The 144,179-nt window shown below is 38.8% G+C and overlaps 2 protein-coding genes and 1 pseudogene across 4 annotated transcripts in view; all 3 read right to left on the bottom strand.

The window, feature by feature from the left end:
• Positions 1-49,429, bottom strand: part of MROH2B (maestro heat like repeat family member 2B) — a 67,840-nt gene extending 18,411 nt beyond the window's left edge. Inside the window, 33 exon segments of the mRNA XM_036910937.2 lie at positions 4,663-4,760; positions 6,536-6,656; positions 7,008-7,097; positions 7,332-7,424; positions 7,517-7,652; positions 14,069-14,148; positions 14,365-14,462; positions 14,465-14,480; positions 15,169-15,195; positions 16,775-16,915; positions 16,917-16,928; positions 17,474-17,578; positions 20,498-20,614; positions 23,730-23,837; positions 25,471-25,514; positions 26,077-26,106; positions 26,109-26,217; positions 26,844-26,884; positions 27,029-27,166; positions 27,169-27,181; positions 28,764-28,877; positions 29,598-29,637; positions 29,639-29,715; positions 31,309-31,361; positions 32,236-32,349; positions 34,019-34,088; positions 34,178-34,270; positions 34,638-34,778; positions 37,864-37,868; positions 38,761-38,859; positions 39,545-39,698; positions 49,138-49,251; positions 49,367-49,429. Of these exon segments, the coding sequence (XP_036766832.2) occupies positions 4,663-4,760; positions 6,536-6,656; positions 7,008-7,097; positions 7,332-7,424; positions 7,517-7,652; positions 14,069-14,148; positions 14,365-14,462; positions 14,465-14,480; positions 15,169-15,195; positions 16,775-16,915; positions 16,917-16,928; positions 17,474-17,578; positions 20,498-20,614; positions 23,730-23,837; positions 25,471-25,514; positions 26,077-26,106; positions 26,109-26,217; positions 26,844-26,884; positions 27,029-27,166; positions 27,169-27,181; positions 28,764-28,877; positions 29,598-29,637; positions 29,639-29,715; positions 31,309-31,361; positions 32,236-32,349; positions 34,019-34,088; positions 34,178-34,270; positions 34,638-34,778; positions 37,864-37,868; positions 38,761-38,859; positions 39,545-39,698; positions 49,138-49,251; positions 49,367-49,429 (2,754 nt within the window).
• A 29,305-nt stretch (positions 49,430-78,734) lies between these two features.
• C6 (complement C6) lies at positions 78,735-139,970 on the bottom strand. 3 transcript variants are annotated; one of them, XM_036910880.2, is made up of 19 exons: positions 138,132-138,238; positions 136,536-136,593; positions 134,963-135,125; positions 133,413-133,569; positions 132,012-132,156; positions 126,798-126,939; positions 121,572-121,710; positions 114,821-115,021; positions 108,057-108,297; positions 103,573-103,695; positions 99,034-99,200; positions 97,393-97,618; positions 96,413-96,584; positions 96,009-96,120; positions 92,570-92,702; positions 91,452-91,640; positions 86,641-86,731; positions 84,118-84,359; positions 78,735-79,037 (listed from the first exon to the last, which is right to left on the bottom strand). In XM_036910880.2, exons 3-19 carry the CDS (start codon positions 135,103-135,105, stop codon positions 78,856-78,858), a joined length of 2,805 nt encoding a protein of 934 aa, XP_036766775.2. In that variant the 5' UTR covers positions 135,106-135,125; positions 136,536-136,593; positions 138,132-138,238; the 3' UTR covers positions 78,735-78,855. The 3 variants fall into 3 exon arrangements, with proteins under 3 accessions (XP_036766775.2, XP_036766773.2, XP_036766774.2); XM_036910878.2 differs by lacking the exons at positions 136,536-136,593; positions 138,132-138,238 and adding an exon at positions 139,821-139,970; XM_036910879.2 differs by lacking the exons at positions 136,536-136,593; positions 138,132-138,238 and adding an exon at positions 139,363-139,511.
• On the bottom strand, positions 115,028-118,238 carry LOC118925217 (protein kinase C theta type-like; annotated as a pseudogene).
• Positions 139,971-144,179: the final 4,209 nt, after the last annotated feature.

The following is a 144,179-nucleotide window of genomic DNA, read 5'->3' as shown; positions in this document are numbered from 1 at the left end:
GATACTGTACATAAAAAACCCTAAAGACTCCACCCCAAAACTACTAGAACTGATATCGGAATACAGCAAATTTGCAGGATACAAAATTAACACACAGAAATCTGTGGCTTTCCTATACACTAGCAATGAACCAACAGAAAGAGAAATCAGGAAAACAACTCCATTCACAATTGCATCAAAAAAAATAAAATACCTAGGAATAAACCTAACCAAAGAAGTGAAAGACTTATACTCTGAAAACTACAAGTCACTCTTAAGAGAAATTAAAGAGGACACTAACAAATGGAAACTCATCCCATGCTTGTGGTTAGGAAGAATTAATATCGTCAAAATGGCCATTCTGCCCAAAGCATTATACAGATTTGATGTAATCCCTATGAAACCACCAGCAACATTCTTCAATGAACTGTAACAAATAATTCAAAAATTCATATGGGAACACGAAAGACCACGAATAGCCAAAGCAATCCTGAGAAAGAAGAATAAAGTAGGGGGGATCTCACTCCCCAACTTCAAGCTCTACTATAAAGCCATAGTAATCAAGACAATTTGGTACTGGCACAAGAGCAGAGCCACAGACCAATGGAACAGTCTTGAGAATCCAGACATTAACCCAGATATATATGGTCAATTAATATTTGATAAAGGAGCCATGGACATACAATGGTGAAATGACAGTCTCTTCAACAGATGGTGCTGGCAAAACTGGACAGCTACATGTAGGAGAATGAAACTGGACCATTGTCTAACCCCATATACAAAAGTCAACTCAAAATGGATCAAAGACCTGAATGTAAGTCATGAAACCATTAAACTCTTGGAAGAAAACATAGACAAAAACCTCTTAGACATAAACATGAGTGACCTCTTCTTGAACATATCTCCCCGGGCAAGGAAAACAACAGCAAAAATGAACAAGTGGGACTATATTAAGCTGAAAAGCTTCTGTACAGCAAAGACACCATCAATAGAACAAAAAGGAACCCTACAGTATGGGAGAATATATTTGAAAATGACACATCTGATAAAGGCTTGACGTCCAGAATATATAAAGAGCTCACACGCCTCAACAAACAAAAACAAATAACCCAATTAAAAAATGGGCAGAGGAACTGAACAGACGGTTCTCCAAAAAAGAAATACAGATGGCCAACAGACACATGAAAAGATGCTCCACATCGCTAATTATCAGAGAAATGCAAATTAAAACTACAATGAGGTATCACCTCACACCAGTAAGGATGGCTGCCATCCAAAAGACAAACAACAACAAATGTTGGTGAGGCTGTGGAGAAAGGGGAACCCTCCTACACTGCTGGTGGGAATGTAAGTTAGTTCAACCATTGTGGAAAGCAGTATGGAGGTACATCAAAATGCTCAAAACAGACTTACCATTTGACCCAGGAATTGCACTCCTAGGAATTTACCCTAAGAATGTAGCAATCAAGTATGAGAAAGAGCAATGCACCCCTATGTTTATCGCAGCACTATTTACAATAGCTAAGAATTGGAAACAACCTAAATGTCCATCTACGGATGAATGGATAAAGAAGAGGTGGTACATATACACAATGGAATACTACTCAGCCATAAGAAAAGGACAAATCCTACCATTTGCAGCAACATGGATGGAGCTGGAGGGTATTATGCTCAGTGAAACAAGCCAAGCGGAGAAAGAGAAATACCAAATGATTTCACTCATCTGTGGAATATAAGAACAAAGGAAAAACTGAAGGAACAAAACAGCAGCAGAATCACAGAACTCAAGAATGGACTAACAGGTACCAAAGGGAAAGGGACTGGGGAGGATGGGTGGGTAAGTGGGGGGAGAAGAAGTGAGGTATTAAGATTAGCATGCATGGGGGGGTGGGAGAAAGGGGAGGGCTGTAAAACACAGAGAAGGCAAGTAGTGATTCTACAACATTTTGCTATGCTGATGGACAGTGACTGTAAAGGGGTTTATAGGGGGGACCTGGTATAGGGGAGAGCCTAGTAAACATAATATTCGTCATGTAAGTGTAGATTAATGATACCAAAAAAAACAACAAAAAAAGGCAGTTCCTGTGTGGTGACCTCCAATGAGTTCTACACAAGGGTATAAAGGGCATATAAAAGTGTAGGCAAAGGGTCTGTTTGTGTTTATACAGAGGATCAAAGCCTAATTGGGCTACCCTGAAAATGAACTAAGATACGATATGAAAAAGAACTTCCAACATCAGCACTCTCTGGAAGACTCATGCCAGAAGATGATCATCAAAAAACCCCAACAAAGATCAACGCAGTGCTACAGCTGTAGGTGCACTCATTCCACCAGTTCCTGGACTTGCCATGGGAATGAAGAAGGAGATATCTAAGCTGGCGTGTGCATACAGTAAAACAACAAATTTGACTGGATCTATACTGTTGGAACTCAACCAAGAATTAGGAGAAGTGCAAATTGTAGCGCTCCAAAATCTTACAACTACAGACTATTTACTGTTAAAAGAACATATGGGATGTGAACAGTCCCCAGGAATGGGTTGTTTTAATTTGTCTGATTTCTCTCAGACTGTTCAAGCTCAGTTGGACAATATCCATCATATCATAGATAAGTTTTCACAAATGCCTAAGGTGCCTAACTGGTTTTCTTGGTTTCACTGGAGATGGCTGGTAATTACAGGTATGCTTTGGTTATGTAACTATACTCTTATTATGTTTATGTGTGTGCGCAATTTAAGTAGTAGCTTAAAACCTATACATGCTGAAGTTACTCTTCAAGAAGATATGTCAAAGAAATAATCAATCTTCCCATGGTTTCTTCTGCCTGCTACTTCTATAGCTTTTCTTCTTCCTTCCTAATTACAACCCTTAAATAGAATTCATGCCTCATATCAAATTTACCGAGTATCATAATTCTTCCAAGTGGTAAAGATACCTCAAGACAAATGCTGGGCATAGAAGCCACAGGGCATAAATATGCAAAGAAGTAAAAAGCTAGCCTTTTCAAACAATAAGGCTTCTGTCTCACTTACCAACTTTACATTTCCCTGTATGGCCCCGGAAGATGACTGGTTAGCCAGAGACGGGTAAGATTCCTCAAGGGAGGAACAACCTAAGACAGGCACAGTCGCAGGGGGGCCATCAGGTGAGAAATTGGGGATCAACAGAGGTGAGGCTTAGAACCTCACCCCCCCTGTTCTGAGAGAAATCTTCTGCATACGTGGATGTTTTATTGCCCTTGTCTAGCTTGGATTAACACATAGTCTATAGGCACACACCTGATTATCTACATTTGCTCTCTTACAACACTAAACTATGTTTTCTACCTTTATCTTGTCTCTACCTACCACTTCAGCATTTTATTAAAAATAATAACAATAAAGAGAGAAATGTGGTATTCACATATAAATCAAGTATAAAAATCAAATGGGTATTCATATTTGAACTGACTGTTTATAGTTCATAATGCAGGAGCAAAACCGAAAGTTTCTGTGATGACTGCCCTTGTAATGTTCACCATGTGACTTATTCACTATGTAAGAATTTGTTCTCCATGTAAGAACTTGTTCGTTATGCTTCAGAAGATTGGAGACTGATGAAAATTAGGCTTGGGGTGGATTAATGATTGTGCATTGAGCATTGACTCCCCTATACAGAATTTTATTGTTTTAACAACCATTTGATCAATAAATACGAGAGATGCCCTCACAAAAAAAAAAAAAGTACTCACTTCCAATTGTAAAATAAATAAGTAACCGAGATGTAATGTATAGCATCAGGAATATAGTCAAAATATTGTAACAACTTGGTATGGTGATAGCTGGTACCTAGAATTATCATGTATATAAATGTTGAATCACTGTGTTGTACACCTGAATCTAATGTAATGTAATACTGTGTGTCAACTACCCTTCAATAAAAAATAATTAGCTAAAAAAAGAGAGTCCATTTCTCTTTGTAAGTATGTTGTCATAAGGATTGACTTAGTTGGACCCTTTACTGCCATCTTTGGATAGCTGGCAAAATGCACATATAAATCTATAATGTCTATATTGGGAATGATGTCATCCCCCCATCAGGATGCTCTTGTGCATTTCACAACTGGCACAATTGTATATAGTCGCCCTGACTATTTTGAAAACTTACCTGCTGACTTTTGATTTCAATTCAAGTAAAATCCAAGGTTCTTAACAAGGCATGGAAGGTACATGAAGCAGCCCTGGGCTATCTCTTGGATCTCCCACTTCTTTCCCCATCTCAGGGCCTTAGCACTTGCTGTTTCCTCTCTCCCTGGAATGTTCTTTTCCAGATGTATCCATGTTCTCTCTTTCAGATTGGTTTTCTCTAAAGTTTCACTCCTGCTTGTTTTCTGAATCTGACTCTCAATTCCCTTATTTGACTTTATTTTTCTCCATTATAACTATGTGAAACCACATTTATTTGGCTCACACTATCTGGAGAGGACCACTTGGTTTACAAGGTTTCCCCAGAGTCTGAAATGATCAGTAGCAGGTGTAGACTGGCCACAAGTACCAAGAGTTAATAAAAGACAGAACAAAGGTCTTCCGTTTGGCTTGAATGACTTAACTGTTGCTTTCCCTCATAATGGGAAATACACAGCTTACCTGGAAATCAAACCAGAATCATATTTGCATCCCTTGGTCAGTCCTCTGTATTTATTACCTTTGCTATTTTAGAAGAAATCTTGATGTGGACCTGCTCATTAGCATATTGCAGCCCTTCCTGCAAACAATGCAGCCTTTCCACTTCTAGCCAAATGCCTAAAATCAAGAAAGGGACACGTAAATCTAAGAGTTCAAAGACCTCTTGATCTTGGTCTTGATAGAGATTCAAGAGATTGGCTATATTTTGATGTGCCATTAATTCGGCTGCCTGATAAGATGGTGAACTTGAGAGCAAACACATATTGAATAGTTACCATGTGCTGGGCATCATGCTAAATACTCTGCATACAATGATCTCATTTATTTCTCATGAGTTCACAGAGATAGACTCTTCTCTTAATTGCAGATGAAAAAGCTGAGGCAGAAAGATGTGAAGCCATTTGGCAACAGCCACGCAGTAGCTAAAAACAGGAGATTTGCAATTTGAACTCTAGTCTGTCTTGATGCAACTCCCAAGCTCTTCCTACTCTGCTGTACTGCTGTCTCTGTTGGAGTTGCCTTCTGCAGTGAGCAACTAACCCAACAGCACGTACAGACTGGGGTCAGAGACCTGGGGCCCAAGCTGTGCCACTCCTTTCTGCCGACTAAGCTACTGGTATATTTCTAATGTCAGATCCCTCATCTCTAAATTGACTGAGCAACAGCCGTGAGTATTTAATTTAGTATCACACGAGTTACTTGTGTATAGCAGGTGTTTAATAATCATATTCTTTGTCTCTACCATGCTTATTTGATTAATCAAGAAAAAAGACTTACTGAATTTCTTTTTAAAGAAGAGTATGTGAGGGCTTGAATTTTGTGTTTTTGAAGACTAAAAGAAGATGAGGTAAAACAATAACGATTAAAATTCCTTACTTTGTGAGGTCCCTTTCTGGCACATGTCTTCTTTTTACTGGAATGATCCCTTAGTTCTTACTTCCTTAATTTGTTATCTTTTTCTGGCTTGGTAGAAGCATATATCCTAATGAATTACCTTCCTATATTTCAGGAGACTTTTGTTCCCTTTCTGGTTCTGCCAAATAGTATTTTCCATATCGACTGACTATCCCCAACCAATCCCACGTTTAGGCTTAACACACTTTTAAAAATATGGATCTTAGATTTGTGTGTCCCCAACATCAGAACAGTGCTTAACACATAAATATTTTCTGAGTACCCAAAAGAATGAAGATCAGAACATAGGCGAGACACCATGAGACCTAGATCGGGTGTTCCCGTCTACACCTACTCTCCAGAGAACTGTGCACACACAGTGTGGGGCTGGCCTCAGGGAAACACCTGCTGATTTAACCTGGACAGAAGGTTCTGATTACTGGATTCAGCCTGAGATGGAGGCTTTAAAATTCCTTACATTTACTGATATTCACAGTTATTCACATGTACTTGGAGAGCAGACAGAGATCCTGTTATGGAAACTGGAAAAACCTCCACAAAGTTCTCTCTTAAAAAATCTTGAAGTCACTTAGCACCATAATACAGTACAATTTTCTCCTGAAGAAAACCATGGGTAGAGAAAACATTGCCAATGTGCCTAACTGCTCAGCAATTTCAACTGGACACTTTCAAAACATTTTACCTGCTTAATGGACCTTTATGATGCTTGGATGTTATCTTTCTTTTAAAAAACAGAGCCACTGAGGGAAAAATTTTCAAGAGAGAGATGAATTCCATGGCATAATTAAGTATTAACATGCAGAAATGGCTGAACTGGAGAGAGAGAGGTGGGCAGAGACAGACAGACAGACAAAGAGGGAGAGAGGGAGGGAGGAAAGAAGAAGGAAGGGAAAAAAACAGATATACAGAAGACAAACAGAGAACAAAAGAAAATAAATGTCATCTCTTCATTTGTGGGTTTCTCAGCTTTCCTTCACCTATTATACAGAACAGACCGAGAGCTGAGCTCGCAGCTGTCTGACGGATGGTGGGCAGAGTGTCGCAGGAGTGAGGGGCCAAGAGGCCGAGGATGGAGCCGATTTTAAAGTTCTCTGGTGTCTGCAAGACAAAGGAGGTCCTCACAGTGGCTTCATGATATCCCAGGATATTCCCAACACTGGATATTAAGTGTCTGATTTTTCCCTACAGGTGCTTAGAATGAAAATGAAGCTTGAGCCTTCCCTTTAAGGGCAATGGGAGAGTGAGCAAGCAAGCCTGCAGAGACAGCTGACAGCTCATCCTAGCGTGCTTGGGGCGCTCTGGGGCCAGGAGGCGCCTCTCCGGTGGGTCTCTGGGAGGCACGGCATTCTGGGACCCGAGATCCGTCGTGCAGGGATTTTGGATCCTGAGGCCTCAGAGACCCCTGTTGCTAGAGGCAATGACATCTCCCCATTTCAGGGGAGTCCTCACCTCAGCATCATTCGCCAGCACTTTGGCAGTGATCTGGAAGGCTCTTTCTCTTTCCTACTCTTTTTGTGAAACAAGCCACATTCGGAAAAGCTGTTGGTCAAAGAGCAAATGTCCTTTCCTTAGTATTCTTCATATTCACTCATTCTCACTCTCTCATGCCTGCTCTCTCTCTGCCTTTTCTGTAGCAGGGTACTCACCTCCCCACGCAGTTCTGAAGTGGACACACCCTACCTGGTGGGTCAAGTGGGTCAGGCTGGACTGACTCTCCCTGTGGAGGGAGCACAGATCAGGGAATATGGGACTCTGAGCGGTGGTCTGACTCACATTAAACATTTCCTGACAGTCTGCTTTCACGTTGTCCCACATCACGGTCCTCAGCAGCTTTCCCAGGGCGTCCATGGATCGTTCATAGAGAAACTGAAGTCAAACGCGAGCATGAGTGTCAGGTGAGGTGCGAGAGCCAGGCCTGCTGCCGACCCTGTTTCCACTCAGGCCTCAGCACCACGCACGCTAATGTGCTTCTTGTCCTTGTCCGTCTCGCCCTCATTTTTGAGTTTTTCTAGAGGTGGGAGGGGCAGCAGCCTCCGGATAGACTCTTCAAGAATATTAAGATGGTCATTTAGTGAGGGCTGGGGTTTCAATTTGCTGAAACGACAACCATGTGGAGAAATGGATATTATGAGGAAACACAACCCAGGAGAGTTCCAAAACTGCCAATCACCTCTAAAAGGGTCAGACACGTTTTCTCACATGTTGGGATGTTGAGGGAAGTGGTGACAGGAGTAGAGAAGATTGGGGACACAGACTCAAAGCGTGCATGTGAGTATACTCAGCATGCATCAGTGCTTATTTATTAGAGAAATAAACAAATCACCACTTGGTTTGCATTACTTAACCCTTTATTAGGTGATTTGTGGTAATATTAACCTACTTGTTTCTTTCAGTACTTGTGCGTGTGTGCATGTGTGTATGTGAGAGAGATAGAAAGAGAGAGATTGACTCTAAGCTTGAAGCAGTGTTTTTATCAGTTTCATATGTCCTGTAAATGTTATATGTAGGGTCACACATACTTTAGGTTCTTATAAATGCTTAAGTAAATAGATGCTATGGGAATCTTTTTTCTTCCCTTCCTCCCTCCCTTCCTCCCTTCCTTCCTTCCTTCCTTCCTTCCTTCCTTCCTTCCTGTCTTTCTTTCTTGTAGACATTTACTATAGACATCATGAGTATATGAACAAACCTAGACATAACTTGGGAAAATGAAAATGTTCAATAAACATGAAAAACCCCATTTATTGTTAAATAAATATAAATTGAGACAATCCCATACAACTTGCCAGCTACCAAATTACCAAATAAATTAAAATTGATGATACTGTCAGGGCAGGATGGAACTGGTTCTCTCTGAAGGGAATGAAAGTCAGTACCAACAGAGGGACAGCTCTATTGAGAGTCTTTAATGTTTTGATATATGCTGAACAATCTTTTCATCTTTATTGTCTGTCTGGCTGACTGTTTTTAAAAAAAGTGAACTTACCAAGTATAATTTAAGCATAACAAGCTGCATCCATTTAAATTGTGAAATTAAATGAATTTCACATCCATGAAACCCCCACGATAATCAATAGAGAATACCCAAAAGTTTCCTTATGCCCCTTTGCAGTTCATCTGTTCTTTTACGCTGGCCCCAGGCAAACACTGATGTGCTGATATTAGAGATTAGTTTGCAAGTTCTACCGGGGTCCTCTCCGAGTGGGTGTACCTGATAGCAACATGCAGCTATTGAACACTCGGGTTGTGGCTAGTCTGAATTAAGATATGTAATTCTAAAACACTGGATTGTGAAGATTTATGTGATTATTTGATTAATTGAGAAAAAAGGCTTAATGAATTTCTTTTTAAAAAAGAGTATGTGAGGACTTGAATTTTGTGTTTCTGGAGAATGAAGGCTGAAAGAAGATGAGGTAGAGCAATAATAGAGTGTGTTTAATTGAGATATTTTTGAAAATGAAAATTCTTTTAAATTATCTCATTACTTTAAAAAATATTGAATACATAGTGAAATGATAATATACTGAATGTTAGATTAAATAAAATAATAATCACAATTAGTTAAACTTCTTTTTACTTTTTAAAAAGGAGCTACCAGAAAATTTTAAATGACATATGTGATTTGCATTATATTTGCACTTGACAACACTGTTCTAGAGCATGGTTAATTTTTAATTCATTATCAAGATTTATTATTTAAAAAAAAAAAAAAAGCAGTTCCTGTGTGGTGACCTCCAATGAGTTCTACACAATGATATAAAGGGCATATAAAAGTGTAGGCAAAGGGTCTGTTTGTGTTTATACAGAGGATCAAAGCCTAATTGGGCTACCCTGAAAATGAACTAAGATACGATATGAAAAAGAACTTCCAACATCAGCACTCTCGGGAAGACTCATGACAGAAGATGATCAGCAAAAAAAAAACAAACCCCAACAAAGATCCACGCACTGCCACAGGTGTAGATGCACTCATCCCACCAGCTCCTGGACTTGCCATGCTAATGAAGAAGGAGATATCTAAGCTGGCCTGTGCATACAGTAAAACAACAAATTTGACTGGATCTATACTGTTGGAACTCAACCAAGAATTAGGAGAAGTGCAAATTGTAGCGCTCCAAAATCTTACAACCACAGACTATTTACTGTTAAAAGAACATATGGGATGTGAACAGTCCCCAGGAATGGGTTGTTTTAATTTGTCTGATTTCTCTCAGACTGTTCAAGTTCAGTTGGACAATATCCACCATATCATAGATAAGTTTTCACAAATGCCTAAGGTGCCTAACTGGTTTTCTTGGTTTCACTGGAGATGGTTGGTAATTACAGATATGCTTTGGTTACATAACTGTACTCCTATTATGTTAATGTGTGCGCACAATTTTATTAGTAGTTTAAAACCTATCCATGCTGAAGTTACTCTACAAGAAGATATGTCAAAGAAATAATCAATCTTCCCAGGTTTTCTTCCGCCTGCTACTTCTATAGCTTTTCTTCTTCCTACCTAATTACAACCCTTAAATGGAATTCGTGCCACATGTCGAATTTACCAAGTATCATAATTCTTCCAAGTGGTAAAGACACCTCAAGACAAATGCTGGGCATAGAAGCCACAGGGCATAAATATGCAAAGAAGTAAAAAGCTAACCTTTTCAAACAATAAGGTTTCTCTCTCACTTACCAACTTTACATTTCCCTGTATGGCCCCGGAAGATGACTGGCTAGCCACAGACGAGTCAGATTCCTCAAGGGAGGAACAACCTAAGACAGGCACAGTCGCAGGGGGGCCATCAGGTGAGAAAATGGGGATCAGCAGAGGTGAGGCTTAGAACCTCCCACCTCATGTTCTGAGAGAAATCTTCTGCATACGTGGATGTTTTATTGCCCTTGTCTAGCTTGGATTAACACATAGTCTACAGGCACACACCTGATCATCTACATTTGCTCTCTTACAACACTAAACTCTGTTTTCTACCTTTATCTCATATCTACCTACCACTTCAGCATTTTATTAAAAATAATAATAATAGAGAAATGTGGTATCCACATATAAATCAAGTATAAAAATCAAATAGGTATTCATATTTGAACTGTTTATAGTTCATAATGCATGAACAAAACCGAAAGTTTCTGTGATGACTGCCCTTGTAATGTTCACCATGTAACTTATTCACTATGTAAGAACTTGTTCTTTATGCATCAGAAGATTGGAGACTGATGAAAATTAGGCTTGGGGTGGATTAATGATTGTGCATTGAGTATTGACCCCCCTATACAGAATTTTATTGTTGTTAACAACCATTTGATCAATAAATATGAGAGATGCCCTCACACACACACAAAAAATTTATATATATATATACATATATATATATATATATATATATATATAAACACACTTCCAATTGTAAAATAAATAAGTAACCGGGATGTAATGTATAGCATCAGGAATATAGTCAAAATATTGTAACAACTTGGTATGGTGATAGCTGGTACCTAGAATTATCATGTATATAAATGTTGAATCACTGTGTTGTAAAAAAAAAAAAAAGATTTATTATTTAAGCTTTCTTCAAATTTCCCTCCTCTTTGTAAACAGGGCAACCTATGCCTTTCCCTCTGTTACATCTTACAACATTTTAGAGCAATTATGTGGGTGTGTTTCATGTCTATTTTGCCCAGTAGGTAAGACCATATTTTGTTCATCATCAATGCCTGATACATAGATGACACTCAGTAATATTTATTGAGCCAAATCGTCAACTTTTATGATTAGAAGTTCAGAGAACATTTTTTTGCCCAAAGGTGTCTACCAAAGTATTATTTATACCTGTTACCTCAGCTTAATAAAAGACGTATATGAAAAGCATATAGCTAATATCATACTAGGTTGTAAAAGACTGAAAACTTTTCCTCTAACATCAAGAACAAAACAAGGGTGCTTGCTTTTGCCACTTCTATTTAACATAGTACTGGAAGTCCTAGCCAGAAAAATTAGGTAAGACAAAGAAATAAAAACCATCCAGACTGGAAAGGAAGAAGTAAAATTATCTGTTTGCAGGTAACATGATCTAGTTTATATAAAACACTAAAGGTTACACACACACATACACACAAAACAATGAGAACCAACAAATTCAACAGAGTTGCAGAATACAAAATCAACATGCAAAAATCAGTTGTATATCTGTATACTAACAATTAAATAGGAATTTAAGACTTTCATTTACATCAAAAAGAATAAAATACTTAGATATAAAGTTAACCAAGGAAACAAAAGACTTTTACACTAAAAACCACAAAATCTTGTGAAAGAAATTAAAGAAGACACAAATAAATAGAAAGACATCCTATGTTCACAAATTTGAGGACTTATTATTAAGATGTCCCTACTACACAAAGTAATCTACATAATTAATGCAATCCCTATCAACATCCCAATAGCATTTTAAAAAAAAGAAATAGAACAGGCCATCGTAAAATTCATAAGGACTCTCAAGGAACTACAAATAACTGAAATAACCTTGGAAAAGGACAAAGTTGGAGATCCCACACTTCTTGGTTTCAAAACTTATTATAAAACCACAGGAATCAAAAGAGTGTGGTCCTTGGCATAAAGAGACAAACATAGACTAATGGAATGGAATAGAGAGCCCAGATATAAACTCTGGCATATATGGTCAGATTATTTTCAATGAGGGTTCTGAGACCATTCAGTTGGATAAAGGACAATCTTTTCAACAACTGGTGTTGGGAAAACTAGTTCTCCACATGCAAAAGAAAGAAGTTGGACTCTACAAAAATAAACTCAAAATGGATCAAACCCCTAAAGGTAAAAGCTAAAACTATTAAACTTGTAGAAGAAAACATAGGGGAAAACCTTCATGACACTAGATTTGGCAATGATTTCTTGTATACAACACTAAAAGCACAGATAGAAAAAGTACAAATAGACAAATGAGACTAACAAAGAAATAAAAAAGCTTCTGTACATTAAAGAACACAACTAATAGAGAAAAAATACAACCCATGGAATGAAAGAAAATATTTGCTCATCATACATCTGATAAGAGATTAATAACCAGAATATATAAAGAACACCTCAATAACAAATAAGAATATAACTCAACAACAACAAAAACCAAAGAACCAACAAAAAATGGGCAAAGGAATTGAATAGACATTTCTACAAAGAAGATGCACAAATAGCCAGTAAGCATATGAAATGATGCTCAAAGTGGCTAATTATTAGGGAAATGCAACTCAAAACGAGATACCACTTTGTATGCATTACAATGGCTACTATAAAAAAAAAACCTAGAAAATAACAAGTGTAGGCAAAGATATGGGAAAAATTAGAACCTTTGTGTACTGTTCGTGGGCATGTAAAATGGTGCTGCTGCTATGGAAAACAACATGGTTGTTCCTCAAAGAAGTGAAAATAGAATTACCATATGATGCAGAAATCCTACTTTTGGGTATATACACAAGAGAAAGGGTCTAGAAGTAGGGTGTGGAAGAGATATTTGTCACCCATGTTCATAGCAGCATTATTCTCAATAGTCAAAATGTGAAAAACCCAAGTGCCCACTGGATGAATGGATTAACGAAATATGGTGTTTATATAAAATGAAATATTATTCAGTATTAAAAAGGCATGAAATTTTGGCACATGTTACAACATGGATGGACCTTCAAGACCTTATTCTAACTGAAATAAGCAAGACACAAAAAGACAAATACTGTATGATTCCATTTACATGACATACCTAAAGTATAAAATTCATAGAGACAAAAAGTAGAATGGTGCTTGTCAGGCCTGGTGGGAGAAGGGAACAGAGAGTTTTTGTTTAATGGGCATAGAACTTCAGTTTTGCAAGACAAAATGAATTTTGAACATTGGTTATACAACAATGTGATTATACTTAATAGTAGTGAACTATACACTTAAAAATGGCTAAGATGATAAATTTTGTTATGTTTGTTTTACACAATTAAAAATTAAAAAATGATGTTTGTGAAAAATTGGTAATACTGTGGGAGGGAATATGTAAGGTGTAGCAAGAAAAAGCAGAATGAAAAATCACATGCAGAGTAGGGTGTGAAATCTGTAATTGAAATGGAGAACTAGACTGGAAGACTGAAATGGAAAAAGGCCTGAAGGGAATATACCAAAATGTTGGAAATAGGCAGAGGAAATAGAGGTGATTTTTATAATTTTAAAAAATGTTCTATAGTTTCCAAGTTTTAACAGTGGACTTTTATTTCTTTTGCTGCAGGGGGGAAATATTATTTTAAAAATTCACTAGAAATTATTTTCTTCTTCAGGTTTATTGCTACTAACCAACTAGAATATGACTAGGGCTTTCACAGATTTTTAATGAGAAGGTTTAAGTTTGTCTGCAGGTCAGGATCTAGGAAAGGAAATTTCCTTTTGCACAGAAATGTCCAGCTTTGTGTATCAAGTTGCTCTTTAGTCCGTGTCAGTGAGATGAGAACAACAAAAAATTCTCTACCTGAGGTATCTGATGGCAATTAAGGCTTTCCACCGAATGGGGCTAGCTAAGGAATCCAGGGGCTCGTCCCGGATGAAGTTCTGCAACATAAACAAGGAGGTGAACTAGTGCAGAAAGTGTGTGGGGAGTGTCCACATGTAGCTGCAACCTTATGAGACTGCTGGGGCCCTTGTTCTGAAATATGGCAGAGATCTGCCACTTGGGACTGGTACGTTTTATCAGTTTTAAAAAAGACAGCCCTGCACTCCTGGTACCAGACTTCTTGGGCCTTGCCAGTGTTCTCTCTGCACACTCACCAGCATGTAACCCAGCAGCACCTCCTCGGAGGAAAACGTGAACCTCTGATCCTCAGCGTCTTGTACAGCAATGCCGATCTCAGTGACACTTTTTGTGTCATTTGCAGATCCATGTCCTAAAGCAAAATGACTTATGGTGCAAGCCAAGGTCATAGGCCGCATACCTAGTTCTCTAAATGTTTGACCTAGGGTTTAAATATGCGCCCAGACAGGACAGAGAATCCCTGCTGCTTTTGCCCTCTCTCCTTAGCTCTAGGATCTGAGTTGCAGGAAAGTTGAAAAACAAAGGTCAGTCTCCATTCCCTCTACCTCATCACCATAGACTGGGGTTTCTCCGCAGCAGTGACTTTCAAACGTTTTTGACCGTAAACCTCAGTAGGAAAGAGTTTACATTTCTACCCAGTACTTCCAAGTGCTGTATACATATATGTCTATAACTGAAATAAAGGTTTTATGATTTATTTTTGCTATATGCAATATATTCTTCTATTTCTCTTTTATTTCATTACAAAAAACCTCCCGGCTGTGATCTACTGGCCTATAAAATTGGTTCCATGGTCACTGGTTAGTCATAATGCACAGTTCTAAAAACACTACTCTAGTTTATATCCTTCAAAACCACTTGGAGGCAAATGCAGCTCCTTGTTCTGTTCTAGCTTAGGCTCAGGGATCCTGGCTTCAGATTGGATTAGTTAGTTATATATGGGGGTCCTTTTTTCTGGAATCAAATCAAGAGGACATCTACACTTACTGCATTTCCAGGGAGCATGATTTGTATTCAAATATACCAACTGTGTTGCATACCTTGTTCATCACAGACATGCGCAGAACCTGCAAAATCAAAGGCAAATGTAGATACAGGAGCAGCAGTTAGAGAGTTTCAACACCCCAACAAAAAGAACCACCCATCAGCCTGAAGGACAACCGGGAAGCAGGTCTTGTCTTGCCAAGATTCCTATTTTTAACTGTATCATTGCTGGGGGTTTTTTGAATGTTGTGTGCCTCACATCATTTTTCCCATAATCCCTGTGGTTTTTCTTTTCTATCTTGTACACGTGTTGTATTATAGCAGAATTGACTATATCTTGAAAATGTACCATCTTTAAAACAATTTTATCTCCCTTTCTCTTTTATTTTTATCATAATTTTCCTTAATGATGGGAAAAAATTAATATAACATAGAACATCTTTTTAAATTGTGTTTTCAGTTCTCATACTGCTTATCAAATTTTGGTGTGTCATATCACCTTTTGAGGAGCATGTTAAAAATACAGGTTGAGTGGTCCAACCCTGAAGTCTGTAATTCATTAGGGATCTCCACTTTTTAACAAGCTCTCCAGGTAACTCTCATGCCACTGAGGTGAGAGGATCTCTGCCCTACACCTTCCCACTAGTAGATCCTTACATCTGTGATATCATGAGCTCCCTATGATTCCATACAAATACACACATGAATAAATGTCAAGACGACAGATTTATCAGACAGCTGGTTTGTGGAGGGCACAGAAGAGGAGATAAAGGAGCATGAGGTACAACACCTAATATCAAAGTGCTAACAATCTAATAGGAGAAGCAATGTGCATATGGTCAGCGAAAGCTCCTGAAACCTGGCTATGGTTAAGAATCATTTTAAAAATACAGATGTCAGACTGTACCCCAGACCTATGGAACCAGCCTCCCTGGAAAATAGCCTGGAGAAGATCTATTTTAAACTTAATCCATCCCTAGGTGATTTTTAGGTGCCTAACCTGGTACTCATCAGCAAAATGGTTGAATGGACTATATATGTAAAGCATTTTACTAAAGATACAAAAAGTTCTATGGGGGACAGAAATGACTGGGTGAATTTCAACTCGGTTTGGTGGCTCCCAGGCTGGAACATTCTTGGCATGTGTGAGGAGCATCAAGGATGGTCAGGGTGGCTGGGGTGACTATCAAGGTGGAAAACTGTACAACTTGATGTGGATTGAGTTGATTGATGAATGATGTATTTTATTCACTTAAAAATACATATATGACACCCACTATTTGTGAGGCAGTGTTTTAGGTAGTTTATCAAATAGAATTAGAGACTATTACAGGGAAGTAATAAGCCAGCTGCCCCAAAGTAGTACAGGAGTAATTATTTTAAGTTCAAATGAGGATGAGACCACTTTGGGTACAATTGATCTGAGAAGGCGTCATGGAAGCGGCAGGACATTAACTGCCCAAGGCCTTAGAAAAGAAACAAATTACCTAACCCTGTTTCATAATAAATCTTTCTGTTCCCACATTCTTATCTTCTGAACTTAACCATACCCTATCTTCCCTTTGGCCTGTATCCTTCCATCACAGATTCCCAAGAGCTGAGCCCCTCCAAGGTCTGGGAATACCTGCCTGGAAATCGAGGCTGCCATGGGCTGGCCATTACCTGAGAGCTCCGGCCTTAAAGAGACAGGACTTGGAATACAATGTCTTGATCAAGCCTGGCAAGGAGTTGGCTCTTGGGAGCATGGAGGGCCACGGCTCTGTAGATTACTATGATGTCAGTTTTAGTCAGGCTCTTTTTTCCCAGAAAAAATACCCTTAAGACCCAGAAAGAAAGAAGTGAAAAATATGACTGAAGGAGTTTCCTTTCCTCTCATGCCTTTTCCTAATCCTGTGACCACGACAGGGGTTAAGAAATGGGACTGGGATGATTAGAATTAGTTTAGAACTGATACTCCTGTTTGTTGAAATTTAAACCCCCAGGACCTGACAGATCTCTACCAGGCTTTAACAGAGGTACCTGTGAGAAGGCTTGTGTTAACTTTTGCTTTTGAAACCCTCTCCCTCAGGGGAAGCAGAGTGTACACAAGACCTGGGCAGCTTGTAGGAGGGCAAACCTAGGCACACCCGGAGCTCCTTGGGACCTGCCAGGTCAGCATTAGCGGTAGAGGAGGGGGTGGGCTTGTTATATAGCTGGTGATCCTACAGGGCCTGGGCCAGGACAGTTCTGTCCTGGAATCAAGACCTAGCTGGGGACAGGAATAAGTATGATATGGAGAAGCATATTCACTGGAGAAATCAGTGCCATATGCCCTGGTAGTGACCAAAGATAGGCTTTGGAGGAGAAGATTGTTTTCTTTACCCTACATTGATTCATGAAAAACTTTTCCTTATCTTGGAATGTTTTAAGAACTTTTAAAACAGTATCCAAGTGGTTCTCAGCCCAGTATCCTAAAATATACGTTCCCTAAAATCAGAGAAGAAAAGAGATTTTAGTTTCATCATTTACTTAGCCAACAAATATTTATTAAGCACTTATTATGTGTCACACACTTTTTTAGGTGCTGGGGATACAATAGTGAACAGAACACATCAAACACCCCATCCTTGTGGAGGATAACCAAGGGAAGTGACATTAAATAAATACATAAATTCAATAAATGTGTAAATATATGACATTTCAATGGTGGTAAGTGTTACTGAGATAAGAAAAACAAAAGCGAATAGCTGTTGCAGGTTGGGGGGAGTTTAAATAGGGTGGCCAGATGACGCGGTCCGGCCACGCCGAGTCGAGCAGGTCCTGAAGTGGGGAAGGGGGGCGAAGAAAACAAAGAAAGACAGAAAGAACTGGGAGGGCTGATGCTCCTGCGCGTCACCAGCAAAGCTTTATTAGAGTCCAGAGTATTTATACAGCAAAGCAGCACACTATCCCAGGAAATAGCATTATCCAATAGACAATCAAGTACAGTATTGACGTCAGCAGTAGCCGTGCAAAGGTAGGCACAGCAGGGCTCCTTCAGTTGCTCATGGAATGCATAAACAGGATGTTATTTGTTCTCCATTCCCGCCACATCAGCAAGTGGGGGAAAGGGCATAGCCGGCTCCCCACAGCCAGAGAAGACCTCTTTAACAGGGTGACATTCAGCAGAGCCCTCCAATAAGTGAGCGAGTGAGCCATGGGACTATTGGGGAAGGAGAGTTCCAAACAGAGAAGAAGCAAGTGCAAAGGCCCTGAGGTCCACTGCAGAGGGCAGAGTGAGCGATTATGGACAGCAGTGCAAGATGAGGTCAGAGTAGAGGTAGGAGATGGTTTGAGTAGGGCCTTTAATCTTAGATTGCTGGGAAGCCAGTGGAGGTTTTTAGAGCCTAAGCAGACTGACATTTTTAAGGGATCACTCTGCTACCAAAACTTTATTATATTGTAAATGGATAAATATTTGGAAGTTGGTAGCTTTTATTCTATACTCTAAGGTATTGCTCCCCCTTGCCCACATTCTTACCTCCCCATCTCTCTTGCCCCAGGCTGGTTTCACCAAAGTATATTCATGGCAATTCATTCATTAATCCTGTTATATTTCATCTGCCTATATAACCTTGCTATTGCCTCCATGGGAACCCAAGGACCAGACCATTGTCACCAATGACTCAACTAGCACTGTGCCTAGTCCTAGTCCTAGATACTGGGCTGCACACTCTCCACTACCAGAAGATGCTTGGAAGGATTCTTTAAAGGCTTGTGGCCTGACATCTCTGTGTTCCTTGGCCATAGCCTAGCATATAAACCTCTCTGTGTCTTTTAGCCATTGTGTGCTCTTGTAAGGCTCTGTTTCTCCTCTCTCAACCCATCTTCCTAACTTCTTGTTTCCTTTCTCAACTTTTCCACACTGTGATTTGTGCCCATTGTCCTATCTGATCTATGCCCATTGTTCTTCTGTCACTTAAGTCAGGCAAAACACAAGCCCTGGATAAATCTGACTGGTCAATTTATCCATCACCTATCCCTACACCTGGTCTGCCGGATGCTGCTGGAAAAAAAAAATGATACACAGAGACAATTGGTGGCAGTAGAAGATGATTTCGACCCTAACTGGACCCTCAAATCTGCGCAAATGGGTCCTACTGCTTTCCCTTGGTCCCATTTCTCTTTCTGGCTTCTCACAGTTGTGATCTCAATTTTACATCTCCTCCTCCTGTGGGCTTGCTCACTTGATGTCTCCACAAACAAGACCTTTGAGGTGTTCTGCTTTCCCTATTTCACTCTGGAGGAACGTGTGGGACACAGGGAGGGTGTTGTTGAGCCAAGATACAGATGCAGCCAGTGTGACCCCAGAATCCGAGCTCAGGTGTTGTGTGAGTGAGGCACACTTAGGAGATGGAAAGCCAATGGGTTCAATGAGATTAAGAAAGTTATGTAGCATCTTCCTCATCTAGACGTCATCTAAGAAGCAGCTCAAGTGTGGGACACACTCAAGAGCTTGAAGTGAAGTTCAGTAAAAAAGAAATTTAGGAAGCTTAAATGGTTGTCACAAAGTTTCTCTTTGAAAGTTTGTGAACCCCTCAGACCTTGAATGAGAGCTATATTATATGCTTATATCTAAAATAAACTTACTTTATTTCCTCAATTATGACAGAATTAAAATGGCTGCTAGGTTGGGGAAAATGGTTTTGGAAATAATACCAAGAGCAATTAGTGATAAGTGAATATCTGACAAGGAAAAAATAAATAATAGCAATACAAAAGCAGTTTCAAAACTTTAGTAAGTCTAGTGGTTACTGGTCATTCAATAGGGGAGAAAGAACACTAAACTTCTCAGAATCTCTGAGGAAAGTATATAATGAAACACAGTACAATAATTTATTTTATATTGCGTGGTCTCTATTAGCCTGGGGAGTTTTGTGGGCTGAGCTTTTTAAAAAATATGCATCCTCTCCTTCCTCCACGTTCACATACACTCTCTAGACTAGGTAGGCTAGGTTAGGGAACAGGTAAAAGTGCTTTGCAAAGCTCTTCAGGTTACACTTTAATTTTCTCTAGGTTGAAAATCATATGGCATAATAAGGTACTTGCAGCTTATACATTCAATTATTTTTATGTTTATGATCATACTTGTAAGTTATAAAACCAAGGTCAAATATATTAATATTACTCTTTTAAGTATGAATGATTGAAATTCACTTTTCAATATTTCCACAAACCTGGCTAAATAATGAAGCATTGATATTTAAACAGGAAAGCATCATTTTTCTGAAAAATTCTGTTAGACCATTCTATATGTATTCATGGATATTTCTAGATAAGCAAGACATTATCATGAGACCGATCAGATGTTTTCTGAATAGAATTAATTATTATCATTATGAGGAAATTGACAGAAAAGGGTCCCACCTGTCGTTGATCCTGCAGTTGGCTGGGAGCATTCAGAAATTCCTTAATCTGTGAGCTTACAAAGTTTATATCTGGGCAGGATGCTAAGGTGGTTCCCAAGGTTTTCCAAAGAAATTTCTGGAAAACAAAAGGCAAGCAACAGAATGTTAAAGGTTGGAAAGCAAGACTGATGAAAAGTGGAAAGAGTTAAAATAGTCATCTGAAGGAAATAAATTGGGGTGGCTTAAAGATTGCTTAGTAACTGTGCATTTATTTACTTTTTTATTTATTTCTTCTTGAAAGTGTTTCCTTCCCCCAGGCTCTGGCCTCCACCTCTTTTTCTTCTGCACTCTATGCTTTGTGCTCTAGCTTTGTAGTACCTTTCACTGTCTGTTATAGTTTTCAATTTTCTTGTTTGTCTCTATTCTCAGAATTTCATTTCTTTGTCTTTTCATTAAGTCCAGTGATTAGAGGATCTTATCGATTAAAGTGTGCAGTCCCTCTTGGCTAATAAGTACTCAAAAATGTTTGTTGAATAAACACATTTAATGTTAATAGGGTTATTTGAGGATGATGTCATCAAATATTCTCAACCTCCAAAGGATATTAACTTACTTTATAGTTTAGGAGACATAACTACAATATAGTTTTGAAAATAGTACTTCATAAGCCCTACTATTTCCTCTTTCTCAAGAGCAGGGTGGGTTGTCCACAAGTACTGTCAAAATGGTGTCAAGGGTAAAGGTGAAAAGTCATACAGGAACTTTTACATACACATTGTGTCTGTACTTAGGATTTCTCAGTAACTAAGTCTCCCAGTGGAGGAACACTGGTGAGAGAGCATGTGGCGAATCATTCTGTGATTCATATCCCTTCAAACTGGTGAGAATGTTGGATTCATGATGCTTCGCTATCCTAAACACTTCGGTCATGTCAGGATGCAGACAAGGCAAGGAAGCAGGTGTGGCTTCCTATTCTCTTTCTATAGAAGCCATGCAAAATTTAGGACGACAGCTGGGAGAGTGGGGCAGCCCAGGCGTGGCTTGTGTTTGAACACCACAGCCTATGCTTGGATCTAAGTATGTATATGTGTACGTGTGTATATACATGTGTATCTGTGCATATAGATAGGCATTTCTCTATTCTTGTAGAGATAAGATACAAGGAATAAATTCACAGGAGCAGGTGCTTGACATATGGCTAGAAAAATTAGGTCATTAAGTCTTAATTTGTTTTCTAAGATTCAAATCATTTACAGCTGAATAATATCAGATTGGCATGTCTTTATTCAGACTGTCCATCTTGTCACATCCAAGAGAGAAGGCTGGCCAGCTGGAGGATAAGATGGCACAGCAGGTGGAGCGGCTACCAGAGTGACCACAGTCTTGATCAGAGTGAGGATCTGACCAGGTAGCATCCACTGTTCACTTGGCTTTCCCGGAAAAAGGCCCCCATGATAATTCAATTATAATAAGAAAAACTGCGCACAACACAGAATTTAATATTAATTAGGGCCCAAGCTGCCAGGGTCTATATAACTCCATCTTGGGAGAAGGACAGAAAAGAGTCCTGTGCTGCAGAAAAAATTGATGTCAGGAAAGGGAAAATATGACTTGTGTGTAAAGGGGTTGCCTCAGTGCCTCCCAGCACCATTGGCCTATTGTTTCTCTGCTGAATTTGGTCAGAGTTCGTGTATAGCGCGTTCCTGCTTTGGGACTTGGTGAGGAGTCCCAGGTATCAGGAACTCAGAACTGGGAAATAATGTGGTCAATTGCAAAAATAGCCCCAACCTTTCTGTACCACCTCTACCCTTGCCTCTAGGCTGGCTTTAGGACTTGCTTTGGCTAACAGGATGTGGCAGGAGTAAGAGTGTGTCTGTCCTGAGCCTAGAACTTGAGAAACTTTGCAACTTTTTAGCCCCAGCCATGAGAACAGCCTGGGGCTAGCCTGCTGGAGGATGAGAGACCACAGGGAACAGAAACAAGTCATCCCCGTTAAGATCATCCAGAGTGGCCAGTTCCCAGTGTTTGCCAGGGAGATGAGTTGAGGTCTGACGACTGCCCAGCTGAGCCCAGGCCAAGTTGTCAACCTGCAAAATTGTAAGCTAAAAAGGTGGCTATCATTTTAAGCCACTAAGTGTAGTTTGTTATACAGCTAAACCTAACTAGTCTAAATCTAAAACACTCTTATTTTCCTGGTGTTAAGAATAACAGTTGAGAGCCATCTAGGCAGCTCATTGCTTGAATTGCTCTGTTTACTCGTACCATTATTCTGGACTAATCTCATGAGTCGGGGAGAGGTTGGATGAGGGTATTACATGAGATGTACAAGGCTAGTTCGTGCATGAGGACATGAGACATTGCTCACTAAATCTTCCTGATGGGTGTGAGGATCAGTACTCTGTACTACATTAGAGAATCAGTCAGTGAGAGGGATTCTGAATATTACAGAGGAGAGTTCAAAGTGAATAACAAATAATTTGTGGGAAGAGACACTTACTACTGGAATTGATGACTTAGAAAATATTTCTTTAGGAAAAAATTTAGGAATGATATAATCATAATGATAAACTTGATCTGTCTTTTATTGAGCACATGCCTGTGCCAGGCACTTAGTATATTTATACACTTTATCTCATTGAAACTTTGTAACCTTACAACCCTCAGAGGTGGGCAAAATTTCCATTTTATTGGTTAGTATACAGAGAGGTTAAGTAATTTACCTAAAGTTATGCAAGTAGAAAATAGCAGAACTGGATTTGAACCTCATTTGGAATGGATAGCTACAATGTGGAGGTTAGGTCAAAACCATTTAGAGACAAGAGCGATGAAAGAACTGGCCTTTCAACACTCTTTTAGCTCTAAGTTTTTGTGAAATTGAAAGCATATTGTTTCTTGCAGCCAGCTTCACAAAACTGGCCCAATGGACACTGAGACATAGCTGGTTCTAAACTAGTGCTATGGCATGGATGGCAGCTTGCCTTCCAGTATCCATGTCTCTTCCTCCTCTAGAACGGAGCCTCTGAGCTTTAGCCAGGCACATAGTTGACTGCAAGGCACTATACCTCTCCGCGGGCCTTGCAGACAGGGGCAGGCCTACGAGTAACTTGTGGGCAGATGTGAGGCGAAGAGGAGGTAGCATTTTTCTAACGATTTCTCCTTCTCTTTGGTTGCAGTAGAGGCAAGTTGGAACTTGAGCAGCCCTTTTAGGTCATAAAGTAGAAGCTAAGGTCCCTTAGTTGAAAAAAACCAACCTTTTCAACGGAGGTGTTGCTGTAGCTGCCCATTTGCTGATTGAAATCTCGACTCAGTTGAATGGTCCAGGCTATGTCGTTGATTTTCCATAAAGACTCTTTGAGCAACTGTTGTAGGAAGCGGAAGTTAGGTATGAATGTAACTGTTTAATGTGTTTTCTTGGTACTTTTTTTGTTACCTTATTTTTTTAAGTATATATATATATATGTATATTAATACATTATATTAAATGGGAGTATACCTTTTCCCATAAAAAATGGAACTTTTCCTCTTAGTTTATTCTAAAAGCCATATTTTGTTAAGTTCTGAATTCCTATTAAGAGTAAGTTACACAGAACACGGAAGTTAACTCCATGTAAGTGCTTTCCTTTTTCCTCTTAAATAAAAATTTCTGGAAGACTTAAAATAGAAACTAATTTATTCTGAAACTTAAATTGAATTTAACATCTTTCAGGTTTTGAATAGATTTGGAAAAACTCCATTTGTCAATGTTAGTTTATTTTATTATATGGTAGAAGAAAGGAACATTTTTGGAAGAAAGAATTAAATGTCTAGAAGAGCCAGTTAGATGTACAGACACGTTTTGCCAACTTCAATTCTAGTAACTAAGTATTCCCAGCTTCACCAATTATTCTAAGCCAGGGCCCCAATCAGTCATCTGAACCCATGTCCTTCTTCACTGAACAATACACAATAAGGTGTTTTTGTCTTTTTGGAGGACAAAATCTGTTGTAATTTCTAAACTCTGTTATTTCTACTATATTTCTGTGTTTTAAGCTTAGAAAAAGACAATGTCAAAGTCAGTGAAAAGATTTACATGCATTTTATTAATAGGAACTCACTCAGTGAGTAGGACCTTTGAAGGGAAGAAATTAAACAGCCTTGGAAGTTTAAGAAAAGGGGCACATGCCAACAGTTTTGGAAGAAGGCTAGAAGTATACTCAAGATTGGAAGAGGGAAAGAAACCATTCTCAAGGCTTTTCTTTGGAGAAAGAAACCTTCTAGTAAGCATAGTTGCTATGAAATAGTAGCAGGCGAAAATAAGGCAGGAATTTTGAGGAGGGGGAGAAAAAAGAAGCATGAATATAGGTGGGGAGGTGGATCCTAGAATTAAGGACCAGGAGAGCAGAACCATCACTTTCAAATCTCATATGGATGAAAGTAACTTGTGGGGATCTTTAAAACATCTCGGTTCTCAGGTACCACCTCCAGATATTCTGATTCCGGAGAGAGTGGTGCTGGTAGAGGTGCTATGGACAAGAGAAAGAAATTCTTTTCTGGAAAAGGGGTACAATGTGGCCCTTGGGTTTTTAGAAATTAGGAAAAGGACAGTGAGAAGCAGAAAAAGGAGGAAATGGAGTTGTACTTAGGAGCAGAGTAGTGGAAATTATGTCAATCTGTGTTATATGAACAGCAAAAGAATGCAATCACAAGGAGAGGTTAAAAACCTGAAAATTAGAGAAAATTTAAGGTAGACACAAAGGAAAATATTAGTAAGTGAAATCTTTAAAACTGTCTTAAAACTCTTAATCAAACTGAAGACTAAAGACTATGGTTCAAATTATGGTGATATAAGGAGTGTAATTCTTAAACTTGATCACTTCTAACACCCCAGTCCTTTTCCTAGGAAAAGCAAAATTTGCTTCTATGCTTTGGAATCCTGTTCTTCTTAGTTAAATGGATAATTTTAATTGATTTAATCACCCCATCATCTACAATTAGTCTAGAGGCTGCCCTTACCTGAAGCAGCATGGTTTCCCGTAGCACGATATTAGCATTCATTCCTAGAAAGAGAAATCGATGCAATAATTGCAAAAAAAAATCAAGACTCAATTTCTCCCTTGCTAGGTCCCCGGGGGATGCTACAGTTCCACTTCAAGCTTTCTCTCCACAAGGGGTGGTTATTTCAGATGAAATTGACTATGTTCTCAACTTTAAAATGCCAGTCAGGTGGACAGGGGGTCTTTCATCCATGATAAAAATCCAGGCTTTTTGCTAACCTCAACAGTAAGTACTGAAATGACCGTATTTCAATATTCTAACATAAACACTAAGAACTTTTTAGAATATCAAGAGATTTTCTCTGAATACAAGAAAAAGAAAAGAGCAAAAAAAAAAAGTTCCTGTTAAGGATTTTACCCACCAGGTCCTCTCATAGTACAAGTATTTGGCAGAGGAATGGAATGTAAGGAGTCAGGGAAAAAAATATAGCTTTCTACTTTGCACATCAAGATCATTGTTTTTATTGCCTAAAATGAACTACAGTGGCTTGAGACAGACAAAAGGTGTTGTGTTTCTTCATGTTCTTGCCTTCTTGGGTAAAGACCTGCCCCCACTCCCTCGTACCTTCCAGAGGCTGCAGGAGCTCGGGTAAGGGGTTTGCCATAGGTCTACCAGTTTGGGGTGAATTATCTCAGGCAATGTCTTCAAAAGTCCTATTGCACTAGCCCCATGTAATTTCCCTACACTGGCGAGCATAGATATTACCTGAAGGATGAAAGAGAAAATGTTAATCAGGGTTATTAAAAAAGCCCACTTACCTTTCCCTTTTTACCGTTATCCTGGATTCCCTTGATTTCTGCATTAGATTTTTTTCCCCAGCAAATCATCACAGTCTATTCTGAGTCATTCTAGAGCAAATCTAATACTTAGATAATCCTTCTCCCCAGTTTTCTTCTGAAGATAAAGGTGAAAAAAATGTATGGAAACCACCAGCCAAAAATAAATGGAAGGAAACAACACTTAAATATATATTTTCATTAAATAAGGGCATGTGGAAATAGCACTTGAGTAAATCATAAATGTGGGGCCAAAAGGAGATAGGCAAATCTAAACAATAGATGTGGTATTCTTTGAATGGTACTTATGGATCAAATTCATGGGTCACTATGCTTACTTTAAAATCATAGAGCTTAACAAGCATTTCAGGATGAGCAGATAATCTTGGCAATAATAAATCTTCCTGAGTATCATTAGTAGAGCAGGACATTTATTATGCCACTTTAGTGTTTCTTTTGGTTTGGAGTATCTATGTAATTTTCATTAGCATTTGGAACTAAGTTATGTATATTGGCTTAAATGTATCCTACATTGGTTTTTTGTAACTCACTCACCAGAAGTCTGGCCAGTAGCTGTTGCGGTGAAGGAAGTTTCACTAGAAAAAGAAAGTGATTTTTATTATTGTAGTGGGGGATAGAAAAATTCAGATTGGGGTTAGGTATATGATCAAAGCACTGTAGCCTTTCTGGAAATGAGTCTCATAAGAGAATTGATTTCCTTTGTTTTTGAATGCACAGACCAGCTCCTGTAGAGATAACAAGTGCTGTAGACTCCTTGGCATTCTTCTTCCTCTCTTCTGCCATAATCAGAATTCTGATAATATTAAACAGGTAGTTCAGAGTTCCTGTATATTCCACAGGTACCACAAAAGTCAGAATCTTGGCCATAACACCTATGGAAAAAACAGGGCAAGCTGCAAGGGCTGCTTATTCTTTTCCAACAACACTTATATTGCTCTTTGATTAAGAAAATTTTCCCTCACCTGTTATTATTTTGCTTTTTAGGCCAAATCAAAAGGAAATCACTAAATAAAATCTCTGCATGGCACATGGATTTTCAGGTGTTGGTTGTGGAGTGTTGATTGGTGTTTTGCATGGAGTTGTTGCTGGAATTTGGGGCAGGAGAATTCTTCAGTGTGAGTAAGTGTTCTGGGTACTTCCGGAAGCCTAGCATCCATGGGCTCTCCTAACCAAGAGCCAGTAAGCCCCTTGTCAGTGTGACAACCAAAAATGCCCCACATATTTCCCCAGACTCCAGGACTGCAATGGGTCTGTCCCAGGGGAGAATGACTGCGAATGGGCACCAATGGCTGCTGTTACTGTCTGCACTTCAGGTGCTCATCTACTTGCTCTGCAGCCTGAACACCTAATTTCTTTACTCGGTATGGTTCATACTCCCTGGACAATGCCCTTGTCCTAATGGAAACCTAGGTGTCAACACGACTCTTCTCTTTGTCTTGCCATCTATATTGACTCACCAAGCCCAATCCTTTTCTCATTGTAAGGGCTGTCCTGCCTTATCCCTGTTGCCTTTCCTGCCACTGTGACCCTGCTCCAGCTCTTCTGAGTCACACACAGTCTCTTTGTTCATAGTGTAGCCCTATGTCAATCCATGTATTTCATGAAACTAAATTCATTTACTAAAATGAATTTAAAATCATTTTGAATCTTTAGCCCTTTCTTAAAATATTAAATAGCTCATTAAGCACAAGGTAGGAATTTGGCATTTCAGGCCTTTTAGGGTCTGGCCCTAGACTACTTTTTCATCATTTACAGCTAGATCAGAATTACCCAGACTTCTGTATCTATTGGAAATGTTGGAATTATTTACATGCAGATTCATGGGCTCCATGCCCAGATATGTTGGTTCAGCAGATCTGGCATGTGGCCTGGAAATCTGCATTGTAAATAAATATCCCAGATAATTCAAGAGCCACACCTTAAAATACCATCCTAGACGAAGCCTCTGATGCACTTGACGTGGCCTATTGATTGGCTCCTGGCTGAAACCTGTATTTTCTGGCCACTAAATCCTTTCCCAAGTTGTTTTGCTGAAGGAAAATACATATTCCAAGACCCCTCTCCTTGAAGTTCAAATTATATGAGGCCTGAGAATGTGTGCCCTTAACACCTTCCAACATGAATGGGGAAAGTTTACATTGACTGTGTTAGAACCACCACTCCCTTCTTAACCATATGTCTAGGTGTGTTGAGGAAGAAGAGAAATAATACATTAAGGTGCTTATAACTGTCATTTGCTATCTAGATATAAGACATTATATAACTCAATAATTCAACACCTGTTTTTGAGGAACTACCATGTGCTGGGCACTGAGCATCACAATACTCTTCCTCTAATCAGAGCATCAAAAAGCTGGTAATACATGAAGTACAAATCCCTGTTTTTTCTTCTAAATGGGCAGAACTTTAGAAAGGTGATCCAAGTAACTGTGAATGTGACAAAAGATCCCTTACCTGAGGCATTCCAATGACCAGTGGGTCCAGGGTTTTTAAGACCTCGAGGCTTGTTTCTCGGACAGATATCTCTCCCTTTTCATCCTCCTGGGAGTTAGGTTTCACTGGTTTCTCCTATAAGAAAGATAAAATGGGGGACTCATTAAGAATCCCTCCTATTGTTCCTTTCTGGCCTTATTTGGACGTGTCCTCAACCTCTGAGGTGGAGGACCCAGTCACACAGTGTAGGGGCTCGTGGAATCTGGTGATCTTGGTCTCTAGTATCTACGTCCTGTTTTAAAGTGCTCCTTGGAGCAATGGTTAGAATGAACACCCTGGCTAAAGCAGAAAAACAAGAATTGTGAGGATTCAAGAACTGCAAATATTCCTTCTCGCCCTCAGGTAAAAATTTTCAAAGACGCTGCTTCCTAGTGGAGTGGACTTAATTTCACAAACTTGCTGAGATCACTGACATCCAACACACATGCTTTAGTGCCTTGTCATCCAAAGGGAGCCAACCCTGGTGCAGCACGTATGCGTGCCTTTTCCTTTCTCTAAAGTAATTTGCTTCCTCTTTCCCTCTCCAAACCACCCCCAGTCCTTGATGACAGGTTGTTTCCTCCTCAGGGAAAACAGTGATTTCACCTACTTGGGTTTATTATAAGTTATAATGGTATCAGTGAGAAGTTCTTCGGAACACCAGAGGCTGAAAAACTTATCAGTAAAAGTAATATGACAGAAATATAACTTGTAAATCAGTTACTGAATTGAGCCCCATCCATTCTCTTTAAAACCCAGTTGAGTCAGCTGTGCTGTTACAGTGCGGTCGGTATTCACCCTGCGCATGCTTCCTACCAGGTTGCTGTTGGCCATGGCGAACTGGGAGAAGACGTATCAGTGGCCATCCTTCCTGCGCTTCAGTGCAGCATTTTCCGCACATGGTTTGGATGAGAAGGAGGGTGGAATTCCTTACCTAAAATCAGAACATTGCATTTGAAACATTTTACTATGTTGGGCCAAATGGAAATTTAGCTTCTCCTATTCTTTAGCCTTCATGGATTATTTAAGTGGGAACATTTTCAAAAAGGTATATAAATTGAATGATGATGGTATGAGATGGAGCAGGAAGTAGTCTATAGCTTATAATTTAAAGGTCACCAGAAAGTCTCTCTTCAGCCAAAATCTTTCTCTCTAGCTCCCAAGACCTATCCTCTATTACTATACATTATGAAATGTTAGTAACGTTGGGCTTAAACAGTGCTTGTTTTTAAAATCCTTAATGAAAGATAGCACATAGAACTACAGATCTGTAATCCTTTATCTGCAATTTCAAAACCTAAACAACTCTGGAAACTGGAATTTTGTTTCTTAAATTTGGTACTGACTCATCTGGTGGCAAGACCCAAATTGAATTCTTTTAAAATTATTGGTAGTTTTTATTTATTCTATGTAGTGTGAATATGCATATATTGTCTTGTAGGAATATTAATGGATTCGATTGTAGCTTCTGTCAAATACTGTCAAATTTTCTAAAATTGGGAAGGTAATGAATTTTGAAATATATCTGGCTCCAGGGATTGATTAGAATAAGGGATTATGAACCTGTATTACAATTTTTTAATAATTTGGCTTTAATTTGTTTATTGGATTGCTTCCCTGGAGGGAGAAAGCTCAGATCTAATTCTTTCATAAATGAGTCTTTTAAAAGAAGGTGGGAATAAAACAGTAATTTTGAACAGGGAGGCAGGGCCACATGGTAGCAATCAGTAATTAGCGAAAAGGCACCCAGTAGTCTGCCTAAGTGATGAAAATAAGTTATACCTTCTCTCTGTTTTTGCCTGGGAAGCTGGCCTTCCTTAAAGCTTCTGTCCTCTTTTATTCTACGGTAAACTCTTCCAGCAAGTTTCTGATTGGGTGGCCAGTTAGGATCAGGTTTTTACTTATAATCACTCCATTGTTATTTATTGCTTAGCTTTTGTTATTTTAAATATAATCACTGGAAACCAAAGCCTCTTAGGAGAATTTTCTCCTCTTCATTGGCTCCTGTGGAAGGCTTTGATCCAAACAAAATATGGTTTGACTACAAAAAATACAACAATTGCTAATTTTAAATTTTGTTCCGGTGTAAGTTCTATATCTTTTCTAACATGGAATCATATACTCAGGCAATACTGAGCAAACTACTTTGTACAAGACTTGGTCTAGGAGCTCCCTGGTTGGAAAATGAGATGTTTATGCTAAAAAAAAAGGTTTAGAGGTTATTATTTTTTGGAGAAAGATATGTTATCTTCATGATTAACAACTTTTAAAACTATTTGAAAAGCTTAATGCAATGATGCTCTGGGCAAAAATCTTTTTCTACTGAGAAGCCCTTGAAGGGGTACTTTAGAACTTTACCTTGATACCTTTTATCTTTTGGGGAAAAATGAAGTTCTTTTAAAAATGGAATTGATCACTGAGCTCTTTATAAAGCAATCTCACAAGTAGATCCTTAAAGAGTTAAAACCATTTTATTAATTCCTTAAACTACTGTCAACCAATTTCAAGTCCCCATTAATTCTCTTACTTTTGCACTGAGGTCACCCATGATGACTTTGACAGAGGGAGAAATTGAGAGGCCTGATTCAATAGGAGCATGGTATGTTCCAGGACTGACAAAAACCCATTAGAGTTATTGTACATAATGGTAAGATTTCCTTTCCTAAACATTTTGTGTTATTCAACTCTTTCCTACCCTCTTCTTTTGTAACTCTTTAAAGATGTCAATTGCTTTCTTTTCTCCCTATTATATTTGGTTTTGTCTTGTTTAAAATGTTAAGTTCCAAAGTGAATTCAATACATCATGCCCAATGGATCAGCTTTAAGTTTTTCAAGACTGCTTCATATTTCTTGCCAGTTCATTCTTCAGTAAATCCCAGTGCTAACTGAATTTAAAAGATACAAACATGAATTCTCAGATTTTACTCACTCCAAGATAGTAATTTTATCTAGAATCCAATATATTATTTTCTTTGCACCAATAAAGAAAAACTACAGTGGCTGATTATGATTAAAGATGCCATCAATTATAAGATGCATTCCAGTATCAAGAAAACTTGTGCTTCCTAGAATTAATGAGCTATGATAATTCATTAATTCTGGTCTTTTCTATTTGTACTAATCTTTAGAATATTGCACATTCCTCCCACCCACCAGCCTGTTTATTGGGCCACTTAACCAACTTACTAGATCTTCTAAATTCTCAATTCAATTTCTATATATTATACTCATTCTTCTCAACTAGGTGCATCCATAAATACCATGAAAGAAGACAGATAACTGAAAAGGCCAATTTAAAAGTAGTAGATTGTAGATGACTGAGAAGACAAAACTTCTCTTAAATGTGATGTTCTATAAACATCCCGAAGACATAAGATTAGGTTAGACAATGCATAGGCTTCAGTTTGCTTTTTGCTACAAAATAAACCACCCTGGCCTCATCCTTATTGCTTACCCTCAACACTGATGGCCAATCTTAGCAAAGTCAAGATTCCCACTTGAAAGGCTTCATTATTATTTCTAATTTGTCCATCAAAAAATTCCATCAGGTCTGAAGGGTTAGAATGGGCTGCAGGTTAAGAAATACTGGGGTCATAAGAATTCATTTTCAACTTAGGCAAAATACTCGTGAATTCCATGAAGATTGTCAAAATCTCTCTTTGATCTTCTAAATTCTAAATTCTAAATTGGTAATTAATTTTATGATGTCCATGCTTCTTTACTATCACAGAATTAACTAAGCACTTTGGTCCCTAAGACAGCTTTCTATACTGCTCATACTTGTGCATGTGACTTGGAAATTAGGTTATTTGCCAATGGAATCGAGTACAGATGAAATCATTAGGGTGGGCCCTAATGCAAGATGACTTGTAAGAAAAGGAGAGGAGCCGCAAGGTCACAGGGAGAGCATCTTGTGGACCTGAAGGCAGAGCTGCAGTGATGCTTCACCAGTTGTGGAGCTAAATAGCTGCACAGGAGAGGCAGGGAGCAGGGAAAAGTGAGGAAAGGCCTGGCTGGGGTAGAGCAGTTTGGGTTTGAATTTGTCTGACATAAAGTGAAACAGTTAATGAGGCCGAGGCATAGAGCCCAAGAGAGACTGGAAACAGAGGGATCAGTTAGGAGAGAACTAAAACATAATAGACAGATACGTAATGAAGTAGTAGAAATGACATATTTTGGGGAGGGTGGGGATGTGGGAGGTATAGGATTACTCTTGTCCTTCATCCTCAGTGACTGTGTTAGAACAGAGTTTTGTATATCGGCCCTGAGACTTTAGTGCCTCCTCTACAATCTGTGCCAAGTACTCTAATGAGGTGATAGGTGGGATTGTGATGTGAGAGCAAGAAGAGAAGGCAAAGAATGGAGAAGGAAGGGAGAAAGACAAAAACATATACTAAGAGATGACCAGGGAGAAAGAAGTATGATTTTGAGTTTGACATAGTTTCAAATAATCTCAAATACCAAGAAAAAAAGCATTTTCTTTCTTTAGCATTAACAACTCACTCTGGTTTGCCTAGAAATAAACCTGTACACATATGGTCATTTAACTTTTGACACAGTGGTCAAGAATGTGCAATGAAGGAAGAGTAGTCTCTTAAATAAATGGTGCTGGGAAAACTGGACAGACACATGCACAAGAGTGAAACTGGATCCCTACCTTACACTATATACAAACATCAAATCAGAACAGATTAAAGACTTGAAAGTACAACCTGAAACTGTAAACTTCTAGGAGAAAAAACATGGTAGTAAGCTCCTGGACACAGGTCTTGGAAATGATTATTATGGATTTGATGCAAAATCAGAAGCAGCAAAGAAAAAAAAATAAACAAGTGGGACTACATCAAACTAAAAAAGCTTCTGCACAGGAAAGGACACCATCAACAAAATGAAAAGACAACATGTGGAATGGGAAAAAAAAATTTTCCAACCATATATTTGGTAAGGGGTTACTACCCAAAACATGCCTGGGATTTTTCTGATTTTAGAACTGGAAGTTCTAACTCCCTGGAAGTTCTTTAGTTCTGGGAAAACCAGGATGATTGGTCACTACCTATTACACTCCTCTTGGGAGCAGGTGGGATAGGGACAGGCACAGTATACTGTTGAGTTGAAGAAATGTTTTTTGTATGTATGTGTGTAAATAACTAACATGACAGTTTGCACACCCTTCATCATTATCACCATCATCACTTGGAGACAATTTTATTAAAAATCTCCTGGATGATGGGTCCTACCTAGAATGAGGAAACACCTTGAAGCTTCAATCACATTTTCCTTTACAGGAGGCTCTGGAACACTGCACACCTGCATGAGAAGGAACAAATCAGGCAATAGATGTTAAAAACAGAAAACCAGTGAAATGAGAGGCAGATTTGACAGTATGGCTTTCTTACCTGGTGGAATAAATTGATAAAGATGGCCTTTCTCAAGCCCTTTGGAAGGTCAATATCATAAAGAACTACTGCAGTCAGTATTTGTTTTAGACTCTAGGATGGAAATTCTCAAAGGTTAGTTGTAGGCTGCCCATGGAGTAGCCACACAGGATGTGGAAGGATGTGTTCTATGAGGAGAACATACCCATAACCTCTCTTGCAGTTACCAGTGTTCTTTAGTGATTCTGACCCATCTGCCTTGTTCAGAGCCTCAACAACTAGCACAGAATGTTCTTAATCCCTTTCTGGAATTTCCTTCATCCCGTTATGCCAACCTCTTCTCTACCTCAGATTCCCCGGAGGTATTTAAGTTCAGCTGCCCAAACAGCTAGTATGTTCCTTAGGCCCTCCTGAGACTTAATATCCACCAGGATGGTTGCCAGTCACCTCAGAATCAGTTCCTTTGTGGGGTGGCTCTTACCTGAGTGACATGGAAATCAATCTCTTTGTCTTTGTACTGGTTCAGGAGCCAGGGTAACTGGCCCAGGGCATATTCACAGAGGTCTTCCCTGTGTAGCAGCAGGCTCACGGTGGGGCCATGGGCCTTAATGATGGCCAAAGTCTGCAAAGGCAGCACAAAATGCCATTCTAATACTTCACTGCACTTTTTGTATACTTCCCAGAATACCAGGGGCTTCAGATACCGCCCCCATTTTCCTCACTGCTTTCAACCAAAAAATGTTTAAGAATCTTTTAAAAATGTTTAGGTTTAGATCATTGTATGAGGCAAAGTTATATTTATATTTGTATTTACGTTTATGCAATTGTGCCCCTTATGCAAGAGGGATTCATTCCAAGATCCCCAGGGGACACCTGAGAACATGGATAGCACCCAACCCTATACATCCTTTGTTTTTCCCCATGTGTGCATTTCTATGACAACATTTAATTTATAAATTAGGCACAGTAAGAGATTAACAACAGTAACTAATGATAAAATGAACAATTAAAATACTGTACTGTATTAAAACTTAAGTGAATGTGGTCTCTCGCTCAGAGTAGCTCATCGAACTGTACTCAACCTTCATGTGGCGGAGATGATAAAACGCCCACATGATGAGATGAAGTGAGGTGGATGACCCAGGCACTGTGACCCTGCACTGGCTACTACTGACCTGACAGTGTAGTTGACTGTGGGTCACTGAAACTGTGGAAAGCGAAACCTTGGGTAAGGGGGAGGGGGGAGCTACTGTATCTATATATACATCTCTCTATATATTGATACTCAGTTCAATATTTACTTCTCTTACTTCTAAAACCTCTCTTTAATGGTCACTTTCTTCCAATATATTAATAAATTTTTAATTTTCCTGATAATAAAAAAAATCCTTTGATTCCATATCACTATCACCCCGCTATTACCCCCATCGAGTTCTGTTTCTCTTTCTCTTTCCTTTCTTTCAGAGCAAAGTTTTTTGAAGGAGTGGTTTATATTTGCTATCTCTACTTCCTATCTCCTATTTGCCCCTCCATCCACTATAATCTGGCTTCCACTCACATAAACAATGAGTAAATACAAAACATAAATAATATGTATTGATTTAAAAAATTTAGAAATCACAAAAATATTGATGAAGAAAACAGTACTCATAGTACAATTAGTCACTGTTTGATGTAGTTTCAAAATGCTTTTTATTTATTTGACTTATTCTTTCCTATCTTAAAAGTGCATTTTAATTTCTTTAAAGTTGACACCATTCTTTAATACATAGCTCTGTATTCTGCTTTTTCTACCTAATAATAAATGATGAATTGTTTTTTCTATCAGCTAAATTTTGCTCTGTAGCAAACCACCCCAAAACTCAGTGGCTCATAATAACAACCATTTATTTCACTCCCGACTGTGGGTCAGCTGGGTGATTCTTCTACATTTTCATGCCATGGATACTTTTCAAGTCTTCTCTTGCTTGAGCACTATCACAGTGGGCTCTGTAAATCTTTGTTTCTTGAAAGTTACTTCTTGGTTTTAAAGATCACATTCTCCTTACTTAAAACCTTTCAAAGATTTCTTATTAAAAAAAAACCAAAATAGTCCAAACTCCTGTGTAGCGTTCAAGGCTCTTCATTACGTGGCCACGACCATCTTACTTGTTTCATTTATTTCCACCTTTTTATGTCCTTTTTCTCCTTTTCACTTTGCCTTCTCCCACTGGACTCACTCAAGTGTGAGTGTTATCCAACCTATGCTCCAGTGGGTTTTATTCCCTTTTTAGGGGATGCTTCTTTCCTGGAGTGAATGACTTTGTGGGCTGCAAGCTCATTTCCAATGTCACGGCCTTTCCCGCACTCACCCTGGCAGCTAAGTGCTTCTCTCTCTGTGCTTTGTTACTACTTTGTGTACCTTCTCGTCATTGGCCAGACTCTTTCTGTGGGAAGCTAGGAAAGTAGTCAGCAAATTTGTGCTGAATTTTGTTTTTCAGATGTCTTGAAGAAAAGACTTCTACAAGGTATTTAAAAAGTTCCATGTTTGCTAATGATTTGACTACCCAAGCATGTTTAAAAGTAAATGTTTTAAGAGCTTAAAGTATAGATAGAAAGTAAACTAGAGAAGGTCACTCAGTATTGATTCTTTTGTAATATAAGCAATAAAGAGACCTAAATAGGGTATGATTTAGCTTATGTTTAAACAACTGTAGCAATTAAGCAAAACAAGCATGGAATTATAATGTGAATGCACTTTGTAATCTGTTCTCTGTAAGGCATTACAATTTTTTGAAATAGTCAAGCACGTTTTTTAGATTAATTTTATTTCATTGTGATATTCATAGCACAAGAAATTTCTGTGGACTCTTGGTCTTTCTAGTTAGTGACTCAGGGCCTAAATGGGTTGTGATATATAAGATATGAAATTGCTAACATTTTATATATTTTACTCATTTTAAGTAATTTGTTGTTTTCTCCACACACTGGAATGTCAGTTCTACATGAGTGGGGGTTTTGGTCTGTTTAATCCCTCCTGTATCCCCAGCTATGTATTTATTGGCCCATTCATATTACCTCTAAATTCCTTCTCATAGCACGTGCGTGTGTATGTGTGTATCTCACACTGGCCATATTAAGCAACATGACAGAAGGGATGTCTTGTCCATTGGTATCCAACACAACAAGCACAATTGTCTGTTTATTTGCTGATTAACTGAATGGATAGAGAGATGAATAAATGGCTAGGAAGTTTTATACCTGTTATTTAGCGGCAGTCAGGCAAAAGTTGCTTTAGGATCAGAGGGCACTAGGTAATTTTATGACACAGAGACAGATAATTGCCTTATTCATAGGCATAATGATTTCTGATTTTATTTCCTTTTCCTCTCTTGGTTGTTAATGTTGCTGGTAGAAATGCTATTAGAATTTATTTATAAGAACACAATTTTGGCTGTTGGGAAGTAGAAAGTCTTAAACTAGGTTAATCAAGTATAGTTGCTCAAGTCCTTGAGCCAGTCTGTCATAGCTCCACTCTTGGTTCTGCCACACATTAGCTGTGTGACTGCAGGCAGACCATTTACCTTTTCAAAGCCTCAATTTCCTCATCTGTAAAATGGAGGAAAATGTTATCTATATTGCTGTGAGTGTTAAATAATAACTTTAAAATACCCGAGGCAGAGCCCAGATGAAGTAAATTCTCAGCATATATCAGATATAAATGTTACCTTCACTGAGAAAGAGCAAGAGGCAATGGGCAAAGTAGAACAGGAAAGATTTGGTTGATGAGTAAAGGAGGCAGTCCTGACAGCATGGGCTTAAATACTACAAAATAATGGTGCTGGGGGTGTCAGGAGAGATCTTAGTAATCACTACATTTAATGTGTTGGGAAGTAAAACTGAGGTTGGGAGAAGGGCAGAGTCACCAGATGTCTCAATGGCTGATCAGAGAAAAGGGTCTGGGTCTTCGGACTCATCCCTGAAGCCTCTCACTGTGCTATAAGTGCTATTTCCTAGGAATTCCAGGGCATGTTCTTCTCTGTACACTCTTGATTACTGTAGATAAATTTCAGTTTTGGAGTAGGGGGGATTTGTGACCATAGATTATTTACCTATTTCCCTTGATTTTTATTGCTTGTATTTTGATCAACTGTCTACTTATCATTATTACAGCACTGCACAATAAAGAGATGCCAAAATTTAGCCTGCTGCTAAGAACTGGTAAGCCGTCATAATCATTGTAGAGAAGGTGTGATCTAACTAAAGAAGGCAGCTAATAGGAAAGAGGTAATTTAAGGTGGTAGGAAGAGTATAGACTGGGTGGTCATATAGGCTAGAATACCACCTCTACATCTCATTGACTGTCACCACCTTGAGAAAATTCCTTCATTTCCATGACCCTCAGTTTCTCATCTGCAAAATGGGCAAATACTACTTACCTGGCAGAATTGTTGTGAGGGTTGAGAGAGAGAGAACTCCCTGCAGAGGGTCTTCCATGTGGTAGGCACTCAATACACAGTTGGTGTTATTACTAGAAAGGACAAGGCTGGAGTAAAAGGAAAAATAAGGCATTTGCTCAACTCATAGTCTAGTTTTAACAAGGAGGAAACCACAGGGATACCCACCAATAGAGAAAGCTCCCTTCATCCTTTCCTCCTCTGCCAGCCTGAGCATGGCTTGCATGGTGAGCAGGGTCATCATCATGAAGGAAATACTCTGGGACACTGCAGCGAGGGGCACAAGAGGGGAGAGGCATTATCTTCTCACACCGGGGAGTTCTGTGACCCCTCCTCATGTCCACAACCAGCATTTCAAGGCTGTATGGGGGTGGCGGATGAGGTGCAGGAGGAAGATGCTCTCCTCTGTCCCTCCCCTGCCAAAATGCCAGGCTGTAGTCAGACAATCAAGGAGTGGCTGGTTGAAAATGAAATACTAGCCACCTGTACCTGTTGTTGGGTAGCAACTGCATATTTGGACAATTATTTTATTGATGTCCATCCCACTCACCAGAACTTGCCTGTATCCCCAGAGCCTTGGTAATAGGCAATAGATGCTCAATAAATATCTGTTAAATAAAGTGGTGTAGGAGAAAAGTACAAGAAACCCTTACTGCACATAAGTGCTCAGTAGTTTACAAAATATGCCTTGTGGAAAATGCGCTTCTGCAAACATAGCCATATGTAAGGGAAGGTGAAGGCTGGAGAGGGGTGAGCCAAACCCAAAGCAGCGGGGACTAGCAGCGACCCAGCAGGCTCATCTGTGCTCAGGAACAAAATTCCCCCATCAGTGTTCTTTAGGGTGGCAGAAGGCAGAGACGCTCTCCCCGTCTGCTGTTTGTTCCCACTGGGTTTTAGACAGTTAGTCAGGGTGGTTGTTCCCAGGAAAATGTGGAGTGTCCTCCCCCCTAACAGCAGCTGGTTGCCAGCTCAGCCAGGGCAAGCACAGTGAATTCATCTGGCAGCTCCATGATCCTGAAGTTACTCTGGACGTCATACATCACGGACTTGAAATCATGCGCAGCAAGAGACACCAAAGGCTCACCAGCTAGCAAGCATTCTGATTTCTCTGAGGACCTAAGGAAAAAAGGAAAATAGAACAATAATAGCTAAAGAAAGAGCAGAGTGCAGTTACAGAGAGGAAATAGTCTACGAAATATTTATAAATTCTCCTGGCTTTGAGATAGAGGGAACACAGACTGTTAACAAATCCAGGATGGATGCCTCTAGGGTGGGGTGGGTGTTGGGCTGGGAAAGCAGAGGTAATTTTTTTTTTTTTTTAATAATTATTTTTTATTGAAGGGTAGTTGACACACAGTATTACATTACATGAGTTTCAAGTGTACAACACAGTGGTAGAACATTTATATACATAATTCTAGGTTCCAGCTATCACCCTACCAAGCTGTTACAATATCTTGACTATATTCCTTATGCTATACATTACATCCTGGTTACTAATTTATTTTACCATTGGAAGTCTGTCCTTTTTTTTTTTTTTTTTTTTTTTGTGAGGGCATCTCTCATATTTATTGATCAAATGGTTGTTAACGACAATAAAATTCTGTATAGGGGAGTCAATGCTCAATGCACAATCATTATTCCACCCCAAGCCTAATTTTTGTCAGTCTCCAATCTTCTGAGGCATAACAAACAAGTTTTTACATGTAGAACAAATTCTTACATAATGAATAAGTTACATAGTGAACAGTACAAGGGCAGTCATCACAGAAACTTTCGGTTTTGCTCATGCATTATGAACTATAAACAGTCAGTTCAAATATGAATACTCATTTGGTTTTTATACTTGATTTAAATGTGGATACCACATTTCTCTCTTTATTATTATTATTTTTAATAAAATGCTGAAGTGGTAGGTAGATACAAGATAAAGGTAGAAAACATAGTTTAGTGTTGTAAGAGAGCACATGTAGATGATCAGGTGTGTGCCTGTAGACTATGTGTTAATCCAAGCTAGACCAGGGCAATAAAACATCCACGTATGCAGAAGATTTCTCTCAGAACAGGGGGGGTGAGGTTCTAAGCCTCACCTCTGTTGATCCCCAATTTCTCACCTGATGGCCCCCCTGCGACTGTGCCTGTCTTAGGTTGTTCCTCCCTTGAGGAATCTTACCCGTCTCTGGCTAACCAGTCATCTTCCGGGGCCATACAGGGAAATGTGAAGTTGGTAAGTGAGAGAGAAGCCTTATTGTTTGAAAAAGTTAGCTTTTTACTTCTTTGCATATTTATGCCCTGTGGCTTCTATGCCCAGCATTTGTCTTGAGGTATCTTTACCACTTGGAAGAATTATGATACTCGGTAAATTTGATATGAGGCACGAATTCTATTTAAGGGTTGTAATTAGGAAGGAAGAAGAAAAGCTATAGAAGTAGCAGGCGGAAGAAAACATGGGAAGATTGATTATTTCTTTGATATATCTTCTTGTAGAGTAACTTCAGCATGTATAGGTTTTAAGCTACTACTTAAATTGCACACACACATTAACATAATAGGAGTATAGTTACATAACCAAGGCATATCTGTAATTACCAGCCATCTGCAGTGAAACCAAGAAAACCAGTTAGGCACCTTAGGCATTTGTGAAAACTTATCTATGATATGGTGGATATTGTCCAAATGAACTTGAACAGTCTGAGAGAAATCAGACAAATTAAAACAACCCATTCCTGGGGACTGTTCACATGCCATATGTTCTTTTAACAATAAATAGTTTGTAGTTGTAAGACTTTGGAGCGCTACAATTTGCACTTCTCCAAATTCTTGGTTGAGTTCCAACAGTATAGATCCAGTCCAATTTTGTTGTTTTACTGTATGCACAGGCCAGCTTAGATATCTCCTTCCTCATTCCCATGGCAAGTCCAGGAACTGGTGGGATGAGTGCATCTACAGCTGTAGCAGTGCGTGGATCTTTGTTGGGGTTTTTTGATGATCATCTTCTGGCATGAGTCTTCCAGAGAGTGCAGATGTTGGAAGTTCTTTTTCATATCGTATCTTAGTTCATTTTCGGGGTAGCCGAATTAGGCTTTGATCCTCTGTGTAAACACAAACAGACCCTTTGCCTACACTTTTATATGCCCTTTATACCCTTGTGTAGAACTCGTTGGAGGTTACCACACAGGAACTGCCCTTTTTTTTTTTTTTTTTTTTTTGCTATCACTAATCTACACTTACATGACGAATATTATGTTTACTAGGCTCTCCCCTATACCAGGTCTCCCCTATAAACCCCTTTACAGTCACTGTCCATCAGCATAGCAAAATGTTGTAGAATCACTACTTGCCTTCTCTGTGTTGTACAGCCCTCCCTTTTCTCCTACCCCCCCATGCATGTTAATCTTAATACCCCCCTACTTCTCCCCCCCTTATCCCTCCCTACCCACCCATCCTCCCCAGTCCCTTTCCCTTTGGTACCTGTTAGTCCATTCTTGAGTTCTGTGATTCTGCTGCTGTTTTGTTCCTTCAGTTTTTCCTTTGTTCTTATATTCCACAGATAAGTGAAATCATTTGGTATTTCTCTTTCTCCGCTTGGCTTGTTTCACTGAGCATAATACCCTCCAGCTCCATCCATGTTGCTGCAAATGATTGGATTTGCCCTTTTCTTATAGCTGAGTAGTATTCCATTGTGTATATGTACCACATCTTCTTTATCCATTCATCTATTGATGGACATTTAGGTTGCTTCCAATTCTTGGCTATTGTAAATATTGCTGCAATAAACATAGGGGTGCATCTGTCTTTCTCAAACTTGATTGCTGCATTCTTAGGGTAAATTCCTAGGAGTGGAATTCCTGGGTCAAATGGTAAGTCTGTTTTGAGCATTTTGATGTACCTCCATACTGCTTTCCACAATGGTTGAACTAACTTACATTCCCACCAGCAGTGTAGGAGGGTTCCCCTTTCTCCACAGCCTCGCCAACATTTGTTGTTGTTTGTCTTTTGGATGGCAGCCATCCTTACTGGTGTGAGGTGATACCTCATTGTAGTTTTAATTTGCATTTCTCTGATAATTAGCGATGTGGAGCATCTTTTCATGTGTCTGTTGGCCATCTGTATTTCTTTTTTGGAGAACTGTCTGTTCAGTTCCTCTGCCCATTTTTTAATTGGGTTATTTGTTTTTTGTTTGTTGAGGCGTGAGAGCTCCTTATATATTCTGGACGTCAAGCCTTTATCGGATGTGTCATTTTCAAATATATTCTCCCATACTGTAGGGATCCTTCTTGTTCTATTGATGGTGTCTTTTGCTGTACAGAAGCTTTTCAGCCTAATATAGTCCCACTTACTCATTTTTGCTGTTGTTTTCCTTGCCCGGGGAGATATGTTCAAGAAGAGGTCACTCATGTTTATGTCTAAGAGGTTTTCGCCTATGTTTTCTTCCAAGAGTTTAATGGTTTCATGGCTTACATTCAGGTCTTTGATCCATTTTGAGTTTACTTTTGTATATGGGGTTAGACAATGGTCCAGTTTCATTCTCCTACATGTAGCTGTCCAGTTTTGCCAGCACCACCTGTTGAAGAGACTGTCATTTCGCCATTGTATGTCCATGGCTCCTTTATCAAATATTAATTGACCATATATGTCTGGGTTAATGTCTGGATTCTCTAGTCTGTTCCATTGGTCTGTGGCTCTGCTCTTGTGCCAGTACCAAATTGTCTTGATTACTATGGCTTTATAGTAGAGCTTGAAGTTGGGGAGTGAGATCCCCCCTACTTTATTCTTCTTTCTCAGGATTGCTTTGGCTATTCGGGGTCTTTGGTGTTTCCATATGAATTTTTGAATTGTTTGTTCCAGTTCATTGAAGAATGTTGCTGGTAGTTTCATAGGGATTGCATCAAATCTGTATATTGCTTTGGGCAGGATGGCCATTTTAACGATATTAATTCTTCCTAGCCACGAGCATGGGATGAGTTTCCATCTGTTAGTGTCCCCTTTAATTTCTCTTAAGAGTGACTTGTAGTTTTCAGAGTATAAGTCTTTCACTTCTTTGGTTAGGTTTATTCCTAGGTATTTTATTTTTTTTGATGCAATTGTGAATGGAGTTGTTTTCCTGATTTCTCTTTCTGTTGGTTCATTGTTAGTATATAGGAAAGCCACAGATTTCTGTGTGTTGATTTTGTATCCTGCAACTTTGCTGTATTCCGATATCAGTTCTAGTAGTTTTGGGGTGGAGTCTTTAGGGTTTTTTATGTACAGTATCATGTCATCTGCAAATAGTGACAGTTTAACTTCTTCTTTACCAATCTGGATTCCTTGTATTTCTTTATTTTGTCTGATTGCCGTGGCTAGGACCTCCAGTACTATGTTAAATAACAGTGGAGAGAGTGGGCATCCCTGTCTAGTTCCCGATCTCAGAGGAAATGCTTTCAGCTTCTCGCTGTTCAATATAATGTTGGCTGTGGGTTTATCATAGATGGCCTTTATTATGTTGAGGTACTTGCCCTCTATTCCCATTTTGCTGAGAGTTTTTAACATGAATGGATGTTGAACTTTGTCAAATGCTTTTTCAGCATCTATGGAGATGAGCATGTGGTTTTTGTCTTTCTTTTTGTTGATGTGGTGGATGATGTTGATGGACTTTCGAATGTTGTACCATCCTTGCATCCCTGGGATGAATCCCACTTGGTCATGGTGTATGATCCTTTTGATGTATTTTTGAATTCGGTTTGCTAATATTTTGTTGAGTATTTTTGCATCTACGTTCATCAGGGATATTGGTCTGTAGTTTTCTTTTTTGGTGGGGTCTTTGCCTGGTTTTGGTATTAGGGTGATGTTAGCTTCATAGAATGAGTTTGGGAGTATCCCCTCCTCCTCTATTTTTTGGAAAACTTTAAGGAGAATGGGTATTATGTCTTCCCTGTATGTCTGATAAAATTCCGAGGTAAATCCATCTGGCCCGGGGGTTTTGTTCTTTGGTAGTTTTTTGATTACCTCTTCAATTTCGTTGCTGGTAATTGGTCTGTTTAGATTTTCTGTTTCTTCCTGGGTCAATCTTGGAAGGTTATATTTTTCTAGGAAGTTGTCCATTTCTCCTAGGTTTCCCAGCTTGTTAGCATATAGGTTTTCATAGTATTCTCCAATAATTCTTTGCATTTCTGTGGGGTCCGTCGTGATTTTTCCTTTCTCGTTTCTGATACTGTTGATTTGTGTTGATTCTCTTTTCTTCTTAATAAGTCTGGCTAGAGGCTTATCTATTTTGTTTATTTTCTCGAAGAACCAGCTCTTGGTTTCATTGATTTTTGCTATTGTTTTATTCTTCTCAATTTTATTTATTTCTTCTCTGATCTTTATTATGTCCCTCCTTCTGCTGACCTTAGGCCTCATCTGTTCTTCTTTTTCCAATTTCGATAATTGTGACATTAGACCATTCATTTGGGATTGCTCTTCCTTTTTTAAATATGCTTGGATTGCTATATACTTTCCTCTTAAGACTGCTTTTGCTGTGTCCCACAGAAGTTGGGGCTTAGTGTTGTTGTTGTCATTTGTTTCCATATATTGCTGGATCTCCATTTTGATTTGGTCATTGATCCATTGATTATTTAGGAGCGTGTTGTTAAGCCTCCATGTGTTTGTGAGCCTCTTTGCTTTCTTTGTACAGTTTATTTCTAGTTTTATGCCTTTGTGGTCTGAAAAGTTGGTTGGTAGGATTTCAATCTTTTGGAATTTTCTGAGGCTCTTTTTGTGGCCTAGTATGTGGTCTATTCTGGAGAATGTTCCATGTGCACTTGAGAAGAATGTATATCCCGCTGCTTTTGGATGTAGAGTTCTATAGATGTCTATTAGGTCCATCTGCTCTACTGTGTTGTTCAGTGCTTCCGTGTCCTTACTTATTTTCTGCCCAGTGGATCTATCCTTTGGGGTGAGTGGTGTGTTGAAGTCTCCTAGAATGAATGCATTGCAGTCTATATCCCCCTTTAGTTCTGTTAGTATTTGTTTCACATATGCTGGTGCTCCTGTGTTGGGTGCATATATATTTAGAATGGTTATATCCTCTTGTTTGACTGAGCCCTTTATCATTATGTAGTGTCCTTCTTTATCTCTTGTTACTTTCTTTGTTTTGAAGTCTATTTTGTCTGATATTAGTACTGCAACCCCTGCTTTCTTCTCACTGTTGTTTGCTTGAAATATGTTTTTCCATCCCTTGACTTTTAGTCTGTACATGTCTTTGGGTTTGAGGTGAGTTTCTTGTAAGCAGCATATAGATGGGTCTTGCTTTTTTATCCATTCTGTTACTCTGTGTCTTTTGATTGGTGCATTCAACCCATTAACATTTAGGGTGACTATTGAAAGATATGTACTTATTGCCATTGCAGGCTTTAAATTCGTGGTTACCAAAGGTTCAAGGTTAGCCTCTTTAGTATCTTACTGCCTAACTTAGCTCGCTTATTGAGCTGTTATATACACTATCTGGAGATTCTTTTCTTCTCTCCCTTCTTGTTCCTCCTCCTCGATTCTTCATATGTTGGGTGTTTTGTGCTGTGCTCCTTCTAGGAGTGCTCCCATCTAGAGCAGTCCCTGTAAGATGTTCTGTAGAGGTGGTTTGTGGAAAGCAAATTCCCTCAGCTTTTGTTTGTCTGGGAATTGTTTAATCCCACCGTCATATTTGAATGATAGTCGTGCTGGATACAGTATCCTTGGTTCAAGGCCCTTCTGTTTCATTGTATTAAATATATCATGCCATTCTCTTCTGGCCTGTAGGGTTTCTGTTGAGAAATCTGACGTTAGCCTGATGGGTTTCCCTTTATAGGTGACCTTTTTCTCTCTAGCTGCCTTTAACACTCTTTCCTTGTCCTTGATCTTTGCCATTTTAATTATTATGTGTCTTGGTGTTGCCCTTCTTGGATCCTTTCTGTTGGGGGTTCTGTGTATTTCCCTGGTCTGTTTGATTACTTCCTCCCCCAGTGTGGGGAAGTTTTCAGCAATTATTTCTTCTAAGATACTTTCCATCTCTTTGCCTCTCTCTTCTTCTTCTGGGACCCCTATAATACGGATATTGCTCCTTTTAGATTGGTCACACAGTTCTCTTAATATTGTTTCATTCCTGGAGATCCTTTTGTCTCTCTCTATGTCAGCTTCTATGTGTTCCTGTTCTCTGATTTCAATTCCATCAATGGCCTCTTGCATTCTATCCATTCTGCTTATAAACCCTTCCAGAGTTTGTTTCATTTCTGCGATCTCCTTTCTGGCATCTGTGATCTCTTTCCGGACTTCATCCCATTTTTCTTGCGTATTTCTCTGCATCTCTGTCAGCATGTTTATGATTCTTATTTTGAATTCTTTGTCAGGAAGACTGGTTAGGTCTGTCTCCTTCTCTGGTGTTGTCTCTGTGATCTTTGTCTGCCTGTAGCTTTGCCTTTTCATGGTGATAGGAATAGTCTGCAGAACTGGGACGAGTGACGGCTGGAAGGACTTCCTTTCTTGTTGGTTTGTGGCCCTCCTCTCCTGGGAGAACAGCGGCCTCTAGTGGCTTGTGCTGCGCAGCTGCGCGCAGACAGGGTTTCTGCTTCCTGCCCGGCTGCTATGGAGTTAATCTCCGCTGTTGCTGTGGGCGTGGCCTGGCTCGGGCAGCTACTCCAAAATGGTGGAGTCGCGTTGGAGCAGGAGCTGCTGGGAGGCTATTTATCTCCGTAAGGGGCCTCCCTGCTCCCTGCAGCCCAGGGGTTAGGGTGCCCAGAGACCCCGGATTCCCTACCTCTGGATTAAGTGACCCGCCCTGCCCCTTTAAGACTTCCAAAAAGCACCCGCCAAAACAAAACAACGACCACAAAAAAAAACAAGAAAAAAAAATATTTAATTAAAAAAAAAAAAAAGGTGGTCTTTCGTTTTTCTTTATTCTCCGGTGCCAGCCTCAGGCCTCTGCTCACCGGTCTTTCTGCCCTGTTTCCCTAATATTGGGGTCCCTGTCCCTTTAAGACTTCCAAAAAGCGCTCGCCAAAACAAAGCAGCAAAAAAGCAAAAAAAAAAAATGGTCGCGCGCTTTTCTTATGTCCTCTGTCGCCCAGCCTCCAGTGCCTGCTCACTGTTGTTGCTGCCCTGTTTTCCCAGTATCGAGGGCCCTGCGCTCTGGCCCGGATGGCTGGGGCTGGGTGTTCGGCAGCCCTGGGCTCCGTCTCCCTCCCGCTCTGCCTGCTCTTCTCCCGCCGGGAGCTGGGGGGAGGGGCGCTCGGCTCCCGCGGGGCCGGGGCTTGTATCTTACCCCCTTCTCGAGGCGCTGGGTTCTCTCAGGTGTGGATGTGGTCTGGATATTGTCCTGTGTCCTCTGGTCTTTATTCTAGGAAGGGTTGTCTTTGTTATATTTTCATAGATATATGTTGTTTTGGGAGGAGATTTCCGCTGCTCTACTCACGCCGCCATCTTCCGCCCCAGCAGAGGTAATTTTAATGCCTTTAAAAGCAGGTTTTAATAGGGTTCTTGAAAACCTGGGGTCAATTCACATTTTCTTACTCATTGATCAGGCACCATAATGTAGGATTTATGTTTTATGTGTAAGTTATCTGAATTATTGTGGTTGAAAGACTGAAGGGACTGGCAAAGGGAAGATGGGGCTAGGAGTCTAGAGCTTCCTTCTGATCTAATTATCTTTGATACTGGGGGTATTTGGAGGGATTTCTGCTTTTGGTAATGTTGAACTAGGTAAATTTGATCAATTCCCCTGCTAAGGAATAAAAAGGGCTGGAGAAGATACTTTAAAATATACTCATAAAAACATCAAGGAGTTAGCAATAGAGGGCGGAATGAGTTACTGAAGTGAGATCTGGAAAAGACTGAGAATCAGAGAGCTAAACCCTGTTCTGGAGGTTGCTTTTGCTTTGCAGTACTTGGAAAATAGAATTCAGAGCCAACTGATGGTGAGATCCTGTTCATCCCACCTCTCATCTTTTGACTAAGACCTTAAAGGATTGCATTTAGAGGAAAGTTCAATTGATCCTCCATGGACTGTAGTCCAACTTTGAGTCACAGAAATTGCCCAGAAAATCTCAAACCCTGAGATTAATCCTAGATTGTTAGTGCCTTTGACAGGTAAACAAGTCAATATCCTTTCTGGAAGAAAATAGTATTATCTATCCTAGGACTCGAGCTATTTCTACAAATAAAATTTTAGATAAAATGCCTAGTCTACATAGATCTGTATGCAAATGAAGAAATGAGTTCATCTAGGAGCCAAGAACACTGGATTCTAGTTATTTGCTCTGTCAATAGATAGCTGTATTATTTTGAAAAAAAAAATTCAAAGCATCAACTTCCTTATCTAAATGTGGATTGGATAATACTACCTTTAAGTCTTTCTTAGCTTTGCCTTACTTACGTCCTTTACGAAAGGAAAAATGATGGGTACCATTACCCTATCTAGGTTACTAGGAAGAACAAACACAAGTGAGATTTATGGTCCAGGCAGCAATGTAGAAAAAGTTTATGGATGTCTGCATGGCAGAAGTTGGGTCACATAAAGACCTGTTGCTGGTCCTGACATGGATTCATCAAGAGGCAAACTTACATTGTGTCTCTCATGTCCTTTGAAGCATAATAAATCAACCTTTGGAAAATTGCATCATCCAAGATGTCAGTATTCTGAATAATGGAATTGAAATGACTATAAATTTCTTTCTGTGAACACATAAGGGAATACTTGGAAATCTGAGTTGCAGAATTAAGGGAATCAGGTTAAGTCCAAATGAACAATACCGTTAAACTGAGCAACTCTGCAATGGATTTTATGTACCTTTCCTGGAGCTTCCAAAACATGATATGCATCTAAAAGGCTTATCTGTAGATCAAAGTTCATTCTAAAAACTATTTTAACTTGACTACATTTCTATGGGAAAATCTAATTGAAGGTAGGGGTGGGCTACCAACACATTAAATCTCTTGAAAGTCACTGTGGTAGGGCAGTCAGGGGTAATGGAGATGCCCTTCAACCAAATTGATGTTCTTTCTACCAGGGAGTGACTGGTATTGAAGAAAGCTCTGTGATTCCCAAAAAGGCTGCTAAGCTATAAACTTGAATCCTAAAGGAGATTTATAGCCCCTGCTTCATTCATGTCTTTGTGGAGAGAAAGCTGTGAATTCCTTTGGGCAGAGCTGCAAGCTCCAGAACTGCATGGTTTGACCAGATGCTGTGCATGAGGGCTCTTCTGAATCTCTTAGGCATCTTCATGGCCTCTGGAAGATGAGACACTCGTGTTCTGAAATATCCAACAGCCTCTAGCAGGTTACCTCGAGCTACTGGTTCCATGTTTAAGGCATGAAATTCCCTTTGCGTAAGGGATTCTTATAAGAGTCAGGATTGAGAACCACTGGATTAAGAGATAAGGCAGCCTGCCCTTCACAGGGAGCCTACCTTGTATAATGATTAGAAGTGTTATTTGGCATTACTAAGGAGTCAGACAGGCTTGTGTTTGGATGTAGTCCTGCTGTTCTTAGTTAGGCAAGTCGTGCAACTTCTCTAGGCCTCTGTTTTCTCAGCCATCACATGGAAAGAGTGATATCTACCCCTTAAATTCGTGGAGTGACTATAACATGCTGCACTAATGTTTGGAAAGCATCTAGCACTTTACTTCCAAGGTAAGTGTTCAATGAAGGGGAGCTATTGTGTAACAAAAGCTTGTTGAAACCAGAAAAGCCCTCAGATCCCAGAGAAATAAATCTCTAATGCATTACAGATGAGTAGGGGAGATCTTTGAGGATTTTCATAGGAGCCCCCAAATTACACAGGTGGAGGTAATCCACATGGTTATGAATATGACAGCCCCCTCTCTCCATACTTTCCCATATAAGGTTAGGAAAAGGGGCATTCTTTTTCTAGCTTCTGGATTGGATTGTCTGATTCTGCAAGTGCTGAATATCATTGTTTAAACATTACAAAGACATCTATTATAATTGCGCTTTCTGAAAAGTTGAATGCCATTGAGAAGCCAGGGAGAAAAGAGGAGGCCTGCTGTTGAAGAAGATAGTGCTGTATTGTACCACTACAACATTTTCTTGCTTCTAAGCTTCTGTTGACTAATAAAATGGCTGCATGTCACCAAATACTTTTCCTTTGGTGGAGACAAGAGTATCTGAGAAGGAAGAAATTAGAGACTGGGACTCAAACCATTTCTGCAGACCAAAGGAATTCCTTTTCATAAACTTGGGTCCATTGATGACAAATTTAGGGATGGTTTTCAGCGGTCACTTGACTGGTCTGCTGTTGGTAAAGCCTTTGTGGTGATCTTGTTGATTGCTCTACTTGGTGAAAGTCACTCACACAAACTGGGCATGCTCAGTGCCCCGGAATGCCCGCCAGCTGCAGTTGAATGGAACACCCAACTGACAGCTGCAAAGCAGAGCCTCCGCTTCCCTCCACACCCCTCCATCCTTGATCTTGGCCTCAGTGCTTTTTCTCTGAGTCCGTTCTCTCTTCTTGTTTTCAAATCATTTTTTAAAAATCTGTACCTCATGGGTATAATGCTTTCAACTTTACCAGTATGAACTTACACTGGTCCCAGTGCCCCACAACCCTAAGTATCTACGATCCCCATTTCCAGCATACGTCCAGACTGTGTATTACTGTGGCAGATGTTGGCCAGTGGAGTGGGGTTAGCAGCCTACTAGGTCTGCATGTAAAAGAGGCTTATGAAAATTCTCTGCTGCTGCTTCTCCAGCTGTCTTCCCTTTACTAGTGGAGTCTATTTCAAATTCAAAGGTCAAATGCTTGCAACTGAATCTTTGAATTCATCGTTCTTTCTGTAGATACTTTGCCCTGTGTTTATCATGGAGGTTGTCAGCAGGCTGGTGGTTTAGAAGGTGTCAGCATCACTGTTTCCCAAAGTGTGTCACTTGGCACCTTGTAACTGGAATCACCTGGTGTCCTTATTTCAAATGTCCATCCCAGACCCACCTCAAATCCAGTCAATTGGAATGAGGGGCAGAAATATGTATTTTTAATGAGCGATTCTTAGTGATTCTTAGGCTCGCTAAAGAGGCACTGGCTATGACCCTTGCCCATCACCTATTAGGGGATAATTGAAAATTTAAGGTACTTGAAGGTTGTTCCTTTGTGGTTGGGCAAGAAGAGCGACTGCTCAACTCCAGCACCAGGACTCGTGCACCCACTGGAGGACAGACAGAAGACTGGTGCGTCAGAGGTACTGTCGTGAGGAGAGGCAGCTGGAAACTCTTATTAGTGTCTTGCTGGGAATAAAAACGTTGCAAATTTTATGCTCTTAGACTCTTAAAGAACAACTTACAATAGAATCAATAATAAAAAAGAGCCATTTAGGCCATTGTTACAATTAATTTCTTACTGTTTTTGTGAATGGTGGCAAATGATCTTTCTGAATGTCTGTATATAAAGATTTCCTTGATTTCATAGAGAAGTTAGGAGATCACTGATTTATACTGACTTTGTAATTTATTCATCAGGACGATCAAAACACATCTTTTGCTAAATATTCTTTCAGATAAAGCAAATTCACTTATTGATCTCTGTTTTCATAAAGCAATACTGCAGAAAGATTTTTTAAAAGTCACACCTCAAAACAGAAAGTTTGCTGTCATTTTATTCCATTTTCCTGGGCCTCCTTGTTGCATTTTCCTATTATTTCCTACTCTCCTTTTTACACTGGGTTCGATTTCTCTGAAGTCCCAGGAGTATGCTAAACACTGATTTACAGCTAATAGGATGGTATGCGCTTACTAATGAAGTACTATTTCTGGATATTTGTTTGCAAGGGAGCTTAGATTCAGCTTGCTAAAGAACTAAGGAGTCTCCCTGGATGTATGGTAACTGTCCCCTTTCAATGTAACTTGTCAAATGATACGACGCAATCCCAGGAGTACTAAGTTCCCAAATGAGGTGGTGTCAGAAAGCAATGTTATTAATAAGGCAGTGAAGGCAAAGTATACGGGGAAATATAAAAAATTACAGAAATTTAAGTGTCTGTGGTTTTATTGTAGAGTCTACTTCCTTTAAACTTTGTCACAAATCCCTTTATTCTTTAAATGAAGTGTTAGGCTTAGGAAAATAAGTTAAAATGATAACAGGCTCTGTTTTCTTCTTTTTTTAAAAAGTTGCTTTGAACACAGAAGCCTAATCTTTATCCTCTAGTATATAGAACAGCAAGAAATCTTAGATGGTAATTTCGTATAGAGGCAGATATGCCTCTGTCAGTAGACTTCCATTTGCACTTTCTCTTTTCTCTTCCTTCTTTCATCTTTCTTCCCTCTCTTGTCTTCTTTTCTTTTCTCCTTTCTTGTTCTCTGGTCTCTCTTCTCTTTCCTGTTTCTCTTACTTTCCCTTCTCTTTTTCTGCATGTAATAAATAATAACAATGAAAGAATAAACGATTGACCACTGGGGACTGAACTCAATCTCCAGCCCTTCTTCACTCCCCAGAGGTGCCGGCATGAGACGGAAGGTTCCAGCCCGCTGATCAACTGTTGCCTCCTGGCAGCAGCCCCCATCTAGTTGGTTTCCAAAACCCACCTCATTAACATAACAGAAGACACCTTTCTCACTCTCAACATTTAGGAAATACCAAGTGTTTTGGGAGCTGTGAATTCAGAACCATATATATGAGAAACACATTTTTATACACCACAATATTGCATATGGTTTTAAGGTTAACATGAAGCAAAATCTGCTACTACCTTCTGTGACTTAACAACATGAGTAATTAAAATTCCTCCTATTTACATAACATTGCTGTAGTAGAAAAAAAACAATATGAAGGAAAAGAAGAGAAAATGAGCTTAAAGACAGCAATACTATACAATCTCAGCTATAGACACTTGTCTTACAAAGACAAACAGTATAAGAAGGAATACTTTAAAAATGTGCATATGTGTGCATATGTATATCTTATTTGCATTATAAGTTGGCAAAGTATCTCATTCACAAGTTACAGTATTTAGACAGATTTGTGGTTCTGAAGTTGGCACTTAAATATTTCCCTTGCCTGTCAAGAGGTGTCATTTCAAGATTTATTAAATGAGTACCATATGCACATCTAAACTTAGACAGTTTTATTTAAGGGATTGAATTAGTAATTTTCACAAGGGCCATTGTGTCTCAATTCATGCTGACTGCCCTGCTGCTAGGTACAGCCTGCTCCACGGCAGCAGGATCGTCAGGCTGGTCAGAATATTTTTCTCTCTTTCTTTGGTATGTGGTGGAGTTGAGTGGGTGAATGAAAGAATAGTAATACTGGAGGGGACGGTAGATGGTCCCCCAGGATAACTATGTCCGCTGTGTACTCCCCGGCCCTCCTCCTCACTCCCTTTCCTCTTCTTAGTAGGTGGCAATCGGCTTCTGCAGGAAAACTCCCAGGGACAACGACTCTACTACTTTTACACAGTCAGAACATTCTATTTTGATAAAATTCTAATTATTAGAAAGCCCAGCCTTGTGAGCCAATTTCTTTGGCTTTTGGAAAGCCTATATTTGGCAGTAGTTCTGTCGTTTGTAACAGGAAAATTCTCTTCTTCCTTCCATATGATAGTATTTCAAATATTTGGAAACATTTCCAGAACCATCCTACACCTTGCAGATTTTCTCATTTCTGACAAAAAGTCTCTAAGTGATCTCTTAATAGTTCCTCCAATAGATGATTTCCAGATCTCTTATCATCTTTCTTATTTCCCTCCAAATATTTTAGAGGTGTTTAAAAGCCTTTCTTATTTTTGATAACTGATCACAGTATTCCTTAGTGATGGGACACTGAGCTTCTCTTATTTCAGCCTAAGATTTAAGTTAGGTCCTCCCTCCCTCTCTCCCTCCCTCCCTCCCTTCGTTCCTTCCTTCCTCCCTCCCTTTGTTCCTTCCTTCCTTCCTTCCTTCCCAGCTCTATCACATTGGGTTTCTATGCTCTAATTATCTCACACATCTCCTTCACTTGAACTGCCAGCATTCCACATCTTTCTCAGTTTATATTGAACGAAAGAGTTTTTAAAGCCAATTGAAAAATGTATTACTCTTCTAAATTTAGTCTTATTTATTTTGGTTTATCATTCTAGTTTGATTGTTTTTTCTTCTAACATATTGATTATACCTCTTAGTTTTCAGAAAAAATTTCAATGAAATATATCTGTTTTAAATGAGGACAGGGAATTTTGCTTGTTTTATTTTATTCTCTGTTCCTATTTCCTAAAATAGTGCTAGGCATATACTAGGTGTTCAAATATTTGTTGAATGAATAAATTTAAAAAATAAATATTTTTGAATAAAGGCTGTAAATTGGATGGTCTCAGCTATAGGAATACTTAGGAATTGGTAGCACTGGGCCAGCCAGTAGGGAGAGAATATCAGGGGACCAGAGACATGTTTATTGAGATGAAGGATAAATATTTTTTAAGGAACTAAGAAAATAAGCTTATATTCTTACTTAAGGACAGAGTTCTGGATCCTGAGATTTCAGGTGGCTGACAAATACAGAACAAGTCATAGCTAAGGTTGGCATGGGGAGAAAGAGCCTGGCTGGCCGGTAGGAGAGGTGGGTGTGTGAGGACCAGGGACTGTCCCAGAGAGAAGCGCAGCAGGAGCTGGTGCTCTCCTACACCCCAACCGAATGTGCAGAACTCAGTCACTACAAGGAACGGAGGAGAGTAGGAGAATCACATGGATAGGAGCAGAAGCTCCCAGGCTCCAGCTGTAGATTTCAGTTCCTGTTTGTTTTCCTTGCCCTTGTCTGGCCCCATCTACAGAAACCGACTCTCTAAATTCTCCCCATAAGCAGTTGGTCCCCTTTGTTTGTCCTTACGACAAACTCTTAGAGTCACACAGATCTACAGGTGGGCCAAAATAATCTGTGTGGGGAAGATGATGGTTCAACACAGCAACTGGGGGATTGCTACCTAGGCGCCCAAGATTTGTTCCTGATTCATCAGATCCAGGTTCACCTGGCTTTGAAGACCTTGAAGGATGGGCGTGTCAGCATTATGAACTGAATCTTAGTGCCCCCCAAATTTATGTTGAACTCCTAACCCCCACAACAATGGTATTAAGTAGGAGCCTTGCAAGGTAATTAGATCATGAGGGTAGGGTCCTTGTGAATGGGGTTAGAGCCTTTATAAAAGAGACCCCAGAGAGCCCTCTCTCCCTCTCTCTGCCATGTGATGATCCAACCAGAAGGTGGCGGTTTGCAACCTGGAAGTGAGGCCTCGCCAGAAGCCGGCCATGCTGCCACCTTATCTCAGACTTATCAACCTCCGGGACAATGAGAAACAAATTTCTTTTGCATATAAGCCTCCCAGTCAGTGTATTGTACTTTGTGATAGCAGCCTGAACTAAGGTAACCAGTGATACAATTTTCTTTCCCCAGAAATTGTGACTAGGTAACTGAGCTCCAGGGAGTAGCACTAGAATTCTCAATCCCAAACTCTCCTATTCTGGGTCAGGGAGGTTTTTGTTGTATATTCTACTCTGTCAAGATTGGCTTGGCAAAAGGGACTGTTTTGAGGCTGCCTATGGGGAGAATTTAGAGTCAGCTTGTGTGGAAGGGGCAGACGGAAGCAAGGAAAAAAAATGGGAATTGAAAGCTATAGTTGGAGCCTAGATTATTCTGTCCTTATTGACTTTGATGAACCAGCTATTTGAGGTTTGATGTTCAGTAAGTCTACAAAATTTCCTCCCTGTATTTATCATATAGTTCTCTCTCTTTACTACACAGTTGTGAGAGTTTTTGTGGAATGCTCAGTTGAAATAACAGGCCCTGTATGGCACTCCTAATGAATCTAAGGTTCACATCAGTAAAGGATGTTCAGAGAATTGCAGAAGGCTGCTCAGATTCTTGGCTATCATGTCTTTCTTTTCCAAGAGCTTAATAATTATATCTTTACTGATTTTACTGAACACTTTTGGAGGCCTCAAATTATAGTTTGCGGGACCTACTTTTCTCTCCTTTTTGAAATTAGGACTTTTTTTCTCTGCAGTGCGTGTTTTGTTTTGCATCTTCCTCATCCCTTCACATTTCTTAAATACGGAGGCCCCTCAGGACCACAGGTGCAGTTTCTCTCAGAATACTGAAATGCATCATCCTGCTTTGTCCCTTCTACTTCATAACCCCGAACCTTCCACCAGCAGTTGGACCATTATCCTACATCCACTTCTTCCTTGAAGCATAGCCCCGAAAGTTCGGTGTTCTTTCATGCTTACATGCCTTATCGCCTTCTGAGCTTTGAATATCCCCACAGAACTTTTAGGGTCTCTTGCCTCTGATTTGTTTTTCCCTTACTACATGTGAACTTTCTAGGTCTTACAGTTCCCAAAAATGGGAGGAAAGATCCCAACAAGGAGAATTTAAACGTTGTTTCTTCCTCTTCATACCAATTCTTTCTGTGCTCCCAAGAAAAACTTCATACAATAAAATTTCACAGATAGTACAAGGGGAGAAAGTAGTATTTATTGAGCACATACTCTATTTCAGATACTGTATCTTGGTACTTTTCATTATTTTAGTTTCTACTCCTCCAAGAAGACTATCAGATGAACATTACCATTCTCATTCACAAATAAGGAAACAAAGGCTCACAGGAAATGTGATGAAAGAGACCTGGAAAGAAAGAGAATTAATGTTCACGACCAAACTTGGTACTTATCATCTAGATTCGAGTTGAGTGGTTAATTAGATGAAATTTCTCTCTAGTACTTGCCTCCACATTTCCCTTTGGGACCTTAATTTCTATCCTCCTTGTGTCCTACCCAAGCATGTAAGTAGCTCAGCCAAATTAGAATTTTCTGTATTCAGTCCAAATTTACTCATCTTGTACCCCATTCATTAAGGTATGCCATCTATTTGGCAAGAATAAAATGGAATAATTTGATAAGGTTCTCTCTGTGTCTGTCCTGGAGCTTCAGTTGTTAACAATCCTGGGTGGATGTGGGTATTTTCAGAGGGACTTCTGGAGACCCAGGACCCAATTTCAAAGAACAGTGGTAAGAGTGTAACTATTGGATACCATGAGAAGCTGGGTTATACTGAGATTTGAGGGAGGGGTGAAGTTATGAAGACAGAAAGATTTTCAGGGTAATTAAAATATCCCACATCCAGTGTGTTCAGGAGACATCTGATTCTCTTGCTTTTGGCTTATATAGTGTATGTTGTCATCTTCAAAATGCTTTCATATACTTCACCTCATCAAAGCACTACAGGTTAAAGGAGGGCAGCCATCCTTATCTACATTTTACTGTTGAGGGGACCAAGGCTTCCACAGACTTGGCAACCTGCTCATGTCTCCTGACTTCAGGAATAATCTCCTTTTCCGTTTTCCTTATTGAAACTGACAGGTGCTCCATGTGTGTTGGAAACTGGAATTATTGAGTGTTTAAAAATTGTGTTAGTTTGCTGACTACTGAGGAAAAGAACAGGGTCAGGGCACTTTGGGGGCTTAAAGGCATAGGTGAGAGTTGAACGAGTGTCATCCTGGAGAATCTGGGTGTAAAGGAGGAAGCAGAGTGCAGAGAGGGGGCAACTAGCCCACAAGGCAGGGGCTACTGAGTGGGCTTTTGTAAGAGCAATAGTCATAAGATATCAATAATAAGATAGGGAAAGTTTTAGTATATAGTGAAAAACTCTAAAAATAGAGTTCTCTAAAAAATCCTGGATAATAAATAATCCAGAGGTGCTGCTGTATTTTGCCCCTTACTCTACCGTCAGAGAAAGCCTGCTCCTTTTACTTAGGCCCAGCACCTGGGCACAGCAATGGCAATTTCCCAGCATCCTCCTCAATTTCTGCTGAGCATTGACTGTTGGGATGCTTTAAATGAGGTCGTTTATAATTTTGGCAGCTCCACAAGACTTCCACGAGAGAAGCAGAGAGTATGGTTTGGGATAAACACATCCCTGAGCTGTTTTCTATTATTTATACAGACTACTCAGCTTTTTTGGTAGAAAACTAGAGACTAGAATACAAATTAATTGCTGTATCAATAGAGCACTTCCATGAGGCATAACTGTGGTGCCTGGAAGTTAATAAACTACATTTCTGGGCAGCATAGTTTTTGGGAATCCTCTAGGTCTCCCCTCAAAACAAAAGATACCCAAAGAGCTAGAGTTGGTGCTTGAGTGTGAAAGGAAAAGCTTTTTGTGAGCCCTAAGGGCTTGTTTGTCTCCAAATCCCCATTGCCTTGATACTTCCCTGCACACTGTATCAATTTTAATTGCACTTACATCCATTTGTAATCATGCTTCTATTTGTGTGATTATGTGAGTGATGTCTGTCTTCTCTCCATGAAGACAAGGACCATGTGTGATTTGTTATCCATTTGTATCCCCCGTGCCTGGCAAAGGGCCTTCCCATGGTGTCCTTTAATAAGTAGATAACTGCTAACCTCTCCTGGAAAGAAAGAGAATTAATGTTCACAACCAAACTTGGTACTTATCATCTAGATTCAAGTTGAGTGGTTAATTAGATGAAATTTCTCTCTAGTACTTGCCTCCACATTTCCCTTTGGGACCTTAATTTCTATCCTCCTTGTGTCCTACACAAGCAGATAAGTAGCTCAGCCAAATTAGAATTTTCTGTATTCAGTCCAAATTTATGAATAAATTTGGTTTAATTAATAAATACAGGTCATCTGCCTGAGTATCACTTATACAAATCACCCTTTTTCATTTCAAAATGAAATTTACCCAGTATTAATCATGTGGTAAGCAAGGATGGGGCTAGTTCAAACCTTCTGGCCATTTTACGCAGTCTAAATTTATAGTCTTCTTAAAAATTTATTTCTTTAAATATCTTTCTTCAATATTTACTTAGTGGAAGTAGGGGGAAAAGTATTTTTTATTAAAGATGTGTACATAAAAACAGATTCATTTATAAATTCACATGGACTGACCAAAGCAGAATCAATATTGAAAAACTTGTCAAACTGTTTCTTCTTTATCACCATAGTACAGGCACTGTTATTTATCTCTTAAATATCTATCCCCTTCTTCTATAGTAATTGGAGCTTTACTTGGGTAGCAATATGTCAATAAAGACAGTATTTCCCAGTATTCCTTGCCACCAAGAAATCATGTGACAAGGTTCTAGCCAATAGGAAGTGAGCAGAGGTGCCAGGTACCACTTCTGAGTCAGGCCTTCAGAAGGGAAGGTGGCTGACCTCTTGTTTTCTTTCTCCTGCCCAGGAGCTGGAATATGGGTAGTGTTGAGTCATAAAGTTTTGCTAGAAGGTAAGACTATCACCATGGGATGGCAGAAAGGCATTGTAGAAAAGCCTGTCACACAGCACTGAGTCTGTGTACCAACCAGGGAAGCCGAACAGAACCTGTACTGAGAGAAGTGAATGTCTCTCTGCATAACATAATTCATTATCCAAGTTTAGGATTGCATGTAACTTTGAATTGCCGACTTGTTGTTCAATGAGGCTACTCCTGTCTCAGAACACTTAATCAAATTGAGTGCTGAGGAGTGTTTTCAAATTTCCCTTCGAGGGTTCTTATCTACTTTTGTAGGATTTATGTATGAAACGGCATGTGGAAACATAGTTAGTTTATTCCAGGGATGACTCAGCATCTTTTATAGATTGACCTCTCCATAATCTGACTCTGGACAAGAAGTGGCTATTTTTAAAAAGATTTGACGTGAGGTGGCAGATTGTTATCAAGTAAAAAATTAGGTTTTTATACTCTGTGATGGTGATATTAGATGTAGCAATGTTGGGGGACAGGTAATTTAAACGGACATATGCTCACAATGAATGCCTCTCATGAAACTTCCAGCAATGGAGGTTGAATTTTACAGACTTTGAGTCAAACTTGGTTACCAGAATGTTTTGTGCTTCACTTTTTTTCTTTAAACTTATGGCCAAATGTTTTCTTCAGATTGCAGATACAATTATGCTATGTAAAATATAATCCCAGAAATGTCCGTGGCATGCAACAGCAAACATCTACTTTCCTTGCTCACGGGTCTGCAGGTCCACTGGGTGGCTTGGCTTCAGGCTGCAGGTCAGGGCTGGGGTCTGCTCTGTGGGTCTCTCCTTTGGGGATCCGACGCTACAGTGGCATGTTTAAAGCTCTGCTTAGACAGGGAGCACAATGGTCACTCATGGGGGCAATTATCCCATAGTCAAGCCCTTCCTCAGGGGAGCGGGGAACTGTACTCTGCCTGAGGGCAGTATGTGTGTCCTTCAAAACAGTAATGAAATCTCTACCACAACAACCTTTAAAAATGGGGATTTTTACAATAAGTTGGGAAATTTTACATAAAAATCTTGAAAACTGGAAAATGTATCACCTTTGAGCCTATAATCCCCTGTGGGAAAAATTAGGTGGGCCTGAATGTAGCTTTCTCCCTTCAGAGGGATATATGCATTTTCAGCTGGCGCGAGTTTCCACCATTCATGATTGCCATTTGTCAGCCCTGTTTGCTCATCATTACCCTTCTGGCTTCTGGAAACAGTTCAGTTTATGGCCTGTTGTATAGCAGATGGGTCAAAATGCACGAAATACCTCAACCCTCAACTGGAAAGTGTTAAGAGGCTATTTTTAAAAAGTACAAAGAAATTGCCAGGGGATGAATGTGGGACAGAGATCATTTTTGGCTAGTGGCAAGTATTTAGGATAGAGAGAACCGTTTATGGAACTCTTTATTAAAGAGCAAAAATTGAAGCTGAATCACAAAACATGGGTAAAACTTCTCTATATAACAAAAAAGTCTGATTCTGACAAGCAGACAGAAGATGCTAACCAGATGCAAGCCCTGAGTGTTAGTACAAGGGCAGTAATAAGCACGATGGGAAGACAACGCTTAAAACTAACTTGCTTATCTTCACATTGTCACTTTTTTTCTCTTACATAAATGAGAAGTAAGTAAGTTCTTTGGGGGAAAAGAGACTCTATATGAAACTGTTGGAATAAAAGATAAAAACTAGTCAAGTTTTCCCTGCCAGTTATTTTAGAGTCTGATTACATGCCCCCTTCTTTTAGAGTTATAGCTGGCCAGTGTCTGCTAAAAGCATGGCACCTTTGTCCCTGGACTGTGATTACATTCTGTGAAGTCAAACAGCTGTTGACCTTGGGACTTATTATTTCACAATTGCTTAGCTGTGCAGTGTGGCTGACATTTCAATATTTCTAGAACTCTTACGGAACACTTCTAGGATTAATTATTTGACTGAAAGTTTCTCCTTCACTGTGCAGAGAAGCAATATTCAATCTTTTGTCATTTTGTAACCTGTAGGATTGAAAATAAAAACACAATCCAATTTCTGCACCATGTTGGGGGGTAGATTAGTCAGCTATGGCCACAAAACTGTTGTGAAACAAATCATTCCAGTGCTCGGTGATTTGAAGCCACAGGATTTATTTTCCAAGTCTGGACATTGACTGAGGGGAGCTGAATTAGGCAGGGCATGACTGAATGGTTCTGCTAGCCTTGGCTACATTCACTCATATGTCCACAACTTGTTGGCTTCAGCTGATCCGGGCTGTGTGAATTTGGTTCATGTGTTTCTCAGCAGTGCCCCCACCCTCCAGACCACTGAGTCTTTCTCATGATGCTGATGGAGGTGCAAGAGGGCAAGCCCAATCATGCTAATACTTTCAAAACCCTGCTTGCTTTACGTCTAACAAAATCTCATTAGCCAAAGCCAAGCCACATAGCAGAGACCAGTCTTGTCATATGGGCATTACTCTGCCTACAGTGAGGGTGCCTTGTAAATTACATGGCAAAGGGCTTATCTGCAGGAAGCAGTAAAGAACTGGGAGCTACATGTCAAAGAGTGTGTATACAGGAAGCAGTGAAGAATTATAAGCATTAATGAAATCTACCACTAAGAGCTAGATCACGCTCTGATTCAAAATGTGCGTTTGGAAAGGCTGGAAGAATCAGTGGTTTTGAAATCTAAACAGACTTAGATTCTTATGTTGGCTCTGCTCTTTATTTGTTCAGTATTTTCAGCTCTAAAATGGGGATAGTAACTATTCCTACTTATGTTGCAGAAAATGCTTGGAACCTGATGGGCACTTATGAGTGCTAGTCCCTCCCTCGTCAAACCTTTCTTTCACATATTTTTTCATTTTGCTTTGTGGGGCTGTGGTTCATTTATCAGACCAATTTATAATCTTTATCTTTAAAGAAACCCTCACCTGATGTGGTTTGGTGGCAAGAATCAAACATCTGGAAGGACTCCTGTAATCCTACAATGAACACATTCAGATGAACACATTCCACCACCATCATACCTCCCTAGGAATAGTTCCTTCAATTATTTCTCAAAGCCTGCTCATTGAAACTCTCCTGGCATGAACATTTTTGTCAGAATACAAGTCTAAACTGGGTTAAGATAGATTTGTGATTTCTAATGAAAGTCATACAACTCTAAAAATAAACATGAATTACAGACACATCACAGTGTTCCCTGAGCTTGCAGCGGATTGAAGTCTAAAATAACAGAGAGATGCTGCACGCTGAGAGTGCATGAGGTGATATGTTTGAAGCCAAATTGGCATTACAGAACTGGATGGAAACAAATTCATTGTCATAGCAGAATTGTCAAGGGCTGGACCAAATCTCAAACATACAAGCAAAAAATATATCCATTTCTAGAAGAATACTTTCAGTACTAAAGAACATAAGTTCTGACTGTGAAGGGATGCCTGTTTGTGTAGTTGAGGCAGAATGGAAGGATGAGCCCAAATGAGAGTTCCACTCAATGTACAAAAAATAACTCTGGGCACATATATCCCCTCTACTCAGATCATTAGGCCTGCTTAACATATTTGCCTTTCCTAGATCACTGTGTAATTTTTATTTCCTACAATCTGAGTAGGAGTGATACAATCACTTTCATTATATGAGAGACGAAAAGTAAACGGGACATTTTGCCTAAAGTCATCAGCAATTGGAGTATATTTATGAGTCTGAAATAGAAGTTACCTGACTTTGAGGATAGCATGGCCACTATCTGCTTAAAGTCAAAACTAGCTCTTAGTGGCCTTTTTGGTAATATCAAGCATGGGAATCAAACTTCAGCAGCACTCATTTTAAAATGGTTAGTATAAATTAGTGTGCAGATACAAACTAAATCAAATGGAAAGCTGTGAAATAAGGAGAATGCACGTGGCTTCTCAGGGCCTGTTTTAGTCTCAGCTGTATTAATTATTTCCTGACTGATTTTGGACAAGTTACTATGGTCATATCTGTCCTACCACTTCTACAGAAGTGTTTTGAGTATCAAATGAAGCACTGTATAATGAGAAAATGCTTGGAAAATGTTGAAGTGCTGCACCTATGCTTTGTAACTGTTATGAAACTCTCATTCTGGAGGGCTCTTGCATTTCCAGGACCTCTTGGTCTTTGACTTTCCTTTGTTTTTACAGGTTTCTTTTCAAGTGAACCCAATGCCAGATTTCAAAAGTATTATGGAGATTAGGCAGCATACACAAAGGGCTTTAGCAGTATTTATACTTGTATGAACTAATTATAATTTCAAAAATAAGCAGTGAAACAAAGATGTTCATTACAATGACATTTATCAAATAACAATATTTTTAAAACCCCATTTATTCATTAATAAGAAAATAATTGAATAAGTTATGGCATATCCATAACATGGACATTGTGATAATTTTAAAAATTAATGACATGGAATAGTAGAACTATTTAACTGGCATGGCCCAAGTGCTAATTTATCTGATGGGAGTCTGGTCATTTTGCTGGAGTAGAGTTCTGGAGCCTTCTGACAGTGTCAGACATACTCCTCTAGTTTCTGAAATGTGAGGGGTGGAGATGGAGCTGAGGCAAATTCAGGAAGAACACAGGGAAGGGTTGGGGCAATATTGATTTCCAACTTGTATGGACATATTTCAATATTTAGTAACTGAAATGCATAGATTGTGCATTCTAGCTTAATATCAGTAACATGGAAGGCTGTCAACTTTGCACAAACACCCTTGCCCTTTGGGCCATATCTTCCCGTACTCAAGTATCCAATGTGAAAAAAGATTCAATACAGAGTTTACAGAAAGCCCCAGTGGAAGAATTCCAGTGCAGGTCTCTGGATTTCTGGAGAAAGACAAAGCCATTGGTATGGAGAATTATACACTCTTTGAGAAGCAGCTCCGGGAGTGGTCCTGAGTCCTGCTGGGAGACCTGACCATGGGCTCCAAGGCACTGCACCTCCCCTGTTTCCTGTTTTGATCTGGGTTCTCTCAGACCTGATGAATCTAGAGCCAGAAAGGCCCAGCAGAAGTCCATCAAAAGAGGGAAATGTACATGTGGAGAAAGACTTTAGGGACCCAAATGATACATCCAGGGTAGAGTAGGCAGGGCTGCTCCTACTGAGTGGAGGCAGGGAGGGATGTGGGTAGAATTCAAGTGATCTAACTGGGTCCACTTGGTTGCTTCCTTACCCAATTATAACTGTCAGTGCACAAGGGCAGCAGCCTGTCCTGACAAGGGCATGATCAGCAGTCTCACAGACCTTTCAGGAATGTGACTGTGAGAAGGATTACCAGGTGAGCACTTAAACTTGCAGAGGATAGCTGAAGGAGAGGGAAGTGGAAATGGGGAGCTGAGGGGGAGACAGCAAGCACCAGCTGTGGCCCCACGATCAACCACAGTGACAGGGGCTGTAGTTTGTCCTCCTCTACATTCTCCTCAGGAGGAAGGCCCACCAGAAATTACTCTGAACATGTATGGAGGTGTGGGTCTATGCAGGACAAGTGGTGGACAGTGTGACATTATAGTTTCTAACCGGCCACCTAGAGATTGATCTAGAAGTTTGCTCTGTTCCATCCTGAACTCACGAGGTCTGTGGTCCTAATCTAACCTAAATCTTTCTGGTTCATGAATATCTGGTTAATATCATTTTAAATACAAATATAACTTTAAAAATATATGCAAATATTTTATTTATCATTCCCATGTGCTTAAGGTAAAGTTGTTTATTTAATGGGTAATCTTACAATACTGCTTTGACTAGAATGAAGTATTATTGATATAATTATCAATGGTAGTAGTAGTAATAATAGAAATAAAGTAGTAATTATTGCAATGTTGGCTTACATTAAGTTTGTCATCACCTAAAATTCTCAATTTTTTTCATATGAACCATTGCAAAGTCAGTGATTGATTTTCTATATGCACACAATATTTTTGCTGTCCATTCGTATATTTTTTTAAGCAGATGGAGGGAAACAGCCATGTTCATATAGTCACATTGCAGCTATTGTTTATAACAAAATAGGAGAAGAAATAGGTCTATCAAATTGCCCACTTTTATTAAAGAGTGGTGAAGGAAGTGAATCAAGTCACAAAAGATATCTTGAAATCCCCCCAAAAAAAGAGAGAAAAAAGAAAAAAAGAGAGATGAAATGTTAATGAAAAATCAGATGTAAAAGTGATAATATAAGTGCTAGAATGTTACCTTGACAATGATAGTCCTGTGGGTTATATGCTTTTGAGCTATTTCATTGTTATTTAATATTTTGTTTTGTGGGCTACTTGATGGATTTCTTTAAATTAAGGTATTATTGATATACACTTTTATGAATGTTTCACATGAAAAACAATGTGGTTACTACATCCACCCTTATTATCAAGTTCCCACTCATACCCCATTGCAGTTTACTTGATGGATTTTATTTTTGTCCTTTCATTAAATACATTGTCAAAAATTAATCATATAAAAGATATTCAGGCATTTTGTACAAAGCATATGGCACTGATACCCTGCCAACTTTGGTTCTACATTAATACATTTAGAAATTACAAAACTGGCAAGAAATGTTTAAACTAAATGACTTCCTATTTGAAATATACTATTTGAAATAGTTTCTTTAAGCATTAAGCAATTTCATGAAACAGGTACAAAACAGTTTTTTCTATGTGACAATTTTTTCCTATTGGTTTCTTGTGGAATACCCGTATGTTAGTACATTACTGGCAGCCTCTCTTTTGTGTTCCTTAGGTGATGAAGTTGGGGGTTCCTGGCAGCATATCTCAAGGGAACAATAAGTGCATCAGGTAAAATAATCCAATTAATTTACTTGGATCTTAGTTGTAAAAGGTTGGATTAATCATAATCCCTGGATCACAATTCATTATTATCATTGGTTTAGGCATGACCTTCTTTTAGCTCTTTTTTTTGTTTATGTTATAAAATTTAGACTGTTATTTTTATATACAAATATTCATGCAATTAGAAACATGTTGCCATTTTCAATAAGTGGCTGAACAATAGTAGATCCTTGAACAAGACTTACCTATCTTTTCCTTAGGTTCAAAGACAAAATAAGGTGTGTTAAAGAACAAAAATTCAATGGATTAAATTTAAAGATCCTATTGGCTTTATTCAAAGATTCATAAAACTGGCAGCATCCCGTCTAACAAAACAAAGTGTGTTCCAAGGAGTTGTGCAAATGGAAGGATTTTATAGTCAGAAATGGGGCAGGGCAAGGAAGTTATGAGCAAAAGAAGGCAAGATCACTTCCTTAGGAGGAAGGATATCAGGTTTTATCATGCAGATTACCTCTCTAGGGCTGATACGGAAATTCCAGAATGCAATCGAATTCCAATCAATCTGGCATTCCACTCCTGGGCTCCTGGGAGAGGCTGAAACTACAGTTACATTAAATATTGTCTTGATGGGTTTTGACATAAGTGACTCCATTTTGGGCCTGTTGTTTCTTTTTAACAGGTGTTACTAAACATATCTGCATTCAGTTAGTAGGAGTTGCTACACTGCAGGAGAGAGTGATTAAAAATATTTTAAAAATAGAATTTAGATGCCTTTAGGTATGATGAATGCTACAGGCTCATCAAAAGAGCTGCCCCTTCCATTCTCTATGACCATAAAACTTGAATCTCACCCATCTTGTATTTCCTGATTCTGATTTGCATTTGCCACCCATGTGTAAAGCCTCAAAATTAGTATTTGACTTCTCCTGGAAACTGACCTCCTACTAAACACATTTTTTTTTCATGGGCAGTGTCTGTGTAATACAGACAAAATACTCCTGACAAGAATGCCCGCAGGAATATTAATTTAATATGGTAGGGAGTACTGGAATAAGAATCAGGATTCTTATCAAAACTGGATTCTAGTCCTTGTTTTGCTCCTGACTAGTTGGCAATCTCAGGAATGCCTCCATAGTTCTAAGGGACTGCCCTCAGCCTTCTAACATATTTTACTATCAATTCTACACAATTTTGTTTTATTTAGAACTTGAGAATTAATGTTGGTATCTTTCTTTCTCTGATTAATTGCATTCAAAGCATCAGGGAATCCTGTTGATTCTAAAATCTTGAATCTAGCTACTTGTCTCCATATTTTATATAACAATCCCAGTCAGTGCTTTGAGGGAGAGATTGAGCCACATCACTGAGGTCATTCACTTCTCCAGTTTTATCGCTCCAGTCCTGTACAATCCAAAGATCCCACTGTCCCGCAACAGGGGTCCCCTATATGGACCTGACACCTGGCCTGTAGCCAGTGTCCAGGATCTGCATTTGCCCCCAGGGACCGAGGCAGATCCTCAGCTCACCTCTCTCATGCTCCTTCTCTGAAATGTTAACCCCTTTAGTCCTTGGTGCATCTATAGCCTTTTTATACCTAAATATATGATGTTTAATATTGTCTGGCTTTCCTTTTTGTTTTTAGCAGCCTACTGGCCTCCACCCTACTTGAAAGGAGAAACTGAATGAGCCTCATTTCTTGGGAAAGCCCCAGCCTCTTTCTCACCTCCGAGTCTCTGCACAGACTGCTCACACTGTCAGCTAGTCTCTTCCTGAGCCTTCCAGCTCTTAGCTCTCATTGCTGCTGTATTAATTTATTTATTAGTAATTAAAAATTTATTTTTTGTCTCCTCCATAATAATTCATGCTCCATGAGAATAAGAATCATGTTTGTCCCTAATAGTGCTTTTAGTAAGCTCTCAATTGAATGAATCAATGAATACTGAAATGAATTAGTGAATGAATAATTCAAAACACAAAATTGGGCTCCATTCTCTTAGGGAAATGATTTACTTTTATAATTTTTGTGTGTGTATCACTGGTAGACAACTCCCCAGATTTATACTTCTAATCTAGTATTTCCTTTGTGTCTCTTATGCTTTTACTTTAATTAAATATACTTTGATCACTTGCTGTCTAAATAGCTCTGTGCCAGTTATTTTAAGGTATACCAAGATTTTCAATGTTCCTTCCCTCATGCATTGCAGTCAATTTTAGTAGACACAGTTAGTAAAGCTGCAATACTATCCCTTCATACATGACACTTAAGCATATAGTAAATGCTTAGTAAATGTTAAGTATATTATTATTTCTGCCTCTATTGTTGATGTTATTCAAACAAATAGCTAGGTCAAAGATACTGAAAGTGCCTTCTGAGAACATATTTTTGCTGGTTGCATGGGTCAAGGAGCTATGTCAGAATGTACATCAACTTTATCAATCATTACACTGCTCTGTTTAGTCTCCTTTTTTGTTGTAGCAAGACTCTGTGAGGGAAGGGAGCAGGATGTAGGCTTACATTCTGGTGCCAGCTCGTTATCTTGCTGGAGACCATAATACATACGTCATGGACCAGCACTGTGAGAGGCACTACCTGAGGTGCTTTTGGTACAGGTGTACAGGTGGCCTTGACCCCATCTTTCGAGCTTGTAAGAGGCCCTGCAGACCCTTTAACATGGCGCACCTTTTGCTTTCACCCCAGTCGGTCACAATACTCTTACTTTTCTCTCCACCATTTTCTCTCCTTATTTCTCCACTATTCCTTACTATTTTAGAGCCACACACAGTCCAGAGGTAATGGGTAGGAAAGAAACAGCTGAATTACCAAGAAGATGTGGTTGCGTGGTTCCTGAGCGTAGAGCTGAAGCACACTCAGCCAGGCTAGAGCACCTGGACACGATGTTTAAAGGAACAAACTTTCAGACAGTGGTACAAGTAGTCATGTGGTCTGATTGCACTGGCACAAGCCTGAGAAGCAGGTGGAGGTCTTAAGGTGGGTGGAAGAACCTGGGTAAGGGATCAAGTTTGGACGAGGGCCAGGGTTCAAGGACTCAACAGGCAGGCAGTATGATTCCTGAGAACAATTGGCTGCCTCAGCCCAGATTGGAAACATTTTGCCTGATTTGGTTTTTACTGAGTGTTTGCAGTTATCTAAGTTCTGGGGATCCTATTTTGATAGGTATGGGTGGGACTTGGGAATCAATATTTTTTAAAAAGCTCTCTAAGTGTTTTTGATGCTTGCCAGGGTTGGGTGCAAATCCCAGGAGATCCCATTGTTTTAATGATGTCTTCATCATCTGCAGGAGGAATCATTACTCCTGTTCAAGACCCTCCACTGTTTAGTAGGTCATGGGAAGTCTGAGGCGGGTTTGGCATCACACCGCTGCATTAGTTACAATAACCCACCAAGGGGACTGAACACACCCTCTGCTGTCATTCTCTCTCTCGCTGTCTTTCAGGGGGCTAGTGCCAGAACAGCTTTTCTTTTACATGACCTTGCCCTGTGATCACAGTTGATTGGTCTAAAAGTAAGCACTTTACTGAAGTAGGACCAATAAGGGTCTTTCCTGGGGTTTTACCTTGAGACTCAGAGAGCCAAGGTTTATCCCCTCATTCTTTCCTTAAAACCTGGCTGCCAGGTTTTCTACTCTGAGAGAAAGCTTATCTGGGGAGATAGAGAATAAAGCAACACGCATGAAGAAATTTAAATATGAGTTAGAGAGAGAGAGTTCCGGTAACATTTAAGTCCAAGTATTTGGAAGGTCCTGGTAGCTCTGGTCCTATCTTATAGGGTCAGTTTTCCAAAGACTAAAAGCATTATTTAGAACTAAGGGCAGAAAGTCACAACAGTCTGAAAAATGAACTGTCTAGTCTTGAGGAAAATGGGCATATTGATTAGTTAAAGAAGACAGCTCTCCACCAGGGCAAATTCAAGTTCCTAGCCCTGCTGTTAACCTCTGCCTGCTCAGGCTCCACAACTAGAGGCTTGTAAACAGTCACTGAAGCTCCGTTTTGCACGATCAGCTGCTGTCAGTCCTTAAGTACAGCTGGGCAAAGAACGTAAATCAATTCTCATTCACAGTTTAATGGAATTCAGTTTCCAAGGGACTTTCTTTTTTTGCGTGTTTTTTTTCCAATCTACTCTCACCTAGGTTTTTAGCTTCTCAAGAGCCACAGCTTGTCCAGCTGATGACTCTCCTAGAAGAGAGAGAGATTCTAGTCAATTTCTTGGGTGCCTATCACCTTTTAAATAATTACACAGACCGATACTTTGGAGAACAAACCATAATTGTGTTTTGCAGCTACCGAGCCACACTTCAGATAGAAAATGGCACCTGTTAAAACATGTCCTGTGTTCCATGTAAAATCACACCACTTTGTTCTGTTTCAATTGTTGTTGCCCATACTCTAAGGTAGAAAAAAATTGTTTTACTTCTTAATATTTCCCTTCCAGATTGATACTGACACAAGGTGGTCTCTAGCACAGGACTTAGCAGAAAATCAGATACTGCTTTGGGTTGTTACTATGGTTTTACACAGGTATGCCATCTCACCATATCATGATTTTTCCCCTTTTAAACTTGTTTTTAAATGGTTTCAAACTTACAGAAAAGTCTCAGGCCTAAAATAAGGAACTCCATATACACTTCATCCAGGTTCACCAATTGTTAACATATCGCTACATTGGTTACTCTGTGTGTGTGTGTATAGATATGTATCTATCTATATATATAAATAAAAATATTTTCTATATAGAAACAAAAAACATTTCATATACGTATCTCTATATATGTATATCTATGTATATACACATATACATACTTTGAAACTAATTTCCTTTGCCATTTGAAAGTAAGATATGGACTTATATCCATTATTCCTACATATTTCAGTGTATGTTTCTTAACAGAGAGTTTCTTTTACATGACTATTTTGGTTATCAATTGCTGTGTAACAAACAAACCCCAACTTAATGGTATAAAACAACAGCTATTTTGTTCTGTGGGTCAGAAACTTGGGATGAGAACAGTAGAGATGGCTTGCCTCTTTACAGTTTTATACTGTCTGGAGCCTCAGGTGGGAAGTATCCTCACACCTCTGGAGTCTAGGAACACCTGGAGGCTTCTTCATTCACATGTCTGGGGTCTGGACTGGGACACCTTGAAACCCAGGCTAAGCTGTGACTGTCGACCAGAGCCCCTACATGTGCCTCTTTATGTATTTTGGGCTTCCTCACAGTATGGTGGCCTCAGTGTTGCTGGACTTCTCCTGTGGCAGGTCAGAGCACTGAGAGCAAGTGTTGAGAAATAAGTAAAAGTTTTTTTTTGGAGGAAAACCTTTTTTGAACAGTCTCAGAAGTCACAAAATAGCTCTACTTCATTAATGGAAGCAGTGAGAAGCCTGCTAAAATCCAAGGGGAGAGAATTACACCCATATCCCAATGGAAAAGTGTCAAGTGATTTGCAACTATCTTTATAACCACTGTAATAACCACAGCATATTTATAAAATTTTAACATCGCTACAATTCAGTCTGCCCCTGAGCTCTTGAGTTAGACTGGCCAGGTCTGAATTCTCTTTGTGCCCTTACAAGGCGTTTGCCATTTGGCAAGGAACTCTCTTTGATCCTTAGTTTCCTCATTGCTAAGTGAAGCCAATAACAGCTCTGTCTCTTAAGTTTCTGTGAAGGCTAAATAAAATAGTTACGTGATGAGTTTGGCACTTGTAGTGACTTAGTAAGTTTTAGGTCTCACTTCCACCTCAGATACTTAAACATGACCCTGAGTGTACAATAGGTCTGTAATTAACTATTGGTTAATCAGGAAGCTTTAGGGGTGACTTGGCTCTAAGAAATAATAAAAAGAGTTCCATCATAAACTTAAATTGTTGCGGTACTAAGACTCCATTTCTGAAGGTTCATTTTTCCTTTGATGGGTGCAAGATAAGTATCTTCAACCAAGAGAGGGAAGTCTCCATTTTTTAAATAAGTTTCAATTATTTTAAGATAAAAACTTATGCTACCAATCTATCTACCACATGGAAGTACAAACCTCAAGAACATTATTAATTTCTAAATCAGAATACCTTTGGCTATAAGTAGCAGAAAAATTAACTCAAAATAGCTTAAACAATAGAGAAATTTTATTATTTCACTATTAAAGTACCAAAAGCATGGACATTACAGAGTTGGGTGAGTCAGTGGCTCAATAATTTCACAAAGGGTCCACAAAAATTCTTTCTGTGTGTTTACTGGAGTTGCTTCTATATTTCAGCCTAGACTGCAAATGGAAATCCCCTCATTGTGGCAAAATGGTTGCAGCAGTTCCAAGCACCACATTCAGACATGGCAACATTCAGAAGAGACCATTTCTTCCTATGAACTCTTGAAGAGTAAAAAACTGACCTCCATAAGGTGCTCTTCAGCTTTCATTTGTCAGATATGCATCACCTACACTTACATGTGTCTAAACTGCATGGGGAAGGGAAATGAACTCCACTGACTGACTTAAACCAAGTGTGGTGTACTTCTTGGGTCTGGTGTTGGGACTGAGACCAACCTCTTCTGAAATACTGGCCATTGGCAGGGGCTGAACAGATTTTGGGGGGAATAAGTGCTACCTGGTACAAATACTAGTTAAATTTTAATTTTATACAAGCATTAGAAATTGGAACTAAAGATCCATTTTTGTGTATATATCTGCATAATGAGTAAATGCTGAAGTTACTTAAAATGCAGTTTTGATGAACAATTGGTATGAAATAGGAATGATTTGGTAATCAAGAAATATGAAGCAGACTGAGATTCTAAATAATTTCCCAAATATAATGAGTTTCTTAGAAAAGTATTTGCCATTTTTACATTTATGTTTCTTTTTAGTTCCAGCAAATAAATTCTATGTGTAAGGATTTATTTTCCTTGGAACTTTAATTTTCTAGTAATCAATTTCTCTATAAAATGATGGTTGCAATTGCAAATTTATTTAAGAACTAAAAACAATCACTCTCTTTTCCTAATTTTGTTTCTGTATTTTTTTCTCCAAGCATACTGGTGCTTGTAGGTCATGTTCAAAGCAATAGCAATTCCTCTTTAGTCAGTAATGCCCATAGAAAACTGGAAGTTTTCTGGAATGCAATTTGGGGAAGTGAAAGAAATCAGCTTCTAATGTCATCTTGTCACTTGTTACACTTAGCAGTTAACATCAGACAGGTTGACTAGGCAATGATGTAACAAATAAACCTCTCCCAATTCTCAGAAGGGTTAATTTTTGCTCATGACACATGCCCATAGAAGTTCGATGGACTAATAGAGGACTCTATTCATGTAGAGTTCATGTAGTGACTCAGGGACTTAGGTTGATAGAACAGCCACCATTTCAAAGGTGCTGTAGGGAAAGAAGAATTCTGGGGAAATCTTCATGCCAGCAATGATATGTTTTGTCTTGAAGCTACGCATAGACTTTTGTTCATATTTCATTGATCAGATGCAATTACATGGCACTGCAACTTATGGGACCAGGAAGTATGATCCTATCAGGTCCCTGGGAGATAGTGCTCTCTATACTGGTGTTATTACAAATACAGCTTTATGAAGGACAATAAATTCTGGTCTCGTGGCTTTGAACTGTGATATGACTTCACCCTTCTGTTAGGGTCATGTTTTAGGTAAAATGCAGCCTTTTCCAAATCTACTATTACTCTAGGCCATCTCCATTTATTTGGCATGAAGGGCAATTCATTCTAAAGAGAACTTAAAAACTTAATTGCTGATATTGACCATCGCCGTCATGCCTGCATGATGAGCACAAGTGAACAGGCACATTTCATCAGTTTAACTAGATGTGCAGTCTGAATACTTCAGGCATTTCTTTCCCCTGAACACTCTAAGTAAGCCCATAGGCTCCTTAGTAAATCAGGCTTCCATGGCAAGATTGGTAACAGAGGAAGTGTCTCATGTGATAGGAAATAATGGGTGAAGTCCAGCCACTCTTTTCCACTAGTGTTAAGTGATAATAGCCAAGGGTTGAATGCATATTTCTTTCTAGGCTCTTTCATAGTTGTAATATATATATTCCATTATATATTGGCATTCCAGCCAATCCTCGGAACAAATAGAGTGAGTTGGCTGGTATTGTCCCTATTTTCACATGAGGAAACTGAGTCTCAGTGGTTTGTCCAAGTTCAAGCAGCTACAAAGTGTCACCAACTGTCAAACTTTGAGAATTTAGGTTTGATTTTATTAACTGCCCAATTTTATTCTCTAAAGATATTATCTGTACCTGAAATTTTTAAATAGTAACTCATCATTTTCTGTTTTGTACAATACTAATTTAAGTATACCTTTAAAATCTTCCCAGTGTACTGTAAGCACCTCCAAAATCTTGGCATGATTATAGATCTAAGTCCTGTGACTTAGCAGCTACTCATAAAATGCTTGTGAATGCATGAATGAGTGCACGTGGGGTTCACACGTCTGGCTGACAGCTACTACTTGCTTCATGTGGGCTTGTGCAGACCAGGGAGGCTGGCTTGAAGTCCAAGGCCAGCTTGCCATCAGTGTATCTATACAAGCAGAATTAATAGAATTATCTGTTCTTCTTACCTAAGTAGAAAATTTTTAGATGGCCTTCATGCCCAATTATAAAAGAAAATGCATGCTGATTGTATAAAACCTAGAAAATGCAGAAAAATATAAATTAAAAAATAAAAATTACTCCAAATTCCAGAGACTTCTCCAAATAATTATTTTTAAAGGCATTCACACACACACACACACACACACACAGACACACGCAATTTACACAGCTATATCATAGCCTGATTTTTCACTTTTATCATATCCTTTAAGATCCTTTTAAAAAGCTGTTTGTCAGTGGCTTCATAGTGTTACATCATATGAAGGGGCCATAAATTATTGGACATTTAGGCTGTGTCATTTTTTGTCATTACAAATAATGTTGTGATGAACATCTTTCTATATAAATCTTTGAGTGAGCATGACTTTCAATGCACCATCTGTACCTTGGAGTCCTTTGATTGGTGACCTACACCTGCACTAACTGACATTTGACACATGGAACTGAAGCTGGGCAGCTAGGACTTGTCAAGAAGACAAATAGGGTAGCAGTGGCCTGTCTCACTCTCATAAAATGAAATGGATACAACTATAATTTTGCAGGCCATTTGTTTGGTTAGAAGCTTGATGCCTCATTGATTCCACACATGATGTATTCCAGAAGAAAGAAGGTGACCTTAGAGAGATCCAGCCATTTAGAACCCAGTTAATCAGCCCCAGAGTTTTTGGTGCCCAATACCAACCAGAGTCATCATGATCTGTCAGATTCTTGTTACCCAGAATTAGAATTTAGGAAGGGGTTGTGGATTAGGTTTAGCTTCTGGAAAGAACATGAAGAGCTCAATCTTTAAAACTAAAAAATGTTGGTTGTAGGAGTTACAGACTTTTGTACAAAGAGGAAAAAACCAATATATTCTAAACTCTGGTGAGCTGTGCAGAAGATTGCCAAAAAGAGGACAACTTTAGTTAAGATTAAATGTCATCTCCCCTGAGGATGGAGTTTTAACATCATAGTCTTAGAACTCTGTTCCCAGGATGCAGGATGCCTGAAATAAATAGCATGTCTCTCTATAAAGTTCTTTAAACTGGGGTCTCATTTATTTTGTCAAGATCTTGCAGAATCAACAATAGTTAAAATCCATATTAAATAAAGAACCAGAAGTGGTTTCCGATTACTAATCATGAATGCTTAGTACTCTCCTCTGATAGCCTAAGAGGGTGAAGTTTCCACCTTTGATCTAGAATTTATTTAATCTTCTAGGACAGCTTTGGAGATTCTAGGTCCAAATTCCAGGTATTTAATGTTTCAGTTTTGCTTTCTGCTTCATGGTGACAATTTTATCTCTAGCTCTTAACAGTCACTGTACTCAATTGCTATATTAATATTAATACCAGATGTGAAAAATTCAACTGGTAAATGGTATGCAAATTGCCTATGCAAACTTTAGTGCACTCAAAAAATTCCTTTGAAACAAAGGTAACTAGAGTGGTAAAAAGACCAACTAATCACCATTAAAAGGGAAGATTGCTGCAAGTAAATAATAAAATACTCTAAAGTAAGCAAGACTGATTTTAAAAAATATGAATATAACAGCTGATATAAACTTTTAATTATATTATGGGGTAAAAACAGAACGTTTTTTCTAATCACAGTGCTATGGGTTGAATTCTATGTACAAAAAAAAAGGATACATTGAAACCCAAACCTCTGCTAGTTGTGAATGTGACCTTCTTTAGAAATAGGGTCTTTGCAGATGTAATCCAATTCAGATGAGGTCATTGAAGTAGACCTAATTCAACATAGCTGCTGTCCTCATAAGGCAGTGCACATCTGGGCAGACTGACATGCTCAGAAGGAAGACCATGAGACGGCCCTGTGATGACAGAGACCGAGACTGGAGTGATGCACTTACAAGCCAGCGATGCCATGGATTCCTGGCAAACACCAACAGTTAGAAGATGCAAGGAATAATTCTCTCTTACAGGTTTCAGAAGGAACACTGATTTCAGATTTCTAGCCTCCAGAACCGTTGGACGATATCTCTCTGTTGTTTTGAGCCACCCAGTTTGTGGTGATTTGTTATGGCAGCCCTAGAAAACTAATGCTGCTAGCCTTCTCTGTGTTCTGCCAAGTTCCTTTCTTTCTCTTCCCTCAAATTGTCTGGAACAGATCTGTTTTTGAAAGTTAAAGTCTCTAATCTTTTATCCAATTTATATCTCATCTGTTTCCCTGCCTCCAGGGACAGCCAGACCTGTGGCCAGAGGACTTGGGGTAGGGAAGGGACAAGGGCTGCTCTTGAGTATTTCCAGCCCCTCATAGAAGTGACGGGGAGATGCATGTCTCCTTCTAGGACGCCTCCAGCCCCTCCGTCTGCTGGGTCTGGTTCTCTGGAGTTAGAAGCGGGGAAGGGGACTAGGAGAGATGGCAGGTGTTGCTTGACATCACAGTCGTGATAGGGTGACACCTCTGGACCTGTTCTTACTAAATCTGGTTCTATGTTATTGGTGGTCCTGTGTTTCCTTGGGGTGGTGTTTTGCTTTACTCCTGCCCACTCGGTTCCCCAAAACTTCCTACGAGAGAGGCCGCCATGTCTCCTTTTGGTGCTTTCCACAGGTTCATGTCCGAGACACAGGATGCCTGCCCTCCCCCTCTCAGTGCTCGCCCCGCGGAGCCCCATGGATCACCGACGTCTCCGCCCTCCTGGTCTCTGGGGCTCAGGCGGAGACAGGGCTTCTCTCGCCTCTTTACCAGTCACTCCACAGCGCTCCCATCTCACTATGACAATGGTTCGGGCAACTTCCGTCAGCTGAATTACTTTAAAAATTATTCTTTTTCTATTATTTAAAAATTAATTATTCAAAATTTTCTGATGATTTTCCATCCATCACTGGCTTCAACTTAAAAGCTGTGTGATGTTTATTAGCTGAGGCAATGAGACTCTCTTTTCGTAAGAGAATGGGACTCCGAATCTTATTAACTACTTTAAACAAGGCACTTTTCACTTGACTCATCATCCTTACTGTGATGCTTATTGCTATAGATTATTCCCTAGCAGAAGATGAGGCTTAAGGGTGGACTCACCTTTCCCTGCATTATTTTCTCCATAACAATTATCACCATTGAACACCCTATATATTTTACATGCTTATTTTATATTTTGTATGTCTTCCTCCCATGAACGTGAGCATCCCAAAGGCTTTTGTGTTTTATTCACTGCCAATTCCCTAGTACCTTGGACAGTACTTAGCACATTGAATGTAGACATTCATACTTATTTGTTGAATGAATGAATGAATGAAGATTGGGCTTTAATACTGGGCTTTACAAGTTGTAGATTTCTGTATTTATTGATTCACTGAAGAAAATTATGGTTTTTGTTCTTATTTCTACTTGTGAGACACTTAACACCACAAGCTTCACAAAGTTCTCCATCACAGTACCATCATTTTAGTGTAATGTGAACGGAAGAATTTATTAGATTGATGTGGAAGTGATTACCTAGGAGTATGCTGCAGAGCATCATGGGCTGGAACTGGATAGGAGAGTCTAGGACAGGAGAGGCAGGGAGAATAATGACATGAAACCAGCATAAAAGAATTTATGTCAGCAATGGGGGGACATGTAAGTCTGCTGTTTGTACAAGAATGCTCTTTTGTAGGGATTATTTTTGGACAGTAAATCTGTTTATCAGTAATTGGATTAGGCCAAACACCTCCCAGAATACAGTATTTCCACTTTCCTGTTGGCACATCTCACAGCTCCTACTTCACAGATGTTCACTGTTTTCTCACTCATGGATGATCCCATTCTGACGCAGTAGAGTTGGTTTCCACCCTTGAAACACTGGGGAGGCAACAGGCAGGCACATTTGGAAGTGGAGGCTGCAATGAGAGAGAGACAGTGTAACTCACCACAGTATTTCGGGGTTTGATTTAACTTAACTTGTCCCTAGAATGGCAAGCACTTTGGTGTCAATGAGTAAGAAAGCTGGAACAAAGGCAATGATACTAAACACCCAACCAGTTAGATGGAATGATCTAGATGTAAGAGACCAGAATGCACTAGTAAGCCAGTAAGACTCAGGAGCTGAGCTCTTACACCTCCTCACTCACTGTCCACATTCGATCACTCACTACATCCTGTCAGTCCATTTTTATGATGTCGGCAGTCTCACCTTTCCACCTAAGAATTTTAATAGTTATCATTCATTGAACATGTACTATGAAACCACACAATATGCCAAACACTTTACATGCTTTATTTCATTTAATTCTCACACAAACATATAAACTATCTGTTATCATGTGAATTCTACAGATAAGGAAACTGAGCTCAGAGGGGTTCAGTGATCTGTCCAGGGTCTCACAATTAGTAAGTGAAAGAGACAGGCCTTAAATCACAAATGATTCACAGGCCTGAACTCTTTAACATAACTCTGTATCACTTTTGTTGATTTCTTTCTAGAATATTCCTGGGTCATGCCTGGGAATCTGTATTTTGAGTAAGCAGTTAAATTGGATGGTTCTTTCAGGAGGTCTGCTTTCAAAACCACCCAATCACTTCATAATTCATATCAATCTTGGGTTCACGGTAGTTTTAAATGACCATTTAGGAGCAAAGTTACCAATGTCTAATATATTAAATCCATTTTGAGTAAAGGGATACAGGCTTGTTGATATGCATGCATGTTTTGATAAGAGTTCAAGGTCCTCCACAGTGTTGGCCTCAGCACTCCTTTGCAACATCATCTTTTCTGCTTTCTCCATTCCACGTAGAGTAACACCTCCCGTGTTTCCCAAATAAGACCCAAATGTGTTCCAGTTTTTGCCCTTTTGCCCATTCTATCCCCTTCTTTTGCCGGACTGATGTGCTCTTTTCTGCTTTTCCCCACATCTGTTTTCTACAAGTCTCTCCTCCTCCATGCAACATTACACAGCCACTTACCTCCACACTGATCTTTTTCTTTAACTAAACTCTAGTGATGTAAATTTGTCAGTACTATGTCTGACATTATACTTTATTGTTAACTTTTCATACGTCTTTCTCCCAAGACAGTTCTAAGTGCTTTGCTTGAGAGCAGTAACTGTGGCTCATCCATCTGTAAGCCCACTCAACTCTTGACAAGGTGTTCAGTTAATTCTGCTTCATCATTTGATTTCAATTCTGAATTTGGGGGGCAGGCATGAGTATTCAAAAAGAAATGGATTTGATGTATCTGGAATAATTCATGTTGCCAAATATCTGAGCCAGTTGGGGAATCAACAATGATCTCATTAAGGAGGTGCTTCTTTTAGGGAGATAACAGTTCATTCCCATGTGTCTCAACTAATGGGAGGAAACAGGGAAAAGAAGTGGGGTGATACTCATAAGCAGATAGGCTTCCTGTGCTTGGTAGGAAAGCTTCATGAAAAAGCTTACATTTCCCTTCTATGTCTGCTATCAACCAGCTGGAGAAACTTCTAGTTGTGGAAATTCTTGCCTATTGGAAATGAGAGGGTTTGGTGAAGGACAGGAGATTGTTCTACCCCTGGAGAGGATGTCAGTTCCAAAGCCTTATGGAAAGGCCACTGTTACCACTCTTTTAGTGTAAGTATGGCTTAAATGCTCTTAACAGGTTATTTTCAGACTACCAGCACCAAAAGACCCTTCCCACCACCTGCACTAAGTCATCTTCCAACACTCAGTTCTCACGCTTCCATTCCTCTGAAACCCTTCCAGGCCAGCTCATATCACATACTGCTTGCATTAAAATTATTCACACAGCTATTGCAAAAAGTTACTCCTCTAATTAACATAAATATTTTGGGGCACAAACTTCCTTTATCTTCAGATCCCTCACCATGCCTTGGACAATGACTTCCACATATTGGATATTAAATGGATATTTGCTGAATTAATTTTCCCTTTTTGTTGGTTGGTGGTGGATATTTTTGAAATTTAGGCAAAACATTTACTATCCATAAAAACAGGCTCCCTGGGAAGCCATTTGTGTTCAAACTTTGGAGAAGTGAACTTCATGTTATTTTGTAGTTCCATTTTAAACTATTATTTCATTTTAGACAGAGAAGGAAAAGAGCAGCAAAGCACACAATGTAATCAAGAACACAGTTTAATCAAGGTGACATTCAATTCAACTCAGATTTAATTACATCCCAACTTGCTATGAGTGGGTTGGGCATAAAACATATTTTTCATTTTCTCTTTCTTCACAAATGCTGTGGTTTGCACAGTGATTCTGTTCTGTAGTGCTGCCTGAACAGAATGCTCTGTGACATTGACTTTTACTCATTAGTTAAAGAAAGCTGGCACAGGCGGACCATATTTTTAGGGGGAAAAATGTTTTTGGTTTTCCAATTGTGTCCAGGACCAAAGAATATTTTAAATGACTTAAATATTTTATGAAGAAATGTTCATGTTTTAGTTGGCCTGCCACAAGACATTCTGCTAACTTGGACAATATTGGTTAAGTATTCAAACCTCTTGTGCTCCTTTTTCATAGACAAATGGACTCCTGGAAACTGTGGGATTTAGATATCTGTACAGAGAAGGGCTAATAGCCAAGACAGACTTTGATGAAATTGTTAAACTATGGATTATTTGTTACTCAGATTTAAAGAGAGTAATTCATGGGAAAACAGCAAGAAAAGAAGAGTTTTAAAACAGAAGAGTTCCATGAAGACCATTTCTCCATGATACATAAGAAAGAATGGAAGCTAACATTCAACATATCCTCAAATGCCTGACTTACCTATTGTAGTCTAGACAGGGACCTTTTTTGTCCTCCCTGCTGTCCAAATTCCTTTTATTTTTGACAATAATGTTCTTACTTTATAATTTTCAGATAAAAAGTTTATACTTTAAATACAAAATTATGCTGTATAATACTTTCAGTTCTTTTCTACTACACATCATTGTTTCTAAGAGAGATGTTGATTGGGTAATAGCGTTGGTCAGGCAGTGAAAAAGTGAATAGCAGTGTTTATGTCTACAAGACAATTTTATACTCATTAGAATTGGGCAATGTACATATCAGGTCCTTCATGTGGGACTGCCTTGTTCAAATATGGCACAAAGGTTGGAAGCCGCAGACATTGACCACCATAAGGTGGCTTGCTGACAATGCCACCTGTGTCTTCTCTCTGTCATGAGTTCAGTCCTCCCTCCTGTCAAAGGAGTTCCACTTGATAATCAGCTTTAAGTGGATCAGAAAGGAACTGGGTTTGGGTAAGGTCTCTCTCCCCTTTTCACGACTGAGTTGAGGAACTTTGGGTTGGAAAAAAAGAGGAGCCAAGGGGAAGAGTAAGTTTTTTGTCTTTTTGCAAAAGTAAGGTGGTTTTAGCAAAAGTTAGATGTAACAATTAAGTTTACATTACATACTTTATGCCTCTATTTAAGATAATTTTTGAAGATGTGTCACAAGGGAAACCTAGATGCCTATATGAGTTCTGTTAAATCCCTCATATTCAACCCATATTTAAGTATTGTATGAAGTTTAGTGGAACTTTTTCAGGGTCAAAGTTTATCTTAGAGTAAATGTATTGCTGTAAAGTTTCAGTTTTCAAGCAATTCACAAATAAAGTGCTAATAGCCAATGCGCTTACAGAAAGTGGAAATGTAAGGCCACTTCTTAAGTATCAAATTGATAGAGATACAAAGGACTGATAATTCCAAGTCTTGGTGAGGCTGTGGGAGGCAGTCTTTACCATATCTTGTACATAGGAATATAATATGGTAAAAACAGTTCTGGAGAGCAAGTTGACACACTGTACCAACAAAGACTTTATGTTTTAAAATGATATTTACCTAGAAATTTCATTTTCTAAAATATATCCTATGGAAATAATCTTAGATGATAGATAAACTATAATGGATTTGTTGATTACAGTACTGTGTATAATGGCAAAATACAGAGCAAAATCTAAATGCCTAACAGAATAATCATAGAATGTCCATATTGGCTTTTGTAGACATTGAAAATCATGTATATGATGACATGGAAGCAGTTTGATATATTAATATGATATATTAAGTGAAAAACAGCAATTTTTGAAAGAAGATATAGAGTGTGATCCTTTCTTTTTAAAAAATTTATAATATATTCAGGGCCACCTCTGAGGTATGTGAGGGCTGAAGAAAATATTTTTATGGATGTTTCTCTATATAAACAATTAAAGTCACTCTCAATTAGAGTGTCAGCACCATACAAGCAATCCAATCTCACGCAATCTTGAGAAGGAATACCTGGCAGGCTGGTGGCTTACTAGGCAGCTCTCTGGGAATGAGGATCTAACTCTGAGCCATGGATGAGTCTGTAGGTACCACTCTCACAGCTCTTGGAGTATCATCTAGTTGACCCCATACATGGCTGGGGAGAGTAGCAGTAGAGCTTGGAGAATGTTTCACAAGGGAAAAACAGTACTTGAGCTCATGAGAGACCCTATCTGGACCCAGGACATCCTGCCAGCCTTGGCTGGTCCCAGAAGCTGCAAGAGGACTTAAGAAATTTTGAGGAAGATGCTTCCAGAAGTTGGTATCCATGAGGAACCCAGTCCAGTCTCAGGGCACTCCACTTATGCTGGCCCCAGCCGGGCCCACATACCAGAGGAAAACAGACAGTTTTGATGAGGGCCTTCCAGAGCTGACGTGAGAAAAGGTGCCTGAAGCAGGAGATAGGGGCAGATGCTCTTCCTCCTGGGGCCTAAGGGCATTACTGATCATATATGCATAGAAATAAGATAAGGGAAATTTATACCAAATTTGTTAGTTATTTCTAATTTTTCATGCATTAGATTTCTCCTTTCTGTTTAAATCATTTTTATAAAATTTTTTACAATGAATATTTATGTTTTATTAAAGAAAAGTTATTTTTAAGAAAGATTGTATAAATGCAAGTAAGACATACTAGCTGAGATGAAGGGGAAGTGAGAGCGTTTCTAGTATGTGATCATCTCTGGAACTTACCTGAACATTTTTCCCAGTCATAGCAGGTGTCATAGCCGCAGGATTCTTTCTTTGTGCTGTTGGATGAAAGTCTCATCCTCTCAAGACCCCATTCTAACTGTGGACCATCTTGACAGGAACCAATATGCAGAAAATGGAGTTGCTCATTATTTAAACATTTCTCAGCCAAAAATTTACAAGCCATTGAAGTAAAGTAATGGCTGGAGTCTGTATCAAACACACAGAGGTCTTCTGAATAATGGCTGCCCAAGAGAGGAAAACAAGCATTCACATATGAAGACTAGAAAAATAGAAATGGCATGTAACCAACTTAATTTGTAAACTTTGCACCTAGTTTTCTTCCCTCTGCTTTTCTCCCTGCCCCAAACTTCTCTTCTTTCAGTCCCTCATTCTTCCTGCATGATCTGGAATTCATCTTCCTAAAATCCCATCTTAATTTTGGTATTACCCAATTGCCTTTAAATTAAAGTCTGAATTTTTAAGTTAAGATTTGTTAAGATCTTCTATAATTTGACTCCTATCAACTTTCCCTTCTAGAGTTACATCCCTGTCCCCCTTAATTCCTCTTTATCGCCTGACAATTGTAAGCTGACAAAACTATTCTTTCTTTGCTGCCATCCCACAGCCTGCTCAATTCATGTTGCATTCTTTCCCGCTCTGCCTATCTGTGTCCAGTTCAATGCCTGGCTACACTTTGGAGCTAACCCTGATGAAACTAGCTCATAGTAGCCTGAACCTCCTTGGAACTCTATAATATTCATTAATTGTAACACCAGTCTTATCTCATTAAATAGATTTTCAAGTGTATTTGCATTGTGATTAAGAGCATGAGCTTGTAAACCGTTCCCTAGGATACTTGATCCAAGTAGATGATGGTCCTGCTATCAAGAGGTAACCAGTGGTCACAGCTCTTTTCTTGCTGAGAAGACAAGAGCTTCTTGATTACTCCAAATTGGAGTTTCTTTTCTGATGTCAATTTTAGAGCTAACAATCAGTGCAGCAATGTGTAAAGTTATTTCCAGGAACTAAAGTGCATAACTGAAAAGAAAAGTCTACTCTCTAAGTTCAGAGAATTTAAACTGTGGGGTCAGCCACTCCAACAAACACTTTCAATACTGTAAAGGATAGCAAGGACTATGGAAAGAAGCTAGAAAGGTAGGGAAGAGCTGAAATCCGGATAGTTACAGAGGATAGTCTGTATTCTCATGACTTGGTATTGCAAAGAAAAAGAAAGAATTTTCCTCTGAGTTGAGTGGGCAATGTGGATGTTGTAAGTACTCCTCAGAAGGCCATCCTTTGGGTCAGAAGACTCCAGCAGCAAGATGCTATATGGTGGACCACTCATGTGAATCATGAGCAGGGTAGAGAGAGCCATCTTTGGGCTGAATTACATACATGGAATTATACAGAAAACTCGATACTGCTCTCCAAAGCAAACAAACACACACACACAAACATGTCCCTGTAAGTGTTCATTCACCTGCAGCAGAGAAGAACAAAAGAGAACTTACCAGTGTTAATAATGAAGTATAACAACTGGGCACAGCCTGTTGGCTTCCGACCCTAATGCTCATTATTTCTCCTCCTCAGTAATTTAACTCTATTTTTATTCAAAATGCCTGTACATTCAGCCAAAGAACTGCATTTCATTGCCTCCCTTGCAGGTACAAGTGGCCGTGGGAATCAGGAAGGTTAATGAGATGGAAGCAAGTGATTGGTTTTCCAAGAACTCTCCTTGAAAAGAGAGAATATATCTGTTTTTGGTCTTCTTTCCTTTCTGCTCCAGCTGTGTAATCTTGGACTATAAAATAGCTTTAAGTATAGCAGACCAGATTAGATTCCTCAATCCTATTTGCAGTGAGAATCACCATACTAGCCCTAGACTGCCTACCTCTGAATTTATTTTGTGAGACAGAGAACAAACTTTTATTTTTAGCTAATGTTATGTTGGAAAAATGTAGCTGAAAGTAGCTCTTAAAATTAGTAAGCACCCTCAACACTCCTGGATTTGTTCATGTAAAGAAAAGGCAGTTATAAAACAAAGAGGAGAGAGCCACCTAGTCACAGAAGTCATATGGGGATATATCATTTTTCTTCTTCATAGTCTTTACCCCAGCATGAAGGATTGACAAAGGTGTGTGTGTGCATGTGTGTACATGCTTAAACCACTTTCTCTACTCCAAGCTTTGGAAGTCACGACCTTACCTTACACTTAGGGGGAAGAGGAAGGTTTTGAGATAACAGAGTCTGAAACCAGTTACTTGACAGGAATAAGTCCGTACAATCAAACTGAGACTATTTTAATGAACTAAAGTCATGCAAACTTAAGGGAACAGGCTGAGAAATAATTAAGAAAGCTTGTTACCCAGTGGGGAAGAAGGAATTTAGCAGAGCACAGTGGGTATCAGTTATGTGAAAAATTAATGTTTTGTTTTTGTGCTTCAAGGGGCTCAGCTCCTCTGTCAAGCCAGTTACACTAGACTGGTTTTTCTGATTTCCAAATATACCCCTAGTATTTCTTACCTACAGTCTTCTTCTGGAGACATGCAAATGCATTCAGATCCTAACTGTTTTTGTCCTGGTTGACAATGGCCCTTCAATTTTGTCAGAATATCTGAAACAAAAGAAAAGGGAGTAAAGAACAACACACAGCATGGATTCCAACTGATACACTTGGATTTAGGGGAAAAGGCAGTGGAGAAAGGTTCTCGGTTATCTCCTGCAGTTAGAGCTTCATTCTGGCTTTTCCAAATGTGTTGTCATGAGATATTCTATCCGAAAGGCCCTTGGCCTAGCTCCCTTGAGCTGTCATTTTGAAACCTAAAATTGCTATTAAGTTCAGACAACTAAAGAAAATGGAATTGGTGAAATTTTTGTTCATTTGGTTTTCAAATATTTCCTGAGCATCTGACATTCTCTGTACCTGCATTAAGGTTCTGTGGAGAGTAGCTTGAGTAAAATTTGACCTACATCCTATGTTCACAGAGATTATGGTCTTGTAAGAGCAGGTAGACATTAATCAAACAAACACACTAATATAAACAAAAGTGCTTCTGTTATTAGTGCTATTAAAGAGGAAGCATATCATCAAAAAATACTGATGTAGCTAGGAAGGCCAGGAGTGGTAAAATGGAAAGAGGAAAGGGAAAGTAATCAAAGCAAAGGCAACATCAGGCATGAAAGTGCTCAAAGGAGAGGCAGCAGGTGATTTTCTTGGAACCGAAAGAAGCCCAGTGTGAATGAAGTGCAGAAAAGCAAGAGCATGAATGAAAAGATGTGGCCCGAGAGGTGGGTGTGTGACAGGGTGCACTGGGTATTTTAGGACTTTTGAAGAATCTTTGTCTTTATTTTGTAAGCAATATATAATCATTGATGGGTTTTAAGAAAGGGGTGGTATGACAAAATCAGGTTGGGATTTTGAAAAATAAATTAGTTCTGGCTTCTGGGTGGAGAATGGGTTTGGAAAGGCATTGTGGTCAAAAGGGCTATGGGTAGACAATCTATGTGATTATTATAGCAGTTCAGGTGAAAGAGGATGGTAATTTGGACCAAAATGTTGAGTGGAAATGGAGAGAAGTGGATAAACTTGTGACATACTTTGCAGGTTAAATGGATGATATTATATATTGTGGGTAACTTATGAGATTCCTAGGTTTCTGGTTTGCATGGGACAAAAGACATTGGTGCTTTAACCGAAATAGAAAACTTGAGAAGATACTTAGTTGTAGGGGAGTTTGGGTGATGACTCTAGAGTTCCTCTCTGTGTATATTGTCTATGACATCCAAACAAATAGATACAGAGGAATTTGCATATTCAGGTCTAGAGTCTGTGGAAAAGTCTGTGCTAAAGATTTAAACTTGTTTATTAGTTTATGGGGTATCACTGAAGCTTTGGGTATGGTGAGGTTTCCCAGCAGGAAAGCATAGCATAAGGTGAGGAGACAGCCCCAAGCCTTGAGGAACTCCAGCATTTAATATCCAAGCACAGACACCTGCCCAAAACCGAGGTAATAGCCAGAGAAGTAGGAGCTAAACAAAAAGATGTATACTGGAAACTGTGGGAAGAATGCAGGAGAAGGTCAGCACTACTTGATGTTGCCAAGAGGTCAGAGGAGACAAGGACCTAAATAACGTCCATCACGTTTAGTGATATGGATGTCAGTGACAATGCTGCAAGTGGTTTTCCTGGGGTAATGGCTTTAAAGTCAGATTATCATAAAAGAATCAAAGGTGAAATGCAATTCCTAAATGAAGCTATTTGTCTCTGCATGATATTTGAGGCAAAAAGAAAGAAAGAATAAAACAGCAGTGGTCCCTTTTCCATGAATGAGAAAGATAGTGGGAAAATAGACATTAACCAAGTAATCATAGTAATGGGTTTATAATTGAAGGTTGAGATAGGTATTTTGAAGAAAGGGGCCCTGTTTCCAGGAAAACATATAATAGTAGGCCCCAAGTAAGAAATGTAAGGAATGATTGATCCATAAAGAAATGATGCTTCAGGTGAGATGAGCAATTGAATAACATGTATGTGAATAAGGGGGGTTAAAGTAAAGGGAGTAACACTTGGGTATTCTCTATGGAAGCAGACATCTTGGTTATCTTTGCTTACACTAAGGTCCATCCAGACAACCTGTGGATTGGGTGAGCCAGACCTGGAGTTGACTTACTGAGCCTTTCAGAAAAACAAACTTCCCTGTACAAAATCTGACTAAGCACAATGGCCTCTGTTAGTAAGCAATTGTCAAAAGGGAGCAGGAGGCAGCTATAGCTAAATATCTGACATATTAGTTGGTAGAAAAGGAGACTCAGCTCATGTTTTCTCCGCTTAGCTTATCGGGAAGAAGGTTTGATAAGGAAGGGTTTATATTAGAGGCAGAAATAATTTAAAAAATGGATGGGTTTTCTTCTTTGCTGCTATTTCCATGTCCTACTGTTATCCTCTGGTAGGAGCCTCATTCCACCTAGTGAAATTTAGCCTAGAACTTTTATAAACATGGAGATCTATAGCCACTACCTCAGTTTCTAAGATTTATACTGACATAGTATTGTTTTTCTTTGATTTCTTGCATAGTTTTGTATACCTCTTTGCCCTTTGTAAATAAATTCACACTTAGGTCAGGAGGGACCCAAAGCTATACATCGTTTCTGAAGAGCAGCACAGAGCATTGCTCTGACACTACAGGTTTGAAATTGTCATTGACCATGTGCAAGGATTCTTTGCCTCCTCACTAAGTGTCAGGTGAAGCCAGACCTGTCTCTCAGTTGCCTACACCTGCCCCTCACAGTTCATGAACAGCAAGGAGACGTTGAGATATTTGAAGTATTCAGATCTTTTGGAGGGGTTAATTTCTCAGAGGAAGGGAAAAAGTAACTTGTGGAGGGTGCAGCTTCTCATTTCTTTAGCAAAATCCTTTTTCCCACTGAAAGAATGAAAAGTCTTTTCCTGGCCAAAGAAAGGCCTGGTAAGTCTCTTATCTCATAGCTCCCTACATGTTGAGAGGAAAAAATGTTCAGTTTTATTGATGATTTTCTTATTCTTTCTGTGACCCCCCCACATTGATCTTTCAGCCAATGTTATTGGAAAGAAAATGTATGAGACCAGATATTTAATTCCTTTATCTAGATGTAGAGGGGTCCACTATCTCTCCGTTGTGGTTATAATTTCTATTTCTTTTCCAAACATGGAGTCGTGTGTGTGTGTGTGTGTGTGTGTGTGTGTGTGTGTACACATGCTGTTATTTGTATAGAGAAGGGAATGCTACCTGAGATGACCAGAGGACCTTAACTTTCTGAAGCCTGCCATCCATCCCTCTGCCATATGTGATCAGGAGTCAAGTGAAACTGAGCCACAATATTACCCTTAGGTTCTTACAGGTTTTGATGAGATCACTTTATCAACAGTTTTAAGGGAATTTAACAGGTGAACTTTCCCCCTTTCCTTCACATGTTATAAAAGCCAGAAGAGGACCAGGAAGGCAAGATGGCCAGGAGCCTGCAGAATCAGCTGTGTGGTTGCACAGTTCCTATCTGAGCCAAACTGAGCTGAGGTCTAATGGAAGCTCTCTGTGCCTCACCAAAATGGGCCTAATCCTATCTGATATCAGATACATCCTCAAGGATTCTCTGAATAAAAATGAGACATTATTAGAAGCATGTTAGGAAATTTGGGATATGAATTAGCAGAAGCTCTCTGAACTGACCTCCAAGTAACTGACTAGGCTGATTAACAGATATTCTCTGGTCCCTCTGTGCCAGCTGCCTGTCTGATGTTGAACCTGCCTGACACGTGGGTGCCTCTCTTCTGCAGCTTCTCACTTCTGTTCCTACCAGTCAAGTTATAGGTTTACCAAGATTCAGTTCTGTTTGTTTCCAAATGTATTTATGCCAATTGTTATTGTAATTATGCACACTGATTAACTATACCACCTGATAAAGGAGGAAAAAGGGAGTTTTTAAATAAAAATTAAGTTGAAAAATTTGAACAATGGAAAGTGATTTGCAAAAATCTTGCTTTAAATTAATTGTGGATGAGAGTCCTGTAAAAGACAGAGAGGCAAAAAAAAATACTGAAAAAGAAGCATTCTCTAGACAGTTTGCCCCAAAAGCAAAGTTTTCACCTTTTTTTAAAACAATGGTTCTCAGTTCTGCACAAATTTGGACTTGCTAGGAGACATTTTAAACAAACACCAAATATTGGGCCCTTCTTGGCTCAGTGACACCAGAATCAGGGGATGGGACCTAAGCAGAGGTGATTTTTAAAGAAGTTTCCCACCTGGAGATAAAAAAAAAAATTGTTTGACAGAAATTGATACGGGATAACATAGACAATGAGTTATGCATTTGTTTTATTTGAGGAAGAAGTCTTGGAACTCAAATCAGGATTCCTTTTAGGAAATAAGGGCTTGGTCCTACATTGTAAAACTGGTAAATAATTGTGTATTCCTATGTTTTATGTTAAAATAAAATGCTTAATTAAAAGTAGTGTACACTAGTTTTTTATGGCTCTCCACTTCAACCAAATTTTCAGTTCAGCATCAGTTCAGATTCTGTTAAATGAGAGATTTTGTACTCCTTCAACATACTGACGTATTATATTGGAAAAAAAATTGACTTCCCTCTTTAAAATTTGAAGATATCCACTTGACCAATAACTTCTTATTTGCTGCCTTACCTCATCATCGACACAGGTTGAAATATAACCCAGCCTGTCAGTAGAATCTTCTGCTTTCTCCTCCCAAAACACATGCAAAAATAGTACTACTGTAGATACTGTATTACCAGTCTTGGTGGGCATCACCTAAGCAGACTCCAGAATCTTGAGCTGTACTCACCTTTTTCACAGGTAAGTGAGTTTGAAATGGGTGGTGTCCAGGAATCCCCCTTGCATGTGTACCTCGATGGCCCAGCAACAGCAAAGCCCTTGGGGCAGGTTAGCTCAATGGAGTCTCCAATTCTATACAATCTCTGGAATGGTGAGATGGTCAGGACTTCCTGCACAACTGGCTTGAGGCACTGTGTTCCTGCAGGCATAGAAATATTTCAGATATACTACTGGAGCAGAATACTTAATGAATGCAGAGAGATGTTATATAACCCACAAGGCAGTTTTAATGTGATTTATAGCATTGGTTCAGCTTTAACACCACCTTTTGATCAGAAAACCTGGAGGTTGAGAATCCCAGACTTCCCCTGAGAGATTCTTCCACTGAGAAACTCCCTGTAGTTCCATTATGTGAAGTTCCCTCGTTAGGGAACTGGGTCCAGACACTTCCAACTTTCATTACATTATTAGGACCTCTCCCTTTCAAGAAATAATCCTCCCTCTTCTCCTGGTTGGTTTTTCCCAAGAGCAAACAACCACATTGTAAATGACATACAGGCAGGACATTCTAACTGACACTGGTCTCAACTCCACTTCAGGGGGAACCCAAAAACTGTTGGGGTCCCTATTTGAGCCTTATTTGAATCTCATTTTGACTTTATTGTAGCATGGGAATAATTGGAGCTTACAAATTCATCCTGTCTTCCTCAACAAAGGATGTGAATGTGCTCCAGGAAGAAATCTGCATTTCTCGTAAGATCCCGTTTGTGGTATATAAAGAATGTATCATCTTTCTGAGACTCATCGGTTTGCATCAATTTGTACATCAGGCAAGGCAGATGTCTGTGTTTAGGTACAGTTAGCAGACCCCCTGGGATTCTTTTTAAGTGCATGCTTCCCAGTCCTGTGTGTATGTGGCTAATACATAGGGGCAAGAGAACCAAAATATGAAGATACTTTGAAATCTAGTTTCAGCAGATGAATCCTATTTTCTGCTTCACTAAAATTTTTCACCAGTTACTAAAAAAATAGCAAAATGTACTGATTGGAGGATATGATTTTGTTCTATTTATGCTGAGCACATTCAGTCTTCAGAGTAGTCATGTGAAACGCTGGCCCAGTTCTCACGTTGGCATTCCACGTCTCCTCGCCTCCAGGTCCTGTCTGGTAAGCATCTGAAGTACTGGTATCCAACAGTTTTGAATCCAGTAAGGCACGAAATTTCAACTTCTTCCCCAACTGAGTAGAGCTTCTTTTCATTCTAGAATTAAAATAGAAACCAATGAATTATTTATGCTATGACTCTTTCTATTCCTTCACTCCTGTATCAACTCAGTCACAGAAGCCTCTCAAAGTAGGATAGTTCTACTCCTAAATATCTCTCAAGGTTCTTTCCTTTTTTTTTTTTGGCATTATCACTGTCTTTGTTTATGGCATTTATTATCTCTCAGCATGAAAACTTTTTAACTGATACCTCTTCTAATCCATCTTTCATATTGCTGATGTAAACTGAAGAAGGCTTTTTTTTTTTTTGCTTAAAAGCTAACTCCTGACCAAATATGGGATGGCCTGCTCTTGCAAGAATAAAAAAACTATATACTTATCCTACAGTGGCTATAAACCAAAGAAATAATATATCCAACAGATGCAGCAAACATATGCTGCTGCTATGGTGGCTAAATGACTACAAATCTTTTAAATATGTTACCCAATTCCTAGTAACCCATTAACCATTACCTATTTCCCAATTATGAGTAATTAAAGTACAACTACTATTGTATGGTGGCTTACCAAAATTTTCAAGATAAAAGAGGTGTTATACTATTTAGCTTGGAATATTAGCTTTCACCCCCTTTACTATCCTCGTCTCTTACCATTACCTCCCGTGACACCTAGCTCTAATGAAAAAGAACCACCTGACATTCTCTGAACATATCCTCTTTCACACCACTGTGTCTTTACCTGGCTGTTCCCTCTGTTCTCAGCATCTTCTCTCTTCACTTCTCACTTCTCTCAAGACCCAACTCAACTAAAACTTCCTCCCTGAAAGCCTCCTTCACTTCACCAGTGTCATGAGGTACACTGCCCTTTTAGTCCTGGAAGAAAACTGTGCAAAACTCTATTTCCTTTACATTACATTACATTACATTTCTTATTACATTTCTCATGCCCCACTCCCTGACACCTGAGTGGCACCAGCACTACCAGATCTCAGCCTCACAAATCTTAATAATTGTTTGCTGAAAGAATACAAAACACTACCCTACTGAGGGAGACAGTAATGTAACACTCCTTAGGAGCAGGAGAAAAGCATCAAGAATTGACTAGGAAGTTACTCTCTGGGAATTGAAGTTGGGAATTTTGAGGGAGGTAAAAGCTCAGTGGTCTTCTTTTGCTAATACTTGGCCATGTGATTCAACTTGTCTCCTAGAAGATGATTAATTTCCTGAATACAAAAACTGTTCAACTATTGGCTGTCAGGGGTGTGGCTTTGTTTCCAAGGGAAATAAATCTAGCTATGAGCAGTATTAGTGATTTGGGTGTTTTATTCAAAGGCTGCCCATTTTTCCTTGCATTCCTCCTAAAAATAAATTACTGTCTTGAGCTTCCTCTTTCATTTCTCTTATGAAGCTAGAACCTGTAAGTACACGTTGCACCCAAGCTTCGACCAACACATCTTCTAAACTGAAACAAGGAAACCTTACCAAAGGTCACAGTTGTTTGCCTAAAAAGGTAGGACTTTTATCTTGGTCATTGAACAAATATTTTCAATGACATGATTGCTCTAGCCCAGATAAGCATATCTGCCTCTGTTTGACTCTATACAAGGGGCATTTTGCTACTAGAAATTCCAGAAGGTGCTCATAAGGAAACATTTAAACTGTATTCTTTTTGAGAAAACTTGTTGCCAGAAAGAGATTAGGCCTTTAATAAAGAGTAAAATAAAACAAGGAATGAATTTATTTATGGAATGGAAACATACAATCTAATTTTATTGAGTCATTAGAATAATGAATCACTGGCTAAGTCCTTTGTGTGTTTTTAAAATTAGAATGTTGATCATTTCAACAGTTTTTGTAAGCAGCTGGCATTAACAGATTAAAAATTATTTAGGTACCTGGACGCAACAAAATGTAATTTGAGGATAATGTTACTGGGCAAGGGCTGGCAAACTTTTTCTATAAAGGACCTCAAGAGTCAATAGCAGGCAATACAGTGTCACAACTACTCACCATTTCTGTTGTTGCATGAAGCAACTGTACACAATATGTAATCTGTATGGTTGTGTGCCAATAAAACTTCATCAAAAAAAAAAAAAGAAAAGGAAACCAGAAGGCAAGCCAGATTGGCCTGTGGGCCATGGTTGACTGACCTTTGTTCTAAAGGATTTGTTCCCAAAGTGTGACTTTTGAATGAGCAGCATCAGAGTTACCTGGGAATTTGATAAATATGGAAGTTTCTGGGCTTTGCCCATGACCTGTTGAATCAGAAACTCTGGCAGTGAGACCCAGCAACTTTTTTTTAACAGACTTTTATTGTTCATTGCAGAGCTTAAGATTCTCTGTTCAAGAGTAAAGACCAATTGATATTATCTCCTTCCAAAATATTTCCTCCCACAAAATAGTAGGCATTGTACCTTATACATGGACAGGAGACAAATGAACAGAGAAGATGCATAAGCCCAGATTATGCTCTGTGGATATTTATTTACTGGCCTCGGTGAGTTGACGGTTATTGATCAGTGATCATAAATATGATATAGTTGGAAAAGATTAATTTAAAGGCTTTCCTGAGTTTAAGAAAAGATAAAAATTGATTAGGGAGCATGCTTTCTGTGATTAAATTTAAATATTATGTGTCCTGAAAATTTATATCTAAAGCCATAGAGCTGACAAAAAACTGTTCATTGCTTTTAGGCATAGAAACATATTGTGGTTTAATGAGAAAACATACATTTAAAAGGTACTAAAACTGTACTGACTACGTAAGAGTTCTAAAACTTTCTCACCTAATAAGACATTACAGACTCTACAGCTCCTATTACTATAGCTGAGACTGGTTTGTTGCTCTGATAACTTTTTTAGAGTATTCATTTGCTCAGACTCAGAAATAAATAGTCCAATCTTAGCTGCTGTCACTTGCCCATAAGGAGAGGACATGTGATTTGGTCACTGAACAAATATTTGCACATGCAGTGACATGACTGCTTCAGCCTGGAATAAGCATATCTGCTTCTCTTTATACCTTTTTTCTTACAAGTCATCCAAACCCACGTTATGTTCAAGTTCCATTCTCCACTCACATAAAAGTCCCATTAGCATATGAATGAGTAATGTCAAGGAACATAAGAAATTTGCTATCCTTTAGTCTAATAACCAGGTATGAAGACATCCTTGGAGAATTAAAGATGCAATAGTGGGGGGGCATTTCTAAATTTTCTCTTCCTTTTTAAGTCAACAGAAGATTATTAATCTAGGAGAGCAATAACTCTAAATGAAAGAACATGCATACTTTTTAAGTTTGATATTTTGAACTCCAAACCTAAAGTGAAGATCAGGATGCTTACCCGGATAAATCCATTTTCGGGAGGAAGTGGCTGAGGACACCCTGAATCTGATTCTATCTCAGGAAGGTCTATTTCTTTCACTACTTCATCATCACTGATACATGGTTGTCCACTAAAAGGGAAAAAAATGAATATGCACGTATAATATAATATGCATGTATACACACACATATTTGCATGTGTACATATATGTATTTGCATTGTATTATAATACAACATTATATTATATTATATAGAAAAAAGAGGGAAAATATTACAGTGAATGGGGTAGCAGCAGATCCACTACCTCACAGATACGTTGTTGGAATAGGTAAAATTTTAATGATTTCTTTACTTAGCAGTAGGAAAGTCAATCTCTACCTCTGTGTTTCAATGGCCCATTCCTTCCCCTTCCCCATCCTTACTCATTCTCCATTATTGAAAATGTGCAGTGCTCCTCCTGCCGCCTCTCCCCCTCGCAGGGTTTCCCTCCTTGTTGGGGAGCAGGGTTACTGCAGTCTCGGGTTCTTGATCTCCTATATGTAGCGTCACAGGCGCTCCAGGAAGCCCAGCAGCCCCAGTTGCCATCTACCGCATCTGCAACAGAAGCCGCATCCACCCGTCCAGTGCCTCTGAGGCAGTGGGGCTCTGGGTCAGGCCAACATGGTTCCCTCACTTACGAGAGTGTGATCCTTCGTGTGATGTCATAGGGTTATTCTGGGGATTAACAGGAATTACCTGTGCAAAGTGCCTGATTCCCACAGCCTGAATAAAATGGCAGCATTAATGAATCATTTTCAACTATCAGCAACATATCACATTCATGTGCATAAATATGAACTTCTTCAGAATAGACTATATATCAAACCACCTTTTTAAAGGTAACAGGCTATATTCTCACTCCCATGGCACTTCCCCTTACTAAGGAGGGTTAGCGGTAGCTGTGAAGATTACTTAGTTCTGTCCGAAAACTTTGGTTATGGCTTAATTTATCCCTTATTACAAAGCCATCCTCATTGTACATTACAATGTATAAGAGGCTTACAAAAATTGTCTCACATCTTTCATTTTACAGTTTTTAAAAAATTTATTTATTTTATGTTACAGGCAGTGTGCTGTGTATTCTTTATGTACATATATATGCAACTTAATCTTCAGGTACATACTAGCATTATCCCCATTTTATGGATGAATAGATGGAAACATAGAGAAGTTAGGTGACATCCCCAGGTCATGCAGCTGGTAGGTTACAGGCTTTTTACAGGCTTATTTTCCACCTGAGTTTGCCTAAAGCAGAAGCTGCTCACAGCAGTTTTGTTTTGCCTTTTTTTTTTCGATTGACCAACCTAGAACCCCTTTTGGAGAGGAAAAGGTGCCTACCTCACAGTAAGTTATGGATACTCACTGGATTTATAATCTGGGGAGCGTCTCTCACAGTTCTCGCCATAGGTGCCGCTCTGGCACACGCACAGACATTCAGTCCCCGAGAGTGTGGGGCGGCCATTATTAGGGCACGGAGCGCATTGGCAAGGGTCAAACTTGGCTGCGTATTCTCGAAAGGCTTTCCTGAGGTTGTTCCGTCTTGTCACTGCACAGGGGATGTTTCTTACCAAGTCTGTGATGGGAGCAAGCTAAAAGCAGATAGTAAGGAGAAGGTCTGGTAAGTCTCATCCCTTTGGCTACGTTGTCATCGTTGCTAATTTCTCATGGCATGAGAGGCGAAGCCTGGAAAACCCCATAGTTCCAAGGGGTTACTGTAGAACAGAGTGTATCTGCCCATTGGACCAGTGGAGAAAAGCCTTCCCCAAGAGGCCAGGGGAGTTTCTTTCCCATCCATAGGAGGTAGAGCGGCTCTCTGTGAATCAGTTGGCTTCTGTTTTCCCTAAAGGATGGCAGGTGTGAGGTATCTCGAGCTTGCTTTCCCTGGAATTACATTCTGAAGGAAGTCTCACGTGAGGTGTCGCTTACTTGGACTTACATCATATTATTTATTATACATCAAATGTGTGCACTAAAGTGCTAAGATAGGTGGTGTCCAAGAGTCAGGCAGCTCATCAACACTCTGATAAAACCTCATTAAGTTCTGCTCAAGCAGAAAAATCCAGACAGAATGAAAAGAGGTTTTCTTTCTGTATTTTTGCTTTTCCAGCACCAGTATTGGCTTTTGGTGGAAACAGATGAGAAAATCTGGAGTGGGAGAAATGTACTTGCCAGTGGATGAATGGAAGAGTTACAGTAACAAATAATGGAGCTAACACAAAATCAGGGCTCATTTTATCAATCTTTTAAGATCCCAAAGGAATGATTTTCTAGAACACTGTATGACTCACAAATGCCCAGATGGGTGGTGAGACCTCATTTTCCTACCAAAACCTGTGGAGCTCAATCAATCTTCATGCTGCATGTACATTATTTTACTTTCATAATAATTGAACTCCTTTATCTTCCTTTAAATGAAGTGAGCACAATAGCTTACTTGGGGGCTTTTTAAAAAATGTGCTTATGTTTTAGGCTGGTTCTAAAGACTCATATGTGGGTAAAGTATTCCATAAAGAATAAAAAGTCACCTTTTTATGTAATTATAACAAATATAAGACTGGTAAATATAATCAATGGGAATCGAAACAGAAAGCCAAATGGATCCAAAGTCCCATTTATCCCCCAGAGCTATGAATGAAGATGTGGGCATGCCTGTCAAATAATGAGCTGCAAGAAAAGTAAAGAAATAGATTTGCTGTGTACACAGGTTGTTGAAGAGCCTTACACCAGGCAAGTTGGAGTAGTTTTATTCACTGAATTCCCTTTCCTGGTATTTTATGGATGCTAGAAATTCTCAAGACTCTAATAGAGAATGCTCCTTTGAATAGCAAAAACAATGGATGTGTAATTGAACATTAAAAATACCCATATATATCACGTGTGCACACTGAAGGAAGAGAGCTCCTTAATCATCTAAGAGGAAAACGGAAAGGGATTGTGTGATGTGCAATCTCTGCCCCAAGAAACCTGCATTAGGTCCCTTAGACTTAATACTTTTTAATCTTACCTCAAAGTCAATCACAACAGGATTTTCCTTCACCGACTCTAACCACTCCGGAAACACCTTCTCCTGCGGACCAGAGCTCCCTTTCTCCCACACCAAAGCGGCTGCATACTCACTCCTCCCGCCTTGAACCAGGGATATGGATTTCTCTGCTCCCTGCAAGAACGAACCTGCAAGGTGTGTCGAGAAAATTACTATTTTTATTGAAAATTCAAGCCTTAAAGAAAAGCCTATTTGTACAAGAGGGAGAAGTAGATGGTACAGTCATTGCATTAAATAAGCTAAGTGAAAAGCAAGAAAACACTCCTGGTCCCTGCAGGGAGTTTCATAATAGAAATGATAATAGCAGGGCAACAGCTACCATTTACTAAGCAACTTGTGTCCAGACACTTGGCAAACATTATCTTATGTGATTCTCACAATCTGAGAAGGAGGTATTATAAAAAAAAATGGCATGGGAGATAGAAGTCATTTGGCCTGGAACACAAGGTTCCTGAGGGGGTGAGGCTGGGGTGCAAGAGCAGGAAGCCCTACTCTGCCCCTGCTCTTTGGTACCAAACCTCCTGCTCTTATATATATTCATATATGGCATGGGCCCCTGGAATAACATAACCCACATGGCTTCTGGTTTCCAGTCAGTTGACTGCTATGCTGAAGACTTCCAATTACAGAAGAAAGTTGGCAGAATGATTTTAGGATTAAAGACAGGTGCAAAAACACAACTAACCAAAGAGGAAAAAAAATTAAGTCTTAAGTTAAGAGGTGACACAATGTTTCTTTAGAGGCATTTAATGTACATAGCACAGATCTTCTATCCAAATTTTCAAAATAACTCCTCTTCACCAATGATGTCTTTAACTAATATGAGTAGGAACTGAGTAACAGGAAATTGTCATGAGAAATAGATTCAAATGCAAAGGAGGCTTGTGATATGGGTGATAGTTTATGGCATTAATTTGGTGTCTGCTCTGCAGTGCCTACAGAAGGATTAAACATTCCCATTCATAAAGTCTATGGAAAGATAGTCGAAAATGATTAGAACAAGGGGTGAAATACCCTCCCTATGTAGGATGATCCTTTTCAAAGTGAGGTGCATATGGTAAAAGAAGACAATTAATTTGACAGGTCTTTGTATTTATTTTCCATATAAAAATAGAAGAGAAGTTAGTATTTACCAATATATTGCGTACCGATCGGCTGTGCTCTGATGGGTAGTTCATGTTTGGATTGATACCATGTATTTTATAAATAGATTGACACTAGTAAAATTTATATATGATAAGCATCGGATCCTGATGAAAGAGTGAATATTAAGTCTGTTAGCTATTCTCTTCACAACTTTGACCAAAACTAACTCTTACAAGTGAACAAGTGGCTTAAAAAGATTCCAGAAAGAAAATGCAGACTGAAAACAATACCAACAGGGCAAACATATGCAAAGAAGCTGGTAGAAGGAAGAACAGTATTTCTCCTTCTAATGCAAGTGATGCATAAGCCACATGAGATTGATACCAAAGCTGCCTGCGAACAGATAAAAAATTTGAAGATTTTATGAAATATTGATTTATAATTATGAGCAAGACAACAAAAAATGTTGCTTATTTCATATATGCTATCTTTCAGAATTTTCTCTTTTCTTTATTTGTATATATTTTGTGCATATAATTTTTTTAGAATAATACATTTAGAAAATTTATTAGTAAGTAAACATGTACTAAGGCTATATCCTCAAAAAAATTGATGACATCATTCAAATTTGAAAAATTTGGAAGTCCAATGATCTGAAAGTCCAGCTCAGGATTAGAAATAGACAAATCTATGTTTTGGGAGTGAGCTTTGCTCTTAAATGTGTCTTTAACTTCAGGCAAATTGCCTTTCTTATTAATAAACATTTGTTTAGAAATCTTCTATGCTAGGCACCAAAGACTGACAGAAATGTAAAGGATGTGGTTTTTGATGAGGAGACAGGATAGGTACATAAAAATACTAGCAAAACTGTAGAGAAATAAAAAAAGGAAGGATGAAAGGGAAAGAAGGAAGAAAGGGAAGGGAAGGAGGGAGGGAAGAAAAAGAAAGGAAAGCAGAAAGACCAATAAATCACACAGTTTTGCTAAGTGTTACTGAGTGGTACAACAATGAATGATTCCTGAGTTAGGAAAGTGAAAGGATTCTGTAATCTTAGGCAGTTGGAGGGGGTGGTACTGGGAAAGGAGCACTAACTTGGAATTTGAAGCAAAGGTACGATGTGACTGGGAGCTGATGCCTTTCCAGCATGGGCAAAGACCTGTCCTAGGGCACATGCGCTTAGCTCTGGAGGTAGTGCCTACAGGCATCACTCTGCGTCCAAGTTGAAGGTTCAGGGTGGGGACTAGTAGCAGCAGAATGAAGAGGATCTGGATGTAAAGCCAAGGACACTGTACTTCATTCTCTAGGTTGAGAAACAATGGCATTCTCTAGAAACACTGAAAGGTTTTGAGTTGGGGAACTGATGCAGTTCAGGAATATTAGCATTGAGTCCACTGAACAGTGATGGGTAGTTGACAAGCTAGCTTGGAGACTATCATAATCGTCTTTGATTTTGCTGCATCTTCATTTTATTCCTACAAGCTGCAAACTATGGGTTCTTATTGGACATTTTCTCATCTCTTTGTTGGATGGATTTTAAAGTTGAACAGGTTTTTTTTCACTAAGTCCTCAAGAATGTATATTCCCAGGATTCTCTCATGTCTTGAGAAGTCTGTTACCTTTGAAAAATAAATACATTTTTTTCCTCTTTCAGAAATTTGTGGACATTCTTCTATTGTCTTGTAGCATTGAAATTTGTTATGGAAAGGTCTGAGGCCAGGCAGATTTTGTTGTTCTGCAAGAGACTTGTTCTTACAGGATACTTAAAGAATTCATTTTTTAAACCTTTGTATTTAGTAAATTAATCAGAACTTATTCTGAAGTTGTATATTTGAACAATATGTCAGATACATATAATCAAGAGAAGTTTCTTCCTTTGTTTCAGGGATATGTTCTTAAATAATTATTTTCTAAAATAACTTTTATGTTTCATTTCTTGGGATCTCTATTTTAGGGACATTTGTCATTCCTTTAAAGCTTTCCTTTAATAATTGCTAATATATGAATTTCTTCCTCTGCATTCATTGTTAACTACTTTATATCTTTCCCATATGTGATATTAGCTTTATTAATTTTATTTTCAAACAATCCCATTTTGTCCTTGCAGTGTCTAATTTATTTATACCTATAATGGTGAGATTTTTCAATGTTTGTCTCTGCACCTTAGTTTTCAAATCTCTTTTCAATTAATTTTTTTTAATATTTAACCTTTTTGTCTCTTCATTTATTGAGTTTGCATTCTTGTTAAATTATTCTAATGCATGAAACACTGACATGGAATATGTATCCTTTGGTTTGTATTATAAAACCACTCTTGGTTTGTATTACCAGGTTATTGGTCCTTTCTGCATGCTGCTCTCTTTCCCTTTTACTTTTTTTGCTGTACCACAAATACATAGTTGTCAAAACAGCTCTTTCCATTCTGCCTATGCTTAACATGGGTACCAACACGTAGACTGTCTCTACACTCTGGTATTTAAAATTATCTGTTTATAATTATAGTAAATATTACATTTTCATTTGTTCTTTGTCTCCCCATATGAATATAAGCCTCATATTTTGGAAGTTTCTGTGATTCTGCATTCTTCTCTTCTGAGCAGAATGAAGTCAGGCAAAGTAAAGGAATAAGAGAATTTTCCACAGAGGAAGAATATACATTACGTATAATGGGAAGGCACAGGAGAGAGCATGAGTTATTTAGGAGGCCACATAAAGGTAAGCTAGGCAGAGAGAGGCAGGAACTTATCTTTAAGGCTATGTGAAACCATGACATGGTTAAAGCATGAGGGTTTCATGGTAAGGTTTGCCTTGTCTTATTGGAGAGGATCCTTCTCACAGAAAATACACGGAACAGATTGGAAGAAGGCAAGGCTAGGGGGAAGGAGGCTCTGTGGTAAAATCCATGTGGGAAATAATGACCAGAGGACACGCCCACGGAAACCAAGAGATGGGGATAACTGCGGGTAATAATAAAGAAGTAGAGGGATTACTTATTGGATGTGCAGGCTAGAAAGAGGGAGAAATCTTAGGACAACTCTCAGGTTTCTGGCTTTGTTGCTTCTTAGACCCTTATCAGTCGGTATTTTTAATGGTTGTTCGTGTGTATCTTCACTTTGTAAGCTCCTTGACAGGAAGGCCTGGTTCAGTATCAATGACTGATACTGAGTTTGGCCCCTGGGAAGAACCAACAAATGTTAATTAAATTAAACAACCTAAGTAGAAAATAAAATTTTAACCATTTCCCCTTCTAAGTAGTGCTAATAATATTTTCTTTACTCCTCTGCTCCCACCACATCTGGGGCTCTGAGGTAGAGAAATAAAATAAATGAGAAGTTAAAAACAACACGATCATGACGGTGCTGAGACTACTGCCAGCCCCAGGATACCCTAGGTAAGCTCGTAAGGAGAGAACGGTACCTTCATACTTCTCTGACAGCTTGTTAGTGGTGCATCTATGTTCCACTTTTTTTTTCTTAACAAACCCCCAGCGTTTCCTTGTTTCAATCCGGATACAATTTCGGGTTTCTTCCTCTGTTAAACCTAGGAAAGGGAGGACAAACAAACATCCCTGGGAAGGTGCCACTGAGAACGGAGAGGAGAGGAGCGAGGTTCTGGGCACTTCGGGAGCTGCAGGTGTTCGATATCAGCCTCCACCGTCTCCACCTCCAGTAAGCTAGGGAGGAAGTTTTTACTTAAGAGATTCTGCCCTTCGCAGGCCCCGAGATGATCCTGAAGAGAGGAGGTATTTGTGAGTCCCTGCCATCTCCCCTTTCCACACTGGCCCTAAGAAGCTCACATGGCGTCTCTGTGCCCTATCCTGCAGGGATCATGTTGGCGTCTTCCTGTTGCCTGCACACCATGAACCTCTGCCCTTGCCTGTCCTGCTGGCCACTGCCACTGGACAGCCGCACCAATGAGGAGGTGAACACATGCTCTGTTTGGTGCCTCGGTGTCAGGACTTCTTTCTGGCACAGTGATTCTGCAAGACCTGAGTCCACTTCTCTAAGTATTCGTCACCTAAAATGTCAATCTTGTTGATATCGCTTCTTCCCTGATTCATTCTCATACTCGTCTAGACTTCCTCTCCCTGACTGAGCTGCGCACTCCACGGCTGCCTCTAAAACCCTTTTGTTTTGCTCTCAGAAATACTGACTTCCTGACCTATGAACTCCTGTTTTCCACGTCCTGACTATTCTCTTTCCTTACCTTAATCCAAGCCTGTATTTGATACATTTCCCCTGCTGTCTTGCAAGGGAGGTCGAGACTGCCTTTTTCCCAGGCCCGTTGGGTGTGAGACCTTGAGCTGGTATCTTCCTAGTTTCCCAAGCAGCACTTTCATCGATGACTCTCCCATTTTCTAAGTCTTGTAAAAACCCTGATGCTCTGAGGCTCAGGCCATCCACTTCTAATACCATTAGTCCTCATTGTTCTTGTCTTTTACCGAACTTCCATGCATATCATTTAAAGATTTTGGCATCTGAGTTACTCTTTCCCACCACAATGTTTGCCATTATTCTCAATGGCTTCAAAATTCAAAACCTATGTGTATGTCAGGGACTGAGGGGCACACAGTGCGGAGACCCAGGGCTGGCTATTGCAGGTGGAGTAGGTACGGCCTATCTGTGGTGACTGGAAGACAATCAATGTTTCTTTTTCCTTAACAGTTTCCCTACCTGAAACACCAGAATTAGAATCAAGTTTTTCTGATGTTTAGTTAAAAATTGCTTTGCAAAAGATAAGCTCAAGAGAGACAGAGCTGTTAGTATCAGCTCTTCAGCTCCTTAAAGCCCAGTGGTTTGTCATCACTGATTCTTGGTGTTGCGGGTAAAAACAGGTAGCAGAGAGTGCTTTTGGAGCTTGAGGCACTGTTTGGATGTGACACTGAAACTGAAATCTGAAGGCACAGATTACTGAGAAATGAGGCTGGGTGGATTGGGAGTGGAGTCTGCCCTCTTCATAGTTTTGTAATAGGTTTTCAGTAATTTGACACATTTGAAGTTATGTTACTAGTTGGGAGTAAAAAAATTCTTGGCTTGAAGCCCTCATGTTTACATTGCATCTTTAACAAAAATGAAGGTAGTATTGCTCTTATCAGCAGGTCAGTCAATAGCCTAGGCTACGTTAGGAATTTCATGCACAACTCCTATTCTTTTCTTATTCTTTCATTCAGTTTGTTATTTCTAAGTGAAAATTAAATTTTATGCAACCAATTCATTAGCTATAACATAATTACCATCTAAACTTTATGTGGCTATAAATGTATTCTTTTTCTGAGGGTTATAGGAGAACCCTTGAAGATTTGAATGATGACTCCCTCTTATGAGCCATGGTGTTGGTCAAGCAGTGATTAAAATATCAAGGTTTTATCAGTGAATTTCTGTATAAGCCTCTTCTTCCCCACAGCATGTCCTGTCCCTGTCCACCTGACCTCTATTCATAGTGACAAAGGAGTTGCTTGATACTGTGGCACTCATCCTCTCAAACTTGAGAGTCCATCTGCTGTGACATGGGATGAGTATTTCAGAAATGGGCCAAGGTAAACAGTGTTAGTAAAAAAATGTCATATTGGTAAATAATGGGGTGAATATTTCTCCTTTAATTCAGAGCAGAAAATTACTTCTCAACATAAGGAGTTTAAAATCACCATCTTGCATATTATGATACTTGCATTGTTTAACGTTTTCACTGTATTCCTGGAATCTTTTTCACCTAGCACACTGAAGCAATGTCAACTCTATTTGAAGGTTTAAAATTGACTACAGTACACTGAACAATAGAGGAACAAATCGAGGGATGCAAACAAAAAGCAATTAAATTCTGTTTTACTCTTGAGGGAGAGAGTACTATGAAATATTCAAGTCACTTTTTCAAAATTAATAACAAGGGATATAATTCTTATTGATTAAAGCAAGTAAAACTAAGCCTATACTCTAGTTTCATGTTATAGCTAGGTAAAAGGAGAAGGAATAGAAGGAGATAAAAAGGTAGAGGTCAGAATATATATTATCCAGAGAGTGGGCAAAAACAGGTAAACATGCCCAATGGAGAATTTATGTTATTGAGACTTACTGAGTCTGAGGGTGCTTCATCTTAACCACAATTAAAATTGTGCACCAGTATTATTATTATTATGACTCAGACAAATATATATATATATATGTATTTAATATAAGAACATATATTACATAGTTGAATATTGAATATTGAATAAGAATGTGTTATTGAATATACATATATATAGACTATAATACTATATAGAGAGTGTACATGTGTATAATAATATATTTGCAGTTTCCTAACACATCTGAAACTCCCTTTCTTTCCCTTACTTTGTATATGTCAGTCTCAACCTCTATTATAGAGAAAGAGGTGGAAGGTGAGAGTGTTTGAGTGGGAAAGCACAGCTCACCACTCTTGATTTTGGTTATGAGACTTCAACTATTAAAATGCTGGATGGCTGATTAAAGATTCACATAGTTCTTTAGCTGACCTGAGCACTAAGCCTTTAGAGGCTCTGCTCTGAATGCATGATGAGTATAGCTCATCCAGTGAGAAATTATTCTCTGGGCTACAGCAGCAGTGCCCAGAATAATTTCCTCCCAAGGGTGAGATGAAACCAAGTCAGGGGCCAAGATTTCTCCCATCCTTTCTTGCTCATCATTAATGTTGATGTTATTCTCAGTGGAAGAAGACATCAAATTCAAACTGCAAACATTGCGCCCGTGGAAAGGAAACTGAAATGAAACATAAGGGTCAGGCAGGGTAGAAAGCCCATCACAGCATAAACTTGTGGGATTTCAGTAATTGTCGGGTAAACATTTTTAAGACTCTCTTACTCAAAAGTCCTTCTCAAAGACATTTATCCCATTTCCTCTATTAAAAAGTTGGTCATGAGGGATATCTGGTCATTCAAAGTTTGGAAAGTCTCAGGGTAGCCATAGTAAACAGGATTTGCCATAATGAGATGTAAAAACAGGAATTGACCCTTTTATGACTCTTGGGTCAGCCTCGTGCTGTCTTCTAAAATAAATTCCTGGTCCCTTTTGTATAAAAGTTACGTGGTCAAGATTTCTTATTTATGTTGGGTAATTCCTCAGTTGAGTTCTGGGTACCACACAATTTCTTAACCATGTTCTCAAGAGACACATGATAGAATCATCATTTGGAATCTGTGTCATGTCACAGGAGTCTGAAACAAATTTATCCAAAAGATACTTAAGCTGTAATAATAATTGCTATTGGCAATTAAAGAAAATACTTAAGAAACAAAGATTTATTTACAAACCAAGGTTTCTTGAAAAATATCACTGATTTTACCACAAGATATAAAGTTGCAAATGAAAGTGCTTCTCATCTGCTTTCAGGTTTATCACCAGTCAGTGCCTACTAACTTGGCCCACATTAACTTAGTCCTCTGTCAAGACCTTAATTATTGTTTCATCTTATGCCCTTGGCTTTTAGTTAAAAATCATGTAAAAAATAAAAAAAGACTGCTAGTGAACTTGCTATAATTATTGTTCTATAAACTTTTTATTATCTCCTATAAAAATGCTGTAAGTAAATTTTCTTTTAGAATTTAGTTCCAGGACAAATTTTGTGTTATTTGAGGTAATGGCAAGTATTTCTCTTTTTAGGTTAACCACCGTATGTTCCTAGATGTCAGGAAATCCAGAGGCAAATCTAATGCCCAAACCAAGAGGTGAAGCATATTTGTTTTTCCCTTCTTTTTTTGACCCTAGTTTCCTACTTTTATTTTATTTTGGTTGTTCTTCACACCATTTTGGAAGTAAAGCAGGGTCTGAATAAGGTTAATAAAGAACAATTAAAATGATAGGGTAAGAGCAAAGTGCATTGCATGCTATTGTGATGGTTATAAAAAATGAGGGCTGAGGAAGGCATACCTGAGTTCTTCAGTTCCTCACTGCTAAACTGATAGAGGAGGTCATACACTCCTCCCAGAGAGCCAGAGGTGAAATAGTGAGTCCCAAAGTCATCAAATATTCGGCTATACAAGGCGGAGTTGTATTCTAGAGGCAGATGGTTAAGTGCTTTCAAAAAGACATCAGAAAGCTGCAGATCTTTAGTTTTCATTGTGAAGTTTAAGACTTTTATCACTTTATGGATCCTAAGAAAACTAGAATCCTACATGGAAGAGAGAAAAAGAGTAAGAAAAAAGATGATTAAAGGTAATGAAACTTGAGACATCCAGCATTTAAATATCATCGATTTATCATTAGCTTCATTCCAATCATGGTATTACAATTTTAACTCCCTATTGCAAGATTTCACACAAAATTATAATTTTCTTTTTATTTTCCAGTACCTTTCCTGAGATGTTCACAGTGCTAAACAGAACAGATTATCTCAATAATGTCAACTGTGAGACTGAGAATGAAGCACCAAAAAGGGATCAATTATCAGGAAAGTAAATCTTTCTCTCTTGAATGTCAGTCATGGCTGCATCTCTGCTGTTTTTATTTAGAAAGCCTTGCTAATGCAAATAGTTGTAAAAGGATTGTGTAAATTTTTAATTGGAGATAATGCAACTGAGATTCATGTCAAAATTCTGTCACTACAACAGAAAAACATTTAAATTCTCTTGAAATTGAAACTTCACACCCCTTTCAATCCAAATACTAAGATTCAAATGACTTGGGTAAAATGAATCGAAATTATTTATACTCCCTATCCTCCACCCATAAGCAGAACTATTTGAGTTTTTAAAAAATCATTTCGTGGTATGCCAGGTCAATTTAGATTAAGTGGTTGGTATTATGCCTCATATCTCATTCCCATAAATTGTCCTTGTACACAGCCACTGAGTTTTATGACTGTATCCATGTATATTGTTTCTTTAATTGTATGTTTTTATTTGATCTCACAATTATAGCAAATTGTAGTGTTTGAGTAATAGAGAAAGAGAAAGGAGCATATTTTAGCTAAAGAACCTTTTGTAGTTATAAATTATTAGACAGCTATCTGCCTGTATGACATAATTATGGCACTCAAATGACAGTTAACACAAAAGAAAAAAATTATCACAAGAACTGAGAGTCACAATTCATGCCCTACCTCTCTTTTTCTTTCTCTCCTCCTCCCTTTATCCCTCCCTCCGTCCTTCCTGCATTCTTCAATGCAGTTACTGCTTAGCTATCTCAGATGTTGTGGACACAGAAATGAATAAGGCAAATAAAGTTCATGCCTTTGTGAAGCTTACATTTTAAGTGTCTCTTAATTTTATTTTTAAGTTTAATACTTACATTTGTCACAGAACCATGGCTTTCAAGAGTTGGAGGGGCATGGTGTTCCCATTAAGAAGCACAGTGACTCTGTATCTGAAATGCCTGTTCAAATATAGGTGCTGAAATGGGCTGTTCAAAATTCCCAGGTTGCTTTAAAAATTAAATTGTGGAAAATATGAGGGAAATTTTGGTACCCCAACTTAGCACAGGCATCTCCATGGTGATCCACTTGTCAGTGCATGATGGCAGGAACTGGCTATTTTAAACTAAAAAATTACGTGATAGGTTATTAACCATATGTGATCTATTTCAACATTCTGTGAGATCTTGCTTTATTCTAACCATCTTTTTGTGGGTTCCATTTTACAAATAACTCAGAAAAGCACTAAATCTTACTGAGATAACTGGCATTTTGACTTTGAAATAGACAATCTGCCCAAAAAATGTATAGTCTGATCCATGATGGACAAAATAAATAAATGAACCATTTAGTTCAACTGAAAGTTTAGATTGATTTTCAAATTTGTGGTACCTTGTTTTCATTATTTGAAGACTAAGAGAGGTTGCAGTAGCATCTTCTGTTTAGCCTGAGATCTCCTTATTCTGTGGAGAGCTAATCATGGACTATGGGTTGCACAGTTTTGTAAGTGAAAAATGGTTGAACATCAGCAGTTCCGTATGTTTCAACCTGATACTGTGAATAGCCTGAAATAGTTCCACTTGCATGCATATCACTAGAGGATCAAACAATAGCTGTACAGATACGGGTTTTACAAGTGTTCTCTAGAATGTCTGAAACATTTATAAACCAATTCTGTAAGGCAAATCTTAATGTTGAGATTGATCATCTGTATGCATATTACATGTTTCAATATCTCCATTTCCCTCCCCTTCTTCGACTGTATTTAGGCAGTTATTTCCAATCTTGAATATGAAATAAGCTGGGGACTTAAAAAAAAAGCCAGAATCACATGCCCAATCCCAGATATTGTGAGTCAGTAAATTAAGGGAAGGGCCTGGGGATATGTATTTTGAATTCCTAGTAATTCTGAAGCTAACTTATTTTAAGAATATAATTTGGCAAGTTTGAGAGATACTATATGACCCATAGTTCATTCAAAAATGAGCTAACAATCTATGTTTTAAAAAGAATCTGTTTTATTCCCTTTTTTTAAACATGTCCACCAAAGCTGTACTCTTTATACAGTTTTTTGAAATTATTATTAAATGAATGAGTGAATAAGTAAATAGCTTGAAGTGTAAAGTAGTGAATAGTGGGAAAAATTCAGACAAAGTGATCTCAATTCCCAGCTACAGCATTTACTCACTGTAAGATCACAGGAACTACTTAGCTTGGCAGGTATTTGATAAATGTTTGTTGAGTTACAAATGAATATATGGACTTCTATTTACTCATCTGAAAAATGATGTTAAAAATATCTACTTTGATAACCCCTTACAGTTCTTTTCAGGATAATTGAAATGCTTAGGAACCTGATCTGTAAAGTGCTATAAGGGCTCATATTTTATATAAATCTATGAATGGATAAAAAAATAAAGATATGGGAGTACTATGGTAAAGACAGGAAAAGCCATAAATGTGCCTTCCAGGTGCTGGTCCCGTTGGTTCCAGAATTGGTACCTATGTCTATTCTTTTCACTTCCTCCCTCTCAGGTTCTGTGATTCAGGTCTCAGTCTCCCTATTCACCTTTTTGGAAAGAAGACTTGGAGTAATGGCTATAATGAGGAACAGACACTATTTTAAAAAACACTTGTGAATGTTTAAAAATATCTAATAGAAATCTATTATTTAAATAATTTAAGAGTTGGAAAACCTATCCAGGAGTTTTAACTTGAATCAAGGGAAAAAAAGAATAGATGAGGAAAGATTAATGGATGAAAATGTATCTTTACATATTGAAAGAGTCCATTAATTCCTGGAAAGATTAAGGAAAAAAGTCTAATACTTAGACATAACCTAAATTCTATGAATAAAAAAACTGTACATTTCCAGACAGAACAAAAGAAAGAAAATCAGCTCTTCATGTGATTTTTTTTTCTTTGCAACAATGGAAATTAAAAGATAGTAGAGTAAGTGTTTCCTGTGACCTGTCTTTATAGATCTGTTCTTAGACTTACATGGTAATAAATGTTATACTGCTTGTATTTCCATGTATGCAATAAACCTAAATATTCCCTAAAAAAAAAAGATGGTAGAGTAATATCCACCAACTGTCGAGAGAAGACTATGATTCCTATATCCAAGATTATAGATTATAGAAATCAAGAATCCTATATCCAGCCAAGATATTCTTTGTTTATCTTTATTGCTTAGGGGATAGACAGGTATTTTAGATATATAAGGATTTAGGGACTATAATTTGCATGTATGCTACCTGAGGAAAATATTAAAAATATGACAACTAAATGAGACCAAGGGTCTCAAGAACGGGAAGTTGAGAGGAAAAGAATGGCAATGAGTAAATGGGATACACACAATACACACACACACACACACACACACACACACACACACAAATACATAATATAAACTATAACACAAATATAAAATACAGTCTATGAACTTGGAATTTATAAGTGTTATGGGAGGAATCTTCTAAGTAGAGAATATAAGAGTCAGAATATAAGCAAACATATATAATATATAAATGAATACAAAATGATCCCTAAGAATAACTTGGAACACAAAGGTTTTGAACTATCTCAGTAAAACTGTTAGGCAGAAAGACAGACTGAGAGGGGTGGAGAGAGAATAAAGTCAGTAAAGCCCATTAAAAGGGACTCAGCGAGTTAACCAGATAAAACCAGAGAGCCAGAGAGGACTCACAGAGTTAATGAGTTAACTAGTTGAAGTTTCAAAGGCCAGGAGTGACTTGGAATGTCCAGATATTCCCCAGATAGAGAAAAGTCAATCAAATCAATCAAGGACTTTGCTGCCCTATCCCATGAGGTATAGAGGGAAATAAGACGAGGGTCATGCCATGGTAAAATCTACTTAGCCTGCTAAAAAGGCTCACCTTATTCTGTAACTTAATCTATACATTGTTATTCCTCTTCTTCCAGCCCCTTAGTTAAGTAACTTTGTAACCAGGAGAGGAGACAGAACCTCCAAAGTGTAAATAAACCTATGTGGATAAAGAATGCTGAAATCCAGACCACAGATTTAAACAGATTTTGTTTTATTAAAAGTCGGTCACCTAAATAACCCTATTCTTGAGACAAAACTTGAGACAAAACGTCAAAGTATACATCATGCTTTATGCTGACTCCTACCCAAAAAGCAGTATAAAACCCCAGACCTTAAACCCTTAAGCATGCCCCTCTCTGAGGTTTCCTGCACTCCCCTTTCTTCAGGTGTGTCACTCTCTCAGTTCTATTCCAGATAAGTAGGGAGGGGTCACTGAAAGCTCTGATTTGAGCCTTTAAGTTCCCATGGCCTGGGTGACCCGGACAGGCCTGCAGCTGCACAATCATTCTCTTTAATAGCCTGCCTGAAAATCTCCTTTCTCTGCCTTTGGGAAGTTCTCAGAACATAATCTCACTCCATCCAGTGCTCTGCAGCTCCCCCAAATCATGGGGTGGTAGGGACTTAGTTCCCAGGCCATACAGATTCAAGTGGACACTGGATGCCAGGTGACCCTGGCTTTAGGAGTTGGCAAGGGATTTGCCCAATGCTGAGCGGGAGTTCGAAGAGCTTCCCTTCCTGCCCTTGTCTGCCTTGACTCTGTCCTCTCCTCCCTTGGAGTGTATTTAAGTAAAACTTTCATTCTGCTTTGCTACTGTGTCTCTGCCTTTCAATTCTTTGTTGCAGCAGGGACAAGAACCGGGGAGAATAAACTCAACCTGTAATAAAACGAGGTTTGGGAGGCCTGTAATGATACAGATGGGGAAATGAACAAGCAAATACATTCTCAAGAAGATGGTGAGGATGGCATGTGGGGAATAGTAAAATGTCTTTTAGGGGGATACAAATATCATGTAATAAAAGAAAAACATAGGTTGAATTATGTTTCTTAACTAGAGAAAGGTAACTACAAGCAGAATTCAAAAGATTGGTAAAACTTCCAAAATGACCAAAAGGACAAGAAGGAGTAAATGAAATGTGACAAAGATGTAAAAGAAAAGAAACTAGAAAGAACAACAAAGTAAAATGAGTAAGAAAAATTAAGATGTAAGAAATATGTCAAGTATCTCAGTGTGTACTAATTTTTTAAAATTTTTTATTAAGGTATAATTGATATACACTCTTATGAAGGTTTCACGTGAAACAACAATGTGGTTACTACATTTACCCATATTATCAAGTCCCCACCCATACCCCAAAGCAGTCACTGTCCATCAGTGCAGCAAGTTGCCAGAGATCCATTATGTCCCAGTGTGTACTAAATTTAAGTTGGCTGAGTTTCCCTAGGAAAACCTAAGACTGTCGGTTAATAAAACAAGTCTGTTACATGTTGTTTATGGGAAATACACCTAAAACAACAAGACAAGTTAAGATAAACAGAACACAACCATAAACACAGCCAATACATATAAAAAGGAATCCATGTTATACATATTGCTTCCATAATCTTTGAAATGCGATATAACAAAACAAAATCTGTTTAAATCTGTATTAGAAATCCTATTGACTTGATAGAAATACCTTTCCCCTTTTGATGCATGACTGCTGGAATTGGTGTTATTTTCAAGAAAGAATAAAAGATGAGGAACCCAGATTCAAAAAGACATATGCACCCCTGTGTTTATTGCAGCACTATTTACAATAGCCAAGATATGGAAGCAACCTAAGTGTCCATCAGTAGATGAATGGATTAAGAAGACATGATATATATACACAGTGGAATATTATTCAGCCATAAGAAGAAAAGAAATCCTCCCATTTGCAACAACATGGATGGAACTAGAGGGTATTATGCTCAGTGAAATAAACCAGGCGGAGAAAGACAAGTATCAAATGATTTCACTCCTCTGTGGAATATAACAACAAAGCAGAACTGAAGGAACAAAATAGCAGCAGACTCATAGACTCCAAGAAGGTACTAGTGGTTACCAAAGGAAAGGGGTGGGGGAGGGTGGGGAGGAGGGAGGGAGAAGGGGATTAAAGGGCATTATGATTAGCACACAAAATGTAGGGGAATCACAGGGAAGGCAGTATAGCACAGAGAAGATAAGTAATGTCTCTATAGCATCTTACTATGCTGATGGACAGTGACTGCAATGTGGTGGGTCAGGGGGACTTGATGATATGGGTGAATGTAGTAACCACAATGTTGCTCATGTGAAACCTTTATAAGATTATATATCAATGATACCTTAATTTAAAAAATCTGGTTGAAACAAGGCACCCATGGGCTGAAAAGTCAAAAAAAAGAAAAAGATTGGGAACCATTTTCATTACCTTTTTGTGGGAGGCTTGAATAGCTTGTTTGAAGGCAGAATTATGGGAGTTGCTTTGACTTTTCTTTGAGGAATAAAAAATTGGTATGCGGAAGGTGCTCTGTTGTTCCCCCCAATGTGAGGCTTGTTGATTTTCATTCTTTTCAAGAGGAATTAAATCCTTGTAGAAATCTGTTTCAAAATCGTCTTCTTCAGTTTGTACCTGGAGAAAAATCCACATGAAATAAGACAGAAGTAAGGAAATATTGGAAATACTTGTGAAAATATAATGCAATGATCATTCATTCATTTACACATTCAATAACTATTTGTTGAAGACTCATTATGCTGGAGGTCAAGGAATAGTGTTAGTCCTGCCCTCAGAGAGTTAGTAGTTCAGCTGGGGAGAAAGACAATCACAGACACTTAAGTCAATGTGGGAAGTATTGTGGGGCCAATGAAGTTGGCACACATAACTATAAAACCCAGGAAAGACTCCAGCAAGAAAATGACTCTTAAGCTGAGACTTAATGGGATGATACTCAATGAGGGCTGTTTTTAGTTTACCTGTGAATCTGACACCATCTGCAATCTAATTAATGGTATCATTCAGAAAATAGAGCCTAGAAATGGGCAGGGGTTGGGGGACGGATGGGGTGGTGGGATCCTGTCTTTTCGGCTTTGGTTCCATTCCCACCCACTTAGCTAATTCAGATGTTGGCTATCAGCCCTCTACTGGTCTGGCCTGGCCTGGGAGACAGAGGACAGATAATCGATTGGTTCTGCCTGGTGGGGGGTTACAGTTTCACTGGGTCTGGGAAGGAAAGAAAAAAAAACAAAACAGTGGGACTTGAACATCAGTGTAAATTAAATCCCTGTTATGGTTATGCTGGTAAGAACGGAACAATGGGTACATTTTTTTTTCCACGTTATGTTTATTGTGAAGAATCCCCATAAAAACCTATTCAGCGCTCCCCTCGACCAGTGTTTCTTTTCTAAGTTGAAAAGGAACCAAGGAGTGTCGTTTGAACAAGTTCACAGAAGGCAAATTCCTTTGTGTGTCTGGGGAGGCGAATCAGAATATGAGCCTTTCCATCTCTGGGTTAATGAAGGAAAAGTTTCTGAACCTGTTTTGGTCCATACTGTTGATCAGTGCTCTGTCAGCCAGTGACAGTCGGGGTTTCTCATTTAAGAATTCGTTGTCGAAATTGCTGCAGTCATACGGTGATTTCACTTTGGGCTGGAAGGGCGGCTCAGTCTCCTTCCTTTCCAGCTCTTCCCAGTTGATCTCCTGAAACATAGGGTGCTGGCGGACGTCTCCCCTCATGCTCAGCCTCTTCTCTGGTTTTCTCACGAAGAGCTTCACTAAAAGGTCCTTAGCCACCTTTTCAAGCCATCGTGGGGTAAAAGGGGTTGTCCATAAGGATGGAGTGGAAGAGCTCTTCCTCATCATGCCCATGGAACAGTGACTGACCTATTAGCATTTTGTAGAGGAGGACGCCAAAGGACCACCAGTCGACAGAGTGGTTGTATTTCTGACCCAGCGAGATCTCCAGGCTGATGTAGTCAGAGGTCCCGCACAGAAAGTGTTTGTCTTGGCGTCTCTGAGCATGTTCTCCTTGCACATTCCAAAGTCTGCTATTTTGATATGTCCATCTTTGTCTAACAGAATATTATCTAGCTTTAGGTCCCTGTATACAATTCCTTTGGAATGGAGGAACTGCAGACCAAGAATGATTTCAGCAGCATAAACGTTACTCTGGAGAGATCAAATTTGTGGCAGACTTGGATGTGGTACATTAAGTCTCCTCCGTTGAGACACTACATCACAAAGAAGAGGTTTTCCTTGGTCTGGAATGTACAGAGCATGTGCGTCAAGAACGGATGCTCCCAGGTCAAGGAGAGAACCCTCTTCTCCACCATGGTGCACTCAACCATTGTCGTCCATTAAAACGACTTCTTTCTTTAAGGCCTTTATTGCAAAAAATTGATTGGTTTTCTTGAACTTTGCTAGGAAGACCTTGCCAAAACTTCCTTTTCCCAATATTTTGTGCAAGATAAAAATCCTCAATTTTTAATTTCATATGTAGAGATGGTTTTTCTACATTCAGTTCAGGTTCTGGACGATGGTACATTTTCTCCGTCTCATCCAAGGGAGAATCCCAGGAGATTCCCTGAGGGTTTCTTTTCCCCTTTACTGGTATATATGGCAGCTTTGCTTCACCCTTCATGGAGTATGGGAGGCCAGTTTCCACTGGGTCTTCCCTGAAGATGTGTCAGTATCTCTTGCGCAGTGAGCCTGTTGAATGCTCTCGATCATTGCCAGTGCTTCAGTCATTAGCTTCTCATTTATGCCACAAAGGTGGCCACCTTTCTCTGGCATTTTTGGTGGACGTTCATGCCACATGCCTCACACTTGAGGCCTTGCCTGGCCAGCCCCACGGCAGGGTCCCGCATTGCTTGCAGAAGGTTGGGCTTTTATAATTACAGACTTTGAATCTGTGTGGCATGTCAATTTTGAACCTCTCCTGTGGAACATGGTTTCTCGGCTATTGATAGCTGATTCTGTGCACTTAGCTATAGCTTTATCAATACACTTATTGTGAATTGCCTCATTACATTGTCGACACTGGTAGCCCTGCTTGTTCAGACTCCAGACAAACTCATGGCAGACAGAGCAAAATGTGGGCTGTGAGAAAAAGGTGGTGGTGAACTCATGGCACTTGACGTGGTGGACCTCGGCCTGTTTGATGGCTCCTCGGTGGTGATGCAAAGCAGAGGCCCTCTGTTTCAAATTCACTCATGTCCTTTGTGTCCCTCATTTCCAGAAAGTACCTTGCATTTATTAGCATTCGACCTTGAGGTTTCAGCTCTAACCACATGTCTGTCTTCCCATTGTTTTTCCTACATCTCTGGGCCAGGAAGTAGAGCCCCACTGCAGTTTTGGAAATCAGGTCCACATTCTTGCCCTTCACGGTGACCTGCATTACTCGATGATGTGTGCATCAAAATGCTGTCCCAGGGCGGGTACATGGTTGGCCCATTCTCTGACTCCACATATTCTTTGCCCAGCACAGCGCAATGAGGGTTAACGGCCTCTCCCTGACACAGCCGGCAGGACCCACAAAGTTGGATAAACCAGTTCAAAGAAATGGTAACACGGCTGTTCCCCTGATGAACTGTCACTATGTCCATCCAATCGTCTGAGCTTTTGCTCTCCTCCATGCAATGTGTCATTGTATCCGGAGGAAAAAGGCGGTTTGCTAACTTTGACGGCTGTGTTGAATATTTTCCTTATCAATTCCACTGGTTTGAGGTGCCCAGAGCAGTCAAACTCTTGCAGGTGGGCACTGGGTCCAGGCGGAGTTGGGAATGCTGGAGGTGACACTGCGGAGCGCTGGGTCTGGGCGCTGGCGGGGCTGCTCCTGCCAGGGGGTGCTCATCACTCACCCCTGCTGCCCCAGTCGGCTACCCTGATGCCCGCCACTCCGGCACCGCCCTCACCTGGGTTGGGTACATTTTTTTAAGAAGTTGCAAAATAAATTGGCTGAAGAGTATTTAATACTTGTCTACTTTGCAGTGGAAAAATCCCTTCTTGGTTTAAAAAATTCGATATTAAAATGCACTGTGAGGCAACCATGCATCATAACTAACCAGCTTGCACAGTTAGTGAGGAAAGACAAAATAACTGAGCTTCAAAAAAGTCTTGGTCAACGGTAAACTACTGTCAAAAATTCAGTGTTATTTTCAGATGCTACAGTGTGTATTAACTAACATTTAAAATGGCCACAAAGGAAGGTCTTCAGTTAACAATAAAGCAATACAATCCTACTTAAATGTAGTTGCTGACATTTCTTTACGATTTTTCCAAAAAATGCACCTACCAATACTTTGTTTTATGAATTACTCTTGCACAAGAAAAGGTGTGTCAGCCTAAAGGTGAAGATATTAGCGGATAACAAAGGGGGCTGAGTATCCTGGGCAGGAGCTCAGGTAAATCTGACCAGGTATATTAGCTTGATGGGAGGGCTGGTTTATAGTTGAGCAGTAATGAAACACTGAACTGGGAAACTGGAGGGAGGCCTTGTATGCCCTGCTAAAGTATTTGACTTGAATTCTAAAGGCAAAATTTTGCATGTACTAAGTACTTTAAAAATACTAATTGAATGAATGAAAAATTGGGAGTGTTAGCATCACATTTGTGTTTTGCTAAGATCACGCTAACTACGGTTAACTAAAAAGGAGGCCAGGAAAGCAGTTTAAAAAACTGTTGCAATAAGCCAAGTGAGATGGGATAATGGCCAGCTCTAGGGGAGTGGTGGTTGCATACAGAGAAACTGGTGGATTTGAAAGATAACTAGGAGGTAAGTACATCTAGGACACACAGAGAGAAATAGAGATGGAGACATGGAGAATGAGAATGCTGTTCCATGAAAGCAAATACAGAAAGCCAAGGCAACTCCTGAAAGGAGCCAGATGAGTTCTTTTAGTGGTGTATAAGGAACAGCTCTGATAAAGTTCGTTTTCCTGAATTATCCCAGGAATACATGTCAGGCAAACTTTGGGGAAAAGGTTTTAATTCCTCTCTTACATATTATTGTGAAGTTCTCCCTGAGCCTGTCTTGACTACCTGTGGATCTTGTGGGCTGATAACTCCTTGGGGCTAAGATCATGCTAACACTTTTACTTTTGTGTTGGAAGAAAGGAGGTGCGTTTTCAGGGCAAGATAGCAGAGAGCTAATGGAGGCTGGGGGAACGGAGGTCACATCTTCCTGCCACAGCCGACTTCAAGCTACCTACACGACACCCCTGAAGTCGAACTTGGGAAGAGATGCACAGTAATATATTATTATACAGTTTTTTCCTGATACAGATACAGTAGAGGTAAGTAACCTGAAGAGCATAGATAATGGTAAAATGCAGCAAAGTGAGAAGTGATACATTTTGGGTAATTATCACCTGCACTTTTAATATTTTTATTTAATTGTAAGATTATATACTTAATAATGACTGTATTTAAGATAATCAGCTTTAAATTCCCCAAAATGTAATAATTGGCTCCCAGCCAGAAGAGCTGGCTCTAGCACACCATTGGTGAACCTCTCAGGTGACTCCTTTTAGATGATAGTTTATGAAAGGAATTCAGACCCGGCACACATTGCACAGTTGTTAATATTTTTCTCGATAGTACTTTCAAGGTCTCATCTAGTGCAGGCAGCCCAGGACTAGGAGCCAGAAGCCAGGAGCCAGGAATTGTAATTCTGCTGTACCATTTACTTGCTACATAACTCTGAGTAAGTTATCTAATTTTGATGAGCCTAAATCTCCTATGAGTAAGATGGATATAAACAATTTTCTCTCTCTCTGAGAAGGTTGTTATGAAAATTAAGTAAAGCCATATATGCAAGTACTATGTAAATTCTGAAGTATGTAAGTGTAAGGTGTTATCTAGGCCCAAATTTTATTTAATCTCATTTGCTGAGTTTAACATTTGTTACTTGTAAATCTGCTGAGTATACAGGCAGTTATTCTTTTTGGAGATTAGTGTATTTTGAAAATAAGCTTACAGTTGGGTCTTTTAAGAGCTGGAAAGCACTCTCTAACATAACAATATTGTATGTAAATGTTTGGGTTTTAGCTCTTGGCTACAAACTCAGCTCAATACATCTTAAGAGTAGTGCCATTTTTGATGTTACTATTTCTTTGGAAAAATCTTTCTTTTGAGTTCCTATTTTGCATACCAACAAGACCTTTTCCACCTCCCTCGGTGGTGGTGGACCCTCTGCTCTTATCATCTTTACCTGGTCAGGGGTCAGTTGTTACTCTTGTGGATTTTACCTGCAGACAGAGATGAGATTTCTCAAGGTAAATCTCCCAAAAGGTATTTGGATTGGTCATTTGAACCCCTGGGACATTCCTCACACCTGTTCAGATATACTGGATGGTTTTAAATTGAGTTTATCATATTGGAAAATGCCTGTGTTTATATGTACATAAAAGATTTTTAAAGAAAGAATTGAATGACTTTTGCTGAACTATCCCACGAAGTAGTCTCAGAAATCATCAGATCTTTGAAATTTGTTGAGGATGTCAAATTTGTAAAAATGGATATCACTATTGAAATTCTGTCTTTCCTGTTTCTTTTATCTTAATTGTAAAGAACTAGATTGTTTGCTTTTAGTTCCACAAGTATGGGGCACTTATCGTATTAAAGGCACTGGGTGGATTCTGGGAGTATGCCGTTTGCTGCTTGTTACCACTCAGGAAAACAAGCAGAAAACCAAATCAGCTAATAAAATGGAAGGAAGGTGAGCAGAACTACCCTCTTTATACTTAGATTCATTCTGATTGTTTTGGAAGCCAGACATTTTTTCCTGTCTAAATTATGTGGATACCTGAGAGATCTAGCTAGGGTAGGAAAAATTTCTGAATAAATCGAGCCATTTAACTGTGGGAGATGTTACAGCAGTATGTTCACTGGAGAAAGCATGGATTCCAGAATTTGGGAAACCTGGGCTTGAATCTCTAATCCATTACTTACTATCTGTTTGACTTGGGGCAAATTAGTTACCTTGGTTTTTTCATCTATAAATTGATGATAGTAACACTGACGTCATTGGACTAAGAAGGATTAAACACCAACACATAACAGGTGATTTAAAATGTTCCTTACCTTCTTTATTCTGTTCCTTCATTCGTCACTAATTTTTTGTTGGGAATTTAGCTTATGATCACCATTGACGGTGGAGTGCCACTATGATAAAATGTCATACCTCAAAGCTGACATTTTCCAGATTGGCCGGAACACGGTATGGATTACTTGCTTTACTGCTTTTGACAGTTTTACATATTCCTCCAGTGAAAGAGTTATCAAGGACTTCTCCTCTGGGCTCTCCTGCCAGAAAATGAAACCTAGAAACAAAGTAGTTTTCAAGAATTCAATTGATATAGAGCAATCTTTAAAATTTACTGCACTTATATGAAAGAAATTCCTCTCTGAGACATTTTTGACTCATGATAAATTACTTGAAAGGAAGCCCATTTTTTTCTAATCTCTGGTGAGGCATCCAGAAAGGGTTGGAAGCCAGGACTCAGCCCCTGTCTCTGTTAGGTTCTCCCTATCCCACTCACGTATTGTTCTGGGCTTTCAACATGAAATAACATTTGGATTTATATTTATTTCATGACTTACAAAACCAGCAGAAAATTTGGAAGCAGATTATGAAATAAATTAGTACATAATTAATGCCATTCTTGGCCTACGTCCTTCAGTATGATACAGTAAAGGAATTCTTATAGAGAGCTAATATTGAAGAGTAATAGCAATATTTTAATAGAATTATAATAATACTGTTTTTATTAACAAAAAATTTTTGAATTTAATAATGTTTACATACTATTTACTATAAATCAAGACTAATCTATATTTAGTGTTAATGTTATATTTTTTTAACATTTATGGTAACCATGTGACATAGATATAATTATTATACTTATTTTACACATGAAGAAATTGAAGAGATAGAGATTAATTAGCTTAGTACAACTCAAGTATTTAAGAAATTGTTTTGTGGTAGATGAAAACAATTCTCCAAGATGCTAATAGTTTTCCAAATTCTTACAGATATTAATATGTAGTCTGTGAAAAAAAGAATATGTATTCTGTGTCAAAAAGTTTAGTAATACTGGGTTACATATGATGAGATAAAAGAAAATGTCAATATAATGGCCTCTGCCCCCATTTCCTAATAACAAAGCTCCTAAAACCCTTGGAATTTCCTAAGTCATAAGAGCACTAAGACATCTTTTGTTCTAATATTATCTGTGACCCTGGCTGACATAGGGCTCCATAATGCTTTGGAATTTCCGGTGATATCACTATCTTTTGTTCTAAAGAGGTGATACTTGGTGGGCTCCTGGATAGGAGCTGGTCACCAGAAAAACCAAGGTATGATTAGGAACTGGGAATTTCCAACCTCATCCTCCATTCTGCAGAGAGGGAGAGGAGCTGGAAATGGAGCTAATGATTAATCATGCCTACATGATGAGGCCCACATACAAATCTGAAAAGCATGGGGTTAGGAGAGCTTCTGGGTTGTTAAACACATGGAAGTACAGGGAGAATGGCATGTCCTGGAGAGGCATGGAAGCTTGGTACCCTTCTCATACATCTTGCCCTACTCCTCTCTCCCAACTGGATGTTCAACTATACCCTTTAACAGATAATTTTATTGTAAACTAGCAAATAGTGTTAAAAACAAAGAAACAACAGGACCAAAATGGAGTCACTTGTGCTAAGCCCCACATCAGAAAACGCAACACTTAATACCCAACCTAACTGCAGTTTCATCCTTCCCCAGGAATGTGACCTTCAACCAGCCAATCTGGAATGATAGAGTTAGCACCAGTGAGGTAATCTGCCTGATAGACCCATGCCTTTCCTCAAAAGAAGGTGACTTTGCCTGAAATGATCTACTTTTTGCTAGAAACTTCTTTGCCCTACCTTCTTTTGCCTATAAAAGTCTTCCATTTTGTGTAGCTCTTCTCAACTCCTTTCTATCTGCTAGATGGGGTGCTGCCCTGATTCATAAATCATTGAATCAAGCCAATTAAATCTGCAGATTTACTCAGCTGAATTTTGTTTTTTAACGACCATAAATTGTTTTATAGGGTTCTGTAAGCTGCTCTAACAAATTAATTGACCCTGTGGAGGAGTCCTGGGAAGGTCCTATGTGTCAGAAGCTTGGGGGACAACCAGGCTTGCTATTGGCATCTGAAGTGGGGAGGAGTGGGGGACAGTCTTGTGGGACTGAGCCCTTAACTTGTGGGATCTGACTCTGTCTGCAGGTAGATAGTGCCAGAATTGAGTTAAATTGTAGAATACCTAACTAGTGTCACAGACAATTGCTTGGTGGAGGAAAAACCCCACATATCTATTATCAGAAGTGTAATGAGTGTGGTGATGGTGTGAAAGTCAAAGACACAGGAGGAGAACTGGTATGTGAATTTTATCTCATAAAGCTGTTAAGAAAAAAGAATGATTCCTCTGGGCTCTGTAAGATGCATCTCATACTGGAATAGCTGCAAGCACAATTTAAAGTTTGTTCTCATCCATATTTTGAATTGTATCAGTGGTGGTTGAGGGAGGAAATGTGAGAAGCTGGTCTAGGAAGAACTTTCCAATCTACGTTACTTAGCACGACAAACACAGGTGTTTAAGACTCATTCCCTTTTCTTAATTAAGAGGGATCAGTGAGGAAAAAAGAACTGTTGACCTTATATGATCTATTTAAGAGTTTGGCACAAATAAGAAGGAACTTGAGAAAAATGGCTCCCAGTTCATGAGGTATCAAGGAAAGTAGCAGCAGCTTGCAGAGAGCCTGAAGATAGAATTCTTATGGGGGTGGCTCATCAAGGCATGCCTGAGGAATCCTTTAGGAGTTCAGTCAGCTATGCAGCCAGTTTCAGCTCTATTCATTTTCATTCTCCTCTCCTCTGTTGTACTTAAGTTGAGTTAAAATACATTTTGGTGTTTCAAATACGTCATGGTCCTTAATATTTTAAGTTTCTAAAATTCTTTTATTTAATTTGGCTTTATGCATCATATTTTGTAGCTTTAAAATTTAATTAAAAATTGCATATATATACATAGATAAAAATGCATTAGCATGCATGTATGTATACGTGTGTGTGTGTGTGTTTATTTATACTTTGGCCCATCCTGAGAAAAAACAAATAGCATGCTGTTATTGCCTGATTGTGCTTCAGGTTTAAGACCTGGTGACTGATGTTGGCAATGTAGGAATGTTGGTTTGTCTTATTAAATTTTTTCTTGGAGAGATGCCACTTAAAAAGAAGTAGAGCCACCCAGGAAGCCACCTTTTTGGGGTAGAACTGTGTCAGAGAGGGGGCAGAGATTCTAAAGTTAGTAGATGAGAAAGGGATTCCAGTAAGCAGCTCTCAAAACTCTCAATTCAATCCCTGGGGAGGCAAGGAGAGGACTGGCTGTCCCCAAGCCAGCAGGTTTTGCTCATTTCTGAGAATCCTTGGGACAACAGTTCTGTTTGGAGGAAGGCCATACAGTCCTTCTGCCAAAGTACACACAGCATGTGGTCCTTCCCATCTGTAACTCTAGATTCTGGACCAACTGAGCGAAAGGTGAATTTGCAATGTGACCCTCATTAATCAAGAATATTAGAAAATGTGATAATTAGTTTGAGTTTTTGGCTGAGGTTTTCTTCCAGGGAAAGGCAAAGAAGGAAACCACTTCTGCACATTGATAAGAAGGTGCTGTTGAAATTCTCTCAGTGAAGTCATTTCTAATTAGGAATCTTAGGACTGAATCTCAAGTCAGTTTGTGATCATTCAACATACAGTTGAGAAAACTATAGCCTAGAGATGTTCAGTGACTTGGGTATGATGTAGTGAGGTAATGCAGAACTAGGTCTAGAACCCGGCTCCCCTGATGTCCTGACTAATGATTATTCCATTTTGCTCAACTGTCTGCTGCTCTTGAGTTTGGTTCGATAGCATCTGGTTTTCATTCTAATCAAATAAAATTGTATTTGCAACTGTTGCTCTTTTGCCTTTGGTGCTTCAAGGTTTCATATTATGCAAGTCTGGAAGCCTAAGTGAAGACTTAAACAGTAAGTCCAAGACAAAGCAATAAAACCCTATAGCACACTGTTTGCTATCTGGCCAAAAAATGAAGGGAGCATTTTTACCATGGGAAAAGGAAATAAAAGAAATTATTTTTACTGATTTTTCTTATGCTTCCAACTAAGGTTAGTTCTTCTGTTTTAATTGACTTCTCTTATTTTTCCTGAAGTTTTCTAAGACATTTGCTCATTCCAGTGAATTTCAAATCCCTTGACAAACCTGTGTCCTCATCACCTAAAATAGGAACATTAGCATGTCTGGGCACTATTCAAAGATGGGGAGAAGTGTTGCATGGTACACCAAGGTTTCTTCCAGTATGTTCCCATTTCTAAGGTGGATACTGTCCTGAGTCAGAATGAAATGGTGGAAGTAACCCATGTTTTGAAGTCTGAATTTTAATCCTGTTTCCACTATTTATTACTTGGTAGACTTAGACAGGTTACTGAAACTTTCTGAGGCTCAGTTCACCAGTTTTTAAGTTGAGCAAGAGGCCAGATGGTAATACAGTTCTGACCTTCTGCCTTTAAACTGTACTGACTGATCCATGCATTTCATAGTACATGTGAGAGGAAGTTTTGGACACCTTAATCATGTTCACATCACTTCTTACTCCTTACTTTTTTGCTCCATTGCTTTTTATCACCCTCTTTTTCTATGTGTGCCCAACTCCTTTCCATCTAGCTTTGTGTCCCATTATTGACTCAGGGCTTGCCACTCAAACTTGAACACTAGTTTTGCTCCTTTAGTGTTTTAACTTTCAATACACTCACAGTCATACTTTTCTGATACTCTCTCCATTGTCAGTAGGAGTTTTTGGCTGAGGTTTTCTTCCAGGAAAAGGAAAACAAGGAAGCTATTCCTCCTTATTGATAAGAAGATAATGTTGAAGCACTGTCACTGAAATCAACTCTAATCAGAAAATCTTAAGACAGAGCTGCAAATCAGCTTGTAGTCATCCAACATACATAAGAAACTGCATTTCTGATTGGTTACTCACCAATTCAAGACCTAGCCCCAGGAATCCACCCTGGTACCTCCCCACTTGGCTGGCCTTCCACTAGTTTGCCCTGATCCACTCGATGGATATATGAGAATTAAAACCAATGTTTACGAAGGGCCCATAATACTGCCTCGTATGAATGAAATGTGAACATGCTAAGTTCTTTTATTCTCTAGGAGTGAGGATCATGGCCACATGCTGCCTGATGGCAGTAGCCAAGTGTCAGAGGCAGGGCAGGTGGGGGTAGTAAGAGGTTAATGAGGAAGGTGGATGATTGGGTGTCTCATGGCTTCATTGCTGCTTCCATTAGTCTGAGATACAATAAAAATATGTTACATACCCAGCACCCATCAATTGTACACTAGGGATGGGAATATACTTCCTTGGACACACTGCTTTTGTTCTCCCACAGTTCCTTTCATCTGAGTTGTCTCCACAGTCATTTTCTCCATTGCACTCTAACTTGCTGGCAATGCAGCGCCCTAGTCAGAAAAGCAAACATTAACAACAAACGATCGTTTAAGAAAGCCCTGATCGATTTGAAACATGAGTGCTTTAAATTTCAAAAGAAAATTGAGGGGAAGTTTTCATTATTTTTGGTAAAGGTTTAGGAAATACAGAAATGGAATAATAAATTGATATTTTTCCTTATATTTTTAGATTACAAGAGTCCCCATAGAATCATTTAGTTGCCATTTGGGCTGATTGTATTAAAAAAAGAAGTAATTCTAGAACCCCATTCCCATGATGTGAGCTTGCTGCAGAAACCATGTTCTGTAGGAGAAAATGAACACTGGGTTAAGAATATTGTTTTGATCTAAGATAGCAGACTCAAGGCCACTGTTTTTATACAAAAACTATAATTTCACACACACACACACACACACACACACACACACATATAAAGATGCACATTCATGGGTACACTTGATTATATCATTGAATCTCTAAAATTTTGAGTGAAATGTTGAGTGAAAGAAGCCAGACATATAAGTCACATCATATGATTCCATTATCTGATGATCAAGAACAATAAGGGATTTAACTATAAAGAGGAAATAAGGAACTTATTTGTGTTTTGGGTTTATGGAAATTTTTTCTGTCTCACTCGGGAGCTGTTTACAGGGTATATGCATTTGTCAAAATTAAACTGCATACTTCTTATCTGTATATTCTACTGTATAAAATTATTTGACTATACATAATCACTAGATTTTTTATTGTATATATTTGCTATTTGTAGATTGTTTTACTACATATAATTTACTATATCTGATTACTTTTTTGATAAGTCAAATGCCTAGGTACTACAGTATTATGTAGCAGGTTAAGTGAATAAATTTAGAAAATAGTACAAAGTCCATGTACTCAGACAATTCGCTTCCTTTTCAAATTTGCTGAATTTCATAAGTATCCTTGGAATCAGTGTGTGCCTATAAATTACAGAAACTAAAATGCTTTAGGTACAATGTCAGCTCCTCTCCTGTCCCTCAGCCTCTTTCCTGTAATCAGAGATGCTGGCATCTGTACCATTATGTACAGGTCTCACTCACTGTGATTAAATGTTTAACTCAAGTATCTGGTTAACTATTTAAAGTCATGATCAGTATCTTACTACAGCTATATTTGACTATGTTGACTGACTGAAATGCCTAGGGAAATTAGATATTCTGTTGAATTAAATTTTTTTAACAGATTTCACCAGAAGAACTTAGTTCCACCTTTCTGATTCTTCACTTAATCTTCACTAAGAAGGTAGAATGTAATGAAAGTAATTAAGTTCTCTTTTGATTATCCAAAATCTTGCATTGTATCTGGACTACTATTACAAAGATTTATAGTTACAAGTACCATAATCACATAGGACTGAAAATGTAGAGGGAACGTCAATCCCAAGATATAACCTGAAAGGGGCTCTGTTTTTAAAAAGAGCACATCTCTAGATTTTTCTTCATTTGCTTTTATCAGGGCAGAACAGAATGGGTAATTTAGTTTGAAAGACATGGTTTTCTAAAGAAAAGAGTAAATATTATGTTTTAAAAATGTTTTGAATCTGGCACCTACAAATATGAGCAAAAGCTAATTTTTTATATGGTTACATTAAAAAAAAACATTTTTTCAGATAGAAGAAGGGATATGCATGTAGGGTACAATTGTCATTAGCCTAGTGAGCAGTGTTCCAAATATGTTGGAAAATAAGAAATATTACCCATTTGGTGCTTCTACAGATACTGGAGATGACCTATTAGCCAGGGTAGATATCAAAGTAAGAGGACATCTCTTGAGTGATGTTTAGGAATGGGTGGTAGGAATGTTATAGGTGTGATGGGACACAGCTGAGAATTGGTTCCAGGCTATGGAAACCCAATGGAATAGGAAGCACAAGGGGAGAGATTTTGTAAGCCATAACTATATTCTCTACTGAAGGAGGAATGGGGAAGGTGAAAGGCAGTTTGGGTAGTGCAAGATCTTCAGAAGTCAGTATGCATTAGCTAGCATATGCACATATATATTTATACATGGAGCTACATAATCATTTAGAAATTGTTTTTTTTTTTTTGAGGACATCTCTCATATTTATTGATCAGATGGTTGTTAACAACAATAAAATTCTGTATAGGGGACTCAATGCACAATCATTACTCAACCCCAAGCCTAATTCTCAACAGTCTCCAATCTTCTAAAGCATAACAAACAAGTTCTTACATGGTGAACAAGTTCTTACATGGTGAATAAGTTCTTACATGGTGAACAGTGCAAGGGCAGTCATATCACAGAAACTTTCGGTTTTGATCACGCATCATGAACTATAAACAATCAGGTCAAATATGATTGTTCGTTTGATTTTTATACTTGATTTATATGTGAATCCCACATTTCTCCCTTATTATTATTATTATTATTATTTTTAATAACATGCTGAAGTGGTGGGTAGATGCAAGATAAAGGTAGAAAACATAGTTTAGTGCTGTAAGAGAGCAAATGTAGATGATCAGGTGTGTGCCTATAGACTAAGTATTAATCAGAGCTAGACATGGGCAACAAAACATCCACGGATGCAGAAGATTACTCTCAAAACAGGGGGGGTGAGGTTCTAAGCCTCACCTCTGTTGATCCCCAATTTCTCACCTGATGGCCCCCCTGCGACTGTGCCTGTCTTAGGTTGATCCCTTGAGGAATCTTACCTGTGTCTGGCTAACCAGTCATCTTCCGGGGCCATACAGAGAAATGTAAAGTTGGTAAGTGAGAGAGAAGCCTTATTGTTTGAAAAGGTTAGCTTTTTACTTCTTTGCATATTTATGCCCTGTGGCTTCTATGCCCAGCATTTGTCTTGAGGTATCTTTACCAATGGTATGTTATTTTTATAATCAACTGAATACTCTCTAGTCTTTATACTTAAAATTAGGACTTCAAGAAAGGAGTTGGCATAGTGCATGGGGATTAACCTCAGGGGTCATTCTCAAAGATCCATGTACATGTTAATGTAATATATTGATCTTATATTAATAAGAAGACTGGGAACGTTAATTATGAGGGAGAAAAGTGAACAGAGAAACTCTCTTTAGGATAGACAGTTCTGTGTTAATTGAGGGCCAAACACCTTCCTGAGTCAGACAAGTAGCAATCCATCCAGTGTTCATACCCTTAGAGAATGGCATTAATGGATGTTTTTAGGGTGCACAGTAGTATATCATCTTCAGTGGCATATTTAACAACCCAATAGGCCACAGCACATATGTGCCAGGGATTAACCAGTTAGTGGCTCTATCCTGGGAAGGTCTGGACAGCAGAAAAGGTGTCACTAAGAGAGGTCAGGGTAGTGGCTGCTTTCCAATCACTGCAGATGCATTTCAATAGTTTTTTTTTGGTTACTTGTTGTGAACATATTGTTGAACTCAAGAAGAGCTGTGCTTAAGGGCTTTCCTAACTTTCCTGAATTCGCTAATTACGATTTGGTGACTCATGCATGTATCTAAAGCCGGCTCAAACTTGTGAGTACTTTTGGCCTAAACAAAGCTCTTTTGCAATAAATGTCACAGATTTAATGTATCTTGAATAAAGAAGTTCTTTCTAGTAGTTTGGTCTAAAAAATGTGTCCTTCAAGCTTCAAATAGTTGCACTTGAGTTCTAAATATCAATCTTAATATCATGAATATAATGCTTAGGTCTGTATTGCCTTAAGTTATTGCCATCAAGATTTTTCTCATAGTCCATTTTTTGTCAACTTGTGAAATGACCTTATTCACATAGGTGTGATATATATCACCCTATCCATGTCCCACCCTCATATTCAGGTTTGGGAGGGTGCAAAGGGAAGATCCTGACACCAGCATTCCTACCTGACTTGCAGAAAGGTTGGCAAAGCTGGAGGCAGGAAGCAAAAAGTTGGAGGAGAAGAATATTACATTTAAGGCCTGGGGTCAATTTTCTATGGAATTTGACTCTGCTCTCTAGTTATAAATACTTTCCTTTCCAGTGTATTCCAGAGTACACAGAAATGAAAAGGATTTTATTCATCTGAACTCTCATTTTATTTTAACTTCAAATTGACTATTGGGATAAGAGGTCAGTGAATGATAGCCAGTGGGCTAAAACTGACCTGTCATCTGTTTTTGTAAATAAAATTTGGAACACAGTCATGTTCATTTGTTTGTACACTGGCCATGGCAGCTTTGGTGCTACAACACCAGAGTTGGGTAGTTGCAACATAGACTGTATGGCCTGCAACGCCTAAAATGTTTACCATCTGGATCTTTACTGACAAAAATTGCAGAAATCTGATTTAGACTGTCAAAAATGGTGTTAGACTGTCAAAAATAGCTGGGCAATTGGTAGCATAACACCGCTGTCTCCCTATGCTGAAAATATGGTGGGGCTTCTCTACCAATAGTTGAAGAGCTATTAATTAGCAAGAGAATATGTATGATGAAATAGTATATTCAAGATTTGATCATAATCTTATGAAATTTAAACATAAGAATTCACTTAAAATTATCAGAATCTGAATGAGTCCTGGACTTGAAGGGAATGTTACTATTATTCAAATCATTTTTAATCTCCTCTTTTGGAATTAACCGTTGCAATCATTCAATGGACCAACCAAGAAAAATGGTCACGTCATCTCTAGTCATCCTCCTGACATAACATCTTAATGTTAATATTCTTATCTTAATAAATGACATTATCTGTCACTCCTTTTCAATTGCTTATTCTGGCTGTAGCTTTGTGCTTATTAATAGCTATTTTTAAAAGTATCTGCCTACTCCCCCTTACTTCCTCCTCCTCTCTCTGCTGCTTTATAACAGTGTAGGGCCCTGGGCAGCAGTACTTGATGAGCAAATGAATCAGGTAAGCGGTCAAGAAGATTATAGCTTTAAAGCTGTAATTTCACACATGAATAGCTGGGCAATTGGTAGCATAACACCGCTGTCTCCCTATGCTGAAAATATGGTGGGGCTTCTCTACCATGGCTTTCACTGGTAGTCAACTGGAATGACTTCATTTAGTCAAGTCATTCTTAGTGGGCACTGAACATTTTATAAAAGTACATTACCACTGTCACAGCGGAATTTATTCTTGCAGTCAACCTCTTCAATTTTGCAGAGCTTAGATGGAATGCATGGCTGAAAGGTCACCAGAGGTTCAGTACATGGTTGTCCTCCAAACTGACTGGGGCGCAAGATGGACCTAACCTTAAACTGAAGGGGCAGAAGAGAAAGGTGAGTAACTAAGGCAGGGTCAGAGCCAAAATGTATCTAAGAAACCTGCAACTTCTCAATCGCAGGAATGACTTCTCCTATAGTGTTGTTTCTTAAATTATGTAATGGTTATTCTAATTTAATTATTGTGTGTCCTTAGGGAAGTCATCCTCTCTATGAGCCTCAATTTTCCAAACTGTAAAATGGGGAGGCAGGGCAAAAGATTTCTGAGACTTCTAACTCTGAAATTGTATGAATTAAATGAAAATAAAATGCACAAATATTTACTGAGAGTGTCCTGAGTGCAGGAAATCTTCCAGGAGGTGGCGATAGCCCTTCTATATGTCAGAGGTGGTGTGAAGTGACAAATGAAAGGATTTAGGGTTCTTTTGTATAAGAAAGTCACCATGGAGACCAAGGTTGACACGTTCTCCACACTTTAAAAGATTTAAATGGTAAATAGTAAAGCAGAGAGTCGGAAAGGATACAAATGTGACAGGATTAAAGACCAGTGTCTTTGAAATCAGAAAAATTTGGGTTCAAAATGAAGTTTCTTTATTCCTTAGTGGCATATTCTTGAGAAAAGTACTTAACCCCTAATGAGCTGTAACTTCCTCATCTGTAAAATGAGCAGAAACACACAATCTGATATGAAGTCTGAATGAGGTGATGGATGTAAGAGGCCTAGAAGAGTTTCCACCAGAGTGGGTACTCCACGAAGGAGTCCCTTTTCCTTCCCTAATGTGTGAATGCTCATCACTGGCTCTGGCAGAAGCTCACACAGGCCAATGCCTTTACAGGAATGAGCTCAAGGTGGGTAAATATTGCAACTGGGAACAGTAAACAAACTGAGAGACTTTCCCACGAGGAGAGGAAACTTAGAGGAAGGACAGACTCAGGCTTTTGATTAATGACACTCATCCTATCTAATTTTAAGCCGTGGACTTGCTTCCCCATTTTCTAGCACCTGCTTTTGCTCTCTGAGCTCTCAGAGGGCACAGGCAGTAGAATTCAGAGTGGAGTGGGTAGAATAACAATATTGGGGACAGAATTTCCTTCTGGTGTTCATATGAAACAAAGTAAATCAAACAAGTAAAATGGGCTCTCCCAATCCCCCAACAATGATTGCTAAATGGAATTTTCCTTCCATGGAAGCTGGGACAGTTAATTTCAGTGATTGTTGAGCCTGTCAGTTAAGCTGAGCATTTTTCGTGATTCAGATTTCCTGATTATGCCCATGTGTCATAAGCACCTACCTGTCTTTCAACACAAGGGTCACAGTCTGACCATGGTCCGTAATCCCCTAGGAGGCAGTTGATAGGGCAGCTTTGCCAGTTACATTGCCTGGTCTCCTGCTTGGTGCAAAGCTGGTCACAGAAGTTATCCAGATAGTACTGGTCTACTACTGTTTGTCTGTAACAGTGAGGAAAAAGCTGCTTAGAATGAGTGTATTCATTATAGCCCCAGTCCTATAAGAAAAACGTCATTGAACATTAGCTACAATGAATAAAAGCAAAGAAGGTTTTCATGGAAAATCATGCAGTTTGGCTCTGTGCAGTTCTTAACCACTTATTGGAACTCAGGACCAGGTATATAATTTGTAGGGCCTAGTGCAAAATGAAAATAAGGGACCTCATGTTCAAAAATTACTAATAATTTCAAGGCAGTGATGGCAGAGCATTAGGCCAAGCACGGAGCCCTTCTGAGTGGGGTCCTGTGCCGCTGCACGGGTCACACAGCCATGAAGCTAGCCCCGATGGAATTCTGGGAAGGGACTGGATGGGAAAGAAAAGAGACAAGACAGATCCTGCAAGCTGCTTTAAAAATAACAACCCAATGTGGTAAGTGCAATGGCCGGGTTAGAATCAGAGTGCTGTGGGCCAGAGAGTCAAAGAGAAAATGGCGTGAGAAATGCTTTTTCAAAAATTCATGTGAATTTTCCAGGCAGCAAAGGGAACAGCACACAGAGGGAACGGCATTTGTAAAGATTAGACTAGGCGGAGGAGTGTAACGTGTCCAAGGATCGCTGGTGGGATGGGTCTGAGAAATGCGTGGTTGAGAGGGACTGAATATATTGTTGTGCTTTATTTGGTGGTCAGTAGACAGCTGCTGAGGGACTCGAGTGGAGAGCATTATAAACAAACCTGTTTTACATACTTAGTGGATGGTTTACCAGGGAAATCAATTGGTGATTTTAACGAGACACACTACATATGAAAAATAGTTTTCTAAAATCACTCTCTGAAAAATGCTGTAATAGTTAAAAAATGTTAAATATATGCCTTTCTCTCCAAGGAAGTGGAACATCTACCAGATTTAAAGGAACAGTGGGGTAGGCTGGATTGATGAAAAGACTGAATTATTAAATGCTATCAAGTAAACACAGTTTTCTTGCCTTCTTGTAACTGCCAACGAACAAGCTAATAGCTGGTGGTGCTGCTCAATTGAGGTCCTGTTAGACTCACTTTAATAAGTAGAAAATTCTCTATAATTAACTCACTAACTGTTGGCAAGAAAAGTTATAGGCTGACTGAAAAAAAAAAGCTGGAGTAGCAACTGTAAGTTAGTCAACTAAAAATACTGCACATTCTTAAATTTCTTGAAACTCTTCAATTTTATGGAGAGAATAAAAGTAGACTCCACTTCAACCTCATGTGAATAAACCTCAGATCCCATCCAAATTAATGCGTTCTCACTTTGAGATACACTGTTTTCCCATTGTTCAGTGTGGCACACTTGATGTTGCCAACTCTTGTTGTCACAAGTGTCTCAGAGCCCGAAGAAAACCTACATAGCTCACACCCACCTCTGTCTGCTCTGGGTTCCAGAACTGCAGGTTGTTGAGCAGCTGGACCACGGAGTCCATGGGTAGTGATCACAGAAACAGGCTTGGCTCTTGTCAGGCAGACCACTCAGCAGGACGAAATACAGGATGGGGAGCCTGGCCATGCCTTGAGAGCGTCTGGGCCCTGAAGAGAGATGATGACACATATCAAACATTTGTTGGGAGTAAAACTTTACAAGATCATATTACGACTCTTAATATGATCGGAGCAAACATCTACATCCTCCTGCCTTCCTTAAGGCAATTTAATACCTGTAAATTCACATGCTCATGAACACAAATCCTATACCTAAAGATTTTTAGGATGGATATTCCCATAGTTAAAATCCTCAGTACCAGAAAGTTTCTCTGAATGCGTGGTGATAGGCTACAAGACAAGGTATGTAGTATACATTTGTATCCCATTTCATTCCAAAATGGGAATTCTTACATAATTTTATTTTTTTCAAAACAACCGTTCATTTTGTGTGGACAGTTCCTTCAAGTACATTGCAGTTTTTCATACTTTTCTGAGACTGGGGAAGGAGTCTGGACCATTCTGGAAGCACTATTTAGTTTCCTGGCTTCCTGGAAAACTGCTGAAGAAAGAATTCATTGCCCAGCTATCTATCTGTACAGTCATTGAAGTTAGAGCTGCAATGCATCTTTCAAGTTAAACTACCTTATTTTATTGGATGAAGAAACTCAGGGGTAAGGAAATGCTACATGAGGCCACATGCTTCATGTGGTAAGAATCCAGGGTTCTTCACGCTCGGCTGAGGCACATGCCTTCACTGAATTTCTAGTAACACTAAGGATTGCGTTACTACAACATCTGGATGTGTGGAACTGCACGACCTAGGCCATGCAAGGGTTTATCCAGATGTGGCTGAAGGCCAGAGGAAGCCTTGGCTGGTGGTTCCCCACTGTGTGCTGTGGAGACTTGAGGATCTGTGAGCAGTTTAAAGGAATTTGCCAAACTCTCTATGCCCCCCAGTATTGCTATTTTGATCAGTTTGTCTCTAACAATACAGGCAACATGGTTAAGTATATACAGAAAATGCTGCTGTAATTATTATGGTGGCTTTCATTTAGAGAAGTGAAATGCCAATAACTTAATTTCTCTCAATTTCCTTACTATAAAATAGGAATAATACTTTTTGCTTCATAAGGCTTTTGCTAGGCTTGAGTAAAAAAAGTTCATGTAAAGTGCTTAGAACAATCCTGGGCATAAATATTAGCTTTCCAAATTCACTTGAGTGTTACATATTGAAGTATTAGTCACATGCATTTTTCAAAATTAGGGGCTTGTCAAATTACAGCAAGAATCATGAGACGATCAAAGATATGTTTTGATGTCAAATGAGGTTTTCCATATTCAAAGTGATTCAGAAATACAGCTTTAGTTACTTTTCATTTTGCAAAGAAAATCAGACCTCTGACCATCTTATCTGAAGCTGCAATTACCACCCATGTTTCCTACCCCGCTTCATGGCTTTATTTTTCTGTTATACATCTCCTCTTTTAACATAACTTATTAAGTTTCAATAAATACCTGCTCTTTCTTTTCTCCTTCTTCACTAGAATGTAAACACCGTGGTGGGTGATCTTTTCTGTCTGTTTTGTTCATTTCAACATTAAGAAGAATGAGGGCCAGCATAGAATATAATGAGTAAATACTATTGACTTGATTGAGGCAAGGAAATAGTTTAGAAATTTGAATAATGTAATTTGAGTCCGTAATTACAGCTACTTCTGTAATACTATTCTTAACATTTCTGCCAAGATTAAGGGTATTTCACAGACTTCAGAAATGTACTCATCTGTTTAATTGTCATCCATTGTTATAGCAAGAGTGATAGTTTGTAGCATAACTGGTTTATCTCTTGTTTGTTACAATAGTTGACTGAAAGAAAAAACTAGACCTACTGAGACTCAGATTTATTTTTAAGACACTTGTAATTTATTTAGTTTGTCTACTTGTTTATTTGATGACATTCATTGTGTTGTAAAATATATAGAAATGCGTGAAGAAGAAAATTAAGATGGTTTATAATAAACCAACTTGAAAATGTCTGTTGACATTCTTAATATGCAAATATGAAAAATACAAGCCTGCATTTGAAAACTTTAAACAGAACAGAAAGAAAAATACATGGCCTAAGTTCTCTTTTACCTGTAACCAGACCATCTATCTACACATAACCACTGCTTTCTCTTTTTGTAGGCAGCCAGTGGAGGCAACATTCTTCCATGCTTCACCTTCCATGGAGGCATGTTCTTTTAACACATACACAAACGAGAGGACATATGATGCATGCCTGTATTTTGCTTTTTCCACTTCATAATGTTCTTTGGACATCCTTCATGTTAATAGATTCATATCTACTTCATTCTTTTTATGGCTGCATCGTTTTATACTATATGGATGTATTATATTGGGTTTAACCATTCTAATTATAGACATCTAGTATACAACATACTGCAATAAATATGTTTGTATTATATTTTAACATATTTTCATAGTATATCCATATACAGGTGTATTCTTAGCAGTAAGAGGGCTCAAATGATAAGAAATTTAAAATATCAATAACATTGACAAGTTGGCCTACTGAAATATGGATCCCTCAGATGTCTCAGAGGGTGTTTCTGATTGCATTTTAATGCAGTCCCTTCGTGTTTCTTAGTTGTGGTGAAAGGATACTTTAATAAAAAAATTAATGGGGATCACCATTTTGTAAATCTTCATTAAAGCAAAAGTTTGAGATCAGATATAAGGATTGTTTCTCCATTTTGCTCAGAAATTAGAGCATTTCTTAGCAAATCAGTAAGCTTTTTGAACTCCCCTACAAGCTCAGAGAGAAATGCTAGAATAGAAGCCAGTAATCCATTGACATGTGACTGAATATGCCATTCGATTTAAAATGGAATGCACGCACATTTGAGTATCCATTGTTTGTTGATAAGCTTTGAGTGAGATACAAAGAAATAGAGCCCACTATCACTGTCTGGGGAGGGGAGATGGAAACTGAAGGTGCTTGCCATGCTTTTTGTCCAAACTTTTAAAAATCCAACTCATAGATAAACCGCTATGGCCCTAGGGTATTTCAGTTATAAAAATAAGAAGCTCCTTTAAAGATCACTGCACTTGCCTGCTGATTTGAGTCCACTGGTAAGTAATTCACCTCTCCTGGTTTTCCTCAGCAGCACAGAACCAGAGGACGTTGGGACAAGCGTGTCCAGACAGATTGTAGACTGTGATCAGATGGAGTAAGGTGAATCCTGACCCAAGCTCCAGATGGGATATTTTTTAACTGGCTTCAGGGCAGGAGCTGAGAGTCCTAAACAGTGAGGTTTCCCTAGCTAACCACTAGACAGACCACTACCCCACTCCCACCCCCAAACTGGGATCTTCACATATAGGAAACCTGAACAGAGGATTTTTTTTGTGTGTGTTGTTGCTGTTTATTTACTTAGATTTTGAAGAGAGAGATATTTTCCAGAATAATCCCTTCAATTATAGAGAAAATAAATTCTTAAAGTATTTTGTGGAATCAACATGTAAATGATTGGGAGAAGTCAAATTATAAGAGATTATCAGTTCTCCGTTCTTAACAGACCCTATCGCTTTTAACTTCCAAAAGCTTGAAAAATACAGGTGGGTTTTATTTTAGTTATCATCAAAAAACTGCAAGAACAGAACCCTTATAAAATCTTCTGATTAATTCTTCAGCTGTAACTGTTCTCAGGCAACTTGGAAAATGCTAAACATTAAGATGATAACATCCACACTTCTTATTTGAGATGCTAATAAAAGATCTAATTGGTAGCTTCTCTTTTTGTAACATTGTTATGAGCAAAGTTGTTTTATATGAAAAGGATAATTTTCATTTAAATAAAGATAATTATTTCTCTAAGTTTTTATGACTATGGCCCAGCGTGTAATATCCTTATGTATTAATTTCCAACAATTTAATTTCTTTATTTATTAATTTCAATTTAATTTCCTTATTTATTAATTTCCAACGTCTCTTTGCATTTTGGAGATATCTAATATTTCATGTGGGCTTTTTACCCACTACCATACAATTCTCATACAAACATGTACAGAAGAATGTCTAGTGAATAGAGGAAGACAGGGAAAATCTTCCACTGCAGTGCCGTGGTAGAAGAGCAGCAATTCTGCAGTTCTCGTAATTGCCATCCCTTCCTGAATTCTAAAAATCAGCGATCCCATTGAACCATTGAAGATGGCTTGCGAGCATTTAGAGAATTCTAGTATAGAGTGAAGTCCATCTGTTTCTGATCTGTCATCTTCTGACATACTTGCCCTGTATGAATGATTTGTCCACAGGCTGTTCAGCCTGATCTTACCTCACAGGTTCAGAGAATGCTCTCGTTTGCCCTCAACTGCAGGGTCTTCCTTTCCATCTTCTAGTAAGTTTCTTGAATCTCTTATTTCTAATTTTTTTCTTCTGTGCATGCCCCAGAGGCTCAAGAAATGTTATTTACCATTGCTAGGACAGGCTGGGTTGCTCAGGCACATGACTGATCTTTTGGCTAAAGGGTATGTTTGCTTTACTTTTAAACGTAGTTTAACTCAGAAAAACTTAATCTCAACAGGGTAGTTAGTTCTCCGGAGGGACATTTCTTTGAAGCGTGAAACTAGTTCTTTTGAGATTTAAGTAAAGTGGTTATTTCTTATTTTAAGAGAAAGACAAAGAAATGGCTATAATCTGAGTTATTTATTTTCATGGTTAAAAGGGTAAGTTTGTTGGGAACATGATCTACAGTTATGAAATATTAAGTTTACAAATGAAATCGTCATGCCACTCACCTTCAAACAGAGTTTGTGGTATCCGGGGAGTTCATCTGCAAATGGCTGAGGAAACAATAGGTATTAACAATGAAAAGGGTAATGTTACTCCAAACAAGCCTTTTCCCCTTATTGCTAGCCAACACAGGTCATACCCCAGAGAGCTAATAACACCTAGAGTGTTGTCAAAATAAACATTCTGTGGAAACTCTGGACTTTGCAAATGATTACTTTAATCAGCAATAACCCTGAAACTCTAAGAATGAGATATTACACCAGGTCCTAAATTTGCAAGGATTTTTTACTCAAGGAATATTGTAATAGGTATTACCAACCTTAGAGAAGAGATATATCTGACTCCATTTTTAAAAACTTTTTAAAATAAATTGCTTAAACTTGCATTTCCTTTGGGGAATGTGTCCATTTAATTAAGATATGTATAGAGTATTCTTTTTATTCTGAATATTTATTGAGGAAGATTTGGAAAATATGGAAAAGTGTGAAGAGGAAAATTAAATTTTCATAACCAGATAAGATCAATATTGATATTTGGAGTAAACACTTCCAGCCATATAATATGTATGTATATGTGCCTCTCTGTGTAAGTATCCACATGCACAGGAACATACATACGTATATAATTTTGTAAGTGACATCACGTATTTTTTAAAAGATTTAAATGCACAGAATTGATCATTTTCCACAGTTTTTAGAACCACATCATCACTGGTTTGTGCAAGATGTTTTATTCCACTATTTCCCCCAAGATCTTGTTTCTTTTCCCAGATTAATTACATGTGTTAATATATGGTTTGTCCTTACGTATGATTATTTAGATATCTGTGTATCCTTCAAAAATACAGCCTTATTTTCCATGTGTGTTCTTGTTATTTTCAGAAATGGTATTGTGCTAAACGTTTTATTTGATTTCTTACTTTTTTCATTCAACATTATGCTTCTGAGCCTCGTTCAGTGTAAATCTACTGGTGCATAGACATTCCTTGTATCAACCACACTTTATTTATCCTCTCTCTTAATGTTCACTCTTGTTGACTTCAACTCCCTGTAACTGTAAACGCAATGTATTTTTCCCTTATGAACTTGTGAGAAAATTCCCAAGGACTTCCAGCTTGCTCCTTCCAAAGACTATACACGTTTACTCTCTTAGCAGCAGCCTAAGAGGGCTTCTCTCTAGTGGATTCTTACAGGCATTGCTGTTAGCTAAACCACTGATGACATAAGTGAAGTACTATCTCATGGTTATTTGAGTAGCAGGTCTCTGGGTGATAATGAACTTCAGCATCTCTCTACTCTTGCGAGACATTTGGTTTCCTATCTGTGAATTAACAATTCATATTCTCTAATTCCTTTCTGTTGTGCTTTTTCACTTTTGTCGCCTGATTATCAGCCATGTCCCAGACATCCTAGATAATAATGCCTTGTAAGTTTTGGATTTTGCAGATCGCTTCTCTCAGTCTGTCTCCTATGCATTAGTTTTATCTATGGTGTCTTTGACTGAAGAGAAAAATCTCAATTTTAATGTAATCTAATTTGTTTACTTCCCCCTGATAGCTTTTTATTTTGCTTAAGAAATTATTTTAAGAGATCCGAAGATACAGGTACATTCCTAAATTTTTTGCTATTAGTCTTGCAGTTTTATATTTCATAAAGAGTTATTTGATCCTCTGCAGTTACACTGTATTTTTATAAATGGTGTGAGGTAGAATAAAGTAAATGAAAAAAAACCCAAACAACTAATAAGCATTTGTTACAGAAAAGCATTTATTAAAACTCAAAACTTATTTATGACTAAAACTGTCATCAAATTAGGAACATTATAAGTTTCTTAATCTGACAAAGAGTATCTACAAAAACTTGTAGTTCACATTATAGCTAATGGAAAAATATCAAACCGTTTCTTCCTAAGATCGAAACAGAGACAAGGATGCTTAGTATCACCACCTTTTATTCAATACTGTCTTGAAGATCATGTCTGGTGAATAAGGAAAGAAAAGAAGCAAAAGGCATAACATTGATAAGAAAATGGTGTAACTTGTAGAAAACATGATCGTATATGTAGAAAAATCCAAAAGAATCTACAGACACTTATTAGAATTAATAAATGCATTTGGTAAGCTTGTTGGATACAGTTATATTACAGGAAAAAAAATGCTTTCATGTACCAGCAAAACCAAATAGAAAATTAAACCTGCAAAGATTTAAACAGCAACAGGCAAGCAGTTTCTTCACATCTAATGATGATTATGCTTCTATGAAAGGTTCACAATATAGCCTGAGATTGGCTAACATGGATATTATGCTAAGGTGAAGCAGAGCAAAACAGTGCAGTAGAAAACAAACAGAAAAAAAGAGAAGGTAGAGACATATTTTACTCTTGATTCTGCAATAAACAACTACGTGCTCTTCAACAAATCACTTCATTGAAACTGTTTCATTTTAAATAAAAGGAAATGCTTTTCCAACTTTTTCCAAAACAGTAGAAAACTTTAAAAATATTAATTAAATCCTCAATATGGAAAACAGCTAAAAAACACATATTCCTAAGACTATTTAAATTTTCACCATGAGGTGGGAAATGATTATCTCAGCAGGTCTAAAGATTCTCTGAAGCCCAGCTAGGAAACTACCGCTCCAAGGTAACATGCTTTAACTTGCATGGTAGTAACTGACCCAAAAATTTACAGTCTGTTTTCTTTATATATATTGTGAATATACAGACTGAAATTTCAGGCTAAGAAGGAAAACAGAGTGGTGTGCTACAGACCAGTACTGAAGACACTTTGGGGCTGGTGTAGCAGTTCCACCCTTGAGCATCTGAGAAGAGAATAGAAGAGAAAAATACATGGTGACTGGGAAGGGAAAATATATCATTTAAGTGTGTACACTTTTTTTCTAGTTGATTCTTTGAGGCCCTAATATGAAATTCACTTTTCCTGTGGTCATGGTGTTTGGAGATATGGGCAAATGCTACCAGTCATAACCTAGAGAGCTGAAGGTTGGGAACCAGTAGGATGAGGCTAAATAGAGTTGTTAAGTATGTGGGCTGAGAGTCGGACAGAGCAGTGAGACCACTGTGTGTCATGGCACAGGCAAAACACCGGTGGGGGTGTTGAGTGTGGCATGGAGGAATTCTTGAGATGGAGTGCAGATGTCTGTGACCCAGATACCAGAACTAACCTGATATCAACTGAGAAAGCAGCATTTTTTCAGTGATGTATTTGGGTTTTCCATTCTGGGTCCTCATAAAGGGTTAAATGGCATATCTCACTCCAGGCCTTTTCTGGAGCAGGAATTGGCAAACTAGAGCTAGTGAGGCCTACTACCCAGTCTGCTACCCATTTCGTAAATAAAGCTTTATTGAAATAAAGACACAATTAGTCATTTTCTACCGTTGCTTTTGCACTACAACAGTAGAGTTGAGTAGTTGAAACAGAGACTGTATAGTCTGCAAAGCCTTAAAAGATTTACTGTGTGGCTCTTCACTGAAAAGGTTTTCTGAACTTTACAACCCAGAGGGAGAAATTTCTGGTCTGATCAATACAACCACATTATTTGGTTGGCTTTGGGCAGTAAAAAGAGTTTTATTTGGGACTAATGAATGGGTGTTTGTTCCAGAACTAGAAATTGAATGCTTGTGTGCAGTTGTGCTCAGGTATGCCTGTCTTGCCCTCTAAACGATATTTGGTTGCATGCTGCTGAGGAACAAAGCATACAGTGGAGTCGCCAGCTGAGCTGTTTCAGCAACTGCAGGCCTTCTTTGTAAGTGTTGGCTGGTGACATGGAACACCATTTTCACACAGAATGCTTGTATTTTCATAATGCAGGAAGAGCTTAACTGACCAGTAGAAAAAGCCTTTAATCGTAAAGGAGCAGAAGGATATATGTAGGAGGAAATCAGAGCTGGGACAGGGAATGTTAACATGGAGCAATTATAATTTTTCCAGAAGGAGAATATGTATTCTGTTAAAAATCTTTATTCCTCTCCTAATGATAACAGATTCATAGCCAAATGGTATTTTCTGCCAAGAAAATAACCCCAAACATAAGATAATGAGCAGTGGAAGCGGGTGACTATCTAAGGGCTTTTCCATATGCTAAGTATTCACATGCTGACTTATCATTACAGCAAAAATACTGTAGTTTCTCATTAGAGGCAAGGCTAATGACCCCATCTATTTCACAAGCCCTTTTAGAGTGTACTTTGTCAGTCAGCATGTGAAGAGATAAAGTGAAATAGCAAAATGAATTATTTCACTTGGAGAATCATAGCTCAAAACTTTCAAAAAGAGGAAATACAAGTTTGCTCTGGACCTTAGGCTGTCATGCTCTTTTTTTTGTTTCCTTAACTACTAAAATTAT

The sequence above is a fragment of the Manis pentadactyla genome, chromosome 2, assembly GCF_030020395.1.
Source record: "Manis pentadactyla isolate mManPen7 chromosome 2, mManPen7.hap1, whole genome shotgun sequence".
Taxonomy (NCBI): Eukaryota; Metazoa; Chordata; class Mammalia; order Pholidota; family Manidae; genus Manis; species Manis pentadactyla.
This window is presented reverse-complemented; position numbering and strand designations above follow the sequence as displayed.

Bases quoted from the DNA above. Each gene is read 5' to 3' on its own strand.
- C6 (XM_036910878.2), bottom strand. From the start codon at position 135,105: ATGGCCAGGCTCCCCATCCTGTATTTCGTCCTGCTGAGTGGTCTGCCT. The intron at 121,711-126,797 runs GTATGTAACATA...CTTTGTTTCTAG, and splicing joins GTACAATTGATGGGTGCTGG to GTTTCATTTTCTGGCAGGAG. The intron at 103,696-108,056 runs GTATGCCTTCCT...TCCCTTTCCTAG, and splicing joins TGAGGAACTGAAGAACTCAG to GTTTAACAGAGGAAGAAACC.